Genomic DNA, 144179 nt, shown 5'->3' on the forward strand with positions numbered 1-144179 from the left:
TTGATTGGAATAAAGTGTTAACACTTAAAACATTTAATTTGCAAAGGAACAAAATGAGGGGTTTCATTTTGCCATAGAAATGTTATATATATATATATATATATATATATATATATATATATATATTCAATGAAAAAACCATTGGTTTTAGGCCATATATAGTTAGGGATTTGCATTTACAAAACCTTATTTTACTCGCATAAAACCATTGAAATTCCATATATAGTTATAAGCGCTAACTATATATCGCGCACCCGCAATCCACTGCTGATGATGTCACATATTACATCATTCATGACATGGTTAGTGACATCACTGATGACATCACTGATGACATCTCAAATGACATCACTGATGACATCACTGATGACAACATCCAGTGACTGTATGTTTCTGTAAAGTTAAAATATGTCTTACATATTGAAGAATGAGTGGATGTATAAGTGTCTGGATGAAGGATTTAGTAGGTGCATGACTGACTGTATGAGTGAGTGATTAAATGTGTCTCACTGAGTGCATGGGTTAGTGACTAAACTGTTTTAATTTGTGCATCATTATATCTGTTGTTCTACAAACTGCTGCATATGTTGATCAGTAGCTATATGAGTAACTGTATGGGTTATTTATTGGTTGTCCAAGTATTTGTATGTTAAACTGAGTGTGTGTGTATGGGTGGCTGGGAGGTGTGTGACTCTGTACATAGATGTGTGAGTAGTTGATTCACTATATGTATGGGTTCAAAAATGCATGTGGAAACAGCTGTATGGGCGGTTGACTGTGCATGAGTGTATTAGTGAGTGAATGGATATCTCAGTGCTACATGTCAAAGTAAGTACATATGTAAAACACAGTACATGTGAGAGTTGACATCTATAAATAACTGTGCATAAGAGCCAGTGAATGTGTGAGTGGCTGTATGGATCATTGTGAACATGTATCAGGGATTGTATAAGAGAGTAAAGTAAATATGTGTTAGTATATGTTTGAATAAGTAAGGTGTGTATAACTGTATAGTTGAGAAAATGGAGGTGTGATTGATTTTTTGCATAACTGACTAGGTGTGTGAGTAACTCCATGGATGAGTGACAGTCTGTGACTGTCTGTTTACACTGATTGTATCTAAGGTTATATTAGAGTCTGAAGAGGTTCATCGTATTATCACATGAATGATATCATCAGTGATGTTATCAGTCATGTCAAATGAGATGTTTTCAGTGATGTCATCAGTGATGTCATTTGAGATGTCATCAGTGATGTCATCAGTGATGTCACTAACCATGTCATGAATGATGTAATATGTGACATCATCAGCAGTGGATTGCGGGTGCGCGATATATAGTTAGCGCTTATAACTATATATGGAATTTCAATGGTTTTATGCGAGTAAAATCAGGTTTTGTAAATGCAAATCCCTAACTATATATGGCCTAAAACCAATGGTTTTTTCATTGAATTTTCAAGGTTTTGTAAATGCAAATTCCTAACTATATATCCACTATAACCTATGGTTTTTTCTGTGAATTTCATTGGTTTTTTAATAGCAAATATGAAAAGCTTTAAAATGTCAAGTACGTGATAGATAAAAACATTTTCGTATTTATGCACGCTGATGTGCTTTGAATGCTGCACCCCCCCCCCCTCCCCTCTTTTGTCTTAGTAGTACTCTCTCTTTGCAGATACTGAAGGGTAGTTAACGCAGGCCTTTACCCCCGTTGTAATCCGTCGTGCCTGCTTGTCTCTCCATTTGATTGATTGTTGTCCAAGCATTTACTGTTTTAGAATTGGTTCTCTTTAGATCATTCTCTATTTACAAACAAGCACAAAGTCGCAATACTCTGTTTAGTCTTTGCAGATAGTGAAAAATCGTGTAAAAAAATAAAAGTAATCGAGCAAAATCAGTAGGCCACTAATTGGATCTCTTTTTGACCGCGCTAAAATAGAAATATTAGGAACAACCCTTCATGAGAAATACGAAAATAGTGAGATGAACTGAGCTCCACACCATGAGGGCTGCAAGACAGCTCGGCTCCATCACCCATCCCGCACAAAATAACGACAAACCCTATGCAAATATTAAAAATATAGACAACACACCAGCAAAGAAACAGGGTAAAACATTTTATTAAAAAACTATTTACATAACGTTGGTTTATAAGATGATGTCAGTAGTGGACCGATGTGTGAATAGGTCGAAAGCAGCACAAGGCTCCAAGATCCGGATGGCAACCTCCTGGATGTTGGGTGCCATAGTTCAGAGTTCTGAGTTTGAGCCTTTTTCAATGCCTGTGCTTTGTTGAATCAAAATGGCGGCTTGACACAAAGCTGACTCAAGCGTTGCTACTGATGCTATGCAGACCAAAACTGGTTTTCAGTTTGTACATTTTTCTAGATTTTTCAATCCAAGTTTGGTTGACTTTGTAGAACGATGGCTTCAAATTTTCAACATACGGTGTGGTGGCGCTGACTGGGAGGGGGCGCTTCGCTCCTGCCCCCTCCCCAAGTAAGATTTTCATACGTGAAAGTATGTTAATGGTTTTGGTCCCTGAGTTGCTTCGATGTCACTGCCATTCTCAAATGGCATAAGTTCTGGATGTTGGGTGCCATAGTTAAGAGTTCTGAGCAGTGCTTGTAACACTGTCTGAAGCTTATTTCCACCTACTGCAGCTTCACTATTCTCAAAGTAAGTGAGTGTCGTTTGTGGACCTGACTGCATTAGAAAACAATGTGATATGTTACCTTCCTAAACAGCTTGACGGATGCCCCTTAGGGGCGGTGTGATGGCCATGGACTCGGAGAAGACGCTTGGCTCCGACACCCTCCCCAAGTCTTATAGCACTGGTGTAGCCTGAGATCGCCCCCGACATAGGCGGCCGGCTCCCGGGGTCCGGCAGAACTTTTTGCCTTTTGATGACTCTTCAATTCTGAACCTTGTCCCACAATCCGTTTGACCTGAAGACACGCTGTAGTGGGGCGCCCCTTTACCGTTTCAGTTGCCATTCCGCCCGCTTTTGCTACACTGTGCCTCTTCCGCCATTCAGCTGTTTACCGCCCGCTCTTGCGACTACAGCGTCTCGCTCATCATGTAGTTGAGTTGCTCCCGCTCTTGCGGTGCAGCGATAGGCGGCTGCCACAGGACTCTCAAAATGGCGGCCGGCTCTTCGGTTTTGGGCCTGGTCCACTAAAATGGCCCTGGGACACCTTTGAACTCGGACGCTTCCCTGATAGGGCTTGGGTCCCATTCTCGAAAAGCGTCCCCTCAGCCGTGAAGATTCTACAAAAGTCTTGGGGGCCTCCGACTCCCGCAGGCTTCTGGTGGGGAGCGGCTGCCATGATTGCTCGTGGAATGGCCACGACGGAGCTACGAGATGGTAGTGGTCTCATGCTGACACCAGCTTTAGTCTGAAACATCCAGAAACACTGTAGACTACCAATTCGATCAGTTCCGGTAGCGCCCCAACATGACCCGGAAGAGAAGAACTTGCCCTCCCCTCTTTGACTGATGGTTCTTGTTGCCTGTCCCCTCTGTTGTCATTTAACAGAACTTTTTGGACTGCTGAAAGGGGTTGTGTTCCGAACGCTGGTTGGTGGAGACATTTTGACTATATTCTTGACCTACGTTGTCGCGTAATGCGTTATATGACACGCCGCGTTAGCGCAACCGGAAGTGATCCGAGGCGCGGCGCGCAGCGCGTAACGTAAGCATAACAGGTCATGTGACTTGTTAATAAAACTTTTCATTGGTTCATTTTACTTTTGTTAATTTAATGATGAAAAGCTTGATCATATGACCTAAAAATTACGCTTTTTATTGTTTTCGAACAATATTTTTTTTTCAAACATATGTTATAATATTCCAGGCTAATGTACTTTCCCGGAAAATTTACAACTGTCTTGCAAGTAAAATATATTTCTTTTTCGAGAAAAAGGGCGTTTCTTCCTTCCATGACGGAGCCGTTGAGTAAAAGAGATTCGGCCTGCTGTCTTAGTCGCCGATACGCCTGATTATCAGATTCTTATCGATCACTTTATGTTGCAGACATGAAAAACACAACTGCCCTTGACCATTTATCTTTACTGCGTTCCTACATATTATACCTTTTATCCGTCATGTAATTGGACTGCTTTATTTCACTTGCCTTTTACTGATTCGAAAACAGTGACTAAAAGTAAAAACTTTACCAATGTAAATACTACTACCGTGTTTTGTTTTAAAAACCTTTATTGTGAAAATGTCAGTATACAAATACGGGCCTATAACCACGTGGGCCGGCCACGGAGCAAACTGAAATCGTATATGATGAGGAGACATTTACACTGTAGAAGAACATAACGAGCGGGCCATTAGGTTGCAAGAACAAAGGTGTCTAACAGTTGCGGAATCGGTGGACGTACATTTTGTAATTAAAATACGACAGGGCCACTTACAATAACATTTTCTAGATATACATTTGCGGGCAAGGAGTTACGAGTCCCATTTATACCGGCGCCATTTTGGGCGAGGCCGGGCAGGTCCAAGATATAGTCAAAATGTCTCCACCAACCATCGGCCAGACCAGAACCCCTTTCGGCCCTTTATGCTACAAGATGGTGTCTTCCATTCAGAAAATATTGTTGGCAGCATTTTGAAAGGAAACAGAAACAGCTGTTCTCCTAGTGAGTTTCACATTGTTACATTTAGGAAGAATGTTGAAGAGTAGTATGTGGAAAATCTGAAGCCATTTTTCTACAAACTCTCAATCAGACTTGGATGGAAAAAAAAACCATGAAGAATGTACAAACTGAAAACCAATTTTTGTCTGTATAGCATCAACAGTAACGCTTGAGTCAGCTTTGTGTCAAGCCGCCATTTTCATTCAATCAATAGCGTCCCCCTGCACACATTCAGGGACCTGGTCGTGTCTTCAGATGAAATGGATTGTAGGAAAAGAAGCAGAAAGGAAAAGGAAAAAAGTTCCGCCGGACCTCGGGACCCGGCCGCCTATGTCATGTGCGACCTTTGGCCACACCAGGGCAATAGTGAAGCTGCAGCAGGTGCAAATAAGCTTCAGACAGTCTTACAAGCACTGCTCAGAACTCTCAACTGAGGCACTCAACATCCAGGACTTGCCATTCGGATCTTGGCGCCTTGTGCTGGTTCCGACCTATTCACACATCGGTCCACTACTGACATCACCTCATAAGCCAACGGGGCACCCTACACTGACTTTCGGCGCAGCATTGTAGGATGGCCACACCAGTGCGGCAACTTGCTGGACACGACCTCGGTGCCATCCGGATCTCGGCGCGTTCGAGTCACTGTACCGCAAGAGTGACCGGAACTCAGCTGAACACGCCGTCTTTCGGCGCAGCATTGTAGGATGGCCACACCAGTGCAGCAATTTGCTGGACACCACCTTGGGCAATAGTGAAGCTGCAAAAGGTGCAAATAAGCTTCAGACAGTCTTCAACTTACTCTGATTCTTATAATAAACTTCAGATAGTCTTACAAGCACTGCTCAGAACTCTCAACTATGGCACTCAACATCCAGAACTTGCCATTCGGATCTTGGCGCCTTGTGCTGGTTCCAACCTATTCACACATCGGTCCACTACTGACATCACCTCATAAGCCAACGGGGCACCCCACGCCGACTTTCGGCGCAGCATTGTAGGATGGCCACACCAGTGCGGCAACTTGCTGGACACAACATCGGGGCCATCCAGATCTCGGCGCGTTCGACTCACTGTACCGCAAGAGTGACCGCAACTCAGCTGGACACGCCATCTTTCGGCGCAGCATTGTAGGATGGCCACACCAGTGCGGCAATTTGCTGGACACCACCTCGGTGCCATCCGGATCTCGGCACGTTCGAGTCACTGTACCGCAACAGTGACCGCAACTCAGCTGGACACGCCGTCTTTCGGCGCAGCATTGTAGGATGGCCACACCAGTGCGGCAATTTGCTGGACACCACCTCGGTGCCATCCGGATCTCGGCGCGTTCGAGTCACTGTACCGCAACAGTGACCGCAACTCAGCTGGACACACCGTCTTTCGGCGCAGCATTGTAGGATGGCCACACCAGTGCGGCAATTTGCTGGACACCACCTCGGTGCCATCCGGATCTCGGCGCGTTGTGCTGCCTTCGGCCTATTCGCACATCGGTCCGCTACTGACGCCGCCTCACGTGCCAACGGATTTTCTACGCTTTTTGTAGCCCTATGCCGCATAACAGGTCATGTGACTTGTTTATAAAACTTTTCATTGGTTCATTTTACTTTTGGTTTCCTAAAGATGGAAGTCTTGGTCATATGACCTAAAAATAACACTTTTCATTGGTTTAGAACATTTTTTTTTCCCAAACGATGAAAGCCCCACCTTGTTTCTGGATCATTCAGACTGAAGCTGGCGTCAGCATGAGAGCACCACCATCTCGTGGCTCCGTCGTGGTCATTCCGCGAGCAATCATGGCAGCCGCTCCCCACCGGAAGCCTGCGGGAGTCGGGGGCCCCCAAGACTTTTGTAGAATCTTCACGGCTGAGGGGACGCTTTTCGAGAATGGAGCCCAAGCCCTAACAGGCAAGCGTCCGAGTTCCAAGGTGTCCCAGGGCCATTTCAGTGGACCAGGCCCAAAACCGAGGAGCCGTCCGCCATTTTAAGAGCCATGTGGCAGCCGCCTATCGCTGCACTGCAAGAGTGGGAGCAACTCAACAACATGGTGAGCGAGACGCTGTAGCCGCAAGAGCGGGCGCAACTCAGCTAGATGGCCGCCACCTGGGGAGGCCCGTTCACGCCGCCTCCCCCACGCCCCCCCCCCCGGCCCGCCGCACGCCAATTTTCGGAGCAGCATTGTAGGATACCAAAACCCGTGCGGCAGTTTACTGGACATCACCTGGGTGCCTGTCGTACATGTTGTGTCAGCCATGGGACACTGGACACAGTCCCATCAACATCTCAACGCGTTCTGCTGCCTTGGGACTATTCGCACAACAGACCGCTACTGACGAGGCCTCCCCCCGCACCACCCGGGACGCCCCACGCTGTTTTTCTGTGCTGCATTGTAGGATCCCAAAACCAGTGCGGCACCCAGGCGACATCACCTGTGCCGTCCAGAACTCTGCACGTTGTGCTGCCTTGGGACTATTCGCACAAAAGACAGCTTCTAACCATTGTTGCTTTTTGAGTTGAAAAATGTTTAAATGTTTTTAGTTTTTGTTCCGTGCACTTTCTTGTTAAAATAAGTGTTCGGACAAAAAAACTGCCCCCAAAAGCTAAGACCAACTCTAGCCACAAACGACCATGGCACAAACTCATCTCCAGTGACCTCATCAACCACCTAGGAGAATTCCACCTCCCCGATGAGAATAGGGACATTAATACAGTCTATGCCGCCTTCCACGAATGGATTGTCACAGGGCTTGATGCCTTAATTCCACATAAATGGACAAAAACCCGCAGTTCCCCCTCTAACCCATGGTACAATGACGCACTTAAAATGTTACGGAAAGAGTGCAAAAAAGCCGAACGCGTGTGGAGGAAAGAATACTTAGACGCTAACAAAACCCTCTATCTATCCAAACTCCGCACCTACCACAAGGCGATTCGCACTACCCGAGCCTCCTTCTACGCTAAGGAAATCGAACGCAGCTCCAACCCCACCAAAACCATCTTCAGCCTAGTCCAAAATCTCCAAAAAACTCCCAATCCAGGCACCTGCATCACCTCCCTGAAACAATGCGAAGACCTTGCCACCTTTTTTACTGAAAAGGTCAGGAAGATCTACGCGTCCTTTCCACAAGACGATGCTACGCCCATTTTCACCCCCCAATCGACGGCGGAGACGTCTAAACTGCTAAGAATACCCGACGTATCCATCGACGACCTCTCTAAACTATGCAGACAGGTCAAGTCTGGCTCCCCTGCAGACCCCATGCGTCCGTCCAAATTCCTGGAATCTCTTGACTTCTTTCTCCCCTCGCTTGCCAAACTACTCAATCTCTCCTTCTCCTCAGCGGTGGTCCCCACCTGCTGGAAATCTGCGTGGGTCTCGCCCATCATCAAAAAACCCACACTGGACCCCACTAAACCAGAAAACTTCCGGCCCATTTCCCTGCTCCCCTGGACGTCAAAACTGGCTGAAGCTCATGTCAACAAAATACTATCCCACCACATGCAGCAAAACCATGTCCTGGACCCTTCCCAAAACGGCTTCAGGCCAGGTCACAGCACGGAGTCGGCGCTGCTGACCACTACGGAGCACCTTCGAGGCATCCTAGATGCCGGTCAAAGCGCCGCGATGATCCTGCTGGATCTCAGCGCGGCCTTTGACACGGTCTCACACAACATCCTGCTGAAACGACTCGAGGCCGTTGGGATTGGCGAATCAGCCCTTGAATGGTTCCAGTCCTTCTTAGAAGACAGGTCCTTTCAAGTTTCAGCCCCCCCCTATATCTCTCAACCCCAATTCATCCGGCAAGGGGTCCCCCAAGGATCGGCGCTCAGCCCATCCCTTTTCAACTTATACGTTCAGCCTCTCGCAGTGGTAGCAAAAGAGTGGGATCTCACGCTGGTATCCTACGCTGATGACACACAGCTGGTCATAACACTCTCAGAAGGTCCTTCACCTTCAGCAACCAAATTTAGAGATGGCCTCGCGGCAGTCGCACAGTGGATGACACTCAACTGCCTTCAGCTTAACGCCGGAAAAACGGAGGTCCTCCTCCTGGGAAAACACCCCTCCCTCTGGAACCATCACTGGTGGCCCTCTGTGCTTGGCCCCACCCCCGTGCCAAAAGAAGTTGTCAAAAACCTTGGTGTCTGGCTCGACCCCTCACTTAGCTTTCAGTCCCACACCAAGAAAGTGGCATCCACGTGTGTGGGTCTCATGAGGAGCCTTTACCCCATACTCGGATTTTTTGACGCAAAGACCCGCCAACTCATTATGCAAGCCATGATCCTTGCCCGGCTGGACTACGCTAATGTCCTGCTCCTGGGGGCAAACAAAGCTGAACTAGCAAGACTGCAGCGAATCCAGAACTCGGCCGCCAGAGCAGTGGTAGGGCTTCCACGCAGGTGCTCTGCCAGAGTCACCATTCGAAATCTGCACTGGCTGCCAATCGAATCACGGATCCAATTCAAAACACTGACTATGGCATTCAAAATCCTCAAGTCGGACTGCCCTGAACTCCTGCGCCCACTCTTGGTACCATACACGCCCCAGCGCAACCTGCGCTCCCTGGGACAACACCTCGTGCTGGTCCCCCGAACTAAGCTCTGCAGACAGGGTGGACGCTCCTTTAAGGTCCTAGGAGCTAAGCTTTGGAACTCCCTACCTCCGCACATCCGCGCCCTTTCCAATCTGATTGCTTTCCGTAAAGCACTCAAAACTCATCTTTTCACTGCCATCTAATCCTTCCGCTGGTTCCCCCCCCCCCCTCAGGTACTGGTTAGGTTCAGCGCCGGGACGCTCCGTTGCTGGGGCAGCTGTTTGCGCTTAACAAATATATAACATAACATAACATAACATAACATAGTTAAAAGTTAATAAAGTTTTATAATCTTACTTTGTTGGAGTGTTATCTATTTTTTTAAAAACGGGTGAATAGGGCCTTGAATCGGGTTATTGTCATGTGTGGGCTTTGGAAGTGTGCTGCTGCAGGATCGGACATTTCAAACTCAAATGCACGTTCTTTTTCTTACCTTTCCGAAGCATGGAGCGCAATAGCAGGCAGAGAAAGGGTTATGCACCTGTTGAACACTACCTGACCTGGCAAGTTGCTGGCAGTGCCCCCCCGCCCGCTCCTAAAAGAGGGCACACACACACCGCCGCCCCGAGTACTTCACAAATCTTTAAAAGACCATGCGCTTGTTCATGAGGCTTAAATGGTTTATCACCTCTTCTAGAACCCCTGCATCGACCCTCTGACGTTTCCTGGAAAAATTACCATGTAACACAATACCAAGCCCTGTCAGCTGAAACCCCCAAGGAATCGTGGGGCATATTATCAAGGGGGTTTATCTCCGCTTTTTTGGCTTTAAAAGCCATGAAAGCGGAGATAAAATTATCTCCCTATTACCAAGCTGTCGCTAACACCAGTTAGTGACAGCTAAAAGGAGATAGCAACCATCTTGGGCCCCGCTTTGCATGTCAGTGATACTTATCACTAATAACATGCAAAGTGGCGTGCCAACATGTTAGCAACTGGAAACAGTCCCTAACATCGCTATCTCCTATTACCAACTTTTGGAGATATTCGCGCTAAGCGCGAATATCTCCAAAATCTAACACCTGCCCTGAGCAGTTCTTAGCCATGTTATCCAATGGGAGGTGGATAACATGGCTAAGAGCATTTGCTCGATAATACATGAATATCGCGGACTTTTCTGCGATAATAGCAAGGTTTATCTGCGATAAAAATCGCTGATGTGCGGCGATAATTTTTGTCTCTAAACAAGTTAGAGACAAAAATTATCGCTAGTTGTTCGTAATATGCCCCCGGGTTTTTGCTTGCAGAAATCGGGAGGCGGGAGACTAGCACTGAAATCAGTAGTCACACGCCTGAATCGGGAGGGTTGGCATGTCTGAATTCTCTACAGCTGGGGCCATAAACTACATCCGCAGGGGTAGGTGATAGCCTGGGACCAGCCTGGCATCTAAAATGGCTGCCGTGCACGACAAAATTGTGGCATTGGAAAAAAGGCAAGATGGCGCAGCCGCTGGAAGAGATGTATCAACATATATCAGCCTCCTCAGCCACCCTCAGGAAACATAGAGGATTAGGATACGTCTCCCGCACCCCCTTATACCTAGTAATTTAATTAACGAAGCACAAAATGGCGAATTCCCGTTTCGCTACCAGTTTGCGGCCCAGTTTGCGGCCCTCGAAGCACTTCTACCGTGAAAAATCATTTTTTTTTTCTTTTCCCCACGGGACCCTTTAATAACCCCAACAACATTCCTAGGGGGTCAAGAGGGGGATACCTTGCCCCCTTTCATTAAATTCCCCCTTCGTTTTTCACCTCTTCTTCTCTCTCGATCCTACCGAGAGACAAGATGGCGGCCGCTCCGGACTGTCACGCAGCAAAAAAAAAAAAAGCTCACGCACAGCCGCTGGAAGAGATGTATCAACATATATCAGCCTCCTCAGCCACCCTCAGGAAACATAGGGGATTAGGATACGTCTCCCGCACCGGCGAATTCCCGTTTCGCTACCAGTTTGCGGCCCAGTTCGCGGCCCGTGAAGCGCTTCTACCGTGAAAAATCATTTTTTTTTTCTTTTCCCCACGGGACCCTTTAATAACCCCAACAACATTCCTAGGGGGTCAAGAGGGGGATACCTTGCCCCCTTTCATTAAATTCCCCCTTCGTTTTTCACCTCTTCTTCTCTCTCGATCCTACCGAGAGACAAGATGGCGGCCGCTCCGGACTGTTTAGAATGTTGACAGACACCGGAGAGCCAATCAGCTTTCTGCGCGCAAAGTTCCGAAACGCGAAAAGTAAGCGGACCGGATCGCTGCCCGGAGCGCTGTTACAGATATATATCTTGATTTAAACGTTAATTTCTCAAAATCCACTGAAGCACATATATTGAGACCTAGCAAAGGCACATCGGGCTAACAGTCCCTTCAATTTTGCCAAGTTTCGTGCAAATCCATTCAGCCGTTCGAGCTAAAAGTGAGTCCAACCGCCCTATGGAAAACTCAATGTAAAAAACGCGTTTTGGGACCCCCCTTTTTTCTCAGCCCCCCCTTGACGAAACCCCACCAAATTTTCAGGGGCTGCTCAGAAACAAAATGTGCCATTTTCCTGAAAATTTCAGCCGATTCCGTCCACAAACGCCAAAGTTATTAGACATAGAATTTTCAAAAATCCCATAGGGAATTAATCCTAACTATATATACCCACTGGCGATAGCCAGTAGGTAATATATATATATATATATATATATATATATATATATATATATATATATATATATATATATATATATATATATATATATATATATATATATATATATATATATATATATATATATATATATATATATATATATATATATATATATATATATATATATATATATATATATATATATATATATATATATATATATATATATATATATATATTCACTGAAAAAACCATAGGTTATAGACCATATATAGTTAGGAATTAGCATTTACAAAACTTGAAAATTCACTGAAAAAACCGTAGGTTATAGACCATATATAGTTAGGGATTAGCATTTACAAAACCTTATTCTACTCGCACAAAACCATTGAAATTTGCATATATAGTTAGTTGCACTAACTATATATCGCGCACCCGCAATCCACTGCTGATCATGTCACATATTACATCATTCATGACATGGTCAGTGACATCACTGATGACATCACTGATGACATCTCAAATGACATCACTGATGACATTACTGTTGACAACTCAAATGACATCACTGATCACATCACTCATGTGATAATACGATCAACCTCTTCAGACTGTAATATAACCTTAGATACATTCAGTGTTAGCAGACACTCACAGACTGTCACTCATCCATGGAGTTACTCACACACCTAGTCAGTCATGCAAAGAATCAATCACACCTCCATTTCCTCAACTATACAGTTATACACACCTTACTTATTCAAACATATACTAACACATATTTACTCTCTTATACAATCCCTGATACAAGCTCACAATGATCCATACAGCCACTCACACATTCACTGGCTCTTATGCACAGTTATTTATATATGTCAACTCTCACAAGTACTGTGTTTTACATATGTACTTACTTTGACATGTAGCACTGAGATATCCATTCACTCACCAATACACTCATGCACACAGTCAACTGTCCATACAGCTGTTTCCACCTGCACTTTTGAACCCATACATCTAGTGAATCAACTGCTCACACATCTATACACAGAGTCCTACACCTCCCAGCCACCCACACACATACTCAGTCTCCCATACAAATACTTGGGCAACCAATCAATAACCCATATAGTTACTCATATAGCTACTGATTTAAACATGCAGCAGTTTACAGAACAACAGACATAATAATGCACAAATTAAAACAGTTTAGTCACTAACCCATGCACTCAGTGAGACACATTTAATCATTCTCTCATTCAGTCAGTCATGCACCTACTAAATCCTTCATCCAGACACTTATATATCCACTCATTCTTCAATATGTAAGACATAATTTAACTTTACAGAAACATACAGTCACTGGATGATGTCACCAGTGATGTCATCAGTGATGTCATTTGAGATGTCATCAGTGATGTCATCAGTGATGTCACTGACCATGTCATGAATGATGTAATATGTGACATCATCAGCAGTGGATTGCGGGTGCGCGATATATAGTTAGTGCAACTAACTATATATGCGAATTTCAATGGTTTTGTGCGAGTAAAATAAGGTTTTGTAAATGCTAATCCCTAACTATATATGGTCTATAACCTATGGTTTTTTCAGTGAATTTTCAAGGTTTTGTAAATGCTAATTCCTAACTATATATGGTCTATAACCTATGGTTTTTTCAGTGAATTTCAATGGTTTTTTAATAGCAAATATCAAAAGATGTAAAATGTATTCTTTTTTTTTCTTCACAAAAGTACGCTCCCCGGTTAGCTTACCGGTGCGCGTACCGAGCGCTACCCCCGCGAAATTTTTAAATTTTTTTTTCTTAATTTTTGCATGTATCAGCATCCTAATCCTCCCTCCGAAAACCTAGAGGGTCACAAAGTGTCTACCGTGCCCCCTTCTACCCATTCCGTACATTGTTTGTCCTCCATCTTATGTCTCAATTCTACCAATGCACAAAATGAAGGACTCCCGTAACGCTGCCGGTTCGTGTACCGGGGAGCGCACCGGTAAGCGCTCGATAAAAAAAGGTGTGAAAGTAATTTACAGAAAAAACACTACAGACACTTTCATCAAATATAGAATAGCCCCTACTAAATAGCAGTCCCTACCATTTCCCCAAATTTGATGGAATTTCATTGTGAAAATTATGCTGTAAGCCTGATTAAATATCCTGAGGTAAATTACCTAACCAAAACACTTATGAAGTGTTAGAATTGACAACCAATCAAAATGCTACTTTCAATATCTTCTATTATTTCATGACATTTGATTGGTTATGTACCTGAATATATTTAAAGAAAGAGAGAGAAACACAGCCATTTTGACTACTACTTCTTGAAGTACATATCAAGTACATTTCAACTGATAACTTGAAGTTCTATTTGAAAGGTAAGATGTTATTTTAAAAACTGAAGTATGTTCTGTACTGTAAGCTAATTAGGGAAACATTTTCTAATAGTTATATACTATCCCTCTGTAATACTTATAGAATAAAATAGACTTCTCTGTTTTAGTTATGGATGGAGTTAGACTTGTCTTGTATAATTAAGAATTGACTTAGAGTTTATTTCATAAATGTTTTGATATTTCTACTTCCAGTTTGATACCATACACTGCCCAACGAAAAAATCACTGTTCAAAAAACCAAACTACCTGTCTGTACTTAAACCCAACAGTGCCCTATCTGTACTGATATATTTTTTAAAAGTTCATTTTACAGCATACAAAATGGAAGGAGAGCAGAAAAATAACATGGAAATTGCAGAATGCAACCAAGACAAAGAAAATGATTCAGAATTCTTTGATGAATCGATGGACATAGAACTTCTGCAATGTGTTGAAGCTGTGGATTTCTTAATTGAAAATGAGTCAAAATCTGACCAAGAATTATTAGAAGTTCTTTTTAATTTTGAAAATAAATCAGAATAATAAATTTATATATAATAATTCAAAAATTGTTTGAGACATTATTCATTTTTATATGTATTTTTTAAACTAGTAGCAAATTGATTTTAATGTAAAATCAGACTTTAAATATACTGTGCAACTTTAAGTTTGCTCATAGTTACTTCCTTTCTTCCACTATATCATCTCCAATGTGTGTTTAACATCTCTTTATCATCTCCTGCCTCCATGGTGTTTCTGCTTTCCAGACAGACTACGCTATGAATTCCATATACCTCAATAACTTCTGGAACAACCTGCAAGATATCTACAAAGGAAACAATGTATTTTTATTTTTAGACTTTGCATTGGTACCTACATGTTGGTACTTAAATAAAAAAAATAAAAAACAAAAAAAAAATAAAAATCAATAAACATACAATATTAGAACATTCTTTCATCCTATTTTCCCAATATTACGCTTCCCGGACCGCTTCCCGGTGCGCGTACTGAGCTCTCCCCCCGCAAAAAAAAGATATAAAAATTATTATTTTTTAACCCTGCGAGGCCCTTTTAAAGCCCCCTCATCAAACCTAGGGGGTCAGAGAGGATGTACTCTGCCCCCTTATGCTCATTTCCCACTTTGTTTTTCCCACCTCTTGTGTCTCGATCCTACCGAGACACAAGATGGCAGCCGCTCTTGACTGTTTAGAATGTTTACAGACAACGGAAAGCCAATCAGCTTCGTTTCGCGAAGTTCCGTTACACGTCAGGTACGCGAACCGGAGCGCTGTCACAGATATATCTGTTTTTTAAAACGTTAATTTCTCAAAATCCACTGGGGCACATATATTGAGACATAGCAAAGGCATGTCGGGCAAACCATATCTACAATTTTGCCAAGTTTCGTGTAGATCCATTCAGCTGTTCGAGCTAAAAGTGAGTCCAACCGCCCTATGGAAAACTCAATGTTAAAAACGCGTTTTGGGACCCCCATTTTTTCTCAGCCCCCCCTTGACGAAACCCCCCCAAATTTAGAATGGCTGTTCAGAAACAAAATGTGCCATTTTCCTGAAAATTTCAGCCAATTCCGTCCACAAACGCCAAAGTTATTCGACATAGAATTTTCAAAAATCCCATAGGAAAAAAATCCTAACTATATATACCTACTGGCGACCGCCAGTAGGTAATATATATATATATATATATATATATATATATATATATATATATATATATATATATATATATAAATATATATACTACCTACTGGCGGTCGCCAGTAGGTATATATAGTTAGGATTTTTTCGAATAGGGATTTCTGAAAATTCTATGTTGAATAACTTTGGCGTTGATGGACGGAATTGGCTGAAATTTTCAGGATAATGACATATTCTGTTTCTGAGTGTCCCCTGACAGTTTGGGGGGGGGTTCGTCAAGCGGGCGCCGATAAAAAAGGGGGGTCCCAAAACGTGTTTTTAACATTGAGTTTTACATAGGGCGGTTGGACTCACTTTTAGCTCGAACGGCTGAATGGATTTCTATGAAACTTGGCAAAATTGTAGCGACTGTTTGCCCGATGTGCCTTTGCTAGGTCTCAAGATATGTGCTCCAGTGAATTTTTAGAAATTAACGTTCAAAAAAATATATATATCTGTGACAGCGTCCCGGTTAGCGCCCCGGTTCGCGTACCAGACGCGTAACGGAACTTCGCGAGGAGAAGCGGATTGGCTCTCCGGTGACTCTCAACATTCTAAACAGTCCGGAGCGGCCGTCATCTTGTCTCTCGGTAGGATCGAGAGACAAGAGGTGGAAATAAACGAAGGGGGAAATGAATGAAAGGGGCAAGGTAGAAGCCTCCTGACCCCCTAGGATTGATGTGGGGGCTATTAAAGGGCCCCGCGGGGCAAAAAAATAAAATACATTTTTTTTCGATTTTTCTCTGTGGAAGCGCTACCCGGTACACGACCTGGGTAGCTCACCGGTAGCGTAACGGGAGTCCGCCATCTTGTGTTTCGGATGAATTTAGTCACAAGATGGAGGATAAACAATGTTGGGAATGGGTATAAGGGGGCACGGGAGACATATCCTGACCCCCTAGGTTTTCTGAGGGTGGCTGAGGAGGCCCATATATGTAAAAAAAAACCCTTTTTTTTCAAATTTTTGCACGGTTAGCGCCCGGTCCGCGCACCGGGTAGCGTTCTGGAAAGCGTAACAAGGGGAAAACCAAGGGAAATAGTAAAATAATATTTTAGAGTGCTTTGAGGTAGGGTAGCTCTGAATAGAGCTGTTGTGTTGTGTGGGTGATGTAAGTACCAACATGTAGGTACCAATGAATACTCTAAAATTCAATGTACAACATCTCCTCTGTAGATATTTTATATGTTCTAATATGGGTTATTTAAATGTAAATGTGTGGAAAAGCACTTCATGCATTAAAGCAATTGTATTTTTGAACTGATTGTTCTTTCCTCTTAGTCCTCCTCTTTGGTTTTTTTCCCCACACTCTTCTTCAGCATGATAGTTGATAAATTTGTTCCCTCAAAAAATTTATATACATAAAAAAATTATATTAAATACATATAAAATATATTTTTCCTTTAAAAGAAGAATACATTTTACAGCTTTGGATATTTGCTATTAAAAAACCATTGAAATTCACTGAAAAAACCATAGGTTATAGATCATATATAGTTAGGAATTAGCATTTACAAAACCTTGAAAATTCACTGAAAAAAACATCGGTTATAGACCATATATAGTTAGGAATTAGCATTTACAAAACCTTATTTTACTCACACAAAACCATTGAAATTCGCATATATAGTTAGTTGCACTAACTATATATCGCGCACCCGCAATCCACTGCTGATCATGTCACATATTACATCATTCATGACATGGTCAGTGACATCACTGATGACATCACTGATGACATCTCAAATGACATCACTGATGACATCACTGATGACAACATCCAGTGACTGTATGTTTCTGTAAAGTTAAAATATGTCTTACATATTGAAGAATGAGTGGATGTATAAGTGTCTGGATGAAGGATTTAGTAGGTGCATGACTGACTGTATGAGTGAGTGATTAAATGTGTCTCACTGAGTGCATGGGTTAGTGACTAAACTGTCTTAATTTGGGCATCATTATGTCTGTTGTTCTGTAAACTACTGCATGTGTTGATCAGTAGCTATATGAGTAACTATATGGGTTATTGATTGGTTGCCCAAGTATTTGTATGGGAGACTGAGTGTGTGTGTGGGTGGCTGGGAGGTGTATGACTCTGTGCATAGATGTGTGAGCAGTTGATTCACTAGATGTATGGGTTCAAAAGAGAATGTGGAAACAGCTGTATGGGCGGTTGACTGTGTGTATGAGTGTATTGGTGAGTGAATGGATATCTCAGTGCTACATGTCAAAGTAAGTACATATGTAAAACACAGTACTTGTGAGAGTTGACATATATAAATAACTGTGCATTAGAGCCAGTGAATGTGTGAGCGGCTGTATGGATAATTGTGAACTTGTATCAGGGATTGTATAAGAGAGTAAATATGTGTTCGTATGTGTTTGAATAAGTAAGGTGTGTATAACTGTATAGTTGAGGAAATGGAGGTGTGATTGATTCTTTGCATGACTGACTAGGTGTGTGAGTAACTCCATGGATGAGTGACAGTCTGTGAGTGTCTGTTTACACTGAGTGTATCTAAGGTTATATTAGAGTCTGAAGAGGTTCATCATATTATCACATGAATGATGTCATCAGTGATGTGATCAGTAATGTCAAATGAGATGTCATCAGTGATGTCATTTGAGATGTCACCAGTGATGTCATCAGTGATGTCATTTGAGATGTCATCAGTGATGTCATTTGAGATGTCATCAGTGATGTTATCAGTGATGTCACTGACCATGTCATGAATGATGTAATATGTGACATGATCAGCAGTGGATTGCGGGTGCGCGATATATAGTTAGTGCAACTAACTATATATGCGAATTTCAATGGTTTTGTGTGAGTAAAATAAGGTTTTGTAAATGCCAATTCCTAACTATATATGGTCTATAACCTATGGTTTTTTCAGTGAATATATATATGTATATATGTATATATATATATATATATATATATATATATATATATATATATATATATATATATATATGTATGTATATATATCTATATATATATATATATATATATATATATATATTCACTGAAAAAACCATAGGTTTCACACCAGTTATAGTTAGCTGGAAATTTTACTGATATAAAACCATTGAAATTCCCACGTTATAGTTAGATGGACTCACTATAACTTGCGCGTGCAATGCACTGCTGATGACATCACATATTACATCACTCATGACATGGTCAGTGACATCACTCATGACATCACTGATGACACCATCCAGTGAATGTGTGTCTTTCTGAAAAATAAATATATTTTATATATGTATATGTAAAAGTTGATGGAAGAATAAATGTTTAAATAAGTGTCTAAATGGATGGTTTTTAAAAATTGATTGGTTAACTGGCTTAATAAGACATCATCAGCAGTGCATTGCACGCGCAAGTTATAGTGAGTCCATCTAACTATAACGTGGGAATTTCAATGGTTTTATATCAGTAAAATTTCCAGCTAACTATAACTGGTGTGAAACCTATGGTTTTTTCAGTGAATTTAATAGGTTTTTTAAATGCTAATTCCTAACTATAACTGGTGTGAAACCTATGGTTTTTTCAGTGAATTTCATAGGTTTTTTAAATGCTAATTCCTAACTATAACTGGTGTGAAACCTATGGTTTTTTCAGTGAATTTCATAGGTTTTTTAAATGCTAATTCCTAACTATAACTGGTGTGAAACCTATGGTTTTTTCAGTGAATTTCAAAGTTATTTAAATGCTAATTCCTTTGTATATCGAGTTTCTAACCTTTTTTTTTTTACAATTTGCTGTTTTTTTTTAAGTATTCATTTTTTTTATAATTTTTTTCTTTTGCGCTCTGGGTGCGCGCTCGGGGAAGCTTTCAGCTAAGCTCTCCTGTAAGCTTTTCCGTGCGCTCATCTGAAAGCGCACCCAGAGCGCAACTGTCGTTCGTGAAAAAAAAATATGAATGAAAAGTTAATAATAATGCAAAACATTTCGTACCATACAAATAAAATTTGTTTTTTTTAATATGGAAAATGATTATGCATTTCTATTAAAGATTGATGACATCACTTCGGCGCGCAACGTACGTGCCCTCGGAAGCGCCTCCGTGCGCGGCGCCTAAACGCACGCAAAAGCGCCTACGATCGCGCCACGTTTGCGCCCCGGAAGCGCCTACGATCGCGCTGCGTAAACGCACCCGGAAGTGCACCTGAGCGCGCAACGTAAGCGCGTCGGGTCATGTGACCCTAAAATAACACTTTTCATTGGTTGCTAACAGTTTTTTTTTACAATGAATGAAATCCCCACCCATTTCCTTCACTTCTTCTTTCACTTTTGTGACTGAAAGACCTGCCTTTTTTGCTGCTCCATATTCCTGGATTCATCATGGCTGCCAGACCATCCAGCAGTGAAGATGACTCCAATGATTTCATTGATGAAGAGCCTCCTACCCCAAAGGTGAAGGAACATTTCATCTGGAAATTTTTTAAGTTTCCAGAAGGCCAGAAGAAGGTGAATGCACCAAAAGTAGAGTGCAGGATCTGCAAACATGTCCTGTCACGGGGTAACCCCCTAAAAAAATACTCTTTTGGCAACTTCACCATGATTCGCCATGTGAAGAGCAGGCACCCCCAGAATTTTGCCCGGGAAAGTGTCAGGGCTCTGGCACAGGAGGTTCCCAGAGATGGGGCCTCTACATCAACAGGAGGAGCAACTTCTTCCGGAAGAGAACAATCTCAGGGGCAGGTAGCAAACATTCAACCTGCATTCAACCATGGGATCGTCAGATGCAGATACTGCAATCAACTCCTCACCTATGGGGAGCAAAGTGTCCTGCTCATGGTTCGGGCATTAGAGAACCATCACTGCCCTTCCCACCCCTAATTTTTTTCTTTTCTTTTTGCTCCTGTTGAGCAGTTTCTATTCCCTGTTTTTGTTCCTCTTCAGTTAAAAGAAGAAAACCAAAAGTTCTTTTCAGAACTACCTCCAATTCTCATCAAAGAGCTATAATCTTAAAAAATGAAGAGTAAGTGAAATATAGTGCATTGATAATTGAAAGGAGAATGAGTAAGAAAGAACAGAAAGGTATGAGAGGTGAAAGGAAGTGAAGTAGGAGGACTGAAAGAAGGTGAGTGTTAGAAAAGAAAGTTATGACACAGTGAATAAACTGGAGGCCTCATTTCTGAAAAGTGACGCATCGCTACGTGAAAATAGCGATGCGTCACTTATCTGGACGCACTCCTTATGACATTCCAGATGTGTCATATTTAATGTATAACGAATCATATCGCAAGGAGTTACAGATACGTCAGTATTTCTGACATATCTGTAAACACAAAAGTAACGCATTGCAGGAGTGCGTCACAAAAGTGACGCAACTCCAGTAATGTGTCCTTTCACATGGAAAAAGCACCATGTGAAAGGTTTGCTGTGAAGCAGGCGCAAGATTTTGGCGCAACTGCATCCTAAAAGTGACGCACTGCGTCATTATTACCAAGCTTTTTGCAAGGAACACCCCCTCTGCATGCATTATACCTGACACTATTTTTTAAAAAGTGACGCATCTAGGTACATGGGTCACTTTTTAAAACTCTGCACCATATTGTATCTGCATCAGGTATAATGTATGCAGAGGGGGCAATCCCTCGCAAAAAGCTTGGTAATAACAACGTACTGAAATCTATGAGATTTCCCTGCGTCACTTTTAGGATGCTATTGCGTCAAAATTTTGCGCCGGCCTCGCATCACTTTTATGTTTACACATATGTCAGAAATACTGACGTATCTGTAACTCCTTGCAACATGATTCGTCATACATTAAATATGACACATCTGGAATGTCATAAGGACTGTGTACAGAAAAGTGACGCATCACACCAGCAGTGTAATAAAATGTGCCTCGTTGCACTATATTTAAAGGATGCAACAGCATCCTAAAAGTGACGCAGTGAAATCTCAAACATTTCACTGCGTCGCTATTACAAAGCTTTTTGTGGGGGAACACCCCCTCTGCATGCATTATACCTCACGCAGATATAATGTGGCGCTTGATTTTAAAAAGTGACCCATCTACCTAGATACCTCACTTTTTAAATATAACGCAACGCAACACATTTTTTTACACTACTGGTGCAATGCGTCACTTTTCTGTGCGCACTCCTTATGACATTCCAAGTAACGCATTGCTGGAGTGCGTCACAAAAGTGACGCAACTCCAGTAATGTGTCCTTTCAAATGGGGAAAGCAGCATATGAAAGGTCTTGCCTCAGTCTAACACCTGCTGTAAAGCAGGCACAAGATTTTGACGCAACAGCATCCTAAAACTGACGCAGTGAAATCTCAAAGATTTCACTGCGTCGCTATTACAAAGCTTTTTGCGGGAGAACACCCCCTCTGCATACATTATACCTGACGCTATTTTTAAAAAGTGACGCATCTAGGTACATGGGTCACTTTTTAAAACTCTGCGCCATATTGTATCTGCAACATGATTCGTCATACATTAAATATGACACATCTGGAATGTCATAAGGAGTGCGCACAGAAAAGTGACGCATAACACCAGCAGTGTAATAAAATGTACCTCGTTGCACTATATTTAAAAAGTGACGCATCTAGATAGATGCGTCACTTTTTAAATATTGCATAACAATGCGCATTTTTTTACACCGCTGGTGCGTCACAAAAATTGACGCACAGGAAGCGCAAAACTAACAGCGCAGGGCCTTCATAAATATGGTCCTGAATTTTCCCCGTGCTTCCGGTGCGCGTACCATGCGCTTCCCCCGCGCAAAACGAAAAAAATTTTTTAATGCCCTGCAGGACCCTATTTTAGTCCCTACATCAAACCTAGGGGGTCAGAGGGGGTCTACTCTTCCCCCTTATGGTCATTTGCCCCTTTTTTTTTCAAACCCCTTGTGTCTCGATTTTACCGAGACACAAGATGGCGGCCGCTCCGCACTGTTTAGAATGTTTACAGACAACTGAGATCCAATCAGCTTCCTGCGCGCAAGTCGCGTGTCGCGCCTGGAGCGCACTCCCGTGCGCGCACGGGAGAGCGCCTATAGATATATATATTTTTTTGAACCTAAATTACTCAAAATCCACTGGAGCACATATCTTGAGACATAGCAAAGGCACATCGGGCTACCAGTCCCTACAATTTTGCCAAGTTTGGTGGAAATCCATTCAGCCGTTCGGGCTAAAAGTGAAATCGACCGCCCTATGGAAATTAACATGGGGAAAACGCGTTTTGGGACCCCCCTTTTATCTCGGCCCCCGCTTGACGAATCCCCCCCAAACTTTCAGGGAAGGACCGGACCGCCATGAGACCATTTTCCTGAAAATTTCAGGCAGATTCGTCAACCGGCGCCAAAGTTATTCAAAATAGAATGTTGAGATTTAACATTGAAAATTATCCTAACTATAACTACCTACTGGCGACCGCCAGTAGGTAATATATATATATATATTTATATTATAATAGAAGCATTTCAGTTTGTATATACACTGCTGAGTGTGAGGATTAACAAGATGTTGGTGATCTTTGTTTCCAGTTTGCAGCTTATGAGCAGAAAGTGTACTTTTCTTCAAAGACAGAGAGCATAGTGAGACAGCTTTATGTGGTTATTCTAACAAGGAGAAGCATATGTATGTGTTGCAATATGCTTGATCTTTGTGTTTAGTTTTCAGGGTTTCCCAGTGTCCTAGTGCAGATTATATAGTTGGATATTCAGACATGTTGCTAGGGTGTATTGTTTGAACATTGCAAATTGTGTTCAGATTTCGGTGACATGTTGGTTGGATTGTCTCTTTGTCTTGTGGAGTTCCATTAGTGCTTGCAGTCCACCTTGACTCCGGAACTGAAGAGGGTGAGTGTGGATTTCTGGCAGCATAAGATGTGTACTGGAATTGTGATTGTTTTACCAGCGAACGGGGCTTATATTGCAGCATTCTTCTAGTGCCATCAATCATGCAATCCAAAGGTTGTTAAAGACAGTACTTCAGTTCTTCTTTGCTTTCAGAGTTGCAATCTTTCATCTACCAGTTCAGATGCTTTCTTCACAAGAAAAAGCTCTTGGATGAAGTCCAATGGAGAAAAAGGAATGAAAGTAGACAGTCCATATTTTTATGATGGATCTATAATACTGGCACAGTTGTTCTACTCCAAGACTATGATCTTTTTGCAGCCTGTTATTGGTACTCAGAGGGATAAGTAAGTGGTTGACCAAGCCAACTGCTTCTTTATAAAACTTGGGAACTATTTCTCCATCATATGCAAATGAACCTGCAGCAAGTACAAAGTGGGAGGACCTAGTTCATAAGACACTATTTCTTGCTGAATTATGTGCCAAAATCCCAGGTGTAACCATTTAATTTCCATAAGGCAATTGATTATCCCCCATTTATCAGCATCCACAGGGCTTTGATAGTAGGATACTACTACTATTTTTGCACATAATCATTTAATGCTTATACTGGCATTGCAATAAGTATATATTATAGTTCTTAGGGGTCAGAATATTTTGTATGAATGCATTTAAATTGACATTATTAGCTCAGTATATGATCCCCTAACACTTTTGAATTTTAAGAGACAGGCTTAAATGTATGTCAATCATCTGACAGATAACTAGCAAGTCCCAGACTACTTCTTTCTTGTTGAGGCAGTCTTGCACAATCACACTGATGCAATGTGATTAACAGAACTCTCTTAAATATTCTCATCTGCCATGGCTTTGACAATGTTACTTCTACTGCCAGTGGTAACTAATCCAGTCCTGAGACAAAATAATTCATTGATGTTTGTATTGAATTCTTACAGGTTGTTGGCAACTGTGTGTGAATTTTCCATGAAGAACATTCTAACTGTTACATTATGACAACTGTTTTTCAAAGTATCATTACTGATGGCACCAACTGACAGTCTTCTTTTAACCACCTTATAGGAATCCTAGGGGCATATATACAACTAAATGGCTCAGCACTGCAAGCAATTTATCAGTGCCAACTGTGTCATTTAAAAAATGCAGGGATTCGCCATATTTTAAAGAATACAGCACACCCCTGTGTTTTCCCTTGCATTGGCAGTAAATGAAAAAGCTGCCTAGCGCCAGCGCAGGCACCCTTAAACCACAATGCAAGGGTGCCTGCATTGCAGGAATTATTGGGTTTGTGCAGTAAGGGACACCTTCCTGCACAAAAATAATCATTATTTACATTTTGCTCCTTCTATGTGTGCTGCAGAAAGCACACACGTAGAAAGAACAAAAGACAAGGAGAAATACAAGTATTTCTGCTTGTTGAACCACTCTAATGCCTCTTTTTCAAAGGGGCAGTATCATAAAGCAATGTGTGTTGCATGCGTACGCCCACAGCAATACCCATTGCACACTCCTTCACTGCAGAAGACTGTGGCGAGGAGACCCATATTTGCAAGGGATGTTAAGCCACAAAAAGCCAATATGGAGCAGGGCATTGCGCCAGGGGAGCATCACGAAAAGTGACACTCCGGTGGCACAATGCCCCTTATAAATATGCCCCATGTGTGCAGTGATTTGCATGCAGTATTTAACTGGACAACTAGATCATATATCTGTAGGAAGATGTAAGCACTGCACTGAACTATCCTTCATTGCCATAGCAACTAATTCAGGACATTGATCCTGCAGCCATGGCACAGCGATAGTTGAAAACTAGATTCAGCTTGGAACTGTATATTTTGGAAATAGGCCCTCCATACATTCTAGAAATGCTTCTCCTCCACCAAATAAAAGGAGAGGAGGTGAGTCACCAACTTTCACTTGGTGGTACCGTGTATTGTCGTGTTTATATCTAGGACCCTAATTTGATATTCCCCATTTATGCCGTTGTGAGGTTATGATCAATAATATCCTGATAAAGGCATGAAAATAAGATCCATATTCACTAATAGCCCATGCAGTCCAAAGCACAGCACGGCTACTCCCATCGACTCCTAGAAAGCACAACGCGTTCTTTAAACAAACCAAGCCTCCAGCAGCCCGGGAAATCCCCCTGCTTTTGTTTTGATTTGAACAAGAACTCCTGAAGTCCAGAAAGAACTGCTAGTTCTTAGTGACGTCTTATGTCCAACCTTACATCAAACCCGGCACCTTCCAGGTATAAAATACCAACAGTTGCCTTAAGCAAACACACAGTGGTTTGGAGCAGAGCGGCCATCTACTTGCCCGAGAGCCCAGCTGATGCGAGAAACCCACGGAAGCCGCCCCTCCTGTTTGACGCACTGAGAGAGACCCTGTCATTTTCTCCAGCCGAGAAAATCCAGCTCCGGTGTTTCCAGCCTACCCTTGCGGGTTGCTGGGATATCGAGTCCTGAGGAAAGAGATACCAGACCTCCCACATTCTATTACCAAGGTACGGAGCTGACTAAACCCTTGAGAGAATTCTTGATGCAGATTCTTGGCAAAATAATCTTAACCAACTTAACTTAAACTACTACTTACTCATCCCTTCCCAACTATTAGGCTTAGGTCAGGTACACTGGGGTAGGCTTAGTTAGAAGCACCAGTTGAGTACGTTAGTCAATGTATTTGTGTATGTATATATTTTATCCATTTTAAAGTATCATATGGCTAAGAATCCATATCAATTATTTCCTAATACTACTTTTTCTGTATGCACTTTACTTTACTTTAAGTATTACAATTGTGGCAATTCATTTTCTTGCATGAGAAAGAAGACTGCTCAATAAATAACACCTTTTTATTGAAAACTCCTGTCTCTCTATTTCTCTGCATTCTGGTGAAACTAAGTATGCACTGCTGACTGAGTGAAATGGCTGTCTATTGTTTTCACACGACTCTAGAGATACACTCTTATTCTGAGGGAGCAAAGTTGTCATGTTTATTTTTTTTTGTAAATATCTTTTTATTGCAGCAAAATCAGAGAAGCATACAGTAGATTTAAACCATTCCCCTTGGTGCTCAGTGTGAGCGCCACTCCCTCACCCCTGTATCACACAGCCATTCAGCTCGCACCCCGGAGGTCGAGCGGCAAAGTCACAGGTACAAAGAAACTGCGCTGGAGCATTCTGTGTATGGCTGTAGCCACCAAGTGGGTGGGAAATGGCAGAGCTGCTTTTCGGACCTAACACTCCCTCTCCCATGTCCCAAGTCCAGTTTAAGCCAAGAGTTCTGTAGTAATCCACTCATATTGTTGCACAGAGTGTTGTGCTTTCAAGACGACATTATGATTGTTGGAAGGTCATTTGAAGAACATGATCAGTTGATGAATGATGTGTTGCGTAGAGTTTTGGAGCATGGTTTGACAATAAAAAAAGAGAAGTGTCAGTTAAGGCTAAGTCAAGTTAATTATTTAGGTCATCAAATATCTGCAGATGGTATAAGACCAAAAGGTAGTATTGTGAAAGCTGTCAGGGATGTTCCATCTCCTACTAATAAGGAACAGTTAAAGTAATTTTTAGGTCTCGCAGAATATTGTGCTAAATTTGTGCCTAAATTTGCTGACTTAGTGGAACCAATGAGACTTCTTTTAAAAAAAGGGGTGTTATTTGAGTGGAGTGTTGGATGTCAGGACGCGTTTGTTAAGGTAAAGGAATGTATTTCGAAGGCTCCGTCATTAGGACATTTTGACTTTAAGAAGAAGTCCATTTTAGTCACAGATGCGAGTAATGTTGGATTGGGGGCGGTGTTGATACAGGTGTCAGATGGTAATGAAACCATCATTGGGTTTGCTTCACGTAGATTGCAGGGAGCAGAAAGATCGTATTCTACCATAGAGAAGGAAGCACTGGCATGTTGTTGGGGGATAACACATTTTAGGTATTATTTGTGGGGGTTGCCATTTGTGGTAAAGACAGATCATAAACCTTTAGTTCATGTTTTTAAAGGGGGACGAGGTCTGGATGGAAGTGTGACTCCCCGTATTTCAAGATGGTTACTATCGGTCTTAGATTACAATTTTGTGGTGGAATATGTGCGAGGGAGTAGGAATGTCATTGCAGACTGTCTTTCTAGGATGCCAGTAGATGATGATATTTGTGTAGAAATATTAGAAGATTATGTGGTGAATATTGACAGTGAATTTGCTGTTAGTCAAGAAGAGTGGAGAGAAGCTTTGGAGTTGGATATGGAATACAAGAAGATAAAAGAGTTGATAATGAATTCTTGGAATGGATCTGGTGAAGAGATTGTACATAAGCAATTTGTTTCTGTTAAGGATGAACTTAGTTTGCAAGGTGACAAGATTTTAAGAAGAAATAGGATAGTTCCACCAATTTTTTTGAGGTCAAAGTTGTTGAGAATTGTCCTAGGTAGGAGTCTGACTAAACGTAGATTGAAAGAATTTTATTGGTGGCCAGAAATGGACAAGAATGTGGAGGATCTTGTGCGTGATTGTCATGCTTGTAGCAATAGTGATAAAGTGAAGATTACAAGGGAACCTCCGTTGAGGTGTGTGGAATTGCCCATGAAACCTTGGGAGAAATTAGCCTTGGATGTTTTGGGTCCAATTGACAAATTGGGTTGCAATAATAGGTTTTTGCTTGTGTTAGTGGATTATCATAGCAAGTGGTTTACTTGGAAATCTATGGGGCAAGTTTGCACTTCAAATGTGATTGCATTCTTGAAAGAAGTTTTCTTAGAAGAAGGGGTACCTAAAACTCTCATAACTGACAATGGTGTTCAGTTAGTTTCTTCAGATATGACTAGTTTTCTTCTAAGTCTGGGCATTAGTCATGAGAGAGTGGCTTTGTTCCGTCTGCAAGCAAATGGACTTGTAGAGAGGGTCAATAGAATGATAATGGATTCCATACAACTTTCTTTGGCTAATGGTTTATCTTGGAAGGATGAGTTGCGAAGAATGATGTGGGGTCATAGAATTACATCACATTCAGTTACTGGAGTTTCTCCTTTTGTGGCTTTGAAGGGAAGAGAACCAGGTACTAAGGAGTCTCCAATGTGGTTGAAGGAAAAAAATCAAGTTTGGCTTGATAGGGAAAAAATGAGATCGAGAGCTATTGATTGACAGTGGCGCAACAAGTTAGAATTTGATAGTAGGAGACATGTGAAGGATTTAATTTTCAAAGAAGGTGATTGGGTTGTTGTAAGGAAGTTTGGTTTTGTAAGAAAAGGGGAAAGTAAGTTTTCTCAGCCACATAAAGTTGTTTCAGTTAAAGGCTCTGTGGTTGAATTAGATGATGGGAAGAAATGGAGTTTTGGTAGTTTGTGTAGAGTGTCTCATTTGTAAGTATATTTTGATGCAATGCAAACTGTGAATGTGATTTATTGGTGAAACAGTTCATTGATATGTATTGTACTTTGCATTGTGTTACATTTTCTAATGTTTTCTTATTTTCTTTCTTTTTGATTCCGTAGGGGGGAAGATATGTAGTAATGCTTAGAATTAGATGATGCGGTCATGATGCAGTGGAATTGCATCAATGTGAAATTTCCAATTTAAACCAGTATTTGTGGGTTTGCTGATGGTTGCTGTACTTGACTTGTACTGAATAAAAGTCATCTTAATTCAACAATTTGAGTGGATTACTACAAGTTCCTGTACATCCTCCATGAACAAACCCCCCTCCCCTCCCCCTTAACCCCCTCAACCTTTCCTACCGGAAACTGAATCCCTTCTTGTCTGAGCCAGGGAAGCTTATCCCTCCCTATTCATTCAAGAAAGTTTCCAGTGACCTCTGAGCTAGCTGGCGCAAACCTAAATTAAGTTTAACATAGTCAGTAGAGACCTAGATGACCTCAGTCCTACGTCTACACTGCTGTTTATGTTATTCCAATGCGCAGAGTCTGTTGGGAAAATAGGAACAACACTACATGGCGCCCAACGTTTTGTAAGGGGATAATCTAACGCAAGACACTAGAGTAACTCAGTCGTGCTTTTTCACACAGACCCCTTTTTCCCGTAAAAACTCCAATAGCCGTCTGGAGTGGGTGAAAGGTTAATATCCGCCGGAACTTAGTAGGATGAGATTCCTATGTATTCGTTTTTGGTTTGATCAACGTTGAAGGATACAGTGTTCCAAAATATTGTGCACCTAATCTTTGTTTCCTTGAAACTCGATCTGCAACAGAAAACTTTCAGTCAGTAAAATGTCAGAAAGTGACGAAGAAAGAGAAAAAGAAGCCTTAGCAGCTCGACTCTTAGAGGAAGACCCAACCCTCCAAGATAATGACCCGAGTGTTATAATCATTCCGGTCAATATAAGAAGAACTATAACTCTTAAACTTATAGAAAATGGACTGACACCAAGAGGTGGTACAGTCATATTCGCGGTAGGGGCACATGAATATCGGCAGACAGAGGTATTCTATTCATGGATAAATTTTCCAGCAGCACACGCTGTGACAAAAGACTTCCACTATTACAAAATAGAGGAACCTCCGGATAAATACACTCCTTTCGAGGACGTTGAAATCCCACTAAATTGCCAAGAGCACCTGCTCTGGTTTAATGGCGCCCTAAAACATAATAATCACATCACCAGGCTCGGTCCACTAGGTAGACCAGGAGCAACGTGGCCGGTTCTAGCCAACTACACACCACATCCTGACATTGATAAAATGTCAGTTCCTGAACTTTTAGCTCAGATAAAACTCTTAATTAAAATACATAGACAATTGGTCCAATATGTCATGCGGACTTCAACAGTCCAACCGACAATTAATATTCCACAGCTGACCCCTCACCAGGGGAACACAAACAAAATCACACCACAGAACATACAATCATGTCTTGGTAAAGTACCCATAAAACGGGAACAAATTCCATTCTGGTTAGCACAAAAAAATATTCAAATAGAGGCAGTATTTCCAGATACTACTCCTACTGAGAAACACAGAATTCTGACTATCTGTCTCCCAATGGGGATCGCACCACATGTGGAAGACTGTGACACTTGGGGCACAGTCTTTGCTTCGATCTACACAAAAGCACATGGTGTCCCATCTATGGCGGTCATACCAGATGTATTAATACAGATTCAAAATGAATACGGTCCAGAAACTGCTTTAACCCTGGGTATGAAATTACTGAAAGACTCCAAGCAGGTCTCGGCTATATTATTAGCCAACATAAAAGGTGAAGCAGCATCTGTGGCGATCCGCTAAAAATTGAAAGAAACAGATATAGCAGACCAACCATTTGAACTTGCCAGAATCATAGAAAAATCCTATGAAGAGCTAGGAAGAGATAGTTTGGGTGGGAAACCGGTAAAACCCCAACTAACTGAAAATCCTGAAAAAACATTTATTAAAAATAATTTAAAAACTCCAAAAAAGAGTTGGGATGGTAATAGACAATCCACTCCCAGGGAAAAGCATTTTCAGTCCAGAGGAAGGTCTCCTCAGCGTAGAGAGAGATCTCCAGGCCGAGAAGACAAGTCTCCCCAAAGGGAGCCCTCTGAAAAAAGATATAACCTTAGAGATAGGGATAAAATAAGAAAACCAGACAGATATCAAGATGTTGATACACGTCCCTCTCGATCCTTCTCACTCAATCTTTCTCGATCTTCCTCACGGAAATTGGAAAGAAGAGGATGGTCAGAAGACAGAGAAGAGCACGTCAAGTCCAAAGACAAGGAACCTGCTCATCAAAGTTAAAAATTACAATTTCCCAGAAAGAAGGTAGCAAGTATTAAGATTAAACATGCCGAGAATTCTGAGGACACAACTGAACAATGGAGAGTGGGCACAGACAATGCTAGACAGCGCAACAGAAGTGACCATAGCTCGCAATATGATGATGAATCTTCTGGAGACAGTGGACACGAATGAGTACATTCAGGTGGAAACTGCAGACACACGAGTTAGTGTGCCCCATAAACTATATGAAATAACATTACGAATAGAGGGAGATAAAACTAGGAAAATAAAAGGTCTCTTTTGGGAAAAACTTTCAAAAGGCTATGACATTCTGTTAGCTGAGAAAGACTGGCCACCAGAGTTTGTCAGGGAGTGCCCTAATGGCGAAGAAATGATTATGCCTGCCTTCTCGAATCATATCCCGATTCATAAAAAATACACATTGGCAAGAAAATGGGCAGTGGCCCAAGCTCCTGCTTTATACAAAAATCATGTAGGATGGGATGAGGATTCACCTCACCACAAAATCCAGTTAAAAAATCAGCACACTGCACAAAGGCAGTACCCAGTTAAACAAAAAGCTAAAAAGCAAATCAGGGAGATCTTAGATCAACTTGAATATAAAGGGGTGATCGAAACATGCACCTCTCAAATGAACAATCCTTTGTTTCCTGTCTCCAAACCAAACGATTCATATCGTCTTTTTTTGGACTACAGACACCTTAACTACTGTTGCAACACATTTGCAGTACACAACTCGCATAGTGCACCACTAATGAATACCATTGTGCGGAAAAAATATAAAACAACATTAGATATCTCTAATGGATTCTTCTGTCAAAACATTGCACCTGAAAGCAGGTATTTGACCACTTTCTCAATAATTGGATCGCAAAAACAATTTTGCCGACTCCCACAGGGATTCAAGAATAGCCCAGGATTATTCTCAGCAAGGGTAACAGAGTTACTACAAATATATGATGATGAAGCATTATCATATGTCGATGACATCTATCTCACAGATGATGACCTGGAGACTCACTTAAAAAGGGTGAACACCATAATACTTGGGTTCGCAGCAGAGGGTTACAAATTCAACTTTAAAAAGTCAAGAATTGCCCATCTAACTGTCCTATTTTTAGGATATGAATTATCAAGTGAAGGCAAAAGCCTGGCATACAATTTCTTAGAGAAAAGTGCTGTACTCCAAGCACCAAAAACGCTGAAGAATTTACAATCAATACTAGGTTTCCTGAATTTCGGAAGAATATACATTCTAAATTATGCCGAGAGGGTTAAACCTCTCTATGAATTATTAAGACCAGATTTCAAACAAACCAATTGGACTCAGAAACACACAGAGATTTTGAGATCATTGCAAACAGACATGTTAACTAAAACAAAATTACAAACTCGCGAAAACATACGCAATCTTGTAATCCGAGTCATCCCAGGAAGATACGAATTCACATACCTGACCTCTAATGAGAGAGAAACGGTACCTATAGCTTACAAATCACATTTGTACACTGAAGCTAAAATGAAATTCAGCTCTACAGAAAAAATTCTGACTGCGGTTCAAACTGCTGTAGCAAAAGAAAGAGCCCTACCCCAAGGCAGAAGAATAGCTGTTTTCTCATCAGAACCAGCTCTTGTGGACACTCACACGAGGAGACAGGCCCAAGGAGAGAGGCTTTCATCTGCACAAGCGCACTTTTCAGCAGCACACGAGGCTCCCAGCTGACGACTCGCCGCACCCGCTTAGCGGGTGCCGCATCGCTGGTGAGCCCCAGTCCCTGCATCTTTGTGGGCGGAACCCAGAGGTCGTAGCGGAAAGGCGGTAAGGGGCGCGAGGCACCAGCGGGGCTGCGAGCGTGCAGGGACTTCATTTCCCAGAAGTCCCTGCGAGACCAAGGAAGAGCTTCCAGTCCGCTCTCCCTGCTGGCCCGCCCCCCGCCCATCTCAGGACTTCAAAAAAGAGCACCAGCAACCCTTGCATTGTGGACACTCACACGAGGAGACAGGCCCAAGGAGAGAGGCTTTCATCTGCACAAGCGCACTTTTCAGCAGCACACGAGGCTCCCAGCTGACGACTCGCCGCACCCGCTTAGCGGGTGCCGCATCGCTGGTGAGCCCCAGTCCCTGCATCTTTGTGGGCGGAACCCAGAGGTCGTAGCGGAAAGGCGGTAAGGGGCGCGAGGCACCAGCGGGGCTGCGAGCGTGCAGGGACTTCATTTCCCAGAAGTCCCTGCGAGACCAAGGAAGAGCTTCCGGTCCACTCTCCCTGCTGGCCCGCCCCCCGCCCATCTCAGGACTTCAAAAAAGAGCACCAGCAACCCTTGCATTGTGGACACTCGCACGAGGAGACAGGCCCAAGGAGAGAGGCTTTCATCTGCACAAGCGCACTTTTCAGCAGCACACGAGGCTCCCAGCTGACGACTCGCCGCACCCGCTTAGCGGGTGCCGCATCGCTGGTGAGCCCCAGTCCCTGCATCTTTGTGGGCGGAACCCAGAGGTCGTAGCGGAAAGGCGGTAAGGGGCGCGAGGCACCAGCGGGGCTGCGAGCGTGCAGGGACTTCATTTCCCAGAAGTCCCTGCGAGACCAAGGAAGAGCTTCCGGTCCGCTCTCCCTGCTGGCCCGCCCCCCGCCCATCTCAGGACTTCAAAAAAGAGCACCAGCAACCCTTGCATTGTGGACACTCACACGAGGAGACAGGCCCAAGGAGAGAGGCTTTCATCTGCACAAGCGCACTTTTCAGCAGCACACGAGGCTCCCAGCTGACGACTCGCCGCACCCGCTTAGCGGGTGCTGCATCGCTGGTGAGCCCCAGTCCCTGCATCTTTGTGGGCGGAACCCAGAGGTCGTAGCGGAAAGGCGGTAAGGGGCGCGAGGCACCAGCGGGGCTGCGAGCGTGCAGGGACTTCATTTCCCAGAAGTCCCTGCGAGACCAAGGAAGAGCTTCCGGTCCGCTCTCCCTGCTGGCCCGCCCCCCGCCCATCTCAGGACTTCAAAAAAGAGCACCAGCAACCCTTGCATTGTGGACACTCACACGAGGAGACAGGCCCAAGGAGAGAGGCTTTCATCTGCACAAGCACACTTTTCAGCAGCACACGAGGCTCCCAGCTGACGACTCGCCGCACCCGCTTAGCGGGTGCCGCATCGCTGGTGAGCCCCAGTCCCTGCATCTTTGTGGGCGGAACCCAGAGGTCATAGCGGAAAGGCGATAAGGGGCGCGAGGCACCAGCGGGGCTGCGAGCGTGCAGGGACTTCATTTCCCAGAAGTCCCTGCGAGACCAAGGAAGAGCTTCCGGTCCGCTCTCCCTGCTGGCCCGCCCCCCCGCCTAAACCGCCACCTACAAAACACCACCTCACTCCCACAGCGCGGGACGCAGCCCGGGCTAAGACTGGGCAAAGACAGGGCCGTTTTAGGCCGTTAGAGGCATTTAGAGACTGGGCTGGGCCACCCCACTTCGATGTTCAAATCGACCTCTAAACTAGTACCCAGCATGGCAACCCGCGAGTTCAGAGACAGAGCAGCCAAATCAAAACTAAAAAATGGCACCCTGGATGATTTTATCACCAGGACTCACACTGCCATAGACAATGAAATAACCAAGATGCAACATAGGGTGTCACTAGAACTTGAAGCTGCCAGAAGACTATCAGTCGAGTTAACCGCCGCTAAAAAATCCTCTCTTGGCCCTATTGCCTGGGCGAAAACTCCTGAACGGCCCTTAGGTCCTACACCCACCCTGATCGTTACTAATGCCGACATTCATGCTACAAAAGTAGTAAGTTCACCCTCCCCACAGGGGAGACCCCTAGACAAATCCATCTCCCCCCCAAATTTCCATCCGGGCGAGAATGTAGACCCAAAGAAGGGTTGTGACGAGGGCTTATCCTCAACAGTTGAACCCACCCCTGCCCCACAAGAAAAAGATGGTAGCCTATTCACAGTACAAAAGCACCCACACAATAAAAGGAAACGCAACCCTACCTCGGCATACTCAAGAAAAAAGGCCAAAGTGGCGAAGGCGCAGCTACCTACCAAGGCACCTCCCCTTGATAACTTGCCAACACTGCAATCATCAACCCTAGTAACATGCACGGAAAACACCTCCCCCCACACAGTAGTCATCCAGGAAAACAACGATCTCACCATAGAAAGTGACACTGCAGGAACCCCTCTATGTTCTATCAAAGGGAGGGATGTTGAATTTCTTACTATTGTTTGGGAAACTTTAAAAAAACTACTCTCCCCAATAGAAAAGAGATTCACACACATAGAGACGCAGCTACTAGAAATAGAAAAAAGTATATTAAACTTGGCAACCATCACTATGCAGAACTCTATATCTACACGCACAAATGGACCTTTGCTCCCAGCCGTACACTTGGACTCTACCACCCAAGTTACAGCGAATCCGCGGCCTCCCCCTAAAGCTAAGAGACCAGGATCTACTAACACACTGGTACCTGCCGCATGTTCTTCCATTAACTCTTCCAATACTATATCTAAGGTCAAACCAACACCCAAACCCCGAACCAAGGTAAATGTCAATAATCATCCTAGTGGGGCAATCCCACCTCCCCTAGCCGCACCCGCCCAAAGTACACCTGTCCCGACTGAGCAACCTAATGTGAGACACAATTGCCAGAGCGCTAATCCTTCAACATCGCAGAGAGCCAGCACCAGTTTTATAAGATCAAGGGGATTTGTAGATCTTCCCCCTGAGGTAAGCCCCTACGTCGTGGTGCTGACCGGGGTAACCGAACTGGTATATAATCAGCATGAAAACTTTGCCTCCCTCAAGAACAAGGTGATCCACTGGTTGGAAACCAATAAATCAATCCCCAACCACTTAAGGAGTAAAATCCTTATGGTAAGGAGGGTACCTTGGGTAGGGACCACACAAAAGACCACCCCTGGAGACTGTGTGATAATCACCTTTGAGGACTCCAACACTGCTCATGCCATCTACTCATGGATCAACCATAGCTCACCTACAACAATAATAGCAAGACCACTCACCTTTTTCTACCCTCCATGTCCCCCTCCAGCTCAGGGGGGGAACTGGAGTAGGATGCAGGCGAGGAAACACACTTGGGGAGCACAAAGTAACTGGTGGGCAGATACACCCGGAGGATGGAACGGGATCCCGACTTCCAATAGATACGGTTGTCTCGAGGAGGTGGACTGACTTCCACATCCAGTAGACACTGCACCCCCTCACCCATTGTAACCAGCAATCACACTCAGTCTTCAGGCAATGCACCGATAACCAGTACCCCAGCCACACTTACGGTTGGCTCTTCTCTCCCACCAACACCAGCACACACAGTGTCAATTGATCTTAGACCAGGGGCAGATAGACATATTACATGCTCTCCCATGGGTGAAACCGCTGATCCCAATCAGGGGCTGAATCATAAACTCCCCATTCCACAGAGCCATACACCAAACAGTGCTCTATGGCACACCGCCCCACCTAATCAGTGTGGGAAATCTGTAGCTCTAGGGCGCCCCGGAACATCAAATATTAGAAGCACAACAGAGGCTCACGGCACACTCTCCATTCTATCCTGGAATGTGGCTGGGTTAGCTAACAAATTAGATTCCCCCGATTGGATAGATTTAGTAGAGGGCTATGACATCTGTCTCTTACAAGAGACTTGGGCTAGAGAACAACTTAGCCGCCAGGGATTCGCGACCTTTAGCATTGAAGCGAAATGGGGTGGAAAAGGCCGCCCTTCAGGAGGCCTTTCAACCTGGGTGGGGTCCCACCTGGCCTGCAGGGCCACACCTATGGAAACCAATTCTTGTGACTTCCAATGTGTCTCCCTAGAATGGCCATGTGGAGGGAAACTTGTAGTGATCAACTTTTATTCGAGGCCAGTTGGGGTTGCTGCAACATCGGGCCCAGTGGAAGATCTAGCACATTTCCTCGACACACACAATTTTTCCTCCCCTTTAATCATAGGTGGTGACTTTAATAATCAATTTGAACCACTCCCCGCCTATGTGGAAGGTATATCGGCCGAGGAGGATGACCTATGGGATATTCCCTCCCTGGCAGATGTAGCCACCAAGATATGTTCCCCCCTCACCATTCAGATAATGTCCCTTACACTCAGTCACTCTCTCAGGGCATGCAATGGCCGGATGGATGGTGATATTCCGCCTAAAAACACCTTCAACAGGCTGGGACACGAGTCAAGGATCGACTACATAATGGTATTAACCAGAGATTGGAAGAGGGCGAAAGACTTCAGAGTCATCTCCAGATATGACAGTGACCACAATCTGCTCTCACTAAAGTTTGAGATCCCTTATCGCCATCTTGAGAAGGTAGATCCCAATGCACCATCCCAGTCCGACCTAACGTTAACCAGCAATAGGCGCAGGATAAAATGGACCAAATTGCTGGAAAACCAAACCAATATCGAAAGACTTTATGCATTAATCACACCTACCCTGGAAAAAGTAGAGTGCTGCGTGAACTATCTGGGGAGCAATTTAGAGACTAACACCATGGGTAGCCTGGACTCTCAGGTACATCTGGCTGCAATCGGGAACATCCACTCGGAGCTATGTACAAACCTTGCAGATATTTTGATCCCAGTTGCCAGGCTTCGCAAGCCCAAAAAGAGAAGAGCGACCTGGTTCAACGCCTCTTGCAGGGAAGCAAAAACCCTCCTGCTCCAATCATTGAAAGCCCGAGAAACTCCAACCGTAATTAGGGAGAAACGTCTTTCATACAAATCTGCCCTCCACACCGCAAAAATAGAATGGGACGAGGAGAACTGGTTAAAGATTACAGCCGCCCTCGCTTGCCAAGACTCACGGACTTTTTGGCAAATTGTTAGGCACGGCTCCTCTGAACCACTTGCTGCTGTTGAGGCTTGTATTGCACCATCTGTTTGGGAGGAACATTTTAAAAACTTATATCTCCCACATAACAGTGACAATGAAAGCAGCGAACATGGTGGAGAGTCCCCCTACATCACAAATAGGCCAACTGAGATCGAGGGCTTCACTCTAGAAGAAATTACCCTGGCAATTTCCTCCCTGTCTGCTGGCAAGGCGCCGGGCCTAGATAGGCTCCCAGGCGATCTCTACAAGCATGAACCAAATGTCTGGGCTCCCTATCTAGGGGTACTATTTAATGCTATCTTGAAGGGCTTGCCAATCCCTTCCACTTGGCCAGGGGCAGAAATTGTGCCAATTTTTAAAAAGGGCTCTCCCCTCCTTCCCGCAAACTATAGGCCTATAAGCCTAATCGACGTTTCCCAGAAACTCTTTTCCAAACTCTTGTTAAACCGCCTACATGAGTGGATCAGGGATTATAACATCTTGAGCCCCTTTCAAGCAGGCTTTAGGGAGAAGGTCTCCACAGTGGACCAGGTCTTTCGCCTGGCCATGATACACTGGAAAACAGTACTACTGGAGGGTGGCAGCCTCTACACGGTATTTGTGGACCTAAGGGCAGCGTTCGACCTGGTACCGAGGAACAAGTTATGGGAGGTCCTCGATAATCTGGGGGTCCCTGATGGCCTCTTGAAAATGATAATACGTCTCCACACTAGAAACTATGCCCAGGTCAGATGCGGCAGGATGGGAGAACTGTCTGAGAAGTTCCCTGTTGGCAGGGGGGTAAGGCAGGGTTGTGTGCTTGCACCAACCCTGTTTTGCCTCTATGTCAACGGGGTAATTGCCCACTTAGCAGGTGTAACCAACTCTGATGCACCGAAACTGGCCTCCGAGAGGGTTTCAGCCATCATGTTCGCCGACGATACACTGCTCTTATCCAAGTCGGCAAAAGGTATCCAGTGCAATCTCGACGGCTTTGTGGACTTCTGTGAAACCCACGGATTAGAAATAAATGCCACAAAGACTAAATTCATGGTCTTCAATCCTCCACAGAAATTTCACTTCTGTCCTAGTATTTTACACACCAAACTGGAAAGGGTAAATACCTTTGAATACCTAGGAATTGTTTTGAACGATAAATTTACCTGGAACTCCCACCTGGAAAAAGCGGCACTGAAACTGACCCAGCAGACGGGAGGCGTAATGAAGCTCGTGGCAAACAACAAATCCTCGGTTAGGCCGATTGGCCCCCCACTACAGATCTACAAATCCCAGGCCAAGGGGGCAGCCCTCTATGGATCTGAACTCTGGGGCCACGAAAATACATCTAAATTGTTGTTGGTGGAGAACAGATTTATCCGTAACCTTGTAGGGTTACCACCGAGCACCCCCCTTGTTCCGCTGAGGATGGACCTTGGTTTACGACCACTCAATGAGGAGCTGGCTCTACGCCCACTGGCCTTCTGGCGTAGATTATGGTCAACCCCTGAATTGGCCAGTTATAGGGAAGGACTACGGGAGATCCTAGCCACTCCTGGTGCCGGAAAAATCAAATGGCTCTTCCACATCAAGCTCGAACTGGTGGCTGCAGGTTTTTCAAGTATGTGGTCTGACCCCCAGAACGAGTGCCAAACCCACTCTAATAAAGATCTAGCCAGGTCTTATCGAGAATTTAAACTTTCACGGATTCTTAATCATCTAGATCCTGGGTCCCTGACAGCGTCCTTTTTCTCCCATAAGGTGAACTATAATATGGAACTGACTCTAGACAAAATTTATCCTAATGTACTGAGGAAATTATATCTTCAGTGGAGGCACGGCTCTCTTCCAATTAAATCTTTTACAACCAAATGGAACCGTGATTCCAGCAGTACATGTCCTGCTTGTAGAAACACGGATGAGAGCGAGCTCCACATTCTCTTTTTTTGTCCAGCTTATCATGGGATCCGTAGGCACTGGATTCTTCCTTTATGCAGAAACTTGGGATTCAAGAAGTGCCTGCAGGCTTACAGAGTCCTAAAAACTGATTTGTCAGACCAAATTGTATTTACAATGGCCAAGTACCTGGGCGCCCTCTGGTCTACCAGAAGGAAATACCTTAAAATATAGACTGAATATGGATCCGTTTTTATCACATGCAGGTTTCTTTCCAATAACGTTTTTATGCATTTTACATTTTATTGCACAAATCATTTAAATGTATTGTTCTACATGACTGTCTTTTATGGTAAAATTTTACCGAAATAAAGGTTTTTCAAGGCAATAACAAGTCCACGTAATCTGGTTAAAGGGGTATTAGATCCAACATGGATAGAATGGGAAAATTCTTTTGCTACAGAAGACGTGAAATGCTATTTTGACCCAAACTGAAAAAATTAGATGATCTAGAATATGAACGAGAATATCCTCTGCCAGCTGAAATTCTGCCTCTAGAACACTATACCTGCGTAATCTATATGGACAGATTTGCACAACACTACGATGTAGAAAATAAATCCTACGATGCAGCGTGCGTGATTGTTCAAGGTTGCTGGCGCTCTGGCAAATTCAAACCAATGATTACCAAAACTGAATCACTCAGGAAATGTTCAGCTCAGCGAGCTGAAATAAGAACTTTAAAGATGGCGCTTGACAACGCTGATCGCGAATTCCCCACACTAATAGTGTGCGATTCGTATTTCTGCGTCAAATCAAACAACAGTGACATGCAGAAATGGATCAAAAACAGTTACAAAGATGACACAGGTGCTACAATAAAGCATAAAAGGCTTTGGGAACAAGTAATTCTTGTAAACAAAGAACTACGAAAGACTCACGTGATACACGCACTGATTCATCGACGTGATGGCGTTCACGTTGCAGGGAATTCATTAGCTAACACAGCCACAGCGGAAGCGGTTCATGCGGCTTCCGTAGCCACTGAAAAGCGTTCAAAAAAACAAATAGATGGAGAAACTATGCTGGCAGTAAAAGCCTCAATAAAAGGCGATTATGCAGCATTACCTCTCAACTATCCACTCAGTAATACATTCATAATTGATGCAAACTCCGTTCCATTTGCTCGAATCCCTGGAGTGGGGGATAGGGTAATTCCAAACACGAACCGGAGAATCTTCTTACTACAAGAAGCACATATGGGGTTGGGTCTGAGGCACCAAGAGATCCTGAAATCTCTGATGGAACTACATTCGGAGTACTGGTGGCCGGGAATGAGTGTAGATATCTCCTATTTTGCAAAAAATTGGAAGGACTGCAACAGAGATCGCAGTTGTGAACCGGACCAGCCTGTAACCCAGATACCACTATTAGATAGCATCAGCCTATCTATAGCGCAGAAATCCAGTCGGAGAAATGCTTCCCGATAATAATTAAGACTGAATTCACTTAAAAATGTAGGCCCCAGCACTCGGCTGACACCAGAACTGTTATAAAAGATTTACGAGTCTTTATCAGCACATACGCAATTGGCATGCTACATTCTGATCAGGGTCCTGCGTTTAGCTCTCGAGCTTACAAAGAGGCCATGAACAGCATGGGCATCGCATTGCGGTACTCTTCTCCCTTCCATCCTGAGGGAAATGCGGTTGTGGAAACAAAAAAACGGGACATAAAGCAATCTATAACGGGGAGGGTATTAGGTTCGGGTGATGGGTGGGTCAAACAGTTAACAAGTGTCCAACATAGTCTTAATAATCTGCCAAGAAATTCTCTAAAAGGTCTCACTCCATACGAACTATTGTTCGGAACTAGAATGCTTATTCAGGATCTTGATAGTCACACTTCAGTGGTAGAAGATAAATCCTTTGATATCAAAGATCGTTTGGCTGTTTTACAGGATTTAAATGAAACAAGAAAAAACCTGAGTAACATAAAGTTGAAACTACAGCCAACAGCCACTGAAGAAAAACCACCTGTCCCAGCAAGACCTGTCTGGATTCCAAAGATTGGGGATCTGGTCAGAGAAAAGATTGCGGTGAAGAAGGAATTTGGGCCTTTTTACAGAAAAGCAATACCTGTCTTAGCTATCAGCGGAACAAGATCAGTTGTACTACCGCCCCTTGCTGGTAAAAGGGAGAACAGAGTTGTATCCATCGACCTGGTAAAACTCCAATCATGTGGCCAATAATAAGTAGTAGGCCAAGTGGACTCCCAAGAAATAGCAGAATAGCGAAATTTGCTACAATCCAAGAGGCTCATACTGAGAGACTAATCACATTTGATAAACCTGCAGTGAATAACAAAGGACTATGAAAGAATGCCATGGAATGCCTCTTGAAACCCAAATAACGACAGTTCGTCAAGAAACACCAGTCTACAATGATGTAGCTTCTGACCATGCTAATGAAACAAAGAAAAATGCAAAAGCAAATGAAAATCCGGAAAAAAATGCAACAATTGACAGAACTGCATATGGCTACTTCATCAATTTCAACGACTTCTCTGAAGATCCAAGCAAGCAGGAAGAAACGCCTCCAACAAAAACTTTCAAAGACAAAGTAACTGAACTTTTTCACCAACTAAAAGAAACATATCTGATTTCACCATGGATTAAATTTTGGATTGTGTTAGGTGTACTTACTCTCCTGCTTTGGCTCATCATGATTTTCTGTTTGGGAAAATTCATTGATGGAAAATATAGTACAATGGACACAGCAAGTCAGAACTTCAACTTGGTCCTAAAGCCTCACACATGTAAAAAAAAAATTGTAAATTGATACTTGTATAGCGCACTACTCACCCGCAAGGGTCTCAAGGCGCTTGTACAAATACCGTTGTTGAACCCATTGTGGTGGTTCCTCTTGGAGACACAACGGTGGCGGCAGATGAGCATTGAGGCCTGGTTGCGAAGGGGCGGCCAGTGATTACTGGGCGGCGGATGGGTCTGGGGACCAGGGCTGGGGTGCAGCAGGTGCCTAGGATCACGCATGCACCACCGGTCACGGCAGCAGCCTCGTGACTGGGTGGTAGGCGCCGCCCTGGCAGACACAACCCTGCATGCGATAACAAGATGTGCGCGGCTTGGCTAGGGACATAGCCACCTCTTCTCCAGTGTGAATCCGGCTTTGAAGGTGGTCGGCCACGTGTGTGTAGGCCTCTGGACAGGATATGGTGGACAAAGGGACACACACAGTAGTTACTTTGGTGGCCGTCCCGGAATTGAACCACGCCCAGAGTCCCGGGCTATTTATTCATGACATACGCCGTGGAAGCCACTCCTCGCACGCTTACAGGGGGTGACGACAAAGCTACATGTCCAAGGTCTTCCACACTGCCTGAGGTGACCTGTTTCTGTCCACTGTCCACAACACTACAAACACCAGCATTATATGTCCACATGGACATGTCTGTGCTCTGCTTGCTGCAGTCTGTCCTGCACATCACTGCCACACTTGGCATTGTGTACATTCTCATTGATGGATCACTTGCCTCCTTCGCACATACTTGGATCCCACCTCTCCCCACATTCTGCAATTGTGTAGCATTCGTGCCATGCCGTGGATGGTTTGTCCACATGGCTGGCCACTGTTACCACAGTTACTTGAGGTGTGTCTGGGAATTGGGCATGTTGTATGTGATTTTGTAACGTGTGCATTCCCACAGTTGTGAGTTGTATGATTGTGGAGTTGAGGTGTGCTGTGTGTTCAGTTGGTACTTACCGATGAGCAGTGCATTTTCAAAGGTGCCAGCCTCAAAGCGTTGGTTGGTGATGGACTTGCGGAAGATGTAGGAATCATGCACACTGCCTGGGAAGTTTGCAACGACATTGGTGAACAGGCCCCAGTGGTCCAGTTGTGCATGCACATTGATGGAGTGCGTGTGGTTTCCTTTGCAGTGATTGTATGCAGTGTCGCAGGGGGCACAAGTAGTACATGTGTGCAGTCAATTGCCCCCAACATGTGCGGGAAGCCAGCATTGGTGTAGTTCCCTTGCTTGGTCTCCAACTGTTCCTGCACAGTGTTGGGGAAGTGACGCTTACAGGTATGATTAATCCTGCCTAATTAGACAGTAATAGAAGTTTGTGTGGTTGTAACCTTCCTTTTCTTTCCTACGAAGGTTACAACCACACAAACTTCATTTGTGGTCTTTTTATGTAGGATTAAACATACCTGTAAGCATTCCGGTTTGTCCAAGTGCAATACACTGTACCAGATTATGTTTGTGACTATACGGACACTTGATTATTGTCACCATTTCTCCAACAGGTTTCTGAATGCTGACTTTTGAAATAAGGAATTGTATTGGGAATTTCTTGCAGCATGTGCAGTTAATTGAATCCAAATGTTTCCCTGATGAAGTTCCCCACTGGGAATGGAACGAGTTGGCTGAATTTTTCGTATTGTTGATTTATGTATTGGTAATAAAGGACTGTTTTTACACTACTGTTGACTGCTGGACTTCATGACCTGGCGCACCCCCATTTCAGTGAATACAATCTTGGATCTGGGGCACAGAGGAGTCAAGCAACAGCTGGCGTTGGGGTTGGTTGTCCAGGAACACTATGAAGTTGAACTAGCATGTGGTATGGATACAGGGGCCTGCCGTTGCTTTTCTAGACATGTACCCAAGACATGTGTGAGAAAGTTTGATATGGCTGGCTGTGAGACTCCTCTGACTCTGGCAGCTGTTGGTTGGGAGTTACCAGAGGACAACCGGTGCGGCACAGCCAGCAGCTTTGTTTGCGGAGGGATGTTCGTTCTCCGCTGTGTTGGCACCGTTAGCCTGTGGGCAATGTGGGTCAGGATGCAGAGGATGGTTGTCCTTTTGAGCCTGTAGTGGGCAATCACATCCTCTGGCGTTGAGTCTCTGAGGCTGGTGCATTTTAGGAATGTCAACTGTCTTGTTCTGCGCCGCCTAGGAGGTAGTCCGGGGTGCTGGTCCGGGGAGGGATCCTTGAAGTGGTGGCGGTGGGTTTTGTGACCCTCTTGGGTGTCAGAGCTGCATGATCAGTGGCTTCAAGACATGTGTTGGTCTTCAAATTTGTTCTGGGCTGGACTCTCTCTCATAGTGCAGGTTGTTATCCTGCTTAACACCAGTACAAGGCAGGTGTTAAATCCCTGCTGCTAACGCGCCTTATTGCCTGTTTTTGGATCGCATCGCAAATCTGGCTGGTCATTGAGAATATTGCGTAGTGGTGTTTTTGTGTGTTTCTGCACGGGAATGCCTACTCTGCATCTCATTAGCGTTAATTGTCTCTCTCATCCATAGCGAGGTATTTTGCTGCAGCTATCGCTGGAAAACTGGCGATATCGGCAGTTTGCACCAGCCTGCGAATAGGGCAATAAATCTATCACCACTTTAGCAGCGCTAAGTGCAGATAAATTGGCAATAAGTCCTTGAGAATATGCCCCTATTTTTTTATTCTTTCAAAAAAGGGATTCTGAGGGGGCCGGTTGGATAGGAGGAGGCAGTACATTCCAAAGCTTCTAAGCAAGGAAACCAAAAGAGCTGCCAACAAGTGTAATCTTCTCGCATTTGGAATACAAACCCTACTAGCCCTCAAGGATCTGAGATTCCTCTAAGGAGCATAGGGTTTAATAAAAAGCTGCATATACCAAGGACAACTGTTTGCCAAGGCCTCTTAGTCACATGTAACTTAGCTAAAGAAGATCCCATGGAAGCGCATTTCGGGAGGTTAAGTAGCAGACGAGTGTTCTGCACTCGTTAGAGTCACATCATATGGACTGGGATACTCCCAGATACAACATGCTGCAGTAGTCCAGCCTTGAGATAATCAAGGCCTGGACGACTGCTTTCCTTACAGCCTCTGGGAGGATATCCAGGATCCCTTTCAAAGACTTAGGGATATAAAAATATTTTGCAGCCAACTCTGTAATTTGGGTGTCAAAAGACAACTTGTGATCAAACCAGATGCCCAGGTTTTTAACGTTGGGCTTGGGATGAGGTAAGGTGCCCAGTATTTCATGCCTTCCTGACACAAACCAGATGTCTGGTTGTTTGCCCAAGATAAGGACATCTGTCTGCCCTTCCTTAAACTTTAAGCAACTTTGCTCTATCCACCTGGCAACCTGCTCCAGACACTATCTTAGTGAAATAGCTGCACTTGAGGCCTCCTGGGAGAGGGTAATGATCAGCTGAGTATCATCAGCCCACGTGATTACTGTGAACCCAGGACATTCAATAATCTTTGCCAGAGGGAGCATATAAATGCTAACTAATGCTGGAACGAAGACAGAGCACTGAGGTACACCCTTCCACAGATTAAACACTTTTGAATAGTATGTTTTTTTACACACCTGGAAGGTGTGTCCCTGCAAAAAGAAAGCAATCCATCATAAGGACACATGGCCGACCCTGGAACTCGTCAGATGCTCAATGAGCAGCGTGTGCGATACAATATTGAACGTCGCACTGAGATCTAACATCAGGTGAGCGGCAGTGCCTCCTGCATCCAAGATTTGGTATATGGATTCGGAGGCTAACAGCAGGGATAACTGCATACTAAGGGACAGGTAAAACCCTGACTCTGTTCTGTGAAGAAGATCGTTTGTCTCCATAAACTGAGAAAGCAGACTTTTGACATAGAGCTCTGAGACTGTTGCATGTTTCTTTCATGGCCAATTGTTGTTTTCCCTATGTTAGCCTAGTTGTACACGCTGTAGGCCGTATTTCTTTTGAACACACTACTACATAAACATGCTTGCTTTTATGCCACATTGTATTTTCCAACAGAACCTGCGTATTTTTTTGTGTTCTGTTTGTTTACTGGGATTTAGTCTGAACACCATAGACAAGGTTAAACAACAATGCCCCTTGTTATGCTCTCTGGTCGGAAACGTTCAGCTAGATATAACATGAGAATGCAGCTGCTCTTTGTGAGCACGTCTTGTCATATAACTAAGGACAAGCGTTGGGAAAAACACACACTGAGTAATGGTCCTGAAGCAAGAGTGCTGCATCAGCTGGGATGTAGAACACCCATCTATTTATGCTAAGTTACGGGGTCTGCCAGGCATCTCAGAGGTCCTTGATGTGTAATCATTAGCTTTAATGAAAGGGTGGGGTTAGGCTAATCTGACTTATAACATGACAGGGCTTTTTATGGTATGTGCTTTGTTAACCGTGCTAGCTATATTTTGGCTATTGTTTGAATGAATAGTCTAAACTTCTTTCATGTCTCTTGTTTATCTTATTATAGACAAGTATGTGTGAGAGATCGAAAGGGTGTATCCTGTTACCATGAACCCTGAGAGGATTGAGTGTGTTGGGTTCTGGGGGGGGGGGGTAGCTCACTTGTTTCTCTAGAAAGTTTAGGAGGGCAAGTGATGCACTATATCTAGTCATATCAATCATAGATACTGAGGTGTTATGGTGACCTTACATTCTGATGTTCTATGATCTCAAGCATAGTTTTGTTCCCGAGCAGAATCCATGCAACATCACGCCACCAACGTTTGATCAAATACCTACGTGTCGGTACCCTGAGTATTGATTGTGCTTGTCCACAATACCCTTGCACCTTTCCATCAGAGACATCCGTTGTGTTAGGGATCATTCACAATTTTTAGGTTGCACCTAGTATTGTTGGTTTTTCAAGCTTGAATATTAAAAGGTTTTATACCCTGTTTGCGTTACGCTTTGAATCCGTTATAAATTACTTATGGTGCAACCTGTTGCTACTGTGTATTGTGGCCAACTGCTGACCTTTAGTATATGCCCATTTACAACAATATGAAGTCCCTAATGCAGGAGCTCCTGTAATTGTTTCAGTTGAAGTGCATGTTGCATTCCACTTTCAATTTTTTAATGCCTGAGTCACATAGCCGACTGAGGATGCTAACACTAATATTTTCATGAATGCATAACATCCCAGGCACCTGCAGCATATCATCAACCTTATGCCCTTGTTGAAATTCCTTTTACAGTCTGGGAGCACCAGACTTGGTTTAAAGGCTCAGTTCCCATGCGCCTAGACCAGTTCGATTGGGTACTCTCAGTAATGATGGGGACATATAGCCAGCATTGGCTGGAAATACACCATATCCAGATTTAGGTCATTTGAATCTAGTACTACCCCATACTTTGTATAATTTTCTTGTTATCCTATATCGATTGCTAACTCATTTTATTTCATGCACATTGCTTGCTGGTCTAGCTAGACTTGGCCTGCAAGCACAAGCCCAGTTGCCTGCAGCGCCTTTAATACGTCATGTCATTGTTCATTCAGTTATGAGCAAAAGACCTAATAATCGTGAGGAAATACTGTTTTGGATTGCCCAAAAAAAATTATCAACTTGAAGCTGTGTTTCCCCTTATGAGACCACAACAGCGCAGAATTATAACTGTGTGCTTACCCACTGGACCGTTTCCCACTCTAGCTGACTGTAACAGCTGGGGCACTATTTTTGCCACAGTCTGCACTCTTTGTCATGGCACTCCCTTGATGGCCGTTTTACTGAACGTGCTCAAACAACGACCCTTCTTTGCAAACAAAAGAAATTCAACTGTATAAGAATGTGTAGCCATTGTCCTCTACTGTTCTGCCTCTTCGTCAGTATAAACATGTTATTTAGCTCTGCATTTTAGATCTAGGTTTAATCCATCATTATTATTCTGCTCACTGAGCCACCCCAGTTTGGACCCAGCCATATGCAAATCAGTCTTCACCCTGTTCCTCATGGGAACAGTCCTGCCTGAACTGGCAAGCCAGGTCCTCCCTGCAACAGAAAGAATCATCCTGGGACGGGTTTCAGGCTTTCACCCCTCATCAGCCAGGCTAGCTTGAATCTTGTGGCAAAGTGAACAAGGCACCCACATCTGGGCATATCCTGGCCACTTAGGGTGAACATAGTAAACACAATAAAATGATGGACGAAGTGCTGAAACTTATCAGAGACTCACCTCCAGTCACAGATATGGGTCTAATCCATCATCGTTCTTCTGCTCACTAAGTCACCCCAGATTAGACCCAGCCAAATGCAAGTTAGTATTGACCCTGTTTCTCATGGGAACAGTCCAGCCCGAACTGGCAGGCCAGTTCCTCCCTGGACCAGAAACAAGCATCCTGGGACCAGTTTTGAGGTCTCACCCCTCATCAGTCAGGCTGGCTTGAATCCAGTGGCTACGTGAGCAAGGGGCCCACATCTGGGCATACCCTGGCTACTTAGGGTGAACATAGCAAACCCAATAAGATGATGGATGGAGTGCTGACATTTTTCAGGCACAGAGCTGGGTTTAGTCATCATCGTTCTTCTACTCACTAAGCCACCCCAGTTTGGATCTAGCCATATGCAAATCAATGATGACCCTGTTCCTGATGGGAACAGTCCATCCTGACTGGCAGGCCAGGTCCTGCCTGGACCGGAAAGAAGCACACTGGGACTGGTTTAGGGGTTTCACCCCTCATCAGCCTGGTTAGCTTTAACCCAGTGGCATGTTATTTACACTGACGGTTCAGCTCAACCTGCTATAGGTGCTAAGCAGCAGTACTCTACCACATGCGCCATCCTTATTGGCATTGTATTAGATGGAGTTTTTCACCCACAAACAACTTGCATGCAGGCTTTACGTGACTGTACTGCTCTGTTAGCAGAACTGAAGATTTTGCTTCTTAAACTTGAAAATGTGTATCCTAAATTAAAAACACTTATAGTGTGTGAATTGTGTTACTGTGTACAGCCCTTTAATGATAATTTACGTTTTTGTTGACAAAATGAATTCAGACATTTCAAGGGTAGCACAATGAAGCACAAACTGCTTTGAATTAAAGCGGCAAATCTTAGGGATAGTTTGCCATAAACTCATGTAATACATACATTGAGTCATCAGCATGAAGGAATGCATGCAGTAGGGAATTCTCTGGCTGATCAAAGCAGCCAAGTCTGCAGTAACCACAGCTAAAATAGCAGCAATTACAATCTCTAAAACTCACATCGATTATGATATCCTGGCTGTCATGAATTAATTTAAAAACAACACCCCTTTACCTAAGGATTTTCCTTCTAAATACTCTTATCACTTAAATGACCAGAATGTTCCATTTCTAACTATTGCTGGAGTTGGTGATCGTGTGATTCCCAATGAGGACCGGACACAAGCTTTAATTGCTTTCACACATGAAGGTGTAGCTTCCGCCCATGCGGGAGTGGCAGCCACTATTTTCCTCTAACAGCAACACTATTGGTGGCAGGGCTTATATCAGCAGACTTCTTTGTTGTGACATTTGTCAGCAAATTAAAAGCTCTACAGTGTCTCGTCTACCGCAGGCACTTCTCTTACTTCTTAACAAGCCATTTGGGTGTGTTAAGCTTGATCATTATGTTCCACTGATTTTGGATACTGCGTTCTAATTTATCTTGGTTGCAGTCGATTCTTGCCCTTTGTTCCTTTCGGTTTGGCCACAGCGCTCAACTGTTATGTTATGTTATGCGATCTTGTAGAGCACGCAGCTGCCCCAGTGAAGGGGTGTTCCTGTGCTAATAGCAGAAAATCGCACATCCTCTAACACGGAAGAGGCCTAGAATGGAGGGAAGAGGTACGTTTTGATTGCTTTACGGAAAGCCAAATAATTCTTCCGGCTCGGATGGCAGTAGGAAGCGCGTCCCAAAGTTTGGCTGCCAAAGTGCAGAAGGAACACGCCCAGCACGTGCCCTTCTCACCCGGGGGATAGCTGCCAAATGCTGCCCCATCAACCGAAGTTGCCGGGAAGGGGTGTAAGGTTCAAGCAGGTTGGCCACAATACATGGGGCAGAGGAGTTCAAGATTTTAAAAGAAATACACAGGCATTTAAACTCTATACGTTTGGCCTCGGCAGTCAGTGGAGCCGATGAATAGCACTAGACGCAGAGCAACTCCTAGGCAGGCAAAGGAGAGTTCAGGCTGCAGCCATCTGAGCCATTTGCAGTCTCAAGATTTCAGTCTTGTTAGAACCCAGATATAGTGAGCTGGCATAATCCAGTCTCAACAGAATAGAAGCCTGCACAATAACCTGCCTGATGGAGGGTCAAAGAACCCCAACAGAGGTTTGAGCCCCTACATTATGCCAAAACAGGTCCCTGCCACCTTCTTAGTTTGGACCTGGAAGGTGAGGGCTGAGTCTACCCAGATACCCATGTTTTTTCCCCCCTATTCGAGGGCAGCTGCATGCCCCAAAGTGGCAGGCCACCAGTTCTCACTCCACAGCTCAGGGTCTTTCCCTACCAGCGATACCTCAGACTTACTGGCATTAGGCTGGAGACAGTAGGCACTCATCCTCTCCTCGTAGCCTCAAAGTCACTCTGGAATTAGCAAGCATCACGCGTGGAGTCATCCAAGAGTGCAACCACCAACTGTATATCATCTGCATATGATACTGCTGTGAGCCCTCTGCTCTTAGCCACCATAGCTAACTGTTGTACTTACAGGTTGAATAGGGTTGGGTCAAGGCTAAACCTTGCGGCACCCCCTGTTTGGTTGTAGGGACTCTATAGGTAATGGGGGGACGGCTACCTGGAGGGTCCTTTCCGTAAGAAAAGAGGCAAGCCAGTCTAGGGCCACATCAACAATGCCCACCTCCTCCAACCGTATCAGCAGAATCTGATGTGACACAGTATCGAACGTGAAACTAAGGTCTAATAAAATCAGTGCTGAAGTACGACCATCATCTACAGCACACCTCAGATGTTCAATCACAGATAGGAATGCGGATTCTGTGCTGTGACCAGAACGTAAACCATTCTGGCAGAGGTCCAGTATATTATTTTCCTCCAGATAATCCATTAAGATGGAATTGATATAGGCCTTAGAGATTTTGGAGACCCAGGGTAGGAGGGAGATGGGGCGTAAGCTCTCTGGTTTGGCTGCGTCAAGATTATTATTTTTTTTTTAACAAGGGGACCACCCTGGCTTGCTTCCAAGAGCTGGGGACAACTGCCGTAGAGAAAGACAGGTGGATCATATGGCTCAAGGGTGTAAGGGACACAGGTAGAATTTTCATAAATTGGTCAGGCTTAAGGGAGCGAGTGGAAGAACAAGATTTAACGTTGCTACAGAGCACAGATAGCTCCTCTTGGGAGATTGGCGGGAAAGCGGCCAAAGTATGCTTAGGAGGGGGTCTAGGCACAAGATCAGGGCATAGTGCCACCTGGGGAAATGCATTCTAGATCTTATCCACCTTCTCCAAAAAGAATGAGGCAAGAGCCTCGCATTGCTCATCTGATGATATCAAGGTCGAATTAAGGGCCGTCGATGTTTTAAGATCTTTTAGTATTGAGAAGATACTTTTGGAGGGATTATTACTACCCCTAATCTCATCCGCATAGTACGTTGCCCATTCAGTCTGAATAGCCCAATGATATTTCTTGATAGCTGCCTGATAGCAGCTCTTCAGATTTGGGTCGTAGTCCCTTTTTCAGGCTTTCTGCAACCTTTTGCACGCTTTACGCAGGGAGGTGAGTGTAGCATTGTACCGGGGACTGGATTTAGTGTTGCAGCTTTTTAACCACTATACAGGGATGAGAGAGTCTAAAGCACAGAGAATCCAATCTGACAATGATCTTTCAGCCGTGCCTGGGTCATCTGGAATGCTAAGCATAGTTGTAGAAAGGAGGCTGTGAAATTGGGTGATGTTAAGTTTATGCCAGAAGCGTCTCAATGAGAACTTCTGAGACAGCCTCCTCGTGGGCACAACCCCGAGAGTGTCATAGTTATTAAATAGTGATCAGACCAACAAATTGGAGAGAGTGTGTGGACGGTCAGGTGAGAAAAGTTGGAAAAAACTGGGTCCGGTAAATGGCCCGCAGAGTGTGTGGGACCATGCAATAGTTGAGATAGCTGACATGCTGCAAGATCGGCCAGGAAGTTGCCTATAACAGTGTCCTGAGGGATGCAGATTCAAGTCACCAATAATACTAAAGTTGGCCGCTCTCATGGCTAAGGGGCTCACAGCCTCAATAAGTGCAGCCCTGAACACTTTGGAGGGCCCTGGCGGACAGTAGATCAATAGGCCAGACATGGTGTTACAAGCGTTAAAAGAGATCCCAAAACGTGCGGATTCGCACCCAACCATGGACTCCTTGACAAAGGTGCAGGGGTAGCAAGATTTAAGAATGACTGCTATACCACCCCCTCTGGACTCTTGGTTGAGAGTCATAACACTAAAACCTGAGGCGGACCTGGTTCCGCCACCATGTCATCTGGCAACCACGTCTAAGTTAAAAGACAGAACATCCGGGGCTTCGTCCTGTAACAGATCGTAAACATCTGCATATTGCTTGGCTAAGGAATGGCAGTTCAAACTAAGAAGTTTGATCTCAGGGCAAGTGCTGGGAGGGGGACAGGGAGGTACAATGGACTCCCACAAATTGAAGCCATAGTTTAGACAGAAGAACGGGCCCTCCAAAAAGATACCAGGAGGGTGACTGCAACGGCTTAATCCATTCTTAATAGCGAGGAGATCACCAGAGGAATAAGTAATAGTACCTCTAGTAAAACCACCAGTGTGTCTGGCGTCTGGTGATGGCCAGGCACGGATGGGGACAGACAGGCTTACCTTAGGCTCTTCTTCGGCGCACCAGCGGTTCACCCGCTGCACACCTCCCATTGCATGGGTTTAAATAGAAGAACCCAGAAATGCCGAGAGCGCAAGCCTAGCTGGCTGGATCTTGACACGCCCTCTGCTCAATCGGCACACAGCCGCAGCGGAACGGGGAGGAGATCAGGAGATAAGATGTCCCTGGGCAAGAAAGCAAGTGGGAGGTAAGAGCCCCGCAAAACAGTGGAATGGCAACAGATTTCAACCCCCAGTAATGCACAAAAGTTAAAAACACATTAGCAACACAGCGTTAAAAACTGATGCTCGCATTATTATTAAAGAACTGCAAGACTTCATCAGGACTTATGCATGTAGTGCATTCTATTCAGACTAGGGTCCAGCTTTCGCCTCTAAAGCGTATGTGATTCAATAAAATCTATGGGTGTACAGGTGCATTATTCTTCTCCATATAGGCCTGAGGGCAATTCGGTAGTGGAAAGAATGAACCATGACTTAAAGCAGTCCTTTATGGCTGGAGTATAAAGCACAGAATGTGGTTGGTTCTACCATCTGGATAGGGTTCAACAAGCAATTAATAATCTCCCCAAAAGGTCTCTGGGTGGTTGGACCCTGTACAAAATCATTTTAGGCATAAAGTTGTATGTTCCAGACCTTGATGGTCCAGACATTGTGGTGACTGGCGCCACCTTTGACATTGATTACTATTGTTCTGTCTTACAGGACCTACAACAATTGTGTGATGCTCAGTTTTGCAAACACTTGCCTGCATCTCTCTCTTCAAGTACTGAGGATCAAACTCTGGTTTCTGGTTGGCGTCCAAAAGTTAGAGATCTAGTTAGCAAGAAGGTGGTGAAAAAAAAGGAATTTGGCTCAACGTACTGTGCACCTGTTCCACTCCTTGGCATACAAACTGACATACAAGCTGTGATTTTGTCACCACTTCCAGGCTCTAAAGTCAAGCTACGCCATGCGTCTTATTGTAACTGTTTTTTTATAGTTAATCAGAGGCCATTACCTCCCAGAACGTTCTGCTCCAGAAAGGGTCGACAGGAAGTTAACCCCTCTTTCTTCCTTACATAAACTGAAAAGAGACTTCTCCCTGAACAACCTTTCAGCCGTCCCATTAACTGATGGAATTAGTTGGGATAAAGTTATTTTTTACATATTCGGTTCTACAAAGATCCTGCAGATACCATATGTGTTATATGTTTCTATGGGTAATGTTATATTACCAGGGTTACAATCATATGATTGGGATGTTGATACCATAAATTCTTTGCTTTCTGAACTGGAGTATTATACTGGTTTTGGATCAGAGGACTTCTATCTTATTTCTGCTAACTGTGCTGATATGTTCTGTTATCACCATTATGGACATCATTTACTTCATAGAGCCAGTGGTCAGTGGCCACATTTTATTTACACACAATGGGAACATTATCCAACTTCCCCACAAGGGAGTTCAAAAAAGTAAAAAGACAAATTCATGAATTTGAAAGTATATGACACTTCAGATCCTGTGACCTATTATTTTTAAATCAGTTCCCAGCCCACCAAAAATATATAAGCTCACCCAGACTAAGCTCATATAATCAGCTTCATTTGTCAACCAGTTGGCCCTACAGGCTTTGATTACCGAAAGGACACCATTGATTTAAAGTCGATTTGGGAAACTAGGGGCTAGATGTACCACCCACCAATTTGCGAGTCGCAAATTGCGTTGCATTTGCGACTCGCAAATTGGGATGCACAACAGTGTCTGAGACACTGTTTTCAATTAACAATGGGGTCGCAAATTGCAATCCTTTCGCATATTAATGAGGCTGTCACAATTTGCGACCCTGTTGGGAATGGCTGGCTTTCCCAGGGATGGTGGCAGGCTGATGTCAGCAGACCACCATGTCTGGGACTGCTTTTAAAGAAAGCCGTTTTAGTTTTCTAACTGAAGCCCGCATTCCTTGAAGGAAATCTGGATGTATTTAAAAAATTGAAATTAAACTTCTCAGTTTCATTTTTAGGGCTCGCCTGCTGATGCGCTCAAGTGCATAGCTGGCGAGCTATATTGTGGCTTAAACAGAATTTAACCATCTCTGCGATTTGTTGCAGTGCCCGAGAGCGCGTGCACATCAAAGCCACCAGCCTCCTCAGGCATCTCAAGCTTCCCCCAGCCGGCATTTCTCCTCCCCTAACTATTCACTGCACGGCCGGCCGGCACATCAAAGGCTGCTGCTCCCGGCCCCTATTCTTCCCTTCTTGCCTCTCCCCGCCCCCCTTCCCACTACAGCAATGCCAAGGGCTTGTTTATATTGCAGCCTAACCATCTCGCACGCTGCTCTTGAAACAATAACCGTTGTTGGTCATCATAGAATTAAACGCTCTAATTATTTTATCAGGGCCACACAGAGAGTCTTTTTCTGGCATTTTCGTTTTATGCTGATTGCTATTTTACACCTTTCACATGCTTGCGATTTTCTTCAAAGGAATACATTCATCCTGAATCCCGTTACTAGAGCTTTCTCCTCTTCTGCTATATATGGGTTTTAGTTGAATTTCATTGATCTCTTTTACTAATGATTTATAAAAAAGTGCCACCCACCACACAGCTCCACCTACACAGCTCCACCGATGCACCCACCACACAGTTCCACCGATGCACCCACCACACAGCTCCACCGAGGAACCCATCTCACAGCTCCACCGAGGTACCCACCACCCAGCTCCACCGATGCACCCACTACACAGCTCCACCTACAGAGCTCCACCGATGCACCCACCACACAGCTCCACTGATGCAACCACCACACAGCTCCACCGACACAGCTCCACCGATGCACCCACCACACAGCTCCACCGATGCAACCACCTCACAGCTCCACCGACACAGCTCCACCGATGCACCCACCACACAGCTCCACTGAGGCACCCACCACACAGCTCCACTGAGGCACCTACCACACAGCTCCACCGATGCACCCACCACACAGCTCCAACGATGGACCCACCACACAGCTCCACCGATGCACACACCACACAGCTCCACCGATGCACCCACCACACAGCTCCACCGAGGCACCCACCACACAGCTCCACCGATGCACCCACCACACAGCTCCACCGATGCACCCACCACACAGCTCCACCGATAAACTCACCACACAGCTCCACCGAGGCACCCACTATACAGCTCCACCAAGGCACCCATCACACAGCTCCACCAATGCACCCACCACACAGCTCCACAGATACACCCACCACACAGATCCACAGATGCATCCACCACACAGCTCCACAGATGCACCCACCACACAGCTCCACAGAAGCACCCACCACACAGCTCCACCGATGCACCAACCACACAGCTCCGCTGAGGCACCCACCACACAGCTCCGCTGAGGCACCCACCACACAGCTCTGCTGAGGCACCCACCACACAGCTCCACCGATGCACCCACCACACAGCTCCACTGATGCACCAACTAAGCTCCACCAATGCACCCACCACACAGCTCCACCAATGCACCCACTAGGCTCCACTGATGCACCCACCACACAGCTCCACCGATGCACCCACCACACAGCTCCAATGATGCACCCACCACCCAGCCCCACCGACACAGCTCCACTGATGCACCCACCACACAGCTCCACTGATGCAACCACCACACAGCTCCACCGACACAGCTCCACCGACAGAGCTCCACCGATGCACCCACCACACAGCTCCACCAATGCAACCACCTCACAGCTCCACCGACACAGCTCCACCAATGCACCCACCCCACAGCTCCACCGAGGCACCAACCACACAGCTCCACTGAGGCACCTACCACACAGCTCCACTGATGCACCCACCACACAGCTCCAACAATGCACCCACCACTCAGCTCCATCGATGCACCCACCACATAGCTCCACCGATGCACCCACCACACAGCTCCACCGATGCACCCACCACACAGCTCCACCGATGCACTCACCACACAGCTCCACCGAGGAACCCACTATACAGCTCCACCAAGGCACCCATCACACAGCTCCACCGATGCACCCACCACACAGTTCCACCGAGGCACCTTCCACACAGCTCCACAGATACACCCACCACACAGCTCCACGAAAGCACCCACCACACAGCTCCACCGATGCACCCACCACACAGCTCCGCTGAGGCACCGTCCACACAGCTCAGCTGAGGCACCCACCACACAGCTCTGCCGAGGCACCCACCACACAGCTCCACCGATGCACCCTCCACACAGCTCCACTGATGCACCAACTAAGCACCACCGATGCACCCACCACACAGCTCCACCAATGCACCCACTAAGCTCCACCGATGCACCCACCACACAGCTCCACCGATGCACCCACCACACAGTTCCACCGAGGCATCCACCACACAGCTCCACAGATGCACCCACCACACAGCTCCACGAAAGCACCCACCACACAGCTCCACCGATGCACCCACCACACAGCTCCGCTGAGGCACCCTCCACACAGCTCCGCTGAGGCACCCACCACACAGCTCTGCCGAGGCACCCACCACACAGCTCCACCGATGCACCCTCCACACAGCTCCACTGATGCACCAACTAAGCTCCACCGATGCACCCACCACACAGCTCCACCAATGCACCCACTAAGCTCCACCGATGCACCCACCACACAGCTCCACCAATGCATCCACCACACAGCTCCACTGATGTACCCACCACCCAGCTCCACCGATGCACCCACCACACAGCTCCACCTACACAGCTTCACTGATGCACCCACCACCCAGCTCAACCGATGCACCCACCACACAGCTCCACTGACACAGCTCCACTGATGCACCCACCAGACAGCTCCACCGAGGCACCCACCATACAGCTCCACCGATGCACCCACCACACAGCTCCACTGATGCACCAACTAAGCTCCACCGATGCACCCACCACACAGCTCCACCAATGAACCCACTAAGCTCCACCAATGCACCCACCACACAGCTCCACCAATGCACCCACCACACAGCTCCACGGATGCACCCACCACCCAGCTCCACCGATGCACCCACCACACAGCTCCACCTACACAGCTCCACTGATGCACCCCCCACCCAGCTCCACCAATGCACCCACCACACAACTCCACCGATGTACCCACCACACAGCTCCACTGATGCACCCATCACAGACCTCCACTGATGCACCCACCACACAGCTCCACCGATGCTCCAACTAAGCTCCACTGATGCACCCACTAAGCTCCACCGATGCACCCACCACACAGCTTCACCGATGCACCCACTACAGAGCTCCACCGAGGAACCCACCACAGAGCTCCACTGAGGCACCCACCACACAGCTCCACCACTGCACCCACCACACAGCTCCACCGATGCACCCACCACACAGCTCCACCTACACAGCTCCACCGATGCACCCACCACACAGCTCCACCAATGCACCCACCACACAGCTCCACTGAGGAACTCCCCACCACACAGCTCTACCGATGCACCCACCACACAGCTCCACCGATGCAGCCACCACACAGCTCCGCCGACACAGCTCCACCGATGCACCCAGCTCAACCGATGCACCCAACACACAGCTCCACCGACACAGCTCCACCTATGCACCCACCACACAGCTCCACCAATGCACCCACCACACAGCTCCACCGAGGCACCTACCATACAGCTCCACCGAGGCACCCACCATACAGCTCCACCAAGGCACCCACCACAAAGCTCCACCGATGCACCCACCACACAGCTCCACCGAGGCACTCACCACACAGCTCCACAGATGCACCCACCACACAGCTCCACAGATGCACCCACCACACAGCTCCACAGATGCACCCACCACACAGCTCCACCAAAGCACCCACCACACATCTCCACCGATGCACCCACCACACAGCTCCGCCGATGCACCCACCACACAGCTCCGCCGATGCACCCACCACACAGCTCTGCCGATGCACCCACCACACAGCTCCTCCGATGCACCCACCACACAGCTCCACCGATGCACCCACCACACAGCTCCACCGATGCTCCAACTAAGCTCCACCAATGCACCCACCAAACAGCTCCACCAATGCACACACCACTCAGCGCAACTACAGCATCACTCAGCACCTCCACAGCATCACTCAGCGCAACCACAGCATCACTCAGCACAACCACAGCATCACTGGTTCAAATATGTTCATTCAATGTTTCAAGCTGTTTTCAAGCTTTCACGCTTTATTACAAATCACAAAAAGATGTTAATATTTCACTTCTGTTCTTGGATTTTCGTCACAATAAAAAAAAACTGAACATAATCTTCACAAACGGTATTTACAAAAGTTTAAGCTATTGCCTTTAAAAATTAAATAAATGTGTAAAGTATTATTTATTTAAAAAAATTAAAAGCCATTGTTAATTGTAATATCAATACATCTAAGTCACGTAAATACAAAACATGTTGCATTACAAATGCTATAGGTGTCACATTTGCGAAAGTTATAACTATTGGCATTGTAAATGACAAAGCTATTAATTTAGCTATTTTTAGAAAAAAACACATGAATAAAAAAAAATCATTTATAAGACCAATAGCTCAGATTTTCCTAATGCGAGACCTATTGCATTTCCAATGCTTGTTTAAAGGCAGGCAGAGGTCCCTGGGATCACTGCCTGCCCTTTAAAAATATTTTGAGAGCCACTCACAAAGGGGAAGGGGTCTCATGGGATCCCTTCCCGTTGGCGAGTGTTTTAAAACCATTCTGTGAAGAGTGGTAATCTGCGACTGTTTTGCAACCGCAATTTGGGTTGCAAAACAGTCATACATAGCTTCAGGAGTCGCTATTAGGAAGGGATGCCCTTGGAACACCCCTTCCTAATAACGAGTCACTAATCATATTTTGTGAGTCGCAAATTGATTTGCGAGTTGCAAAATTGGATTAGTACTTGGGCCAAACGTTTTTTGCAGTCGCAAACGGGTCTAAAACCCATTTGTGCCCGCAAAAAATGTTAGTACATCTGGCTCTAGATCTTGGCAGGCTCAGGGAATGTAAATATTATTTCAACTCTGTTTTTATGTCCACCCAAATGATTTTCTTAAATGAAATGATCCAGCAGACTACCTATCTGGAATTGGTAAACATTAAATAAATATCATTGTGAACGTGCCAATAACAAAGTTTTTATTTCTGGAAAAGAATGCAACTCTACTGTCAGACATTCACTTGTTTGTAAACATGTTACAAATCATGGTGCATGTAATATTTTAGCGCTTAATTTGGCCTGGTATTTAAAAGGTATATCGGCCTTGTTAGTTCATTCCAAACTATCTTTGGAGTAATTCTGGCTTCATATTGGAAAACACTAGCTCACAACAAAAAATATCCCTGGATTCAATCTAAAATGTATGTGAGATTAGGCTGGGGCATGAATGTGAGATTGTAGTGGGAATGTGTCTGTGTGAGGTATGGAGTAGAGAGTGAGTGTGTATATGGGGCAATATATGGTAAAATGTGGTGATGGAAAATGTGTAAATGTTATTGTATAATACATTGTATATATATATATATATATATATATATATATATATATATATATATATATATATATATATATATATATATATATATATATATATATATATATATATATATATATATATATATATATATATATATATATATATACCACGTGACTCCTCCGAATCTCTCGGCGTCTCAAGCTTGCACGCCAGCAAACAGAAGGAAAGCGGACCACGGTAATTCAGCATCAGAAAGATTTTATTCGATACACAGAAAACAGCTACGCGTTTCTGGCAAATTATGCCCTTGATCACGCTGCAACATGTACTGAAGACACAATGCTTTTTTTAAATGCAAAGTTAGAAGGGAACACCCCCTCACAGTGACCTAATGTGTCATGTGACAATTAAAAAGTGAAGACATACTGCCGCTATTGAGTCTCTAACAAAACATAAGCACTGATAATTTTCACCGGATTAATCCAGGATTCTTGGATGTATATTGTGGTAGTTAAATAAATAGACCACATGATTACGTCAAACAACAGAACAAAGTCTAACTGTATAAATACAGAGTTCTCATAGGACGTACTAATGTTACCACATACAGTATAATACATGATGTGCCTATATGATCATAAAACAGAGGCAGGCAATAAAGTGCTGTGTGAGAGTGAGATAAAGTGCAAAAAAAGGAGAAAAAAAGTCAGTGCAATACCATTCATTAATCAAGGGACAAGAAATATCATGACATAAAACAGTTTCACAGGTCCCTGGAAACATTCAAATATGCCTAGTTCATGAACATGAATTATCACTTTGTAATAAATAGTATAAAATAGTATTAAAAGAATGTGATAAAAACCCAATAAATACACCTAAATTCTCATTCAATAATATATATACATATATACAATATAATATATACATTAAGGGTGGGCGTAAAATCCGTTTCGCGGGCGAATTTGCGGATTTTCCGCAATTTCGCGATCCGCGAATCTCGCAAAATCGCGGTAAAATCCGCTAATCAGCGGGGACGAATTTTCAGCCAAGCAAGGGTTACAGCAGCAGGTGCAAAAGTTGAACCTAATTTCTTTGTAACCTTTTACAAAAGGGTTACAAACAAATTAACTTCAACTTGGACACCTGCTGCTAATTGCTTCCTGGCGCCTCGTTGCCTACTTGCAACTATTCTCTGACCCTGCTCTGACCCTTGAAGCAGGGTCAGAGAATAGTTACAAGTAGGCAACGAGGCACCTGTACAAGGAATTAAACCTCATCAGGAAGCACTTACAGATATAAAAAACAGGAAGAAGGGAGAGGATGGCAAATAAACCCATTTTGAGTTGTCAGGAGGGGTTAAACTAAAAGAGACCTTTACAGCACCATTTTCATATGCATTTTGCTAAATATAAAAAGCTGTATGTTCTGTAGGGGCAACTCAGGAATCTGGCCCTTCAGAGATCCGGCCTCTCTTTCTTTCTCTCGGTCTCTCTCTCCCTCTCTCTTTCACCTCTCTTTCCCTCTCTATCTATCTATCTATCTATCTATCTATCTATCTATCTATCTATCTATCTATCTATCTATCTATCTATCTATCTATCTATCTATCTATCTATCTATCTATCTATCTATCTCCCTCTCCCATAAACGACTGCATGGGTAACTTCGCTATGCAAGCGGCCGCGAAGACGCAAAAAACACAGCGAACACGCAAAAAACCCAGCGAACACGCAAAAAACCAAAAATCAGCAAATTTGCACAAATTTGTGAATTTTGCGGATCGGGAATTTGCAAATCCGCAAATTCGCGGATCGCGAATTCGCAAAATTCTCCCATGCTTAATATACATGCATATATACACAAAGAGTAAAAACTATGATCAATATATATATATATATATTCACTGAAAAAACCATAGGTTTCACACCAGTTATAGTTAGGAATTAGCATTTAAAAAACCTATTAAATTCACTGAAAAAACCATAGGTTTCACACCAGTTATAGTTAGCTGGAAATTTTACTGATATAAAACCATTGAAATTCCCACGTTATAGTTAGTCGGACTCACTATAACTTGCGCGTGCAATGCACTGCTGATGACATCACATATTACATCACTCATGACATGGTCAGTGACATCACTCATGACATCACTGATGACACCATCCAGTGAATATGTGTCTTTCTGAAAAATAAATATTAGTGAGTTATGTTTAAATATTTAAATACATATATTAGTGTTTCACTTTGTGTATAAGTGACTACATGTGTTGATAAGTAGCTACATGCGTATGTATATGGGTTATTTGATATTTTTATTAGTATCAGTATGAGTGTCTATATGGTTTGGTGGGGGTATTACTTAGCACATAGATGCATGAGTGACTGACTCTTTGTTTGTATGTGTTTTGAAGACAGCATATGTACAGGACTGTATGGGTGGATGAGTGTCTATATGTGTTTGTTAGTGAGTGAATGACTGTCTCACTAGTGTCTTTATCAGTAACTACATATGTTTTAATCTAGTATATATGAATATTGATGTATATAAGTGAGTATATGTGAGAGTAAGAGATTGTAAGATTTCCTGTTTAAATAAGTATGTGTTTCTATAAGTGATTGTTTAAGAGAATAAATATGTGTAATTTTCAATAAAAGTAAGGTGGAAGTGTGTGTATAACTCTATATTCAAATAAATGGTTGTTCAATAGTTTATTTGCACGTGTGAATATGTGTGTGAGTAACTTTTGGATGAATGTCGGTGTGTAACAGGATGTATAGGTGTATCTCTTCATATGATGAGTGAGTATATGTATGAGTGACTATATAGAACTGTTGGTGAATGAGTGGATGTGTATATAGATAGTGGAAGTACAGAATTGCTTGTTGTAACTGATATAGGTATGTCCATTTTTTAAAAATTTCAGTTTCTATTTTTGAATATGTGTCTCAAGGGTTACTTTACACTGAGAGGAGGTCTGTGACTGTGTCACAAGGATGGTGTCATCAGTGATGTCATGAGTGATGTCACTGACCATGTCATGAGTGATGTAATATGTGATGTCATCAGCAGTGCATTGCACGCGCAAGTTATAGTGAGTCCGACTAACTATAACGTGGGAATTTCAATGGTTTTATATCAGTAAAATTTCCAGCTAACTATAACTGGTGTGAAACCTATGGTTTTTTCAGTGAATTTAATAGGTTTTTTAAATGCTAATTCCTAACTATAACTGGTGTGAAACCTATGGTTTTTTCAGTGAATTTCAAAGGTTTTTTTAATGCTAATTCCTAACTATAAGTTTCACTTTATAAATAAGACTGTTAGCACTCTAGTTGTTCTTTTTAACACTCTGGTACATTTTCTCATTGGGCTACAGTTGGGCTACATCTAGTTGAATTTTGGGCTACATTTTCAATTTTTGATCTCTGGTGGCCATCTTTGGGCTACATTGGGCTACTTTGGGCTACATTTGGGCTACATTTTGGCTCTAACATATATTAAGCCCAATGTAGCACAATACATATTTTTCTAAAGTTAATGTTTTTTACAAACCACTTCAGAATAGAGCTACCTGTCCCTACAATTTTCCCAATTTTTTTTAAAAAAATTATTTTGGGGAGCGCTCCCGGAGCGCGCCCCGGGGAGCGCCCCGAAAAGCGTATTTTTACAAAGCGCCCCGGGGCGCGCTCCGGGGAGCGTCCCGTAAGCGCCAATATCGCAAACGAAAACATAATCGTGACGTATCGCGTAGCCGCGACCGCGTGATACGCACGGCGTAAGCGCACCCGGAAGTACTCGAGCGAATACGATCGCACAACGTAAACTTCCGACGCGCTTACGCTGCGCGACCCGGGGCGCGCCCCCGGGCGCGCCCCGGGCGCGTAGCGTAAGCGCGTCGGGTCATGTGAGCAGAAAATAACACTTTTCATTGGTTCATAACAGTTTTGGTTTCATAATGATGAAGCCCCTGGTCTTGTGACCTGAAAATAACACTTCTCATTGGTTCAGGACAGTTTTTTTTTCTAAATGATGAAAGACCCCACCTTTTTTCCTTATTCTGACTTTGTCCTTTGACTGAGGAAGACCTGTTTGTTGCTCTGTCTACTTTTTTGCTCTTTGAGTAATATTTTGTACTATAAAATGGCTTCATTAGTAGCATCAGCTGGTGCATCTGCCCCACCACCACCACCACAACCACCAAGAGGACCAGCTCCAAATTATGTTGGTGGTCAAGAACAGGAGGAGGAAGAGGAAGAGGAAGAGGAGGAGGGGAGAAGAAGATGGCTGCCTGAAGAAAACACACCTTATAAACCCAAACCACACTTCATTTGGGAGTTTTTTTCAATTCCAGAGGGGAAAAAAAAGGTGAATGCGCCCAAAGTCACTTGCCTCATCTGCAATGATGAACTTTCACGGGGCAACCCAAATAAGAAATATTCTTTTGGTAACTATACCATGATTCGGCACATGACAAGAAAGCATCCAAACAACTACTCTCGTGCAGAGTTCCGGGAACTGGCCAGTAACCTCCCCCATTCATCAAGGACCCCCTCCCAAAGAAACCAACCCACTTCCTCGCAACCAGAAACATCTGAGGTGATGCCTTGCATTCAGCCGAGGTTTGCTGATTTTAAAATTACTTGCAAAGCTTGTGGCAAACTTATCTCCTATGGGGAACAAAGTGTGAAACTCATCGTCCTTGCAGGTGATAATCACAAGTGCCCCAAAAAGAAGTAATTTTTTGGGTTTTTTGTTTTTTTGCTCCAGTTGAGCCAGTTTCAATTCCCTTTTTTTGTTTCTCCCCCCAAAAAATACAAAAAAATATATAAAACTGTTTTGAAAAGCCAAAAAAAGTACAAAAAGTTCAAAAAACACAAAAAAAATATAAAACAACAAAAAGAAGAAAAAAAAAAGTTCTTTTTAGAACTACCTCCAATTTCTAAATCAAAACTTCATTTTTTAAACACTCTGTCACCTTTTTTCATCATAGTGCGCTCCCAGGGCCGCTCCCCGGTGCGCGCACCGTGCGCTTCCCCCGCGCAAAACGAAAAAAAAAAAATATTTTAAATGCCCCGCGGGGCCCTTTTATAGCCCCCACATCAAACCTAGGGGGTCAAAGGGGTCTATCCCTGACGCCTTATGGTCAGTTCCCACTTTGTTTTAGCCACCTCTTATGTCTCGATTTTACCGAGACACAAGATGGCGACCGCTCTGGACTGTTTCGAATGTTTACAGACACCCGAGAGCCAATCAGCTTTCCATGCGCACCTCGCGTGGCGCGCCTGGAGCGCTCCCCGGTGCGCGCACCGGTGCGCTGCTATAGATATATATATTTTTTTGAACCTAAATTACTCAAAATCCACTGGAGCACATATCTTGAGACATAGCAAAGGCACATCGGGCTACCAGTCCCTACAATTTTGCCAAGTTTGGTGGAAATCCATTCAGCCGTTCGGGCTAAAAGTGAAATCGACCGCCCTATGGAAATTAACATGGGGAAAACGCGTTTTGGGACCCCCCTTTTATCTCGGCCCCCGCTTGATGAATCCCCCCCAAACTTTCAGGGAAGGACCGGACCGCCATGAGACCATTTTCCTGAAAATTTCAGGCAGATTCGACAACCGGCGCCAAAGTTATTCAAAATAGAATGTTGAGATTTAACATTGAAAATTATCCTAACTATAACTACCTACTGGCGACCGCCAGTAGGTAATATATATATATATATATATATATATATATATATATATATATATATATATATTATTATTATTTTTTTTATTTATAGTTAGGACCTAGTTTCCATAGGATATCCGCAACATTTTATTGGGAACAACTTTGGCGCCGGTTGAGGAATTTGCGTGTAATTTTCCAATATTTAGGCCAGCTCCGCTCCGCTCCTTCCCTAGTAGTTTTGGGGGCATTTGTCATGCGGGGGCTGAGAAAAAAGGGGGGTCCCAAAACGTGTTTTCCCCATGTTAATTTCCTTAGGAACGTTCAGACACAGCTACAGCCCGAACCGCTGAATGGAATTACATCAAACTTTGCAAAATTGTAGGGACTGGTACGCAGAAGTGCCTTTTCTATATTTGGTGAAAATTGCTCCAGTGGTTTTTACGAAAATTAACTTTAAAAAAATGTAAATATCTATATGCGAGCTTCGAGTGCTCAGGTTATGCGTACCGGTAAGTGCACTCGGCACGCCACGGAAGTGCGCGAGCGGAAAGATGATTGGCTCTCCTGTGTCTGTCAACATGCCAAACAGTCCGGAGAGTCCGCCATCTTGTGTCTTGGTAGAATTGAGACACAAGAGGTGAAAAAAAAGGGGAAAATGATTAAAAGGGGGCAGGGTAGACACCCCCTGACCTCCTAGGTTTAATGAGGGGGGCCTAGAAGGAACCTAAAGGGCAAAAAAACTATTTTTTTTTTATTTTCGCGGGGTAAGCGCTGGGTGCGTTCCCATGTACGCTTCCAGGTACGCATACCCTGAGCGTGCCACAGGAAAAAACAGTGAAAGAAAATAGTGTAAAATACGAATTTGGAGTGCTTAGAGGTAGGGAAGCTCTAAAAAGAGCTGTTGTGTTATGTGGGTGATTGAAGTACCTACAAGTAGGTACCGATGCAGAGTCTAAAATTCAAGAGAAAGACTCTGTTCCCCTCATATGAGAAATGTACACCGTCTCCTCTGTAGATATCTTGCATGTTGTAACGCAAGTTATTGTGGTGTATGGAACCCATACCATAGTCTCTCAGGAAAGCAGAAACAGATATTTCAGGGACCCCCTGAGAAGGCCTAGGGGGTCAGGGGCACCCTGCCCCCTTTTCACCTTCTCAACTATTACATTTCACTCTCTTCTGAAACTACACAAAATGGCGGCGATAGGGTGCATCAGAGACAGACAGTGAGAGAAGGGAGGCAGGAGACGAAGAAGGGATGTCAAATACACATTGGAGAAAATATAGTGGGAGAAGGGAAGTAACTATGAGTAAACTTACTATGTAACACAAAAATGTTGCACTCTATAAGTCTCACTTTATACCACAATCACTTTGCTACTACCTCATAAATTACACAAAAAAATGAATGATGTCTCAAACATTTTTTAATTTCTGAATATAAATTTATTCTTCAGAATTTTCATAGTTTAAAAGAACTAGTAATATGTCATCATCAGGAATTCCCTCATCAATCACATCATCAGGAATCTCCTCATCAAAAGTGTGCAAAGATGATTCCTGGAACTCTATGGTCTCAAAACATTCGAGAAATTCGCCATCCAGAGACTGATCGAAAAAATCCCTCATGTCCTCTCCTCCAACAGAAACTTCTTCATTACTGGTGCTGTCAATAATCGGGACATTCAAAATCTCAATAAAATTAGTGCAAAATTCAAAAAAAAAAATCAACAGTCTCACTCCCCCAATTTAGAACACTCTACAGGGCGCGTTTGCACAGTTTAACTTAGGGAATTCCTTCCTGTTCAATCCAGAGGACCCCTAGAGGGAACTAGTGCAACAGGTATCTCCAGTAAGTGCCATGGAGCTGCGCTGCAGAGTGTTGTAAAAAGGGGGCTTTCCCTCTGAACACCTGCCTGCAAAAATGTAGTAAATCAGTATAAAAAAAACAATTAATACATTTAAAAACTGTCATTTAAAAAATCTTGGAAATTCAATGAAAAAAGCATAGGTTTCAGGCCTGATATAGTTAGGGATTAGCATTTAAAAAACCATTGAAATACACTTAAAAAAAGCATAGGTTTCAGGCCTTATATAGTTAGGAATTACCATTTAAAAAACCTTTGAAAATTAACTGAAAAAAACATAGGTTTCAGGCCTTATATATTTAGGAATTTGCATTTAAAAAACCTTGCAAATTCACTGAAAAAACCATAGGTTTAAGGCCTTATATAGTTAGGAATTAGCATTTAAAAAACCTTTGAAATTCACTGAAAAAACCATAGGTTTCAGGCCTTATATAGTTAGGAATTAGCATTTAAAAAACCTTTGAAATTCACTCCAAAAACTATAAGTTTTAGGGTTGTTATAGTTAGCTGGACATTTCATTCATGCAAAACCATTGAAATTGCTCCTATATAGTTAGTTGTACTAACTACATTTCGTGTACCCGCAATCCACTGCTGATGATGTCACATATTACATCATTCATGACATGGTCAGTGACATCCCTGATGACATTTCATATGACAATACGCCAATTAGGAGACACTAAGACTTACCAGCAAATCAATGATAGGATATACAATCAAAGTAACACTGATTATCATGATATGATTTTAAAATGGTATAATGTTGACATGCTCAGTACGGATGAATATCTGTATCTTAGATGTTTAAGTCCCATTATTCCTACCTTTTATCACCTTCCTATGGTACATAAGGACAAGCATAACCCACCGGGGAGGCCGATTGTGGCCTCACAAGGTGGTCTAACCGAGCATCCCTCTATATATATTGACTCCTTTCTTTTCCCACATGTGATGACATTGAGATCTTATCTTAAGGATACAAAACATTTCCTTAATTGCATTAATGATATTGTATGGCAAGATGGCTATTGCATGATGGTCCTTGACATAACGAGTTTATATACGTGCATAGCACATGATGGCGGTCTTATTGCTGTGCACAGCTTCCTGAAAAAACGACCTGTGAGATATTATGAACACAATAAAATGTTATCTGAATTCATGATGTTCTGTCTGAATAACAATATGTTTTTGTTTGGTAAACAGCTATATAAACATATGTCCGGCGTGGCCATTTGTACCTGCTCCGCCCCCAGTTTCGCGAATCTTTTCATGGGCTGGTAGGAGGAGCAGGTGGCCTGAGCTGAGACGAACCGAGAGTGGAACAAGAAAATCATAGGGTGGCATCGTTATATCGACCATCTTTTTATCATAATGGATTGCCCTGTTGATTTAGCTATAACATACATTGAAGTACTGAACAAAAACAATATAAATTTGAAGTTTTCTGGAGAGGTCAGCAACACCACAGTTAACTATTTGGATCTCACAGTGTACGTGGTAGGAGGAAGTTACAGACAAAACTTTTCCGGAGATCCACAGAAGGGAACTTACACTCTACGCGACAAGTAGTCATCCTAAAAAAATTGATAGACAGCATCCCGTATGGAGAGCTCCTACGCTTAAGACGTAACAATTCCAGTGACATAGAATTCCAGAAGGAAGCGCAGCTGAGCCTTCAACGGTTCAGAATAAGAGGCTACAAAGAAGGGGTATTAAAACACGCCCTTCAGAGAGTAAGCAATATCAAGAGGGATGATCTGTTGATATCAAAAAGTACGGCGGAAGAGGATAAAAACAGTGCTACTTTTCGCCTGATTACCACATTTTCAGAAAATGCTGGGCATCTCAAAAAGATATTACGTAAACATTGCAACATCTTACTCACAGATACAATCATTAGGAAGGATCTGCCCACGAATCCTTTAGTCACGTTCAGGAAAGCGAGAGCTTTGAGGGACCATCTTGGTAGGAGTCATCATGAAAGACATTCGATCCAATCTGGCTTAAAACCAGTAAATGGGTTTTACCCCTGTGGGCGATGTAAAGCCTGCAAATTTAGTAAGCGCACTCTCACTTACAAAGTTCCTGGGCTAGTAACACCTAGACGCATAAAGAAATTCTTGACATGCTCTACTCCGTATGCTGTCTATTGTCTAATATGTCCCTGTGGGCTTAGATATATTGGAAGCAAGACCCACCCAGTGAAGATACGCATATTAGAGTATATGCGTGCTATGAATAATGCAGATGAGTCCTAACCTGTGGCTAGACATTTTGATAAAATACACAAACGCAATAGAGATCTATTGTCCTACATCTGTCTAGATATTGTCCCAGCTGACATTAGAGTAGGAGACCGTTTACAGAAATTGAGAAGACTAGAATCGCGCTATATAATAGATTTGCAGATTAAAATGCCGCATGGATTTAATATGCATGAGGAATTGTCAGCACACTTGGGATAGGACACTGTGATCTAAGTTTCCTGTTCAGAAGTGCGATCCATGTATGATGAGAATGTATGAACCTGCTGTATTTATTTATTTAAGTATTTAAGAAACTGATGAAATATGTTATTTAAAATGCCATATCGACAAAAGACCGTTGATGAAGTATATAATGTAAGCGGCTAATTTGATCCGTGACATGGCCCATTCAGGGCAGGATTTAATGTGAGAATGCCTCCTTTGGAATTCAATATTGGAGCCTTACCCATTATGGGCTTTATTACCTGTAAGAATCCTGTGTATACTGGGTATTTTTTGCTCATTATATAGGTTTGTGGCTTCACTCCCATCTTGGGCTTTAATGTTTGAGAGATTCCGATATATATTAGGGGTCTTTTATATCTATTACGTATATTAGTGATTGTACTAATATGTAATAGTGTGGAGGATGATTATTTAGTGTTATCCTCCAGAAAATGCATGTTCCAATATGGCGGCACTTGTAGACATGATATCTGTGTCCTTTGTTAGTGTCCATGTAATGGGTATGGATAAAATGCTAATGGCCGCCGCGCCTTTTTGTGCAACAATTGATGAAGGCCAATGCCGAAATGCGTCTTGATGTGCTGAAAGTTTTCTATAAAAAATCGGACTGAAAACTACCCCCGCGAGTGCTGCGTCCTTTATCAGTAGAAAGGATCCTGTGGATGTGTGGAGCAAAATATTATTGACTGGTACACCCCATTACGTGAGCACCCACTCTCGAGTGCGGCAGGCTGGTGTTTTGGGAACTGTATATATATATATATATATATATATATATATATATATATATATATATATATATATATATATATATATATTCAATGAAAAAACCATAGGTTATAGAGAATATATAGTTAGGAATTAGCATTTACAAAACCTTGAAAATTCACTGAAAAAACCATAGGTTATAGACCATATATAGTTAGGGATTAGCATTTACAAAACCTTATTTTACTCGCATAAAACCATTGAAATTCCATATATAGTTAGTTGCACTAACTATATATCGCGCACCCGCAATCCACTGCTGATGATGGCACATATTACATCATTCATGACATGGTCAGTGACATCACTGATGACATCACTGATGACATCTCAAATGACATCACTGATGACATCACTGATGTCAACATCCAGTGACTGTATGTTTCTGTAAAGTTAAAATATGTCTTACATATTGAAGAATGAGTGGATGTATAAGTGTCTGGATGAAGGATTTAGTAGGTGCATGACTGACTGTATTAGTGGGTGATTAAATGTGTCTCACTGAGTGCATGGGTTAGTGACTAAACTGTCTTAATGTGTGCATCATTATGTCTGTTGTTCTGTAAACTGCTGCATGTGTTAATCAGTAGCTATATGAGTAACTATATGGGTTATTGATTGGTTGTCCAAGTATTTGTATGGGAGACTGAGTATGTGTGTGGGTGGCTGGGAGGGGTATGACTCTGCATAGATGTGTGAGCAGTTGATTCACTAGATGTATGAGTTCAAAAGTGCATGTGGAAACAGCTGTATGGGCAGTTGACTGTGAGCATGAGTGTATTGGTTAGTGAATGGATATCTCAGTGCTACATGTCAAAATAAGTACATATGTAAAACACAGTACATGTGAGAGTTGACATATATAAATAACTGTGCATAAGAGCCAGTGAATGTGTGAGTGGCTGTATGGATCATTGTGAACTTCAATCAAGGATTGTATAAAAGAGTAAATATGTGTTAGTATATGTTTGAATAAGTTAGGTGTGTATAACTGTATAGTTGAGGAAATGGAGGTGTGATTGATTCTTTGCATGACTGAGTAGGTGTGTGAGTAACTCCATGGATGAGTGACAGTCTGTGAGTGTCTGTTTACACTGAGTGTATGTAAGGTTATATTAGAGTCTGAAGAGGTTCATCGTATTATCACATGAATGATATCATCAGCGATGTAATCAGTAATGTCAAATGAGATGTCATCAGTGATGTCATCAGTGATGTCATTTGAGATGTCATCAGTGATGTCACTGACCATGTCATGAATGATGTAATATGTGCCATCATCAGCAGTGGATTGCGGGTGCGCGATATATAGTTAGTGCAACTAACTATATATGGAATTTCAATGGTTTTATGCGAGTAAAATAAGGTTTTGTAAATGCTAATCCCTAACTATATATGGTCTATAACCTATGGTTTTTTCAGTGAATTTTCAAGGTTTTGTAAATGCTAATTCCTAACTATATATTCTCTATAACCTATGGTTTTTTCATTGAATTTCAATGGTTTTTTGAAAGCTAATATCTGTAGCTGTAAAATGTATTCTTCTTTAAATCTTAAAATATATTTTACATGTTTTTTATACATTTTTTAAAAAAATATTTTTTTGTTTCGCTCCCAGTCCGCGAACCGGTCAGCTTCCCGTTAGCTCAATTTAAAGCCGCGGCTCGGTCCGCGAACCGGTAAACGTTCCTTTAGCGTAACTGTTACGTTAGCATGACGTTTTGCGTTGTCGCGTAATACGTCATTGGACGTGCCAAGTTAGCGGACCCGGAAGCAGACCGGAAAGCGGAGCAAAGCGCGAAACGTAAACACAGCAGGTCATGTGACTTGGTAATAACACTTTTCATTGGTTCATTTCACTTTTGGTTTCCTAATGATGTAATACTAGGTCATGTGATCTAAAATTAACACTTTTCATTGGTTTAGAACTTTTGCTTTTCCCAAATGATGAAAACCCCTCCTTCTTTCCTCACTCCGACTTTCATCTTGGTGAGAGAAAGACCCTTTTACATTCTACATAAATGGCTTCAATTGTTGCTTCTGCTAGTGTTCCCCCACCACCACCTCCACCTCCTCATGGGAAGAAAGGACCACCTGCTCAACCAATCTTTGAAGAAGAGGAAGATCAAGAAGAGGAGGAAGAGCCTGAGTTTTTACCAGAGGAGCCCAGGAGGTACAACAGAAAGGAAAACTTCATCTGGCAATTTTTTAAATTTCCAGCAGGGCAAAAGAAAGTCAATGCTAGATATGTCTTTTGCCGTATTTGCAACGATCGACTTTCAAGGGGGACGGACAAAAAATATAGTTTTGGAAATTATACGATGCACAGGCACATGAGTAGGTGGCACCCAAATAATTATAGTGCTGCCCAAATTCGTGATGAGCAGCAAAATCCCCCGGCAATGGCGAGAAGATCTGTCGTCCCAGAAGTATCGGGACCAGAGGCGAGGGAGGTCATCCCGAACATTCAAATGGACATGGGGGTAGTAAAACAAGTGTGCGTGTGGTGCAACCAATTGATATGCTACCGAGAAAGTAGCATTACACTTATAATAAAAGCTATCAGAAATCATGTTTGCCGAAACGCCCCAAAAAATAAATTCTTCTTTTTTTCGTTGCTCCTGGTCAGCCCTCTTCAATGAATCATTTTTGTTTCCCCCCTCCCCCCAAAAAAACAAAAAAATTACAAAATGTTCAGAAAAAAACAAAAAAATATAAAAAAATGTTCAGAAAAAAATTTAAAAAAATTTAAAACAACAAAAACCAAAAAAAAAGTTCTTTTCAGAACTACCTCCCCATTATAAAAAAAATTGGTAGAATTTTTGAAACTCTGCCAACCTCTATTTCTTTTAGTTCGCTCCCAGTTCGCACTCCGGTACGCGAACCAGGAGCGAACCAAAAAAAAAATGTTTTAAAAAAAGAACAGTAAGTATAAGGAAAGGAAACAGACAGTTATGTTACAAGAAAGACAGCTATAGGGAGTAAAGAAAAGATACTGTTATCCGCAATTCACTTCTGATCATGTCACATATTACATCATTCTTGACATGGTCAGTGACATCATCAGCAGTGGATTGCGAGTAACAGTATGTTTTGTTTACTTCCTATAGCTGTCTTTCTTGTAACATAAATGTCTGTTTCCTATCCTTATACTTACTGTTCTTGTTTTAAAAAAATTTTGAGATCATTCAGAAACAGTAACATTAATAGAGACAGAATGAGTGAATAATAATGAAGAAGTATGAGAAGAGAGGGACTGAGAAAAATACTGGAAGGAGTAGAATAATTAAGTAATAGAGAAAGGAATAAGGGAAGTAGCAAACGCAGGAAAGTAAGGATTAAAGAAATGAAGCAGTAGAACTAATAGATGTTAAATGTGATAGATTAAATGATTGATTCAGGATGACGATAAGGTGTGTCCTCTCCAAAAGTTTGTTTACGGTGAGGCCTACTCAGGGTTGCATATCAAATTTATGCTTGTTGAAGAATACAGAGGAGATATGAGGAAATATAAATTTTATGGTCAAATTGTGTTCCCTAGCGAGTACCCCACCGTCTCCATGTACGAGTTAAAAGTGCATGTAACTTCCCTCCTGCACCAGCTATGAAGACGCAAATACATTTGCGTCCAACGTTAACATGTCCTCTTTCAGACCCACCATGAATGGGTTGAATGGTCCGTTCCTAAGTATGCTATGCCAACGTCTTTTTGTAGTGTACTCCTACGTTTTTCAGCTCTGGCTGAGTAGGCCCTGAATCTCTGCCACCGAGCCTCTTCTCTGGCTTCTGACTCCAAGGGCCTCTGCCCAGGCTACCTCTGTTCTCGTGAACTCTGACTTACTTTCAGCGCGGCCCTTCGCGCTTAGCTCAGCCTGCTGCCTGCCAAGATCGACTATAACCTTCGAGTTATCTGTTTCCCTCCCCGAAAATACATTCCTGCCTGCTAGCTTCAGTAAACATCCTTCTTCAGCTGTAGAGCCAAAGGGCCGACCTGTCTCCATGCAAGTAATTCATAGCTTCTGTTGCCATGCTTCCCTGGAAGGCCCCGTGCCCCCACGCTTCTCATGCAGACACTCAGGCGCTTATACACGCACTTACAGTCAGTATAGAATAGCTTCTGCCCCAGAGACCTTTCCGCCCAGATAGCTTAGTTCCTAAACACCAGATATCAGATATGATAGAAGCACAAGTTGATCTGACATGCCAGACTTCTGTCTCTTTCCGTCAGTTCAAATGTCAAGTCCTCAGCACCCTCCGACTCCATGTCATGCACACGTCATGCAGCTGCGCGCGCATCCAAGCTTCCGATTTCTGCTGACATTGCAACATTTTCTGTTAGTGCCACCCCTTTGGTGACACTTACTTGTGACGTTTCAAGAACACACCTCTAGTTCACGCCTCTTGATTACGCACATGTACCACGTGTATACTGTTATCTTGTCTTCTCTCAGCTGTTACGCCTTCTATACTGTTTCCAATGGTGTAAATTAAGTATATAAGCTATGTACTGTCAATAAAATGTAGCGCTCTATCCCTTCTGACACCCTGTGTGGTGTTCAGAACATGATATCCTGGTCTTGACCATTCCTTTTTAAGGAATAAAACCCCTAAGAACTCTAGCACCACGGACTCTGTTTTCTTTCATTTCCGATTGAGTTATTATTGATTAAGTACTTACCTGCATAAAAATTAAGAGTAAATTATTTATTTACATCATTTTGGCGCCCGAACAGGGACCCCTCCCCCACCTCACGCGCCGGTTGGTGCGTTGCAACCTGTGTCCCCTGCCGTCAGTTAGCCGGAACATACGCGTATCGGCAGGATTTCCTGCATCTCCCTCTGACCCACGGAGGTGACGAAGACTGCGATCAGTACCCAGACGAGGCGGTGAGGAGTACGGAGGATCCCGACCAGAGCCTAGCCGAAAGAAGCAAGGTCCGAGGTGTCAAGAGGCCCACCAGTTTTCCGAAGTTCTCCGAAGTTTTCCGAAGTTTTCCGAAGTTTTCCGAAGTTTTTCCGAAGTATCGAGTCGAGTCCAGTCGAGTTTTCCGAGGCCTTCTGTTTCCGTGCTTCCCGGTGAGTACCATTGCTGGGACGTATCTAGACGGGTTTGGGTACACAAGTCCGGTCTGCACTGTTTTTAGGCAGTGTATCTGTGCTGTTTAGCAGTACATCAGTTTTCAAGTTCTTGCACTGTTTTTAGGCAGTGTATCTGTGCTGTTTAGCAGTACATCCGATGTAGGGGGTAGTTATATATGTTGCAAATGTCTTTTTATGTGATTAATGTTGTGGCATGAATGAGACCGTTTTATGTGTATTATTGTGTTTTCTGTACAAATAGCCGTATTCAGTAGTAAGTAGTAAGGATTGACCATTCAGTAATAAGTAAACAAAATGCCGTTTTTCAACAAGTTAAAACAGATAGGAACTAGGAAAGGGATACTAGAGGAAGAAATTCCTATCCCTCCTAGGGACACTCCAGGCAACTTTATGTATAATAAGCATGGCATAGATGCCATATTGTATCTAGAATTATGGGCCGAGTACACTAAACATCTAGACGAGAGACACAGATGGCCCGTTATCGGAACATGGGATGCCGAGTGCATCATGAAGGTAGAAGAAGCATTATGGAAAAAGAAAGCCAGGCAATCTCAGAAGGACGCCATAGAATTTTGGCGTAAGGAAGCACATAAGCGTGCTGAAAGAACACTCCGTAGAGAAGATAGACTGAAAGAATCAGAAAAAGCTCAAGAAAACGAACTAGTTACCGAGGGGATCCGAGTAAAAACAGAACAAATAGATCGAATCCGAAATAGCCAAGTAAACGGCATGTATCTTATGGCCGAGGGTACACCTGAGGCCATGTCAGAAATACCGAAAAATCTACCACCACCATTAGTTCCAACTAAAGTAATGCATAAAACTACTAAAGATATATTCCTAAATTCTTATCTAGAGGATGTAGCTCCCGCTTATACCAATCTGCCTGTTCGAGCCCTGCCTACTGACAGGGACGGGGGTGGCACCCCGCCTCCAAATCATGTCCCGCCAGTACCACGACAGACCTCCCCCGCTCCGCCAGCCCCGCCACTTCCCGTACCCAAAACTGACCTACCGAAACTACGTTTGCCTGATCCACCTAGACAAGACCATAACCAGCATCAGTCTTCACAGAATGCACAGAATACACAGCCAATGCATGCTTCATCAGCACATACAGCACAGACAGTAGCGGTACCACAGCCACAGCCCATTGCCGCGACTCAGCAAGTCTCACAACAGATGTACCAGTATGCCCAGTCAGCTTACCCCGAATATTCACGATACACATGAAACAGCCTAGGGAGGGAAGGTGACTTGCCCCTTATTGAGATTCCTGTAGATCAAGAAGGTCCTTATGTACACAGTCAAGTATTGGGAAAAGACAGAAAGTTTTTAATTGACACAGGGGCAAGTCGCACAACAATCAGCCATGATGAAGTTCCAGGGGCACCCCTCTCAGGCTCACAGAATGTTTCCCTTGGTTTTTCAGGACAGCCTATTGTAAATGAAGTATTGCAACCAGTTCCCCTGGCTGTAGGTCCATTATCACGTGTTACAGACCTGTTACTCACGAAATCATGTCCAGAAAATCTGTTAGGAATTAAAACATTGAAGGCTCTAGGAGCTATAATATGCTGTTCCCCGGAGGGAGTTAGACTCTTTCTACGGGATTTCAAGGGTCATTATGTTTTGCGAGAATTCGATGTCAGATTGAAAAATGTACCAGATTATTTGTGGGCAAAGGGCCCAACTGATGTAGGTTGTATGCACATCACCCCATACCGTGTTACACTCAAGACAGGAGTTGTTTTACCCAGAATCAGACAATACAAGTTACCACCCAATGCTGTAGTGGCTTTACTGAAAATCATTGAAGAGCTTATTGCTCAAGGAGTGGTCGTGGAGACCGACTCCAATGTATGTAATTCACCTATCATTCCGATCCTTAAACGTACAGACCCCAATGCACCGCCAGTATATCGGCTGGTGATTGATCTTCGAGAACTGAATAAATGCATTGTACCACAGTACCCTGTGGTTCCTGATATCTCTTCCCTATTGACTGCTATTGATTCAGAAGCAACGTTCTTTACTGTAATTGACCTCAAGAACGCCTTCTTCAGCGTACCTATTGATCCAGAGAGCCAATATCTCTTCGGATTCAGTTTAAATGGACGCAGCTTCAAATTTTCACGCGCACCTCAAGGATTCACAGAAAGCCCCAGCATCTATAGTCAAGCACTGAAAAGACAACTAGATTGTATTCAAATGCCAGTTAACACCGCTTTACTGCAATACGTCGATGATCTACTGATCACCGCACGAAGTGAGCCCGAATGTGAACAAGCATCACTGACAGTTTTACATTTTCTGGCCGACAAGGGACACAAGGTGTCTCCTTCAAAGCTACAATTCTGTGTTCAGCAAGTTGTGTACTTGGGTCACTTGCTGTCCAAAGTGGGGAGACAGCTCACTCCCGATCGCATTCAGTTAATTGTAAATATGCCGCAACCCCAGACACAAAAGGAAGTGCGGGCCTTCATAGGCCTCACCTCATACTGCAGACAATGGATTCCTCAATATGCATTTCTAGCTAAACCACTCATCCAGTTAACAACACAGGAGGCAGCGACTTCGACTGCCCTCCCTTGGACTCAGGAACACAAACAAGCTTTTGAAGAATTAAAGAAAGCTTTATGTCAAGCACCAGTTTTAGCGACACCATGTTACAGCAAACCGTTTACACTTTTTGTGACAGAACGGGATGGTACAGCGTTGTCTGTCCTGACCCAAGATCAAGCAGGTTCACATAAGCCTTGCGCTTATTTTTCTAGTACGTTGGATTCAGTAGCCCAGGCACTCCCTGCGTGCTTGAAGTCAGTAGCAGCAACAGCGTTAGCCATCAGACAGAGCGATTCAATAGTTTTAGGTCATCAGTTAACCGTACAAGTTCCACACTCTGTAGAGGTTCTGTTAAACAGAACCCAGACTCAACACTTGACTATAGCACGACTGACAGGTTATGAATTAACACTATTCCAGCCACACATAGAAATCAGGCGTTTCAGTATCCTGAACCCCGCAACACTGTTACCAACAGTTATGACAGATCCAGCCCCACATGATTGTATAGAAATCATTAATGCAGTAACAAAGCCTAGACGAGATTTAACAGATGTTCCATTGACGAATCCAGACCTGACACTTTATGTGGACGGTTCATGCATGAGAACAAGTACAGGAGAATTAGTGGCCGCGTATGCCGTGACCACTGACACTGAAGTTAAAGAAACACATCGTATTGACACACTGTCTGCTCAAGCAGCAGAGCTTATTGCTCTGACCCGAGCTTGTATTCTAGCCAAAAACAGAAATGTTAACATATACACAGATTCCCGTTACGCATTCGGAGTTGTACACGACTTCGGAGTCCTCTGGCAAGAACGAGGTTTCTTGACCTCTCATGGTACCAAAATACAGCACGGTCCCCTCATTCAAGCACTGTTAGAAGCAATACATTTGCCCTCGGGCATATCAGTCATGAAGTGTAAAGCACATACTAAAGCTACAGATTCTGTTTCCCAGGGCAACGACCTGGCAGACCAAACAGCTAAACATACAGCATTGACTCACACCCAGATTACTGATGTGACAAAGACAATAGTACCGACAAAGTGTATGACAGTTAGAGATCCCGCCCTAGACGTAATTGATATCCAGACACATGCTACTCCAGATGAAATAAAGAAATGGACTGAACTAGGAGGGATTCAGACAGATCAAGGTTGGATAACGAAGGAAAAATCTATATGGTTTCTCCCCGACTCAATGGTTCAAATCATGATAAATACAGCACATAGCCCGGCACATCTAGGAGAGAAAGCGATGTTAGACAGTCTACAAAATCTCTGGTACAACAAACACTTACGAGCAGCAGCAAAACAGAAAGTGCGTACTTGCATGATCTGTTGTCAGTTCAATCCAGGTAAAAGCGTCCCTGTAGAGCAAGGTGGATTTCATCCTCCCGATCACCCTTTTGAAGTCCTCCAGATGGATTATATCCAGATGGACCGTTGTCGAGGATTTAAATATGTTCTCGTAGTTGTCTGTGCTCTGTCCCGCTGGACCGAAGCATACCCAGTTCCAGACTACACTGCTCCGACCACTGCCAAGCAGCTGGTTCGTGAATTCTTCCCACGATACGGCTTGCCTCGTGTTGTGTACTCAGATAACGGTCAGCCATTCTCATCTGCATTAATGAAAGAAGTTTCTTTACTGCTAGGATACCAGTGGAAGTTCCATTGTGTCCGACATCCCGAAGCAGCAGGCCTTGTAGAAAGGCATAACCAGACGCTAAAGATCCGCCTTGCCAAGATCTGTCAGGAGAAAGGGGTCGACTGGATAGTCGCCCTGCCAGTGGCACTATTCTACATGAGGATGGTCGCCCACTCGAGATCAGGGCTATCCCCGTACGAAGTGGTCTTTGGCAGACCACCGAATATGTGGGGGACGCCCATTCCGAAGAAAATCACTGATGTTGATTGTAATATGTTGACAGATTACCTTGCCTCCTTGATGTCTGCACTCCAATCATGTCGTTCACAGGTTGCCGCAGCCTTCCCGGACAACACTGATGTAAAGCCGCACGACGTCCGTCCTGGCGATCTGGTTCTCGTGCGCAACTTCGACAGAAAGAGTCCGCTGGAGCCCCGCTGGAAGTCCCCGAGGACCGTTCTTCTCACCACAAGGACGGCAGTGAAAATCGAAGGGAGAAAGGGGTGGGTCCACACGAGTCATGTGAAGAAATTCTCTGGACTGAAACCTGACCGAGACTCGTCCACCCCCACCAAAGACTGTGTCGAACAAAAAGACTTTACAGAATCTGAACGGGAAAAAACTCCTCAAGAAAATTATCGCATGAAACTCCGATCTAGCAAGTCAGACAGTTTAATTGTTTAAGTCCTCCCCTAGGTGAATCGGTTAAATAGTTTCTGACATGTATCCCCTAGATCGAGATAGAGAGAGAGAAGCCAAAAAACGTACATACTGTAAATCACTTCGTAGTCACTGTATAGTGACCCTATTAATAATGTTTATTCTAAGTATTTTTGTTATTGTTGCCAGCTTCCTGCTACCTACCTACTGGCCTATCTTCAAACGTGAACAATCTGTTTATAATGTCTCTGCTGAACACACTTTTAGTGAATTACCTGCACACGAACTCTCTTACAGACTTGCGCTGCGCAACAACACATTCATTAGTATGTTACACCATTCTCATCAGACTAATAATGCTACAGACTGCTGGATATGTGGCCGACTCCCTCCCTACCAGAATTACAAGGGAGCCCTTCCTCTCTTTCCGTACCCGTTCACTCACAATGGCTCCTGTGGTGCATGGTTTAAAATAATTAATTCCTTAGATCCCGATATTGCTGTTTTCGATGGAGGCTGGGTTTGGGGAAATCTGAACCTAGTCCTGCTAGATGTCTGTTACCCTGACAAGGAGGGACTCCCCACTCGAACAGGAACTGATCTAGAAAATGAAGTCTATGGATTAGGTAACTACACCATTAGCCTTATGATCCTTACTGTAGAATCCGAAGCCGCACCAGTCCTGCCCCATATGTCAGTGTTACCAGTCGCTGGTGAATTATGTGTCCGAAAGAAAGGTTCAGTACACTTAGGTCATAGTAAATGCACTACTGTGGTCGAATTCAGTGATCAGGGTAAATCGTCCTTCAAAGCTATCAGTCACTCTTATTTTGTTTGTGGTCATACCGCATACATACGCTTGCCTCCAGATTGGGATGGTACCTGTTATATTGCATTCCTTCTGCCACCAGTATTTCTAGCTCCCCCTGATTACCATAGAAATTCCCGACTCATACAGACCAGACCCAAGAGAGAACTTCCGATTGTTGATCAGACCGAAACAGCATGGGAGCAATATACAGACTTTAATAAAGGATTCTTCTTCTTCCTAGGTCCTGTCCAGAATAGTAAACTCATTCGTAGATTAACTAGAACACTTGAAGCAGTGGTACATGAAACTGCCTCCGCCTTAGGTAACTTAACAGAGGAGCAATCTGCTATGCGGGTTGTTGTCCTTCAGAATCGTCTTGTTATTGACGTCATCTTGGCAGATAGAGGTGGAGCCTGTAAGGTCATCGGGTCGAGTTGCTGTGTTTTCATTCCACAAAATGCGCCATCTGTCTATCAAGCTATTACCCGTCTGCATAAAATTGCAAATCGATAACATCAGAATCCAGGCACCTGGACTTGGTCCGGTTGGTTCTGGACAACGCTAACAGCTTGGGGATGGAAGATCCTATCCTTCCTAGGCATTGGCCTAGTTATAGTATTCAGTTGCTGCCTGTGTCTACAATGTGGACCGGCGATATGTGGACTGTGTGCCACCTCCTGCATTGAACATTCCAGTTGTCTCTCAAATCGTCAAAGAAAGAAAGATGAACGAATCATGTTACAAGAACAAACTGATAGATTTATGATGATCGATATATCATGAAGGGTCCGTAGGGAACAAGGAGGGAATGAGGAAATATAAATTTTATGGTCAAATTGTGTTCCCTAGCGAGTACCCCACCGTCTCCATGTACGAGTTAAAAGTGCATGTAACTTCCCTCCTGCACCAGCTATGAAGACGCAAATACATTTGCGTCCAACGTTAACATGTCCTCTTTCAGACCCACCATGAATGGGTTGAATGGTCCGTTCCTAAGTATGCTATGCCAACGTCTTTTTGTAGTGTACTCCTACGTTTTTCAGCTCTGGCTGAGTAGGCCCTGAATCTCTGCCACCGAGCCTCTTCTCTGGCTTCTGACTCCAAGGGCCTCTGCCCAGGCTACCTCTGTTCTCGTGAACTCTGACTTACTTTCAGCGCGGCCCTTCGCGCTTAGCTCAGCCTGCTGCCTGCCAAGATCGACTATAACCTTCGAGTTATCTGTTTCCCTCCCCGAAAATACATTCCTGCCTGCTAGCTTCAGTAAACATCCTTCTTCAGCTGTAGAGCCAAAGGGCCGACCTGTCTCCATGCAAGTAATTCATAGCTTCTGTTGCCATGCTTCCCTGGAAGGCCCCGTGCCCCCACGCTTCTCATGCAGACACTCAGGCGCTTATACACGCACTTACAGTCAGTATAGAATAGCTTCTGCCCCAGAGACCTTTCCGCCCAGATAGCTTAGTTCCTAAACACCAGATATCAGATATGATAGAAGCACAAGTTGATCTGACATGCCAGACTTCTGTCTCTTTCCGTCAGTTCAAATGTCAAGTCCTCAGCACCCTCCGACTCCATGTCATGCACACGTCATGCAGCTGCGCGCGCATCCAAGCTTCCGATTTCTGCTGACATTGCAACATTTTCTGTTAGTGCCACCCCTTTGGTGACACTTACTTGTGACGTTTCAAGAACACACCTCTAGTTCACGCCTCTTGATTACGCACATGTACCACGTGTATACTGTTATCTTGTCTTCTCTCAGCTGTTACGCCTTCTATACTGTTTCCAATGGTGTAAATTAAGTATATAAGCTATGTACTGTCAATAAAATGTAGCGCTCTATCCCTTCTGACACCCTGTGTGGTGTTCAGAACATGATATCCTGGTCTTGACCATTCCTTTTTAAGGAATAAAACCCCTAAGAACTCTAGCACCACGGACTCTGTTTTCTTTCATTTCCGATTGAGTTATTATTGATTAAGTACTTACCTGCATAGAAATTAAGAGTAAATTATTTATTTACATCAGATATTACATGTGAAGGCCTACCATTGAAGTAAAACATGTCTACTTCACTCTTGAACAATGGCCAGACCTCTTCTGTGTCCATAGACAGACCTAAAGTTCATCTGCACAATGTCATTCGTAAACTTAGAAAACACAAGTAATGTAATTTGAAAAACGTGGAGTTTCTTTTGCTCATTTCACAATCACATCACCTGTGTTGCCTTTGCTTAGGTATCTCATAGTGCAGATGTAGTTCAGCATATGAAACAGTATGCAGAAGTGCAGCAGTGTATGCATTAATACATGTGAAGGCCTACCAATGAAGTAAGTCATGTCCACTTATTACATCATTCATGACATAGTCAGTGACATCATCAGGAGTGGATTGCGGCTGACATTGTTCACATGTTTTTTACTTGCCCTCACCTCAAGGAATATTGGGAAGGAATAACTAAGGTTATTACTGAGAGGCTGGAGCAAGCTTTTTTACTCTCAAATACTGATGTTTGCGTAGGCATCAGTGGGGGGGAAAGGTTTAAAGATCTGCTGAATGTTCTAATTACTTGTGGAAGGTTAATTGTTGCCAGAGTTTGGATTGAAAAGAACCCACCAACAGTTCTAGAATGGTGGAGCTTAGTAAAGGAGATTTATAGTATGGAAGCCGCTATTGCAGATTCAAGAGGAGTGCAGGCCAGGCGGAAAATTGACAGAATGTGGGGCCTATTCATGTCTTAGTAGGTGTGTTTCAAAACACAAGTTTTTTCGATCCTTAATTTTATGCTTTGCACTGTTTAAGTAATGCTACTTTTATATTTATCCAAATGTAATTATGGAATATTGTCATCTTCTTATTTCTGCTCCTGTTTTCTTACGTGAAAAAATGAATTGTTTATTGCTTATGTGATCCTTTGATGCAAATAAAAAACATTTAAAAAAAAAAAAAAAGGAGTGGATTGCGGGTTAAAAGAGTAGAAAACATTTACCTTATAATTCTTGTTAATTTTTTCAAATATTTTTTCATACTTTCAATCTGTAAAAGAGAGATGAAACATTTCAAAAATATTAAAACATGTATTTAAAAATGTGAAAAGACAAGGGAAAAGGTTCAAGAAGAAACAGTTTTTCAATAACTTTGACATTTACAGAAGCCTCTGCTGCTATACGTCCCCTACACAATCTTAGAGATATATATTTTAAACAAACAGTATCTTGATGCTGATGAAGTGAGGCCTATTTTGGAACATGGTGCATCTTTTGCACTGCTGATGTCTCACAATAGTGATGCAATAGCAGCGCAAAAAAGATGTAAAGCCATCATAAAATTGTGTCTAACATTTTAAATGATTCTTTCAGGATACAAATAAGATATGTCCTTTCTAGAGGTTTCTTTAAGGTGAGGTCTATTCAGTTTTCCAAAAAAAAACAGTACCCAGAAATGCAGCACTGTAAGCATTAACTTTGACACTTATAGAAGCCTCAGTTTCTCCATATCTACCTCAGATTTCCAAATGTATATCATAAGTACAAAAAGTAGAACATTAATTATACATGTTAAATGGTTTATTTTTGCTGTTCTCAGAATGTATCAAATTTCACTTAAATCAGTGACTTGAAGGTATTCATCATGTAACAGCGGGGAAAAAAAAACACAATCAAAATGATTGTGTTTAAAAAACCCATACAACCTAAGAAATCTGAATTCAAAACTCCTTAAAATTAACTTACTTTCCATAACGTCGAAGGATGTCCTATGAACAGCATCCACTCTGTTGTGCTATAAATATTTTCTGCCCGCCACTTTCTGAAAGAAAACCTCCATCGTTTTGAAAAATATGTTACATATAATAAAATACTTCTCACATTCTACCACATGTTTCCACTTGGCCAAATCATGTTGCAGGGTTTTTCAACTCTTGTAATTCTTCTAATGAAATCCCGTCATTTTCTATTTTCGCAACTTTCAAAAAGAAAACATATAAGATTACTTTCACAATCCTGGACTACTAATATCTTACCCTTCTTGCTCACTCACGTTCTACTTTTCCTATGACACTGATACTGCTTACTATGAAGCAGACTTACTTGCATCAGGTTTATATAGTTGGATTTTGAAAATGACATTATAATTAAAAGTTTTGGACCAATAATCTAGACAGCATTGCAGACTTACATTCCCTCTACTTCATGAACCTTTTGCAATTCCTCAAAGGAAATTCCGAGATTCTTCCCTTAAAATTTTGGTTTTAAAAACACCAGGTAAGAATTTTTAAGGTCAAACGGCAATTTTTTTTTGAAACTTACAACAGAATCGTTGCAGAATGACCAGCCGTTTCGAGACTTTAAATAAGCTGTGTAATGTCCTGATGTTGTTGAAGGACCATCGTGATAGATAATTGCTACAGTTACAAAAGTCCTTCCTGATATTGACAGCTGAGAAGCAACAACATTTTTTATTAAAGTTGACAATTTTGATCCATCAGGCCTACATCGTTGGATCATTAAAATGACATACTGGCCATATCTTCGAATAAATAATGTTGACATCATTTCAGATTTACATTGGCTACACTCCATGTTGTGATCCGCTGCATTTACTAGCTTATTAAAGGAGACTGATTTACTATCTGGCAAAGTTAAATATATAAATCTTTCTGAGTCTACACTAGTAGTACTTGATACCATACAGTTCTCGCAGTCATGCTGCCATTGATAAGAAAGCCCAAACAGGTGATCTACATCTACACCCTCATCTTGTAATACATCAAGCATATACATTAAAAACTCCTGACAATCCTGCTGATTATGTTCAGAGAAGTCTGTTTGACCTGAACATTCATCTAACAGATAACGAACTTCAGACACACTTTCTACTTTTGTTCGATCAGTGCTACATTTCTCTAATACAGAATTCAACAAGCAGCATAAACTTTGTTCCGAATTGAACACAATCTGTTCTTTTAAAGTCTCTAGTGAAAAGAGAACATTAACCACTACATTTGCATAGCAGTTGACACCAGAACTGTTTTCAAATTGAAAACCGACAACATCTTGAACAGAATCCACTTTCTTTCTGCATACAATTTTCGGTTCATCGACTTTTGGGCTTTTTGCTACAACCTCCCTACTGTTACTGATATTTCTTCGTTTCCGGCCTACCACACGTTTCTCAAACAAAGGATATTGAGGCAAATGTGGCGCATACTCTTTTCTTAACCTATTGTATTCCTTAACACAATCTAGATCCGCACAAATATTTGTGACATCACAGTCAATGAGGTACAATCCTGATAAAGTTCTAACTCGTGACAATGCCACATATGCCATACCCTCCTTGAACACAGAACTGCCAATATTCACCAATGCACTATCTACACTTAAACCTTGCGATTTATGGATTGTCACCGCATATGCCAAGCAAACAGGAAACTGTTTACGGCGAACATATAAATCTTTAACAAGCAAAAACCTAGCAGAACAACGACCAATTAGCTGTACTTCCTCAATGCCATCAAATTTAATTTTTAAAAATTCAATACCATCTCTACTTCTGTATTTCTCAAAATCAACAACATTACCCATTGATCCATTTACCAGACCTCTTTCAACATGTAAATTCCTTCTCAAAATGATTCGGCAATTTAAGCATACATTCAAAGTCTTTTCAAAACCCGCTGTTTTAGATATAGTCTTCTCTAATGAATCCAATTTTGATTTCAAATTCTCTGACAAAATAATTGTTGATCCCATATGCTCTATTTTGTCAATAGCTTCAAGTTTCACAATCTCTTGCTTTTCTAAATTCAACATTTTGTTGTTGAAGATGGCACATTCTGCAAGAGTTGGCATCAAACATATTCCGGATTTCTTCTCAGTAATTTTCTGAAAAATATTCTCAGGCACAATGTCTTGTTCGGGATATAAATTTGACAGTAATCGTGCATTTAAAGCTTCTTTCCCATGCTCGGTCACTTTTCCAATTCTAATATCTTGTAGAATATTCTTGTAATCTTCATCCTTCGCCTGACGCATATTTTCATGCAGTTCAGCATAATTGAAATTTAACCATATATTAACGTTGCCAATGCTCCTTAGGCACTTCCTGGTATCTTCATGCGTGAGTATTTTGAACACAGGTTGTCCTTTCACTGGTGTCAGCTGCAGAAGATCTCCAAAAACAATGATGTGTTTGCCACCAAATAACACATCATATTCAGTTTTAAGAACTTCTTGCATTCTCAAATGCACAAAGGCAAGCATGACATTGGAAACCATGCTTACTTCATCAATGATAAGAAGTTTCATTTTCCTCAAGATTCTTGAAACTTCACAACAAGCATCTCCAGATAACTTGTGGTATTGTAATTTGTTGTCATGCTCCACCGGCAGCATCAGTAGACGATGCAAAGTAATCCCTTTAATGTTATGTGCTGCCAATCCAGTAGGAGCAGTAACAACACAAGACAATGATGTCTCAGTCCTTTCCTGCAAATAACAAGAAATTGCCTTAATGAGGAAACTTTTTCCAGGTCCCGCTTCTCCACTCACGTACAGTCGGACTGGCTTCAACGATGTACATGAGCAGTCTTTCTTCTCATGACTTAATCCATGCTCAATTTCCTTGGTAACTTCATCATATATTTTCCTCTGCTCAACGTTGAGTTGTTTTTCCAAGTCTTCTAAGTTAACTGCATCCTCCTGAGCATGTGCCATGGCTCTTTCCACTTCATTCATAGCAGTGGCAGCTTCATTTTCGATAATAGGTCCTCCTATTGGATCCTGACTCAATGAAACAGAACTCTGACTATCCTGAGAACTGTCTCTGGCAATCTCAGCTGCAATCGTCGCTTCCTGCTCAATTTCCAAAGTCAACATTTCTTGATATTTGGGAAAAGCAGGACATTCTATGGTCTCCTTAGCAGCAGTGAAAGAGTCTTCGTAACAGAGGAAATCTCCAAGCAGTTCCTCTTCTGCACGCCAAGGCTTGAAAAGTTGCAAAAGTGCTAAATAGAGAAACTCCTTTTTTTCTGGAGATTCGCCACTCAATTTTCGATGGTTTACTAATTGGCATTTTCTTTGCTTGACCAGACATCCCTCACTTCCAATTACAGCATGCACTCCTTTCTCAATATCTTCTTTCATGTTCCTCTTGAATATATAATTTTGTAGAACCTAATATAGACAAACATTCTCAAGGTGACTGCTTCGATTTGGATAATATGTGTCCAACATGTTGGTCTTCAAAATGTCGGTACTGTTTGGTTCCTTTTCTGCCAAATACTCAATTTCCCGGACAGGTTTTAGAACTCGATTTCGCGTTGCAGCAAGACCAAGACTCGCCCAAACGATACTCCTGGATTTGGCATAGAGACTTGCTGAAGACAACCGGTCACAACATTCGTAAGCTCCGATTTCTCGATGCGACAACATCTTCAGACTGAAACTGTACAACTTCTTGCTGAGGCTCTTTTCATGGGAAATGTCCTCCCACATATCCTTCAATTCTGTCTTTTCTTTTTTGGTGATGTAAGATGTCACATACCGAGCTACAGCCATACAGTTGTCAGCCACAAACTGTATATCCATGTTAGCATTCCACATGGACAAAATCACTGGGTTGTAGTCGTTGATGTACTTGGACTCTTCGTTCCTTTTCAAATTGTATGTATTTTTGGGTGATTTCCTTGTCACATTATGTCGCAGAGAAGACATCAAACTGTTCACTCTTCCTTTAGAAATCACCGGTCGTGGAAAGTTGAAACGACATTTGGTGTAGAACTTGTCCTTGTTTCTGAATTTACGACGACAGTACTTTCCACAACGATGGCTTTGGAAACGTAGAACTTGTTCTCTTAGGCTTTTCTTCTCCGTTGCGTTTGGAACAGCACACGTAGAATACTGTTCTATGAAATTCATCACTAAGTCATCTGGATCTGTTCCAAATTTAGGTGCATCCTTGATCCACAACAACATATGTATATGAGGAGCACCTCTTGCTTGGTACTCCTTTCTCCAGAAGAAATCCAACACCTCTCCAAGAGGTGGATTCTTCTTATTTGTGATGAAAGACATCATAGCTTCAAATCTATGATTGAAGTACCTGCATACATTCACTGGATCCAACGAACACAGTTCTCCAGGTGTCTTGAATTCAATGTTTTCAATATTTCCATTTGCCTTTCGTAGAAATTCAAGTAAGTCTTCCCAGCCATACTCGGCACAGCTCAGAGTGAGGAACCATGTCGGAGTTCCTAAGTTCCTCAGCATACATTTTAAATCACCATGACGACGGTACCAGTACTCATTAGTACCACGCTGACACGCCATGAGATTAATTAAGTGAGAATCCAAAATACTGTCTTGGACATTGACTTTATGCATAAAATCACTTGCCGAGATGTTTCGCATCTGTATGCCACTTTTTAAGATGTGGTTCACTGCATATGACAGTCCAGACAGATCGCTTTCAAACAGGAGATGAAACAAATAGGGAATGCATTGACGAAACCTAGGATCTTCTGCATACAATCGTAAAGTCCGGTATTCAGACGCAGGAATTTGATGAGGTCGCTCATCATATCTTCCTCCTCGACCTGTGGGAAATAGCTGTGGGAAACACCGAGCTTCCAAACTTTCCTCCCAAACACTAATGGGACTCCCTTTGGCTTGTTTCATTTGAAACAACTCAATTGCATTCCACATGACTTCCTTGGAATGCAAAGGATGAACACTATAATGTTCATATATTTCTTCACTTTTAGAGGCCTCTACTTTCTCAATTTGGCCAACACACAAATCGCTATCCTCTTCATCACTTACTTCCTCTTCTGCAACATATACATTTATATAGTACTTATTATTTTTCTTCAAATACAATGTTGCTTTTTTGACTTTCCTAACATCCACTAAATCGTGCCATATTTTCTTATTCTTTGTCGGAACACCATTAACCAATATAACCAAAGGTTCCTCTTCCACTTTTTCTACTCCAATTGTGTTAATGTTTTTGTTCAAATCTAGAGGCAAATAAACAACTCTTCCCTTTAATCCTCTCTGTAAATCTGCTGGAGGCAACTTCCCTGTCTTTGGCTCCATTCTTACAATAGCCTGAAAGGGATGGATACTTTGAATCAAAATAGATTCATAAGTATTTAAATCCTTCAATTCAGAAGGAATCTCAACCAATTCAAGATTATTATGAACCGCCCTAGCAGGCATCTGGTTTTTGTTTAATTTGTTACAACAATAAGTACACACACGTTGATCCGATCCCAAATTAAAAGAATTTTCTACCATCAAGTATGTAGCAAAATCCTTCCATTCACTATTATTTTCCCTTTCACTTTTTGCATATAAATCCACTAACTTAGTCTGATTCTTATAATAAGTGCGTCGACAACATACACAAGTGAAATTAGGCCTCTCACTTGATTTCATCTGAAACGTGGCAATTTCCTTCTGAAAATTATCTGTACTGGAAACCTGTACATTATCTTCAACATTACCCTCTACTTCTGGGTCAATTTGAACATTCTCATCTTTACTACCAAAGTAACAAAACTCAATTTCTTCACAAATATTCTTCACATCTATTTCAGAACCATGCAAAAGAGCAGCACATAATTGTTTAAGCATAATTGCTGGACTCTTAGCATAATACAACATTCTCACTAATTTTCTCACTTTATTATGATGCACTGCTAGCATCCTGAAATGATGAAAAACACTCTGGCATACTCTCCTGGAAAGACAAGCCAGTGAATGACCACGCAAACCTGTCATTTGTCTCACTCTGCAAGGATCTAAATCTTGCAACAACTTCATTTTCTGCTTCAAACTTTTCTTATTAAATGTCCGTATAAAATCACAAAGCAAATTGATGGAAACCTGTCGCACACTGCAAATAGAACTACACTTCCAAATGTACACAGGACACTTAGGACGTCTTCCTAAAACCTCATCACTTAGCGCCTCTTCTGTCTCTGTTGTCACAAGTTTTTCTTTTTCAACTGGACAACCATCCTTCACTTCATAAGCTCAACCACTGGTGTCAACTGCAAACACCAAATCATTATCCTGAAAATAACTCTCCTCATTAAAAAATGCCTCACAACTTGAACTATGCATCCATTCTCCGGAAAAAACTTCACAAAAGTTACTACGATTAACTACTCTCTTCCATCTACTTTTTGTTTTGAAATCAGAAATTACCTTGCTTAGTTTCCTAATTCTATTGATTACCAAAATAAACAACTTTCGCTTAATTTCAAAAGCATGATCAATAATTTTCTCTACATTTTTCTTCTTCTTATAAAATGCCACTTTCTGTTGGCCTTTCTTAATATTTTTTTAATAAATTAACTATTATCCTATTGCAGAACATTCGTTTTCGAATGTCCCTAAACTGTTGTTTCCTTCTACTATCATGCACAGAGTTATCTCTTGCTCTACCAGTAACATTTTTGATTGGTCTTTCCTTACCATTTAAATTGCTTTTCTTTTTCTGAACTGAAACATTTTTGGGATAAATACTTTTTTTACTACAAATATTTCTTAAGAATGATTTTGTGCTCTTACCCGGAGCTTTCTTGGTGTTTTGAAAAGTATTTTGGGAAGAGGACTGCTGCAATAAAAGATCATCCTGCTGTCTTTGACGTTTTCTAGCCTTTCTAATTCGATTTTTTGTTGGCATTTTTCAAATTTGGAAAAGATCTGCAGTTGAATCTGTGGAAAAATATAATAAAAAATGTTATTAACCACTATTACCAAACAGTAAATGAATAACAGTCATCAAAAACTTAACGCCCTACTTATTATTTAACATAGCAAATCTTTTGCACCAGCACTGCATCACAAAAATGTCACACAGTGGTACAAGACAGGCATAAAACAATCATAAATCTCTCCCTAAAATTTTAAATGATTAATTCAGGATGACGATAAGGTGTGGCCTATCTAAAGGTTTGTTTAAGCCCAGATCTTTGGACTGGGGTGAATGTGTGTCATTGATCCACATTCGGTCCATCACCTGTTTTATTTGTTTGAGGTGAGGCCAACACATGGTTGCAGATAAGATTTTCACTGAAGAAAACAAAGGAGATAATACATGTGAAGGCCTACCAATGAAGTAAGTCATTATTTGAAATCAATTACATTTCTGGATATGTACTGCTAGAGCTTCATAGGTTGTTTTGGGTCATATTTATAAGGCATATGAGTGTCTATGATGTTATTTTACCCTTTTTAAATGGAAAGCGTTCCTCATGGGGCAACTTTCTTGTAAATACGCTCCCACCTGTGCTTGGCAAATTTAGATTTTGATTATGGGAGTTACATAGCCATGTTAATAATGTCCAAAAAATGGTGCTAGGGCATTCCAAAAAACGCTTTCATGTGTCTCAAGGACATTTTCAGTCATTTCCTCTTGAATGCAGGTATACAATTGATTTATATGCTGTGTTTAAAAACGATTATTTGAAATCAATTACATTTCTGGATATGTACTGCTAGAGCTTCATAGGTTGTTTTGGGTCATATTTATAAGGCATTTGAGTGTCTATTATGTTATTTTACCCTTTTTAAATGGAAAGCGTACCTCATGGGGCAAGTTTCTTGTAAATACGCTCCCAACTGTGGTTGGCAAATTTAGATTTTGATTATGAGAGTTACATAGCCTTTTTAATAATGTCCCAAAAATGGTGCTAGAGCATTCCAAAAAACGTTTTCATGTGTATTAAGGATATTTTAAGTCAATGAGGAAACACAGGTGATGTTATTCTGAAATGAGGAAAAGAAACTCCACATTTTTTAATTACATCACTAGTGTTTCCAAGGCCTACCAATGAAGTAAGTCATGTCCTCTTTACTCTTGAACAAAGGGCAGACCTCTTTTGAATCTGTGGTCACGCCTAAACATCATCTGCACAATGTCATTCATAAACTTAGGAAACACTCCCATAATCAAAATCTAAATTTGCCAACCACAGGTGGGAGCGTATTTACAAGAAACTTGCCCCATGAGGAACGCTTTCCATTTAAAAAGGGTAAAATAACATCATAGACACTCATATGCCTTATAAATATGACCCAAAACAACCTATGAAGCTCTAGCAGTACATATCCAGAAATGTAATTGATTTCAAATAATCGTTTTTAAACACAGCATATAAATCAATTGTATACCTGCATTCAAGAGGAAATTACTGAAAATGTCCTTGAGACACATGAAAGCGTTTTTTGGAATGCCCTAGCACCATTTTTGGGACATTATTAACATGCCTATGTAACTCCCATAATCAAAATCTAAATTTGCCAACCGCAAGTGGGAGCGTATTTACAAGAAACTTGCACCATGAGGAACGCTTTCCATTTAAAAAGGGTAAAATAACATCATAGACACTCATATGCCTTATAAATATGACCCAAAACAACCTATGAAGCTCTAGCAGTACATATCCAGAAATGTAATTGATTTCAAATAATCGTTTTTAAACACAGCATATAAATCAATTGTATACCTGCATTCAAGAGGAAATGACTGAAAATGTCCTTGAGACACATGAAAGCGTTTTTTAGAATGCCCTTACACCATTTTTGGGACATTATTAACATGCCTATGTAACGCCCATAATCAAAATCTAAATTTGCGAACCGCAGGTGGGAGCGTATTTACAAGAAACTTGCCCCATGAGGAACGCTTTCCATTTAAAAAGGGTAAAATAACATCATAGACACTCATATGCCTTATAAATATGACCCAAAACAACCTATGAAGCTCTAGCAGTACATATCCAGAAATGTAATTGATTTCAAATAATCGTTTTAAACACAGCATATAAATCAATTGTATACCTGCATTCAAGAGGAAATGACTGAAAATGTCCTTGAGACACACGAAAGCGTTTTTTGGAATGCCCTAGCACCATTTTTGGGACATTATTAACATGCCTATGTAACTCCCATAATCAAAATCTAAATTTGCCAACCGCAAGTGGGAGCGCATTTACAAGAAACTTGCACCATGAGGAACGCTTTCCATTTAAAAAGGGTAAAATAACATCATAGACACTCATATGCCTTATAAATATGACCCAAAACAACCTATGAAGCTCTAGCAGTACATATCCAGAAATGTAATTGATTTCAAATAATCGTTTTTAAACACAGCATATAAATCAATTGTATACCTGCTTTCAAGAGGAAATGACTGAAAATGTCCTTGAGACACATGAAAGCGTTTTTTGGAATGCCCTAGCACCATTTTTTGGACATTATTAACATGACTATGTAACTCCCATAATCAAAATCTAAATTTGCCAACCGCAAGTGGGAGCGTATTTACAAGATACTTGCACCATGAAGAACGCCTTCCATTTAAAAAGGAAAAATAACATCATAGACACTCATATGCCTTATAAATATGACCCAAAATAACCTATGAAGCTCTAGCAGTACATATCCAGAAATGTAATTGATTTCAAATAATCGTTTTAAACACAGCATATAAATCAATTGTATACCTGCATTCAAGAGGAAATGACTGAAAATGTCCTTGAGACACACGAAAGCGTTTTTTGGAATGCCCTAGCACCATTTTTGGGACATTATTAACATGCCTATGTAACTCCCATAATCAAAATCTAAATTTGCCAACCGCAAGTGGGAGCGCATTTACAAGAAACTTGCACCATGAGGAACGCTTTCCATTTAAAAAGGGTAAAATAACATCATAGACACTCATATGCCTTATAAATATGACCCAAAACAACCTATGAAGCTCTAGCAGTACATATCCAGAAATGTAATTGATTTCAAATAATCGTTTTTAAACACAGCATATAAATCAATTGTATACCTGCTTTCAAGAGGAAATGACTGAAAATGTCCTTGAGACACATGAAAGCGTTTTTTGGAATGCCCTAGCACCATTTTTTGGACATTATTAACATGACTATGTAACTCCCATAATCAAAATCTAAATTTGCCAACCGCAAGTGGGAGCGTATTTACAAGATACTTGCACCATGAAGAACGCCTTCCATTTAAAAAGGAAAAATAACATCATAGACACTCATATGCCTTATAAATATGACCCAAAATAACCTATGAAGCTCTAGCAGTACATATCCAGAAATGTAATTGATTTCAAATAATCGTTTTTAAACACAGCATATAAATCAATTGTATACCTGCATTCAAGAGGAAATTACTGAAAATGTCCTTGAGACACATGAAAGCGTTTTTTGGAATGCCCTAGCACCATTTTTGGGACATTATTAACATGCCTATGTAACTCCCATAATCAAAATCTAAATTTGCCAATCGCAAGTGGGAGCGTATTTACAAGAAACTTGCACCATGAGGAACGCTTTCCATTTAAAAAGGGTAAAATAACATCATAGACACTCATATGCCTTATAAATATGACCCAAAACAACCTATGAAGCTCTAGCAGTACATATCCAGAAATGTAATTGATTTCAAATAATCGTTTTTAAACACAGCATATAAATCAATTGTATACCTGCATTCAAGAGGAAATGACTGAAAATGTCCTTGAGACACATGAAAGCGTTTTTTAGAATGCCCTTACACCATTTTTGGGACATTATTAACATGCCTATGTAACGCCCATAATCAAAATCTAAATTTGCGAACCGCAGGTGGGAGCGTATTTACAAGAAACTTGCCCCATGAGGAACGCTTTCCATTTAAAAAGGGTAAAATAACATCATAGACACTCATATGCCTTATAAATATGACCCAAAACAACCTATGAAGCTCTAGCAGTACATATCCAGAAATGTAATTGATTTCAAATAATCGTTTTTAAACACAGCATATAAATCAATTGTATACCTGCTTTCAAGAGGAAATGACTGAAAATGTCCTTGAGACACATGAAAGCGTTTTTTGGAATGCCCTAGCACCATTTTTTAGACATTATTAACATGACTATGTAACTCCCATAATCAAAATCTAAATTTGCCAACCGCAAGTGGGAGCGTATTTACAAGATACTTGCACCATGAAGAACGCCTTCCATTTAAAAAGGAAAAATAACATCATAGACACTCATATGCCTTATAAATATGACCCAAAATAACCTATGAAGCTCTAACAGTACATATCCAGAAAAGTAATTGATTTCAAAAAATCGTTTTTAAACACAGCATATAAATCAATTGTATACCTGCATTCAAGAGGAAATGACTGAAAATGTCCTTGAGACACATGAAAGCGTTTTTTTGAAAAAATGCCCTAGCACCATTTTTTGGACATTATTAACATGGCTATGTAACTCCCATAATCAAAATCTAAATTTGCCAAGCACAGGTGGGAGCGTATTTACAAGAAACTTGCCCCATGAGGAACGCTTTCCATTTAAAAAGGGAAAAATAACATCATATACACTTAAATGCCTTATAAATATGACCCAAAACAACCTATGAAGCTCTAGCAGTACATATCCAGAAATGTAATTGATTTCAAACATCGTTTTTAAAAACAACATATCTGTTTCAGCTTACATAAGAGACCATGGAATGGGCTCCATGTACAACAATAACTTGTGTTACTGCATGCCAGAATGCTACACCGAATATGCAATTAAAATTTAAAACCAAAATCTATTTGTATATCACTAGAGACAAAGCCACATTTTAAAAACACAGCTTTCTTCATCATTTTCTCCTTAAATCATACTATTCTCTATCTAAATTAAATAATTCGTTTCTCACCTTAGCAAATACTTTTTGAGTTTTGAAAACAGTCTCAGAAATACACCAAATTGTCTTCAGCAGAAGAAAAAGGATGCACTCCAGAGGCTGCAGCTATTGAAAGCACAGAAATACAGATATTCATTTCACATATCTCTCATATTAGCCAATCATAACTCTTCCCTCACTTTTTTCAAATCAAAACCCTTCCCCCCTTTGCCCTCTCTTCCTTTGTTCCATAGCAACCACCTCCTGGAAGACCTCTCATGTTTGCAAATTCACACAACAATGTTTCAATTGAACTCTGAACTCTCAGTGCACCTGCGTATCCAGTGCAATCTTTCATTAAATGTTTCTTCCTTGACCATTCAAATTACATCTTTCAAAGAACACATCCATGCACCCTAACTTTCTGTTTTCAGAAATGGAAATGCACCAATCACTGCTAATGAATCATTAGCATTGGAAATCCACAGTTTTTTTTCTTTACAAACTCCTACAGTTTCAACTGCCCTTTCATTACCACACTTCATCTGACTGCAGCTCAACCTTCTCCCACCATGTTTAAGGTCTGGATTGTTGGACATAGTTACATCCACTGGGCTCAAAGGTATGCTGAGAACAGAAATTTACACAACCTCAATTTACAAGATGTGGAAATTAAGTGGTTGGGCCAAAGAGGATTAAAATGTCACCAATTGATACCATTGGTGAAAACCTTTATGCATTTGCCAAAACCTGACCTGTTAATAGTGCACTGTGGAGGTAATGATTTGGGCACTTTGACTGGGGTAGGTCTGGAAATGCTTTTAAAGGACACCTTTGAGCAATTAATGGCACTTTTTCCTCAAACTGCCTTGGTATATTCCAATATATGCCAAAGACAGAAATGGAGGTGGTCCAACCAATTCTGTCCACAAATTGAGAAAGCGAGGAAGCATGTAAACAAATCTGTTTCAGCTGACATGAGAGACCATGGAATGGGCTCCTTGTACAACAATAACTTGCGTTACTACATGCAAGATATCTACAGAGGAGATGGAGTTCACTTCTCAGATGAGGGCAACAGAATTTTCATTCTGAATTTAAGAATGTGCATTGGTACCTACTTATAAGTACCTAAATGTACAATAAACCCAAAAGCTCTTCTCAGAGCTACCCTTCATCTGATCACTCACAATTATTATTTTTCTCTAACTTTTTTCTGTAATTTTCAACAAACTACGCTCAAAGAGCGCTACCCGGTACGCGAACTGGAAGCTAACCGCGCAAAATTTAAAAAAAAAATGTTTTTTCTCCGCACATCTGGTCCTCCTCAGCCACCCTCAGAAAACCTAGGGGATCAAAATACTTGTACCGTGCCCCCTTCTACCCATTCTGAACATTATTTACCCTCCATTTTATATCTTAATTCGACCGAAACACAAAATGGTGGACTCCCGTTACGCTCCTAGTTCGCGGACCAGACCGCTTCCCGGGAAGCGGTCCAAAAAAAAAGGTGGGAAAGTAATTCATAGAAAAACGACTGGAGACACTCTCACCAAATATAGATTAGCTTATACTACATAACAATCCCTTTCATTTTCACAAATTTGATTGAAATTCCATTTAGCCATTAAGCCTGTAGACCTCTCTAAATACCGTGAGGTAAATTACTTCACAAAACACATTAGAAGTGTTGGAATTGACAACCAAAGAAAATCTTACTTTCATTTTCTACTTATATTACCTGACATTTGATTGGTTATATACCTGAATATATATAAAGGAAGAGAAGAAAACACAGCCATTTTGACTACTACTTCTTATTGTACATCACATTTGAATAGCTACCAAACACTTCAACTTGTTTGTGAAGGTAAGTTGTTATTTTTAAAACTGAAGTATATTGTGCACTATAACTTAATATGGTAGACTTTTTCTCATAGATATATACTATCCCTCTGTAGTAGTTATGGATTTAGATAGACTTCTCTGTTATAGTTATGAATGGAGTTAGGCTTCTCTTGGTTAAATTACATACACTTTTTTATAGTCCTATTTCCACTCTGATACTATACACTGCCAAAAGAAAAAATCACTGATAAAAACTGCCTATCTAAAATTAATCCCAACAGTGCCCTATCTCTACTAATATATATTTTTTTAATCATAATTTCAGGCAAAATGGAAGGCGAGCAACAAGTTAAATTTACAATTGTACTGGAGGAGAGCAGCCAAGAAAAAATTGATGATTTTATGGATCAAAGTAGAGACCAGGAACTACTACAATGTGTTGAAGCAGTGGATAACCTGCTTCAAAATGAGAACATGTTACACCCTATATTCAATTTTGAAATTTCTGACACTGAAATGTTAGAAAGTTTAATGAATTATGAAACACAATCAAAATAAAAAAAATACTTTAAAAATAAAGAAAACAAAAAAAAACAACAAAAACAACAAACAATTAACATACAGTATTAGAAAAGTCTATCATTCTATTATCCTTATAGTACGCTGCCCAGAACGCTTTCCGGTTCGCGTACTAGGCGCTCACCACGCAAAAAAAAAAAAAAATTTTTTTTTTGCCCTGCTGGGACCTTTTACAACCTCCACATAAAACCTAGGAGGTCAACGAGGATCTACTATGCCCCCTTATGGTAATTTCCCCCTTTGCTTTGGCCTCCTCTTGTCTCTCGATCCTACCGAGAGACAAGATGGCGGCCGCACCGGACTGTTTAGAATGTTGACAGACACCGAAGAGCCAATCAGCTTCGCATCGCAAAGTTCCGTTACGCGAAAAGTACGCGAACCGGAACGCTACCCGGAGCGCTGTTACAGATATATATCTTATTTTAAACGTTAATTTCTCAAAATCCACTGGAGCACATATATTGAGACCTAGCAAAGGCACATCGGGCTACCAGTCCCTACAATTTTGCCAAGTTTCGTGCAAATCCATTCAGCCGTTCGGGCTAAAAGTGAGGCCAACCGCCCTATGGAAATTAACATGGGAAAAACGCGTTTTGGGACCCCCCTTTTTTCTCGGCCCCCCCTTGCCAAACCCCCCCCAAATTTTCAGGGGCTGCTCAGAAACAAAATGTGCCATTTTCCTGAAAATTTCAGCCGATTCCGTCCACAAACGCCAAAGTTATTAGACATAGAATTTTCAAAAATCCCATAGGGAAAAAATCCTAACTATATATACCTACTGGCGACTGCCAGTAGGTAATATATATATATATATATATATATATATATATATATATATATATATATATATATATATATATATATATATATATATATATTATAATTATTATAATATATATATATATATATATATATATATAGATAGATAGATAGATAGATAGATAGATAGATAGATAGATAGATAGATAGATAGATAGATAGATAGATAGATAGATAGATAGATAGATAGAATTGTAAATTATGTATTAATATCTGTTTGGATAAAACAAATGCGTTCGGAAAATAAGTTCAGAGGAAAAAATGCAAAAAAATTATAAAGAAAATATACGAATCTATAAAAACTTGTATATGGCATTAGTTTGTGGTCGATGCGTCAGGCACTAAGAGCCATTTCTGAAGATATACAGGTCAAGTGGGAATTAATATATACATGCCTTTTCTTTTTTCCTTGACCTATAATGAATTTTTAGGGGGTACGTTAATCCATTTTTTGTAATTCTGGCGTTTACCCATTTCATTTTTCTAGTGTATTCAGAGCATTCCCCTTGTTGTTATCCCTCATTTGCGGCATTTCCATCCTATTCCTGTTTTTCCACAATGGATGTTTCCTTTGTGGGCCTTTTGGAACTAGAACCGCTCCAGCACTATCGCTAGTGTATATTTAAAATCTTTGGAATATTTCTACTGCAATAACTGGATCTTGATTGGTTCTCAACATTCTGACCTGCCTGGTTTACCTGCATGTAACCGTGTTACACTGTCCCTGGTGACCCTTTGAATGGACACTGGATATTTGCCTGCTGCCTTTGATAGAGCACGGGTTCACCTGCTCAGAATTTTACCATACTCAACTGGAACCATAAACACTTACACACTTTCAACAGGTAATCCTACGCTAAACCAGTGATTTAATGTTTACCTTTTAGGACCTATACCTTGACTTACCAATCCTATTTACCAGTACCTAGAGTCCTAAGGGATCTAGGGTTTTAGCAAGAAAATAGGTAGTAAATAAACATTTGCACTCAGTTAACCTCATAAGTGCTGCGCCAGTCCAACGGCCGACGGCACCACTACCTCGGGAGTGCTGCCGTCGGCCATTGGACGTTCCAACTGCACCTGCGCAATGGAACGTTCAGCACTGGAGCTGGACGTTTCATAGCAGCTAAGGTGTTAAATAACCACAGACTCGGGAAAGGTTTAAATACTTTATCTAAATATTTTCTTAAATGTTAGAGTCCATACTAAGTCAATCAGGGCTTGATCAATTGAAAAGAATAGAATCAAAGCAAAATGATGCCAAAATATTATGAGACTTTCTTTAACCCCTTCGATGCTCATGACGGAACGGTTCCGTCATGACCACGCCCGTTTTCATTAGGGCCCAGCACCGGCGGTAAATCTGCACCGCACGGATGAGGTTAATCATTGAAACATAGGAAGAGTAAGAAAAGGGAAAAACACAACGCCATACCCTCACAACTTTATATTTACCTAGAATGGTGTGAAGACCAACCCTGGCCACGGGCTGGGATAAAGGAAAGGACCCCCGATAGTGCAGGTGCCAACAGGATAGAAAAGATGCAGACAAAAATCAGGATAAGTACGGACCAAATTGGATCAGGACAGGACCACCGCAGGTCAGGACCAGCACCCACAGCTAAAGTGCAATGCCAGCGTCACACCCCTCTCTCCAGCTAACAGTCGGACCCCGATTGGGTTAGCGAATCTTCCCCCTCAAGAACCCCGATTGGGTTTTCAAACTCCTTCCCAGAACCCAAATTGGGTTATCGATTCTTCTGACAGAGTGATCCGCCAGCACCTCTGTTCTCGATCGCCTATTGAGTGCGTTGGGTCAGTGACAGGTCCGCTATTTGTACAAGTCGGACAATCTAACTAGCTAAGCCTACCTTAGATATACCATTTTCCAGGGCAGTGTACCACCCCCCCAATGTTGCAAATGTGTGTATTCCCTCAATTTGATTGGTCAAATACGAGGATAGGTCATCACACCATACCAGTTATGAAGTCATGCTCTTCAATATTCAGATCAATGTTCCTGCCCAAATATTTTATTTTCCCATGCACTTTTATTCCACCCGACAATGGATATTTCAATAACAAATACATTGTATGTAAAATGTTCAATTTGACTTCCTCTCGAGAGGTCGAAAGGTGAGTTTCCCAGGCGCATCCTCAGGCAAGACAGTCACTGGCACAGGTTCAGTGCCATGACTCGAGGATTCATAGAGTCTTGTGCGCAGACTCAAGTCTTTCAAAATGGAGTGCAGCAAGATTACATCAGGCCCAAATAGAGCTAATAGCAAAGTAGAAAAGAAACAGTTTTAGAACAAAGAATAAATGAATGCCCTGTATACCACTTATCTCTACACTATTCATATTACTTTATTTTAACTACAGGATTAAGAATTAAGCAAATCAAACAATTTAGTAAAAGCTGCAATGCAAGCGTTAGCGCATGAGAACATAGAACAGCCATCTTTAGTTCTAGTTCTAGAAGCAACGTTTTCCCACCAAAGCAGTAAGTATGTCCTGTTACTTGAGTATGACTGACGCATGCGCAGAAAAGTTCCTGCGTTGCTGCGGCCATTTTGGGTTAATCGAGTTATGGTTAGTAAAAGCACATATGCAAGCTTTCCCAGCTTACTAGAAATGTTGTGTTTTGCATTGTTAATAAGACGAAACATGTTTATAAGTATATTACAGTTTATTTCGATAGGGTTAAGTCCAAGCAAGTCGCTTTACGTGCAGAACCTTGCTCCATCAATCCCCTCCTTGATGATATTTTATATCATCACATATTACTGAAATAGATGCCAACTTTCAACTTTTACTCATTTCTATTTCTTCAAACATTCTTTTAGGCTTTTCCCTATTATTCATGTGGAAGTTTTTCATCTTCTTGTACAAATCCCCATTTAATTCTTCAAGCTTGATTTCACTGACATTTCTTTTCGTCCCTTTCTGATTTGCTTCATATGTCTTTTTATGCTTGCGACATTTGCAACAAATTATTATCCCTAAAATCAGTAGCGCTACTCCCACCATTGGCATCAGTATTTTATCTAAAAACTCTTTCCTATGTTAGTGAACCAACTACCTATAGAGTGGAGACCATAGGTAAGACTCTTCCATGCACTGTCAACCTCCAGTGGTTTGAGTTATTTTTCCAAATGGGTAATATACTTTACATACCCTTTAATTTCAACATTTTTATCAGGTATGTAAGTGCAACAATGTTGTGCTCTCAACATTCTACAGACTCTGCCCTATTTTGCAAACAATGTATCAAGAGCAAGTCGGTTTTGTAAAACCATTGATCTTATTGCAACCAGTTCGGTACTGATCATCAAAAATCCTCCAGCAGTGTCAGTTGATAAGCGATCCACCTCTGTTGACAATTTGCAAGTTCTTTGAGTATTCATAACCACTCCCACTGAAGGTAATAATGCACTAAATATATTGCCTACAATTTCAGAAAAACTAGCTCTTTTACTACTTATTAGTCAATTTTCTTCATTATTTCCAGTGATTTTGTATACATGATATGCTTTTGGGAATACTATTCCAAAATAGCAATTCCCGTACCAATGATCAGGTAATTTAAAATAGGCCTGGTTCCCACAAATGTAATACATTTCATGGAATACTGGTTCAGTTCCATCTTTAAAGCCCCTACCCCCAATAACTTTGAAATGATGTTCACATTCACTGGAACCAATGAATATATTGTTGTAATAATCTGTTTTCTCTCTATTTAGACAGAGTTTCCCTTTCTTTTTGAAATCAAGCAACATAGCAGCTTGAGTCTTGCCATTTTGGTTAAACTCTTTCGGATAGATTCATGAAGCCAAATTGCGATCGCAATAGCTGCGATTTAGCAATTGTGATCGCAATTTGAATAAAAGGAATTCATGATAGTGCAAATAACAAAAATGCGAAATCGCAAAATAAAAATTGCGAGTCCGCAAATAAAATCGCAGAATCCTTGAACAAGCCCATTAGCGAATCTGGAATTGCGAGAAACCATGGATTCTGCGAAATTATTTGCAAACTCGCTAAATAATCGCAATCGCCATTCATGAAAAATCGCTGATTACGAAAAACCGGAAAATCGCTATTTGCGACATGCAATTTAAGGAGAACCCAAACCAGGTGGTAACCAGTAAGGAAAAAAAAAAAACTTTAGCAAACTACAAACAGGTGCAGGCCTGACCAAATACACTTAAGGACATGCAGCTGGAGCCTGAGGACTCTCACAATGCCAGGACTCTACATGGTGGTCAGGCGGCGAAGGCTACAGCGAGCAGCACAGAACAGACGTAGGATCCAGGAGCGGATATTCCGTCAGTGGGTCACCCTTCTGGGCCAAACCAGGGAGCAAATCTATGCTAAGTACCGCCTAAATGGGGCAATGATCATCAAGCTGATCCGGGACCTAGATCCCCTGATGCAGCACCCAACAAGGAGGACCAATGCCGTTCCCACCCATGTGCAGGTATTGTGCAGCCTGCACCTACTGGCCTCCGGAAGCTTCCAGGGGATAGTCGCTGTTGCAGGGGGGATATCCCAGCCCACCATGTCCCGCTGCCTAAGGAGTTTCCTAGATTAAATGCTGACCCGGCTACACCACTACATCTCATTCCCCACCACCCAACAGGACTTGAATGACATCAAGCTGAAATTCTACAACATTGCACAATTCCTACATGTAATTGGATGCATTGACTGTACCCACATCCACATCTGCCCACCAGCACAAACAGAATACATGTACCGCAACCGCAAGTCCTACCACTCCCTCAATATCCAGATGGTGTGCAACGCCAAGAATATCATCACAGACATAGTGGCACAATATCCGGGCAGCACACATGACTCTTTCATCTCCGGCACAGCGGCATTCACACACGACTGGCCAGGGGAGACTTTGGCGAAGGACACCTACTAGGTAAGTACACATGCCCCCAAATAGTACACTGTGATCATGTATTTGCGCAGAACAGGCACTCCCCCTGTGCTTCTTACCTTCAGGTGACAGCGCCTACGGACTACGTGAGCACCTCCTCACCCCATACCTCAACCCTGCCACACCACAGCAACGGCGTTACAATGCTGCACACATACGCACATGAAATTGCATTGAGAGGACATTTGGCCTATTGAAGAGCTGTTTCCGCATACTGCAAAAGACTGGTGGGGCCATCAAATACACACCTGAGGTCTGCTGCCGCATCGTGGCCGTGAGTGCAATACTCCACAACATTGCTACCAAGCGCAGGATACCAATGGAGATATCTGGCAGTGAGTCGGAAGGGGACAACCGCCCGCCTCCACATGTGCATCATGCACGCGGAGAAAATCCTGCTGAAGGACACAGGTGCCACAACCACTTCACTATTAACTGTTTCTAGTGCACCCATTCCCCTCACAAAACACTGCACTCATGCATGACAAATGTAATAATGACATGAGTGTGATTCAGGTCAGACCATAAATCTTTATTGTAAATGCACAATAAATTGGCCTTTAGTAGTTTTGGTGTCACATGAAGAGAGTATTACTTCATACCTCCCCATGCTGGGGTAGTGGGCTTGCAGGGGTGTACTGCATGGCCTCCCTGAGAGTGTCAGAGTTATCACTGTCGGTTGCGACGAGACGCACCAAGTCGTCTATCTGTGTCCTGAGGGACGGTGTTGGCCCGAGTTGATGCTGTTGGCCTGCTGCTGCGGCGACGTACAGGCACAGGCGACAAGGATGCGCTGCTGTTTATTGACGCTACCTCGCTCACGTCGTGCCCCCCTAGTTCTCCATGGGCAGTGGACTGGCTGCCGAGCACTGCTGCTGTTAGCAGATCTAGTGACCTGGCCACATCCTGGCAACACTGTACCATCTGGCCCTGCATGGCAAGTGACCTGCGTGCCAGCTGTGACGTTGCATTACCAACAATGTGGTTCGACCTGGTGTAGGCCGACAGGCGGGCCAGTAGTTGGCGGTGGCGGCGGCGGCGGGTCATGTCCTGCTGGGCTACCAGCAGCTGGCTGTTCTCTCTGACAGCAGTGGTCATCTGGGCGATATTTTGGCCATTCGCCTGCAGCTGTGTTTGAATTGCTGCCAGGTGACGCGCCTGGGTACGGTGCACCGCCAGCATGCAGCGTTCAATGGTCAGGCCAGGATCAGGAAGTAGGAGTGCCCTGCCCGTGCCTGCTGAGGCATGACGCTGCTGGCGCCTCAGTGTGCTGGTGTGTGATCTAGCTCCAGCTGTGTGCCTTGTCTGCCTCCTAGGCGCTGGTGGTGGGGCCTGTACCACTGCTGTGAGTGTTTGTTGGGGTGTTCGCTGCACACCTGTGGTGGTGGTAGCACTGCAGGTGGCTGTGATGGACCAGGTTGTTGGTTGGACTGGCCCTCACCCTCAGTGTCCTCCTGGGTCTAGGCAATGTGCAGGGCCTCGCTATCTGTGCTGGGTTGTTCAACAGCACCTGTAATGTAAAAGGGTGCATGATTAATGTTATGTATCTTGCACAAGCAATGTTGATACATGCATGCAGGCTTGCTTTACCTGACTGGCTTTTGGATTTAATTTGATTTGACAGGTCTGGCTGTGTTCAGCTAACTGGGGGTATATGATTTCGCTACAACTACCACAAAGCAAAGGGGCATTTCAGGTGTGCATGGCCTGCATTGTTGGGGATGTCATATTGCTATCTCAGGTGTCATGGGCATTGTTGGGGGACAGGGTCGCAGTCGCATGGCACTTACCTTCTGATTGTTGGCTGGGTCGGGACGAGTCCAGCTGGATGACCACCACGCAGGCTTCTGGTGCAATGGTGTCCTCTATCAGGTCCTCCAATGGAGTGTTTGGTGTGGCTACAGGTTCCCCTCCGGCGGCGGCCAGTCGCTCCCCAAGCCTCTCGGCTATACGCTTCTTTGAACGACCTCTCAGGTCGTACCAGCGCTTTTTGAGGTCATCAATTGACCGCTGGGTCACCCCAACCGAATTTACTTTAGCGCGGATGCGCTGCCAGATCCTGCGCTTGTCTGCCTCTGGCACCCTCCGGGAGTCTTTGCCGAAGAGGCGTGCATGGTCCTTGGTGACCCCCTCAATCAAATGCTCGAGTTCAAGTTCTGAAAACTTGAGTTTTCGCTTCCTCTCCTGCCCACTGCTCCCTGCTGCATCCTGGGACATGTTGGTGATTTCTGTCCTGCTGGGGTGCTGCACAATCAAAGGTTTGGAAGTCTTCAGAATCCTGCTTCCACTCTCTGGCTCTGTGTTCTGATTGTGGGTGGGGAAAGCCTACTTCCTGGTTGTGATGTCATCAGTGGGCTCGAAATGCAACTTCCTGTTTTTTGCGATCACGCAGTTAGCGAGATTGCAAATTGCGATTTCGCTAATTGGGAGGTCACAATTTCTACATGGAAAAATGCCGATTCTGTGAATATTAAGCGATTGTGGCAAGATCGCAATCGGCAATTGCGATTGATTGCGATTCGCTTTTTTACATCGCATTTCTACATGAATGCCATTCTGCGATTTTCAAATTGCGATTCGCTATTTCTTGCAATTTGCTAATCGCAGAATGGCACCTTCATGAATCTGGCTGCAAATAAATGTTCAGCCCATTTAGGAATCTTGCGTTTCTGCTCAGTGTCTTTTCTCTTAAAATCCTCTCTCCTTTTCTCAACTAAGTTTAAAAATAGTCTCTCTTTCTCATGTAAAATGCATGTTAAATGTTTTTTGTGTGCTTCAACTAAATCTATTGTACCCATTGTTAGAAAATATTCACCCATATAACGAGCTATGTCACTTTTAGTATGTACAGGATTCAGGTTACTATGTTTAGGAAGGTCAGAAAAAATCACATCTGAATTAGAATAATAATAATATAAGGGTCCTTTCTTATAAAATAAACTAGCTAGAACACTGCATGAAATACCATATGTCAGGGACAAATGATGGTATGTAACACCCTCAGCTACAGATGTGGGTAATTTCATACAAACATAGCAATCATTAATTTCCATGGCTTCTACATAATGTATTAATGGATTAGCAAATACATTTAAATGAGTTCTATTTCTAGCTTTTCTAAAATGTAATATGGCTGAGATACCCGCCACCCCCTCTCAACACACTCCCCAAGGATGGGAAACCGGAAACAGTTCTTGAACTTTTGGAAGGCGGGAAGGGAGTTACCCTTCCCGGCCGTATTTATTAAAATATGAAACAAAATTAAAACATTAAAATAACAGTTTCATATTATGTACAATTTCATTACCACATTGCGATGTTTGGCTAACCTTAACATATCCTCTAATACAAAGGTTCTCCTAGCCGAACTAACATCCTACAAAACATTTACTTGAAATTTTGAAATTGTACATCCTAACGTTTAAGGGCCAACGGCAAGGTCGTAACCGGTGTCAAGATCCCTAACCCAGACATATCCCCCTCCCTTGTGAGGGGCGGCACGGAGGCATACCTCAAGTGCAACTACCAATTTCCCTTGACTTGACGGGGGCCCCACTAAAACTCGACGCCACTTAAAGGTCGTACGAGGCTCGTGTGAGGTATCTAGAAGGTAGCGTAGACCCCCCCCCACACCCCACACAACTTACCACATCTGCCGTCGCAGACGTCCTGGCCCCGGGAAATTCACCAGGAGGGGGCTGTAACCCCTCCTACCCATGAAGGGGCCTTGACCGCCTTCCCTTTCCTTTCGGCGACCCATCCTTAGAAGGGACCGCCTCCCCGTTGAGGGGCCAATGGCCACCTCCCCCGAGCGCCCCCATCCGTAATGGGTAACGCCCACTCATAGGGATCTTCCAATTAGTGCTCACCGATCATGACCTTACCGCCACAGGTCCGGATAGTTGACCGGCTATCCGGACCCCCCACCACACCCCTATCTAAAGGTCATGTTTTAACATCTTTAGCCAAGCTATGAAGTCTCCTATGAGTAACTCATTCCCCACCCGAGACAAATGAACACCGTCCCCCAAATACATACTGTCATCATTAATACACCCATGCGAAATAGAATGCAGTGCATTGGACCGGAACAACCTACTCACTTTGTTATTAATTTTTCTCACCGAGTGATTTAAAGCAGAAACAGAAATAGCCCCCCGCCACACTTTTTCGTGGGATCATATGGGACCACGCAATTGTGCACCCTGGAACTCTCCTCGCTAACCAACTTACAGTGGAAAGCATCGCCTCCAGGAGAAGTCGTCTACCAGTGGTGACCAAATCATTGCCCCCAAGATGTACTATGACTACAGACGGCGGTGACCTCGTCCGCCCTAGCAAACCCTCGAAAAATGATTGAAACTGGTCAATACAGAGACCGCCCTTTCCGTAGAAGGACACACTGTACCCGTATTCCCCAGCCACGTGCACCATGTCACCTGCCTTGAATACGTCCGCGGCACGCCTCACGTATGAGTGGCCCACGACCCACACCTCCTTTTTCACAGCCGGTGATGTCTGACCGCTGTCCCGGTGTTGGGTCGACTGCATAGTCCGCCCCGCCTCGTAGGCTTGCGTAACTGAAAACCAAACAAAACAAGAAGCGTGAGTACATCATTACAGCTTCACAACATGTGCAAACGCACATACCTTTTATAACAATTGGAGGACCAACGCCCCACACGTTTAACTTGTTCTACATTCAGACCCCTGGCTGTAGCCTCTGTAGCAGCCCCTATCCGAAAGGAATGGGTCCCAAACTCGCCCGGGTTCAAGCCCGCAGCTGTAATTGACATCGCAAGCACCCGCTGAAACTGAAACCTTGTCAGTGGGGTGGCGTCCGCGTGTCTCAACAAGGTCCCCCCCCATGATGCCACCCTTCGTGTTAAATAATCCTCTAAACACTTCACTGGGCACATGGACGACCCGGGAATCCTGCGTATAATTATGCAGTCGCCCATCCCGCTCTGATCGGTCTTGGACCTTACAAACGAGACAGTCATTGTCTCCCCTCTGATTTGAACGTGCTCTGCGCACAGCCCTCCCGTAACATCCTGCCTGTTCCTCGCCACTAATTCGCTTACCCGCATAGCTCCATGAAATGCCAGCGTAAAAGCGGCTCGGAATAACACTGTCTCAAAGTGAGATGAACATGTTGTAGGGAGTCTGGATAATAACTGGCCCAACCTATCCAAACCTATCGGGCGCCTCTCGTCTACTCTGCGACCCTCAAGGCGTTGCCACCCACGTAGCGCTTTTTGCACAACGAAAGACGCTGTCGGGTCCTGGATCCCATGAGCCCTAGCAACAAAGGAAATGGCAGCCCGATGCCTCTGGGCCGTGGCCACCGATTTCCCTGCCAGATGTAAAGACATCAGAAAGTTCACTACCCATTCCTCCTGGCCCCAAAGCTCCTCACTAGCAGTCCCCAAAAAGGCTAAATAGGACCGGAACGCCCCTTCATATGCCTTCCTCGTCCTGGGTGCTAAACTCTCTCCCACGAGGTTACGAAGTTCGGGGCACCGAGAGACCAGAGAGCTTCGGGAAAGGGTGCCGGCTCCGGGTCCGCTGTGGGAAGAAAACCCCAGAAGGCCTGCATACGAAAACGAGAAAGGGCATCAGCCGCCTGGTTCATTACCCCCGGGACATGTCTTGCTTTGAATAGCACATTCAATTGCATACACAGTAATACGATTTCTTTAAGCAGTCTCAAAATCCATTTGCATCGTGCTGCCTGGCTATTGATACACTCAACCACGGTCATATTGTCAGACCAAAATACCACAGAGTGATCTTTGAACCCTTCGGGCCACGTTCTCAGGGCCACCAAAATGGGGAAAAGTTCCAGGAAAGCAATGTTACTTGTCAGTCCACTGTCATGCCACCATGCCGGCCATTTTTGTGCAGACCATCGGGTGCCAAAAATGGCACCAAAACCTATGCTCCCTGCCGAGTCTGTCCACAGCCCCAGCTCCTCAGAGGACACGGCCAGTTTGTTCCAGACGACTCGACCATTGAAATCCGCCAGAAATGCCAACCAAATGCGCATGTCCTGGCGGACCTCTGGCGAGAGCCTTGTGCGATGATGGCCCTCCTTCAGTCCGACCATGGCTTGAGCGATCGAACGGGAAAAAGGGCGGGCCATTGGTATGACTCTTAGGGCAAAATTCAACTGTCCCACTAACTGCTGTAATTGATGCAGCTTAACCTTAGATTCACTCATACACATTTGCAGGGATGCCCTGAACTTTAACACTTTATCACCTGGTAAACGGAAACAACCTTCTCTGGAGTCTAACTCGATCCCCAGAAACTCGAGGCAAGTCGAAGGACCCACAGTCTTACCTGGTGCCAGTGGCACGCCAAACTGATTCATCAAAACACAGAATGCGGCTAAAGCCTGCCCACATTCCGGATCCCCGGCTGCCCCCAGGAACAAAAAATCATCTAGATAATGCATCACATGTTGGAAACCCGTCTTCTTTGTGAAGACCCATTGTAGGAAACTACTGAATTTCTCGAAATAGGCACAAGATATCGAGCATCCCATCGGCATACACCTATCCATGTAATATTGACCCTGAAACATGAATCCCAGGAGACGCTGATCGTCTGGATGTACCGGGAGCAACCGGAACGCTGACTCGATATCAGATTTTGCCATCAGCGCACCGGGCCCCAGGCGATTCAAAATGGCTACGGCCTCATCGAAGGATGCGTACCGCACCGAACACATTTCCGGGTCTATCGCCTCGTTTACGGAAAGACCACGTGGGGCTGATAAATTATGTATCAGCCGAAACTCACCCGGGTCCTTCTTGGGAACCACCCCTAAAGGAGAACAAACAAAGTTAGCAACCGGGGGTACACTAAACGGACCGGCGACTCGACCTCGAGTAACCTCCTTCCGGATCTTTTCCTGTACCACAGTCGTATGCTGCAAGACCGATATCTGATTTTTGCATTTTTCCACACCCTGAAAGTCCCCCACTGGGATGCGGAAACCATATGAAAACCCGTTCCGCACCACCCCAGCGGAAGCACGATCCGGGTATTCGCTGAGCCAGGGAATCATTGCCAAGGTATCAATCGGGGTAGGTAAAGGCGCCCCTCGGACTATGTTAGACCTGTTTGGCACCTCCTCTACCCCCGTTATCACCCGTTTTGGCTCTGCACGTGGACTCAGGATGGGATGATTGCCCACACCCACTACATTCGTGTCTAAATTTGCACGACCCCTGGGGCCTAGTACATTTGCCCCTGTTAAAGTTCCAAAAAACCCCCTTTTTACCTGCATTGCCGGTAGGCCTCGAGTGATTGTCGGTACCCGTACCTGAGCGAAAGGGCGTCCCCGCATACTGACGGGAGGATTCGCCCACGTTACTCCCCACCAATGGCAATTTCAACATACCAGTATCCTTCATTTTGGACCAGGACACAGAATCATAACAATCCCAAGTTAAGTTTTTATCATGTTCTTTTGCTTTTCTGAAAATATTATCATAGCAGAACCAATGATTACCCTCGTGTGATACAGAGTACCCCATGATTCGTGACTGATAAATCGGCAATTCGGGTAGCAATTCGGGCCTTCGTTCTCCCAAGATCGATGTGAAAACCCCCCACGCCTTGCCCCAATTGCCAATGTTCTCATTTACCTTAAAGGCGGCCATCTTTGCGCGCCAAACACTCGGATGCATGAGGTCCTTCTGACCCTTAACATGCTCCATCTCATAATGATCAGTAAGCAACGAGAAGATGTTTACATACTCCCCTGCCCATATCTTTTCTTTAATAGCTAAAGGGACATGCCTGCCCAACTTCTCCCTTCGAGAGGGTGCCGACTCCTCCCTCGCAATCGACAATGGTCGCTTACCTGCACCGGACGCTGTCTCTGCGACTAAAACCGTCCCTCGTGGCTTCTCTGCGGCCGCAGCCGGCGTGGATACCGTCGCTGCTTCCCGAGTTTCACGCAGTTGCTTCATCAACGCCTGCGCGTCGACAGCCGTGGCGCCCTCGCTACCTTTTCCCAACCACGCTGCTAATTGTGCCGCCAGCTCGGGCGGCATATCTTCCCCGGACACGGGGGTGACCACAACGGGAATCGGATTCCCTTCCTCCAGCACGGGAGTGGGTGCTTCGAGCGGGACACTGGGACTCGGGATGTCTCCCCCAGCTGCTCCCCTCCTGGGCCTCTTGCCTTTTCCTTCCGGGGCTGCTCCCGCCAAAGGAAGTTTCGGGCCCCCTTCCTCGTCTTTATCCATTCGCCTCTTTTAGGTCGGTCACCTCTTTCATGAGAACACGCAGCATCTGGTCGGTAGTCATTCGCTTTCCCGCCTTCCTCGGCATTCTCCAACAAAGTATCTGAAAAACAAACAAGAACGATTACAACGCTCAAAATTGGCTCTTCGTTCCGTCTCGAGCTCACGTGCAGCGAGGAGGTGCAGCTTCAGAGCACAGGAACAAGAGGATGCCTTCTGGTCTTGTTTCTCCTTTTATCCGTCTTCAGGGCGGGCGTAAACCCGCCCCTGCCTGCCCCAAGGGCGTGGCCAGCCGCGTTAGTGTCTAGGCCAACCCACTCGAGGGCGGGAAAAGGCGCGCCCCGGCTACGCCGCTTCGGGCATACCAGCCGAGACTCGCCTCCCGCCCAAGATGGCTTCCCGGGGGGATCGTGGTACTCTGCCATACGTTCGGGGGGACCGATTGGTCGCCCCTTTCCAGTCTTCCTCATCTGGTGCTACTAAATCTACTCCAGGTTGCTTAAGACTGACTGCTTTCCCATGTGTATGTGTATCTATTGTCTCAGGTGAACCTACTAACTCAGGTATATTAGTGTTATTCTGCATTTCTTTGCGCATTAGGTAAGGTATAGCTAATGTCAATCCAAACCATACTATAACTACTATTACTATACTACATGTGCATATTCTACAACATGTCTTTAGACAATTTCTTTTCGGTCTTCCATTACCATTATAATCAGCCATTTCTGACTAAGTAGATTTTATCCCCTCTTTGTAACTTTTCCACAGACTTTAACCTGTGATTCTTTTCTCAAGCTGGTCTCACTTCTTCCTCAGTCTGACTAACAATCAGTTCATCATCAGTCAGTTCTAGATTTTCGAAATCTTCAAGTATGACGTACGTCCACTCAGGTCCTTTGGACTTGGTATTCAGTCTTTTCAAACGTGGACTTCTCCTTTTGGGGTGCTCTGTGGATGGTCCAGCTTGGCTTGATATTTCGTTTACTTGCTCTGGTCCTTCATTTATTGTTTTAAGGCAAAATTTCAGTCTTTTGACAAAACCAGGCCACTTAACTCCTTTTCTGAGTCTTTTAGATGGCACTGTGCTTTGACTTTCTTCAGATGCCCTTTTATTTTCGTTCAGTTGTGAACCTACTTTGTCTCTGTCAACTTCTGAATTCCTCTCTATTTGACTTGGTCCAGGTCTTATTTTTGTTTCGTCTGCCTGGATACTAATCTGAAACTGTTCAGGATTTTGCTGAATTTGACTTTGACTTTGTTCGCCTTCTTCTTCCTGAGCACACTTTTTTACACCTGTCTGGGCCTGCTCAGGTCTTGGGATTTCTTGATTGTCTTCTGCCTGAGCTTTTTCCCTAATACCTGTCTTTCCCTCCTCAGACTCTGGAGTACTGTCTGGAGTTTCAAATGTCTGAGTACACCGATCTTTCCTTATCTGGTCCTCCTCAGGATTATACTTGACTTGCTTTCTGTAATCTGAGTACATTCTTCTATTCCTGACTCATCCTCACTATCACTCTGTCTATCTAGGTAGATTTGTCTTCTGCTTCTCACAAAATCAGCATGTATGTCTACTACTAGAATCCATTCATCCTGACTGGTGCTTGGTTGTTCTACTTCGGGATCAACTTCTTGAGACACCTCAGCTTCACAACCTTTAGCTTCTACTTCATCAGGTTCAGTCACCATCTTGGTATGATTTGAGTGGATCCAGTTTGGAATTCCCCTACAATTTACAGATGTCATAGTAACCAATATCACTTGATGTGGCTCTCCCCACCTTGCTGCTAGGCAAGATTCTCGAGTATGTTCCTTTATCACTACCCAGTCACCTGGATTCAGGTCATATGCTGGAGTTGATTGTCTGGCGAAAGCGTCTTTCCCAACCTGGTGAGAGATAGAATGCACTTGGTCAGCCAGTTCTTTGCAGTACTCGAGCACTAAATCATCAGATATATTTATTCGCTTGTGTCCTGGTACCCATGCCTGCCTCATTGTTCTTCCCATGATTATTTCATGGGAACTCAACCTGTGTTTCTGTCCGGAATGCTTCTGAGTCCCATCAGAACAAGAGGTAAAGCGTCAGGCCACTCCAATCGGGTAGATTCATACATCTTTCCCAATCGTGACTTAATTGTGCCATTCAGTTGTTCTACCACTCCAGAAGCCTCTGGGCGATATGAACAGTGCAGCTTTTTCTCAATTTGGAATGCTTCACATATCAGACAAATTATTTCATTATTAAAATTAGACCCTCAGTCTGATTCAAACGTTACTGGAAAATCGAAACGTGGTAGGAGTTCCCTAAGTAGTAGTTTAGCTACAGTGATGCTATCATTCCTGAGGGTAGGGTAGGCTTCCACCCATTTTGAAAACAGGTAGACAATGACAAGGACGTACTTTAGTCCTTGGCAAGGGGGTGATTGAATTAAATGAATCTGGAGTTGTATGAAGGGACCTTCAGCCTTTCCAATCTTTCCTGGCAACACTACAATTCTCTTACCAGGATTCATTCTTTGGCATGTTGTGCACCTCTGGCAAAGACTCTCTGCTACATTCCAGAATCTCGCATTGAACCAACTCTGTCTGAACTGTCTAATCATCTCGTCTCTACCTATGTTTGAACTTCCATGGTACATCCTAGCCATAGGAGCAAGCATACAATCTGGTAACACAGGTCTCCCATCGAGGTAAACAATAACACCATCCTCAGCCCTTCCCCGACATCCTATTTTCTCCCACTCTTCCTTTTCCTTCATTTCTGCCTCATTTTCCAAATCTCTCACTTCTTCCCATGATTTTCACTCTCTCAAGCAACATATGTTGGCAGCTGTTTCCATGTGCATGAATTTTCTTATTTATTGCCATCTTATGTTTGGCACAATGCTGGGCTAGTTGGTCAGCATATTGGTTACCTGCGGTCACTTAGTCATTTCCGGATTGGTGAGCAGCACATTTGACCACAGCCACTTCTTTTCGTAATTGAATTGTTTCCAATAAGTCTTTTACATAATGTCCATTCTTAATAGGAGTACCTGAAGAAATCAGAAACCCTCTTTGCATTCAAAGTTTGCCAAAATCATGCACAACCCCGAAACCATACTGACTGTCAGTGTATATGGTTACTTTCAAATGTTTTCCCAAATTTGAAGGCTCTTGTCAATGCAACTAATTCGGCTACTTGTGCAGACTTGACTCCAGGTAAATAGGATGCTTCCACTGGACCCCACAAAGTACACACAGCATAAGCAGCACTTAATCCTCCTTCCTCATGTCTCATGCATGAGCCATCCACAAACAGCTCATATTCAAATGCCAACAATGGCTCTTCTTTTATGTCTGGCAGGGGTTTTGTACTGTATTCTGTGAGATCAATGCAATCATGCTCGACTTCCTCTTTCACTTCTGTGAAGTGTGATTCAGGTAACAGTGTAGCTAGATTTAGGATATTGCACCTGGCAATGGTCACATTCCCTGCACCTAGAAGAATTTGCTCAGCCGACTAGGAGTCAAATACAAGTACGTGTTCTGGTTAACAGAATCACCACTGAATGTGGAACATACACAGTTACAGGGTGTCCCATAATGATGGACTCACTTTGCTCAAGACTCATGCAAGCCACAGCTACTGCTTCCAGGATGAAAAATATGCCACAGGACGTCTCAATAAACCATGAGTTTGGGTCAAAACAGACAATGTGCAATTTTTGCGTGCATCACAGAACAATGCAAATTCCTTTGAATAGTCAGGCATTCTTAAGGCTGGAGCTGAGCAGAGACAGCCTCGCAGTTTCAAAAAGGCAGTCATGCTTTCGTCATCCCACTCTACTGGGTCCTTTGCTCTTTTCGTTGTCATCTGTATCAGGGGTTTAGCTAGTACTGCAAATACCACAATCCACTGCCTGCAGTACCCTACAACCCCAAGAAACATTCTTATTTCTTTCTGTGTCTGAGGTAGATTCATGTTTCTGGTTATTTTGATCCTTTCAGAGGTAACTCTTCTGACACCTCTTTCTATCTGGTGCCCCAGATATTTTACTGATGTGGTGCAGAATTGCAACTTTTCAGGTGACATTTTATGCCCTCCTTCTTCCAAATGATTCAGCAATGCAATGATATCAAGAACACAGTCATTTCGAGTCTTGGACGCTACCAACAGGTTATCTATATATTGCACCAGGACAGACTGTCCCGGCAAAACCTGAGATTCAAGACATCTTTCAGTATCTGATTGAAAATCGATGGGCTCTCTTTGTACCCCTTAGGGACACGGTTCAAAACGTAGACATGGTCGTCGAATTTGAACAAGAAAAGATATTTGCTATCCGGATGTAATGGTAGGTGTTAGAATTGGGGGTCTCTGGTTGGCACAGGTATGCACTTGTGACGAACAGGGACCCTCTCTTCTAGTCAGGGTAAGGAAACTACTCCGTAGAAATAACCCCTGCTCACCCTCTAGGTAGTGTGGCATGAGCAGACAAGGCTAATATTCAGGGTGATGGTTGAGTTAAGCATTTATGACCACATACAGTAAAATCACAGACCCACCACAAATGGACACCAGTCGTAAGTTTTGTATCAAAAATACCTAGGCTTTATGTAAAAATAGATTTCATATGCAGGCTTATTCACAAGACCATAAATTGTTGTTACAATGAGGCCAGTCCACTTAGATTGGTTAAGGCAAAACATCTGAGGCACATCAGCAAAAAGTGGAAGGGAGACTCACGACAAGGTGCCAGGTCTAACAGTATGGAAGGAAATGCATGGCATAAATCTGCCGCATACCGATGAGCGAAGGGCATTCTTTCTGCTCCCGGCAGAACTCCTCCCTGGAGGGGCCTCCTTCCTGCTGCCAATGGATCAGCTCAGGCAGGTCCCCCAGTTCAACGATCTGTTCCCCGGTAGGCGCCAGGGCATCCCCCTCAAGGTCTGCTCCTTCCTGGGCTGTGGGAACTTCAGGGGCCGGTCTCCCGCGCCTCCTGTGCCCTTCCTGTAAGACCGGTTCCTGGGCCTCTCCCTCAGGCTCAAGGACCTCTTGAACACCCCTACTGGCTGCCATGGACCGGGTGGTCACGCACGCCCAGTCGGGTAAACCCACCATCCGCAGATGGGTTGTTTTCTCCAACTTTCCCCAAGGGGAGTCCTCCAAAACGTTTCCTAGCAAACAGTCTACAGGCATGGCATTTCTTACAGCGACCTGCAGAGTACCAGAGACCCCCCCACTCAAAGGGAACCTGAGCCATTGGACAACGACTCTCAGAATTGTCAGCATTGACAACCCTGCAGTAGGCATAGGGTACAACCTGCTCTTGAAACACCAGTTGCTGCCGGACTGCAGTCACACTTGCTCCTGTGTCTCTAAGAGCCTCTACTTTCTTTCCATTGATGGTCACTACTTGCCCATATTTCTTAGTGTTAGGGGGTAAGTTGGATGGCTACTTCCTCCCCAAAATTAACGCTAGCTATTTGCCGGGGGGAGCACCAGTGGGTGCGGATTTTCCAAACAGGCGTCACTTAGGATCAGTGGCAAAGTGACCCTAGTCGCCACACCTGTAACAGGCGATGGGCCCTCTTTGTACAGGTTTACCTGTCGGGCCCTGTTCTGCTTTGGGGGTGGGGAAGGCTGAGAAACTTTCCCTGGGGGATTACTTTGGGGACCTCATTAGAACCCTTTCTGTTTACCCCTGTCCCCTCCACTCTTCTGCTGGGGACCCTGCCCACCTTTGGCTGGGTCTCCCATTTGACCCTTGTGGACCCTGGTGCTGAGCCAGCAGTCCGCCTCCTCAGCAACCTTCCTCGGGTTGGTCAGCTTGCTATCAATCAGGTGCTGGCGTAGCTCAGGAAAACAATTACTGGACAAGTGCTCCCATGCCATTAAATCAAGAAGCCCTTGAAAATCATTCACTTTGCTACCCTTCACTCAACCATCCAGTGCGCTGCAGAAAAAGGTTACATACTTCACATAGGAACCCCCAGGAATCTTAGTACAACCCCTGAACCTCTGTCTATATATTTCAGGAGTTAACCCAAACCTGGTCATTAAGGCCTCTTTCATGTGGGTATAAGAGTTGTGGACCTCAGAGGGTAGATTAGCAGTGTGTCCCATCCCTCGCTAAGGGACTTCCCCCACAACCCCACTCCCCAATCTCTCTCAGGGACCCGGTGGGAGGACATGGCTACTTCATAAGCCCGGAACCACTGCCCTATGTCATCCCCTTTAAAGTATTCCTTTACTACATCTTTAGGCATGTACACCCTTGACTCTACCTGCACCGGTGTTGCGCTGCCACCAGAGGGAGTTGGGCCCAAACTTTTGGCTTTTAGCTCCAACTCCTTCAATCTCATATCATGATCCATTTGGAGTTTCTTCTCCTCCATTGCCAATCTTTGTTTCTCCATTTCTATCTGTCCATTCAATTTCACCATCTCCATTTCATGTGCTCTTGTTGCTGCCCTATCCACCAGCTCCTCTGACGGCAGGTCCCTGGTCACATCGCCAATGCTCTCTGGTGGTTCCTCGACCACCGCGTTCTTGGGATCCCTCGATTCCTTCCATGCCCTCAGCTCCTATACGTAGTGGGGTTTCTTTCTGCACCCAGCTTGGGAAACTCTAAACTTCTTGCAGTAGCCTCTCAACTGCTCTTCTGTGTACCCCTACAGTCCCTGGTCTTCCCAATCAACTTTGTCAATTCCAGAGATTATGGAGAGCGCTCTTCCAGCAGGGAGTGAGCCAGGCATAACTTCAATGAGTGGAGATCTCTTTAGCAAAATGAAAAAAGACGATAAATCTGTAGCTGCGTAATTGGTCTGCTTTCACTATGTGGCGATCAATAATTTACTGTACATACATCATAAATGCAAATCCGAAATCCTCACCGCTGCCTCCAATGTTAGAATCGGGGGTCTTTGTTTGGCACAGGTATGCACTTGTGATGAACAGGGACCTTCTCCTCTAGTCAGGGTAAGGGAACTACTCCTTAGAAATAACCCCTGCTAACCCTCTAGGTAGTGTCGCACGAGCAGACAAGGCTAATCTTCAGGGCGATAGTTGAGTTAAGCATTTATGACCACATACAGTAAAATCACAGACCCACCACAAATTAACACCAGTCATAAGTTTTGTATTAAAAATACATAGGTTTTATGTAAAAATAGATTTCATATGCAAGCTTATTCACAAGACCATATAAAGTTGTTAAAATGAGGCCACTTAGATTGGTTAAGGCAAAAGTTCTTTAGTCTTTGGTTTCAAGGCAATGTGACCCGGTTCTATGTGTAGACCGGCAGGGAAAACAAACGTTGCGGATCCTGGATCCGATGCGAACTCTCAGTGGAGCTGGCGTGTCACAGTACCTTTTTGTGGTGAAATGTTCGCGGCGTTCAGGTGCGACCTAGTAAGGGCGGTGTGCAGCTCACTGGACGAGGCGTCCATCAAGCCAACGAGGCGTATTTCTTCCGAACGCTGATGGATGCGGGTATATCTTCGGGTCGACTGGGCTGACTTGATCAGGCAGGGCAGGCGCCGCACAGGGCTCAGTACTCAGGGTACCGAGAGGCCTTTGAGCGTGTGGCACGGCTCGGTGAAGGTCAAGGCTATGGAACGGGGCAGCGGCGTACATCTTCACAGTGTGCGCCGTCCGAGGCTTGGTATAGCTCTCGCAGGGAGTTCCGGCGGGAGGAGTGCGATGCGCCCAGCGCGCTCTGAGCCCGCTGGGTGGCAGCGGCCTTGGACAGCATAGAGAGAGCGACTCGGGTTGAGCAGGGCTCTCAGTATGCATGGGCGGCTAAGCATGAGTCGTTAACGGCTTGGGGAGGGGACAAAGCACAATTGTAGACAGAGCTCCAGTGTAGGGGAACTCTCAGAGAGTCAGCAGTCAATGAGAAAAGATAGAATGAGCCCAATGGTCCTAGGGCCCAGTTCAGGGGGCAAGCTCGAGATCAAGCCCTTCGAGATCGTTTCAGGCACAAGTCTGCAAAGTCCTTTCTGGTCTTTTCCTCTCCTTTCTCAGCAAGGCATCAACTGCAGGCCAGTCTCCCGGATCAGAGACAGTCTTTCCTCCTTCAGCTTCTCCTGGTCCTTCTAGTCGGGCAGAGGTTCTTCGTGGTCAAACCAGGATCTGATTTGTTAGGAGCGGAACTCCTCTTTTTATACCCAGTTTATTTTGTTCATTCAGGCCACGGGGGCCTTCGCATAGTCCATCTCAGCTCTTGAGCACTTTGTTTTGCAAAGTCTGGTTTTTCCTTACAGTGAGCAGGGCAGGCCTCGCAGACACTCCACAGGAGGTGGAGCCAGCATTGTAATGACAAGTACAGACCAGGAGTACTCTCTTGACGGTCTTCCCCTCTCTCCTTACAAGGTGTAGGGCAGAGTTGTCAGCCGCTCCCCAGGGGGCGGTGCCGGCATTGAGGTGGTAGAGCACAGTCCTATTCGGAGTTAAGGGGCACTCCCCCCACCCATCCTGGTGTAATCTTTCTATTCACCACCTGTCTTCCTCAGCCCTGCCACTCACAGAAACCAGACAGCAGATACACATAAGGGCAGAGGTGGGCTGAGGTGGTCAGGCAGGCAAATGCTAACTTTCTAAAAGTAGCATTTGCAAACACAGGATATTAAAATAAACTTTACTAAAAGAAGTATTTCATTATTCTGAGTTCAGGCATACTAAACTTGACTTCCTACCATGTTCCCTGAGTCTACTGGGATTATAGAGTGTAATAATTCCTGCAGCCCATCCTGGCCTATGAGAACAGGTAGCCTTACAATAGTGAAAAACGAGAATGGCTGTAATTCACTATTAGGACATGCCCCACACATCAGGGCTTGTCCTACCTTATGCTTACAATGCACCCTGCCCGTGGGCCTACCATAGGGGTGACTAATATAAAGTAAAGGGAAGGGTTAGAGGCTGGCGAGTGTGTACACTTGCTCAGCCAGCATGACAGTACCAGACTGCACGCAGGTTCTGCAGTGGCAGACCTTTGACACATTTTACAAGGTGGCTTCTGTGGGTGGCGCAACCCACGCTGCAGGCCCACTAGCTGTATCGGTATTTAAAAGCCCTGGCACTCCGGGTGCACTTTACTGGGGACTGATAGTAAATCCAAAAAGCCAATCATGGAAATCAATTACATGTATACACTTTACATCGGGAGCACTTGCACTGTGGCACTGATTGGCAGTGGCCCAGTGGCCTGAGCAGCTAACACCAGCAAAACATCTCAGGCACATCAGTAAAAAGTGGAAGGGAGATTCACGCCAAGGTGCCAGGTCTAACAGTATGGAAAGAAATGCATGGCATAAATCCATTACCGTGAACCATCCGGCTCCCGCGGTATCTGATACAGAATCACTGCAGGATTTGGCACAACTGGACAACATGGGACGACAATTTTATTAACTTTGCGGAGGTCTTGTGCAACCCTATATTTTCCGCTCAGTTTCTTTATGCCAAGTATGGGTGAATTACATGGACTGCTCATTATTTCCTGTAAAATGCCTTGCTCAACCAATCGTTGTATTTCCACTGCAACACCTGCCTTTATTTCTGGGCTCATTTTGTATTGTTGAATGTTTGGGCAAACTGCACCTTCTTTTACTGTCACTTTTAACGGGTCAACATTTGCCATTAATCCTATATCTTTTCCAGTGAAATCTCACACTTCAGGGTTCACCGGATGCTGTAAATCTTTTGGGAGGTCTTCCACTAGCATCTTTTTATTTTCAGCTTTCTTGTTTGGCCAACATTAATTTATAAACTCCATCTTCGTCTGGGGTTTGTATTTCAACACCACTTGGGGTACAAAAGATTGTGCAATTCATTTTGCACAGTAAGTCCCTACCTAATAGCGTTACTGGACTAGAGTCGCATACCACAAATTTGTGCATTTCTTTAAAATTCCCTATTCTGATTTCCATAGGTTCTGTAACAGGGGTACTAATTTGTTTATTAGAAACGCCCACTACTTGGATCGCTTCTCCCAAAAGGGGTAGGTTTGGAATGGAAAGGGGCGACCACTCGGTCCCCCCGCACGTATGGCGGAGTGCCTCGAGCCCCCCGGGAAGCCATTTTTGGGGCGGGAGGCGCGTCTCGGCTGGTATGCCCGAAGCGGCGTAGCCGGGGCGCGCTTTTTCCCGCCCAAGAGTGGGCTGGCCTAGACACCGACGTAGCCAGCCCCGCCCCCGGGGCGGGCAGGGGCGGGTTTACGCCCGCCCTGAAGACGGATAAAAAGGGACGCAAGACCAGAAGACGTCCTCTTGTTCTTGTGCTCCGAAGCTGCACCTCCTCGCTACACGTGAGCTCGGGACAGAACGAAGAGCCAATTTTGAGCGTTTTGATCTTTTTCTTTGTCTTCTAGATACTTCCTCGGAGAGATGCCCAAGAAAGGCGCAAAGAGAATGACGACCGACCAGATGGTGCGGGCCCTTTGCAAAGAGGTGTCCGACATAAAGAAACGGTTGGCAGAGCGAGATGGGGAGGAGGGTTCGGGCCCTGCGCCGGCTGGTGGGAGACCTAAGAGGCCGAGAAGGGTTCCAGCCGGTGGAGACGTCCCGGTTCCCTCTGCCCCGCTCGAGGCGCCGACCCCAGTACCGATGGAGGGGACTCCAATCCCCGTTGTCGTCACCCCGACATCCAAGGAAGACATGCCCCCCGAGCTGGCAGCACAGCTAGCAGCATGGTTGGGGGATAGTAGTGATGGCGCCACGGCTGCCGAGGCACAGGCGCTGATAAAAGGGCTTCGTGAGAAGAGAGAGGCAGCTAGAGTGGCTGCGCCGTTGGCGGGGATAGACAAGCCGCAAGCGGCAGAAGCTGCGTCCAGTTCAGGTAAGCGGCCATTGCCGATTGCAAGGGACGAGTCAGCACCCTCTCGTAGAGAGAGATTGGGACAACATGTGCCTTTAGCTATAAAGGAAAAGATCTGGGCGGGGGAATACGTGAATATTTTTTCCTTGCTTGTTGATCATTATGATGTGGAGCATGTGAAAAGTCAGAAGGACTTAATGCATCCGAGTGTTTGGCGCGCAAAAATGGCCGCCTTTAAGGTAAATGAGAACATTGGCAATTGGGGCAATGCATGGGGTATTTTTACATCGATTTTGGGGGAACGTAGGCCCGAGTTGCTTCCTGAGTTTCCCGTTTATCAATCACGGATTATGGGCTACTCGACAACGTATCAAGGTAACCATTGGTTTTGTTACGACAATCTGTTCAGGAAAGAAAAGGAACATAACAAGAGTTTGACTTGGGATTGTTACGATTCTCTAACATGGGATAAAATGAAAGAATCGGGAATGTTAAGAATGCCATTGGTCGGGAGCAATGTTGTTGATTACTCCCGCCAAAATGTGGGGACGCCCTTTCGACCAAGTACGAGCACCGACGACCAGTCGAGGCCCGCAAGCAATACAGGGAGAAAGGGTTTCTGTTTTAATTTCAACAAGGGGAAATGTACTAGGCCTCCGGGATCGTGTAAATTCAAACACGAATGTAGTACGTGTGGGTCATCCCATCCTGAGTCATCGTGCAGAGCCAGAACGAGTGAGAATGTGGGTAAGGGAGGCGCCAAACAGGTCTAAGCTAGGCCGAGGGGCGCCTTTACCAACCCCCATTGATACCTTGGCAATGATTCCCTGGCTCAGCGAATACCCGGATCGTACTTCTGCCGGGGTGCTGCGGAACGGTTTTACACATGGTTTCCGCATCCCGGTAGGGGACTTTCAGGGTGTAGGGATGTGCAAAAATCAACTTTCCGTTTTACAACATACATCTGTAGTGCAAGAAAAAATTCAGAAAGAGGTTAGCCGGGGACGGGTCGCCGGCCCGTTTAGTGTACCCCCGGTACCGGATTTCGTTTGTTCTCCGTTAGGGGTGGTCCCCAAGAAGGACCCAGGTGAGTTTCGTTTGATCCATAATCTGTCTGCTCCACATGGTCTTTCGGTGAACGACGCAATTGATCCAGAAGTTTGTTCGGTGCGATATGCATCTTTTGATGAGGCAGTAGCCATCTTGAATCGCCTGGGGCACGGGACGTTGATGGCGAAATCTGATATCGAGTCAGCGTTCCGGTTGCTCCCGGTACACCCAGACGATCAGCGTCTTCTGGGATTCGGGTTCCAGGGGTCATTCTACATGGATAGGTGTATGCCAATGGGATGCTCTATATCATGTGCTTACTTTGAGCAATTCAGTACTTTCCTGCACTGGGTGTTCATTAAGAGAACGGGTTTCCGAAATGTAATGCACTACCTTGACGACTTTTTGTTCCTTGGCCCCGCCGGTAATCTCGAATGTGCCCAGGCCTTAGCTGAATTCTGTGTGTTAATGGGTCATCTTGGCGTGCCATTGGCACCGGGTAAAACTATGGGTCCCACGACTTGCCTCGAGTTTTTGGGGATCGAGTTGGACTCAAGGGAGGGGTGCTTCCGTTTACCAGCAAGCAAAGTGTCGAAATTCAGGGCAGCCCTCCAAGTATGTTTAAATGCATCCAAAGTTACACTGCATCAGTTGCAACAATTAGTGGGAAAGTTGAACTTTGCCTTGAGGGTGATACCAATGGCTCGCCCTTTTTCCCGCTCAATTGCCCAAGCGATGGTGGGCCTGAAGGAGGGTCATCATCGCACAAGGTTATCGGCTGAGGTCCGCCAGGACATGCGGATTTGGTTAGCATTCTTGGCGGACTTCAATGGCCGAGTCGTCTGGAACAAGCCAGCCGTGTCCTCCGAAGAGCTTGGGCTATGGACAGATTCAGCAGGGAGCGTAGGTTTTGGCGCCATCTTCGGCACAAAATGGTCGGCACAAAAGTGGCCCCTATGGTGGCACGAGAAGGGGCTGACGAGTAATATCGCTTTCCTTGAACTATTTCCCATTCTGGTGGCCCTGAGAACCTGGCCAGAAGGGTTGAGAGATCATTCTGTTGTGTTCTGGTCCGACAATATGACCGTGGTAGAATGCATCAATAGTCAGGCAGCCCGTTGTAAATTGATTTTGAGGCTGCTCAAAGAAATTGTCTTACTGTGTATGCAACTGAACGTGATATTCAGAGCAAAACATGTCCCAGGGGTGATGAATCAGGCTGCTGATGCACTGTCTCGTTTTCACATGCAGGCTTTCTCGGGTTTCCTTCCTTCAGCGGACCCAGAGCCGGCACCCTTCCCCGAAGCTCTCTGGTCTCTCGGTGCCCCGAACTTCGTCACCTCGTGGGAGAGAGTCTAGCACCCAGGACAAGGAAGGCATATGAAGGGGCGTTTCGGGCCTATTTAGCCTTTTTGGGGGCAGAGAGAGGGGGACTTTGGGGTCAGGAGGAGTCGGTAGTACTTTTTCTGATGTCTTTACGTAGGGCTGGGAAATCGGTGGCTACGGCCCAAAGGCATCGTGCCGCCATTTCCTTTGTTGCCAGGGCCCATGGCATCCAGGACCCGACAGCGTCTTTTACAGTACAAAAAGCGCTGCGTGGGTGGCAACGCCTAGAGGGTTGCAGAGTAGACGTAAGACGACCGATAGGTCTAGATAGGTTGTCCCAGTTACTGGCCGCACTCCCTAACACATGCTCGTCCCCTTTCGAAACCTGTTTGTTCCGGACTGCATTTACGCTGGCATTTCACGGGGCTATGAGAGTTAGTGAGCTGGTTGCAAGGAATAAACAGGATGTGTCGGGGGGCTTGTGCAGGGAGCATGTTCAGATCAGGGGCGATGCGATGGTTGTCTCCTTTCTCAGGTCCAAGACCGACCAAGATGGGAGGGGGGACTGCACGATCATTCGCCGGACCCCCGGGTCCTCCATGTGTCCGGTACAGTGCTTAGAAGATTACCTAGCACGAAGGGTGGCATCATGGGGGGGGACATTGTTGAGGCATGCAGACGCCACCCCGCTGACGAGGTTTCAGTTTCAGCGGGTGCTTGCAATGGCCATTGCCGCAGCGGGCTTGGACCCGGGCGAATTCGGGACCCATTCCTTTCGAATAGGGGCTGCCACTGAAGCTACAGCCAGGGGTCTTAATGTAGAACAAGTAAAACGTGTGGGGCGCTGGTCCTCCAATTGTTATAAGAGGTACGTGCGATTGCACATGTTGTGAAGCTGTAATCTGGTACTCACGCTTCTTGTCTTTTGTTTGTTTTCAGTTGCGCAAGCCTACGCGGCAGGGCGGACTGTCGACCCAACACCAGGCCAGCGGTCGCACATCACCGGCTGTGAGGAAGGAGGTGTGGGTCGTGGGCCACTCATACGTGAGACGGGCCGCAGACGTATTCAAAGCAGGTGACATGATTCACGTACCTGGGGAATACGGGTACAGAGTGTCCTTCTACGGAAGGGGCGGTCTCTGTATTGACCAGTTTCAGGCATTCTTTGAGGGTTTGTTAGAGCGGATGAGGTCACCGCCGTCCATAGTCATAGTGCATTTGGGGGGCAATGATTTGGTCACCACCGGTAGACGACTTCTCCTGGTGTCTATGCTTTCCACGGTAAGTTGGTTAGCAAGGAGAGTTCCGGGGTGCATAATTGCGTGGTCTCATATGATCCCACGAAAAGTATGGCGGGGGGCTATCTCGATCCCTGCTTTAAATCATTCGGTTAGAAAATTGAATAACAAAGTGAGTAGGTTGTTCCGTTCCAAGACATTGCATTCGATCTCGCATAGTTGTATTAATGATGACAGTATGTATTTGGGGGATGGTGTGCATTTGTCGAGGGTGGGCAATGAGTTACTCATAGGAGACTTCTTAGCTTGGTTAAAATCGTTAAAACATGACCTTTAGGTAGGAGTTTTGTGGGGGGTCCGGATAGCCGGTCAACTATCCGGACCTGTGGCGGTAAGGTCATGATCGGTGAGCACTAATTGGTAGATCCCTATGAGTGGGCGTCACCCAACACGGATGGGAGCGCTCGGGAGAGGTGGCCATTGGCCCCTCAATGGGGAGGCGGTCCCGTCTAAGGGCGGGTCGCCGGAAGTAAAGGAAAGGCGGTCAAGGCCCCTTCCTTTGTAGGAGGGGTTACAGCCCCCTCCTGGGGAATTTCCCGGGGCCAGTGTCATCTGCGACGGCAGATGCGGTAAGTTGTGTGGGGTGGGGGGAGGTCCACGATACCTTCTAGATACCACACACAAGTCTTCGAACGACCTTTAAATGGCGTCGAGTCTTAAGTGCCCCCGTCAAGTCAAGGGAAATTGTTAGTAGTTGCACTTGAGGTAAGCCTCTGTGCTGTCGCCCCTCCCAAGTGGGAGGGGTAAGTCTGGTTAGGGATCTTGACACCGGTTATGACCTTGCCGTTGGCCCTTAAACGTTAGGATGTACAATTTCAGTGTTATAGAGAATGTTTTGTAGGATGCTAGTTCGGCTAGGAGAACCTCTGTATTAGAGAATATGTTAAGGTTAGCCAAACATCGCAATGTGATAATGAAATTGTACATAACATGAAACGTTTAATGTTTAATTTTTTGTTTTAATAAATACGGCCGCGGGAGGGTCACTCCCTCCCACATCCAAAAACTTTCAAGAACTGTTTCCGGTTTCCCTCCTTTTGGGATCGTGTTGAGAGGGGGTGGCGGGTATCTCAGCCATATGGAAAGGGGCGACCACTCGGTCCCCCCGCACGTATGGCGGAGTGCCTCGAGCCCCCCGGGAAGCCATTTTTGGGGCGGGAGGCGCGTCTCGGCTGGTATGCCCGAAGCGGCGTAGCCGGGGCGCGCTTTTTCCCGCCCAAGAGTGGGCTGGCCTAGACACCGACGTAGCCAGCCCCGCCCCCGGGGCGGGCAGGGGCGGGTTTACGCCCGCCCTGAAGACGGATAAAAAGGGACGCAAGACCAGAAGACGTCCTCTTGTTCTTGTGCTCCGAAGCTGCACCTCCTCGCTACACGTGAGCTCGGGACAGAACGAAGAGCCAATTTTGACCCACCCACCAGCCCCTGAGGACAGCAAGTTGTTGTGCAATAAAAGCAAATTTTATAAGTATGTTTTCTGTTTTGTTTACAGGCTGTGAAAGTATCAGTTTGTTGTGGATCATAATAATGTATGGTGATTATCGTGTAGTTTGTTACAATTAAAATGATTTGATATAGTGTTGCATTTGAAGCATGCTCTTTCGGTCGTAGCGACCAATGTTTTCATAGAGTTGAGTAAGAATTGTCGTATTTATTTTTGGTAGGCGGTAAGGTCATGATCGGTGAGCACTAATTGGTAGATCCCTATGAGTGGGCGTCACCCAACACGGATGGGAGCGCTCGGGAGAGGTGGCCATTGGCCCCTCAATGGGGAGGCGGTCCCGTCTAAGGGCGGGTCGCCGGAAGTAAAGGAAAGGCGGTCAAGGCCCCTTCCTTTGTAGGAGGGGTTACAGCCCCCTCCTGGGGAATTTCCCGGGGCCAGTGTCATCTGCGACGGCAGATGCGGTAAGTTGTGTGGGGTGGGGGGAGGTCCACGATACCTTCTAGATACCACACACAAGTCTTCGAACGACCTTTAAATGGCGTCGAGTCTTAAGTGCCCCCGTCAAGTCAAGGGAAATTGTTAGTAGTTGCACTTGAGGTAAGCCTCTGTGCTGTCGCCCCTCCCAAGTGGGAGGGGTAAGTCTGGTTAGGGATCTTGACACCGGTTATGACCTTGCCGTTGGCCCTTAAACGTTAGGATGTACAATTTCAGTGTTATAGAGAATGTTTTGTAGGATGCTAGTTCGGCTAGGAGAACCTCTGTATTAGAGAATATGTTAAGGTTAGCCAAACATCGCAATGTGATAATGAAATTGTACATAACATGAAACATTTAATGTTTAATTTTTTGTTTTAATAAATACGGCCGCGGGAGGGTCACTCCCTCCCACATCCAAAAACTTTCAAGAACTGTTTCCGGTTTCCCTCCTTTTGGGATCGTGTTGAGAGGGGGTGGCGGGTATCTCAGCCATACGTCTGCTGTTCTATCTACCTCAAAAAATGCATCACTCAAAAGAAATTGCGATGTCACCGTGTCTCTCCTTCCACTTCCCTCCCAATTTGTGGTATCCACCTTGTAATTTGCTTGGCTCCCAGACTCTGCATAGGTGCAAGTGGTAACTGGTTCTGTATTACCTCTAGTTGTGGCTTCCTTGACACCCCATTCTGCGTCTATGAATTTAAATTATCGTTTTGTACATTGTTACTCAGTACAGCTTTCCAAAGCTACATTTTTCCGCACCCATGACAAGGAAATTTTTTCTTGGCCTCCTCTCTATTCATTCTACCTCTTGGTTTACCCCCCATTTCCATCTCCTGGATTCTGATTATTTTTCAATTGATTTAACTGGAGTTCCTGTTGTTCTGCTAATGTTCCCTGTGCCCACATTACCTTTTCTTCTAAATTCTTTTGTTTATTGTCAATCTCATCTCCACTTTGCATACTTAAGTATTTCATCTACAGGCTTGGCTTGCCAGCAGATTTTATGATCCTTAATCATTTGTGAAATTTCTGGCTTTAACCCTGACACAAATCGATAAATAAAATGTGTCATGTCTTTCGTTTCAATACTCTCCAACCCACTGTATTGCTTGAATACCTATAAAAGGCGTTCATAGTATGCATGTACTGATTCATCTTTATTTTGAGAAGTTCTGTCTATTTTTGTCCAATCTGTTTCTTTCGGGGGCACTTTCCCTTTCAGAAATGTTATGACTTGATGATACTTCTTCATCACGTCATCTGATGGTGCCTCTGTCTTTGGGTCTCTGGGGTATTCATCACTGGGCCAATCGATAGTGATTTTACATTCTGTCCATAGATCAGCGGGGACTACAATGTCAAAAAAAAACATCTAAATCTTTTAACAGTACTTTTGAAACTTTTACAAATCTTTCGACTTGTCTGTACCACTCTACAGGTTTCTCTCTGAGTTTTGGGAAATCATTCGTAAATGATCAAATATCCTGTTGGGACCATAGGACATGCACATAACCTCCTCCTGGCACTTCTCTCATCGGGCACAACCTTTCCACTTTTTCTGGTTCATTTAATAAATATTCATTTGCAGTATTTTTTGCTTGGGCTGCCTCCTTTTTCTTTGCCCATCTAGCTTTCCATTTGTCTATCTCACCCCACTTCTGTAACAACGATAGTAACTCCTTGATCTGCACCTTACATCCTGACACATTCATATGTGGAGAAGTGTGGCTCACTGGTTAGAGCAGGCAGACCCTGAAGCAGAGGTCAGACCCGGGACCAGGGTTCAATTCCCGACGCGGCAGGGTCTTGAGCTCAAATGTCCATGGACTTGATAATTCTCACTTCGGTGCCTGACCTAATCATGGGTTCACACTCTGCAACTCTGGGCATTAATCTTGCTTAATCTCCTCAATGGCCCCCATGCGGCGGGATGCCTGGCTTTCACCTTGGGGATGCCCTGTAGGGGCTATCTCACAGGGAAAAGCCAGGACGGGTTCCCAAGGCAAGCGCGGAGATACCCCTTCGGGGGTCGATTCAGGTGCTATATAAGAAACATAATAATAATATTTTCTAAATCTTTGTCTGAAAATTCAGCTCGGTAAGGTTTCTGTAAAACTTTGGATTTTCCAATTTCTATTCCCATTTCAGAAGCCAAACTCATTAACTTTTCATGAAATGTTTTATTATTTCGAGTGATAATTCGACATATAAATAACAATTCATCCTCATTGAGGGCATTTAACCTTTCCAATCCCACATTTCCAGCTATCAGTTCTTCTAATTCAACTCTTAATTTAAAAATATCCAATACCTTTGGCTGTGATTTTTGCTTTTCTATTTCTCAGGACCTTCTCTCTATTTATTCTGGGGATACTACAGCAGCACTTCTTGTACCTGAGGATGTTTCCATCTGTACATCTCTAGAGCTTCCAGGAATGTTTTTCCTGATCGTATTACCCACCGGCTCCCTTATAGGTAAATCCATCAGAGAAATCACTGACTCGCATTCACTTGCTAGGTCATCAATTATCAAGGGTTCCTCTTTTAGATTGCACTACAGGTGTAGTCAGAACAGGAGGTTAAGGACCAGACTGTTTTTCTCCATATAATGGAACCACTGGACCTATGGTTACCGGAATGGTCAAGGCTTCAGGATTTAACTGTGAAATTTTCTGTATTAATTCACTTCTTTGTTTATTTATTGCTTCTCATTCCCTTTCCTGTAGCACTTTTTCTAATGAAGTTTCATGCACTACTTGCGGAACCATAGGTGGGTTTAAGAACGGGACACTAGGGTTAACTCTATTTGCTTCTTCATGGTAAGGTGGCGGACTTTTCATTAACAAATCCTCCAAGTAGTCATCATCTGACTCACCACAAGTCATTACATTTTTCGTTTTCTCTGTGCATTTTCTTCCTGACGCTTCCTCTAAAGTCCGTACAAGGATATAATCATTCTACTAACATAGACTGTCTCCATTTCTTCAATTGCTTGTCTCTTGTCTCTTTTGGAAATCTGGGATAAAACTTACTCCAATTTCTGTCACTTCTGGGTCTATATCGCTCGAAAGCCTCAGTCTCCCATTCTTCTAATGCCTCATATTGAGTTAATCTATGTCTAGAATCTGATTCATTCATGCGTGTTCTCAAATTAATTAAAACTCTACCATTAAAGGTACCATGTTCTAGAAATGCCAAAACACCATCATCTTTTGTGTCCAATTCTCTAACCGCACACAGTTGTGATAGCCCCTTTCTACCATCATGTATGATGCGGGCGTATTTGGTGGAGGAATAATAATCCCTTCTCTAGTTTAAATCATTTTGTCCTTTTTAAAGAAATTATTAATCTTTTTTAATAGCGACATTTTCCTCTCTTCTCCGTACATGATATGAGGTCTTCCCCTTATGTATTGCTTGTACGCAAAATCTAATTACCTCCTATTGGGTCTATTTGCTATAACTGTTGTGTCTAAATGCCACATATACTTTACACCAATACATTTTGTATGCAGTTACATTCAATTGTTTACTAAATGCTTTACCAATACCAGCGCTTTCCTTATTTTCGAGAACCAATCAGTGATTTTAATTCAAATTACTTTCAACCAATGATTGCGTGGCTTTTCTCGTGAGACAAGTTCCCACGCTCTTGCACTCACCCCTCCTTTAAAATTACCTCAGCTACACACCCACTGTTTTAACCAATACCAGCTTGGCTCTAGGTGACGTCAGCGCAGCTCCGCAACTGACTCCCGCCTGTGCAAGGTAATATGAGAACTTATTTATTTTCGCTTTTGAATGCAATATTCATTAATTAGCAATGTAAAAACATTTGCCACTGTGCCTAAGTGAGTAAATTCCAAGGAAAGAATAATTTTCTCTCAATGCGAGTAAATCCCTTCTGCTTACTCTTCATACACTGCGAGTATATCCCTTCCGCCTACTCTTCATATAAGCATTAGAGACCCTCTTACTGCCTCGGGCTTACCCTTTGTAGGTTATATAAGGCCAAAGTTTCACCAACAAACTTCTTTGCTAGCATTTATTCACACATTTATACAGAAATTCCCTAATCAGTGCTTCCAGTTTTACCTAACCATGCACTTACTTCCTTAGGCAAGTGACCTCATTGCAAAGTGGCTTCCATTTACCTCCCGCTATTCTGCCCCCGGAGATTCCAAAACAAACATAGAACAATTCAAACAGGTTTTGGTTAATACATAAAATCAATGGAATTTCCAAAAAAATCAGTACACGTCTAACTACCTATCTTAACTAAACCCTAACCATAACTTTGCTACCAAAAAAATACTGATAGAGCAGGGGTTCACCTGCTCAGAATTTTACCATACTCAACTGGGCCCATAAAAACATACACATTTTGAACAGGTAAACCTACGCTAAACTAGTGATTTAATTTTTACCTTGTAGGACCTATACCTTTACTTACCAATCCTAGTCACTGGTACCTAGAGTCCTAAGGGATCAAGGGAATTAGCAAGAAAATAGCTAGTAAATAACCATTTGAACTCATTAAAATAACAACAGACTCAGGAAAGATTTAAATGCTTTATCTAAATATTTTCCTAAATGTTAGAGCCCATACTAAATCAATCAGGGCTTGATTAATTAGAAAGAATAGAATCAAAGCAAAAAGATGCAAACATATTATGAGACTATCTTTAAGCATTGAAACGTAGGAAGGGACGAAAAGGGAAACTACACAAAGTCATACCCTTGCAACTTTATATTTACCTAGAATGGTGTGAAGACCTACCCTGGGCACGGGCTGGGATAAAGGAAAGGACCCCCGATAGTGCAGATGCCAACAGGATGGAAAAGATGCAGACAAGAATCAGGATAAGTACGGACCAAATTGGATCAGGACAGGACCACCGCAGGTCAGGACCGGGTCCCACAGCTAAAGTGCAACGCCAGCGTCACACCCCTCTCTGCAGCTAACAGTCGGACCCTGATTGGCTTAGCAAATCTTCTCCCTCAAGAACCCCGATTGGGTTATCAAACTCCCTCCCAGAACCCCAATTGGGTTTTCTATTCTTCTGACAGAGTGCTCCGCCAGCACCTCTGTTCTCGATCGTCTATTGAGTGCGTTGGGTCAGTGACAGGTCAGCTATTCGGACAAGTCGGACAATCTAACTAGCTAAGCCTACCTCAGATATACCATTTTCCAGGGCAGTGTACCACCCCCCAATGTTGCAAATGTGTGTAATCCCTCAATTTGATTGGTCAATTGGTCAAAAGACGAGGAGAGGTCATCACACCATACCAGTTATGAAGTCATGCTCTTCAATATTCAGATCAATGTTCCCGCCCAAATATTTTATTTTCCCGTGCCTTTTTATTCCTCCCGACAATAGATATTTCGATAACAAATACATTGTATGTAAAATGTCCATTTTGACTTCCTCTCGAGAAATCGAAGGGTGAGTTTCCCAGGCGCATCTTCAGGCAAGACAGTCACTGGAACATGTTCAATGCCATGACTCAAGGATTCTAGGAGTCTTGTGTGCAGACTCAAGCCTTTCAAAATGGAGTCCAGCAAGATTACATCAGGCCCAATACAAGCTAATAGCAAAGTAGAAGAGAAACAGTTTTAGAACAAAGAATAAATGAATGCACTGTATTCCACTTATTTCTTCTCAATTTCCATTACTTTATTTTAACTACAGAATTAAGAATTAAGCAGAACAAACAATTTAGTAAAAGCTGCAATGCAAGAGTTAGCGCATGAGAACATAGAGCAGCCTTCTTTAATTCTAGTGCGCAGAAGCAAAGTTTTCCCACCAAAGCAGTAAGTACGTCATGTCACTTGAGTCTGACAGATGCATGCGTAGAGACGTTCCCGCGTTGTGGTGGCCATTTTGGGTTAATCGAGTTACGGTTAGTAAAAGCACATTTGCAAGCTTCCCCAGCTTACTAGAAATGTTGTGTTTTGCATTGTTAATAAGACGAAACATGTTTATAAGTGTATAAGAGTTTATTTCGAGAGGGTTGAGTCCAAGCTAGTCGCTTAACGTGCAGAACCTTGCTCCATCACCTTGAACATGTGACTGCTGATGAGTCCCTTAGTGACCAATTTTTAGGACTATCCTTTATGTTTACGACTTCTATGCAATATGAGATTTGAGCCACTCACCTTAGAGGAATCGTGCATTGGCATATGAGTTATTGTAAATCGGTCTTAAAAAACAGTTGCAGGTTGCCTGGTGACTGTCTCAGCATCGGCTAAGAATGAAGATCATGTTTGTTCTTTGGAGCTCATGAATTGAGCTGTCGACCAATCATCTCAAGCGGAGTCAGACTCCCTTATGGAGTCCTTAGCTCTTGAGTTTGGATATTACACAATTGATTCCTACAAAACATTGCAAGTTTACTATTTTTCTAAATTGTCTTTGCTGTTATCGTTTTTAATGTATCCTATCTTCTAACTGTGCTTTGAGTTTGTTTACCTTCTAATTTCACCCATCACATTTAGTATTTTATTTTGTGCTATTTTCCTGACCAAAGGGAGGGTTCCCTGTGTTTCTTGCATGGACTGTTGTTGTTTTCACTGTTAGCATAGTTGTACAGGTTGTAGGCTGCATTTCTTTTGCACCTTACTACATAAACATGCTTGCTTTTATGCCACATTGTATTTTTACACAGCACCTGTATATGTTTTTGTATTCTATTATTTCCTGGGATTTAGTCTGAACACCATAGACAAGGTAAAACAAGTATGCGTCATAAAATGATTAAAAAAAATAGGTTTAAAACCCGTTTTATTATTGTTGTATGTACTGGTGGTGGTGGGGTGGCCCCTCCACGCTAATGGAGTGGCTGCTGCTGAATCTTTGATATATATACACTAGCTTTAGTTGGGGGATGAAGGCTAATCTGTTTTATAAGGTGACAGGGCTTTTGTGGTATATGGTTTGTTAACCATGCTAGTGATAATTTTGCTATCCATTTGTTTTCTAATTGTGGTGCAAATACTGCATCTTAGAGCACGATAGTTAAAATAAATATTCAAAACTTCCTTTGTGTCTCTACTTTGTCTTATTGTGGACAAGTACACCTGACAGAGCAAAAGGATGCATCCTGTTACCACAATCCCTGAGAGGATCGAGAGTGTTGTATTCTGGAGTGCCAAATGAGGGCAAATGAGGCACTATAGCTAGTTGGACTTGTGCTAATGCTAATAGATACTGAGGTGGAATGGTGACTCAGTCCCTACATGCTGATGTTCTATGAGCCAAGCATAGTTCTGTTCCTAGTCAGAATCCCTGCAACGTGTCTGTAGCAGCGGCGGGTCGCACAGGTAAACGCTGTGGGGCGGGGCAGGGCAGGGTGGGAAGCCAGAAAGCTGATAGATGATAGAATAGGTATGATTAAATAAATAAATAATACCTATTATGTTGTATGTCGGCTTCTCCTCCAGTCATGCCCTGCCCCCCTGGGCCCCCCCACCGACCTTACCTGTGCACCCTCCGCTGGACTGTAGCCGATAATGGCAACAACGAGACAGGTTGATAGTGTTTCGGAATGATAGGACCTAACAGTGGCTTTTTGAGCAGAGGAACCTGCATGCCTGCTGGCTTTGTCAGTGGTAGTTTTACATGGTTTTAAGTATTGAATCTATTCTGCAATCAGCATATTCCTTGAATGCTCTGCTCAATTGGAAACCAGCCAAGGGTGACCTTCACATTTTTGGGGCAAATCTTTCAATTTGACTCTAAAATAGATTCAAAACCGGGAATAAGTTGGCGGAGCGTCATTATTCTAATTGTTTTGTTCGCTTTTATAGCTAGTTATTTTCCTTGTGCCTGTAGTGGTGGTTTTTCTATTGAAAAAAATATTTTATACATAGAAAGCAATGTGTTATTGGAGATCAAAGATATGACATGGAGAGTAACATGGTCATGCTAAGTGATTTGGCAAATCTGACTAACATGAACAAGCGTTCACTATACTAAATATAAGCGTCCAGCTAGAGCTAGACCAAAAGGAAACAGAACGTATAAAAAATAAAAAAAAATTCAAAACAATCAGGCAAATCGGTAAAAACAGCAAACTGTTTTCGAGTAGTTGACGTTATGAATTGTCACTCACGTTCAATTTAGCTATGGTAGATATTTGTTACGTTAAATGTGTGTTTGCAAATCAGACCTTTTTGCATATATTTGATATAATAATGATACGCTTCATACAGCCTGGTTACAGAACGTAACAGATAGATATGTTGATGTAACTTGACATCTCTATGAATCTAATTTGGGAAGTCCGGAAAATGTTAGCTGCATTGAGATTTTATTTCCCATTGAGAGAAAATTGAACTTTTAGTTTTGTTTATTGCATAATTGTCCTATTGTCGAGGTCGATGGAAGGATAACCCAACTACTTGGTCGTTGATTTCTTTTTATATATTCCGGTGAAGACGCAAGAGGACATTTCATTTTCTTTTCTATACGATGTTCAATCAGACAATTCCTACATTTAAATGGCCATCTTATTAAACAAACATTGAATTCACACAATAATGTTTCCATTTCTTATTTGGTCGCTATTGTTCTAATGCACATTAGAGATACAATACACCTGTGGAAATATCTATTTCAAATGAAACCTGCATATCACGTTCCCTCCATCTGCAAGGTTCTCTCGGACATTTCAGGATATCTTGGTGAACGGAAAGTTCTGCTTTACGTCATCTTTGCATGCTCATTTTACACACGTGTAATTGACGCTGACATCTCTTCAAGTCGCTATGCCCTCAAGTCTCACAATGGGTTGGAACTCTTTGATTTGGCTGCTTCTCATGAACTTGGCCATTTCCCAGTCATGAAAATCATTTCGCCCGAAGGAGCATCACGGAAGTAGCTCGAATTTTTCACTCCGGTTCCAGAGTTACTATGATACCATTGTCATAACAATGAAGGGGGAAATGTAGTGGTGATGAGATAATTCATCATGCTCCTGGCCCAGTGCTTTCTCAGGGCCAATGCACTGATTCTTGTCACCAAAATCGTTTTGATAGCGGAAGTGATCCCTTTGATGACTTTACAGAAGGGACATCTCATGACACATGATCACTAAGAGGTTAAGGTTGGAGGAGAGGCCTGCTTGCCTACGTCTGCAAAGTCGGGTTCCCCACTTGATCCACTTCCGCCCAAAATTTTAGAATGAGGACTAGAAGCAGTGTTGCCTCTGGTCTATGAAATTGTGTTAAAATATGAATCTCGCTTTACATAGAATAGTGCATGAATTCTCCAATTGAGTATCAATATAACTTCAATATGATTTGCAATTAATTCATGTACATATAGGGTACTCTTCAATTTTTTTTAATATTCACTATCATTCCACATATGATTTTAAAGTCTATTTTGCACTTCATATGTTATTACAGCATACAAGATTTAAAAGTGCATCAAAGATAAACTTTATGAAATGCAATCATAGGATAACCTCATGTTGCACCTATGGCCGAGATACCCGCCACCCCCTCTCAACACACTCCCCAAGGATGGGAAACCGGAAACAGTTCTGAACTTTTGGAAGACGGGAGGGAGTGACCCTCCCGGCCGTATTTATTAAAATATGAAACAAAATTTAAACATTAAAATAACAGTTTCATATTATGTACAATTTCATTACCACATTGCGATGTTTGGCTAACCTTAACATATTCTCTAATACAAAAGGTTCTCCTAGCCGAACTAACATTCTACAAAACATTAACTTGAAATTTTGAAATTGTACATCCTAACGTTTAAGGGCCAACGGCAAGGTCGTAACCGGTGTCAAGATCCCTAAACCAGAAATATCCCCCTCACTTATGAGGGGCGACCGCACAGAGGTGTACCTCAAGTGCAACTACCAATTTCCCTTGACTTGACGGGGGCCCCAATAAACTCGGCGCCACTTAAAGGTCGTCCGAGGACTCGTGTGAGGTATCTAGAAGGTAGCGTAGACCCCCTCCCAAACCCCACACAACTTACCACATCTGCCGTCGCAGATATCCTGGCCCCGGGAAATTCCCCAGGAGGGGGCTGTAGCCCCTCCTACCCAGGAAGGGGCCTTGACCGCCTTTCCTTTCCTTTCGGCGTCCTATCCTTAGAAGGGACCGCCTACCCGTTGAGGGGCCAATGGCCACCTCCCTCGAGCGCTCCCATCCGTAATGGGTGACGCCCACTCATAGGGATCTACCAATTAGTGCTCACCGATCATGACCTTACCGCCCGACCAAAAAATAAATACGACAATTTTACTAAAATCACTCAATTACCAACAACCATAAACATTTCGCGTATGATAACTGATCATTACTAGTGCAGAATTACTTTATTCACAAAACATACTGTAGCTGACCATTCTTTATTGCATACTCAAAATAATACGACAATCACCATCACCTGCAAGAATTAGAATCACCATATCAAAACTTTATTCAAAACAACTGGCTGTCCTCAGGGGCTGGTGGGTGGGTCAAAATTGGCTCTTCGTTCCGTCTCGAGCTCACGTGCAGCGAGGGGGTGCAGCTTCAGAGCACAGGAACAAGAGGATGCGTTCTTGGCTTGCTGCTCCTTTTATCCGTCTTCAGGGCGGGCGTAAAACCCGCCCCTGCCTGCCCCTAGGGCGTGGCCGTCCGCGTCAGTGTCTAGGCCAGCCCACTCTAGGGCGGGAAAAAGCACGCCCCGGCTACGCCGCTTCGGGCATACCAGCCGAGGCTCGCCTCCCGCCCAAAAAATGGCTTCCCGGGGGGCTCGTGGTACTCAGCCATACGTTCGGGGGGACCGAATGGTCGCCCCTTTCCATATGGCCGAGATACCCGCCACCCCCTCTCAACACACTCCCCAAGGATGGGAAACCGGAAACAGTTCTGAACTTTTGGAAGACGGGAGGGAGTGACCCTCCCGGCCGTATTTATTAAAATATGAAACAAAATTTAAACATTAAAATAACAGTTTCATATTATGTACAATTTCATTACCACATTGCGATGTTTGGCTAACCTTAACATATTTTCTAATACAAAAGGTTCTCCTAGCCGAACTAACATTCTACAAAACATTAACTTGAAATTTTGAAATTGTACATCCTAACGTCTAAGGGCCAACGGCAAGGTCGTAACCGGTGTCAAGATCCCTAAACCAGAAATATCCCCCTCACTTATGAGGGGCGACCGCACAGAGGTGTACCTCAAGTGCAACTACCAATTTCCCTTGACTTGACGGGGGCCCCAATAAACTCGGCGCCACTTAAAGGTTGTCCGAGGACTCGTGTGAGGTATCTAGAAGGTAGCGTAGACCCCCTCCCAAACCCCACACAACTTACCACATCTGCCGTCGCAGATATCCTGGCCCCGGGAAATTCCCCAGGAGGGGGCTGTAGCCCCTCCTACCCAGGAAGGGGCCTTGACCGCCTTTCCTTTCCTTTCGGCGTTCTATCCTTAGAAGGGACCGCCTACCCGTTGAGGGGCCAATGGCCACCTCCCTCGAGCGCTCCCATCCGTAATGGGTGACGCCCACTCATAGGGATCTACCAATTAGTGCTCACCGATCATGACCTTACCGCCACAGGCCGGATAGTTGACCGGCTATCCGGACCCCCCACACACTCCTACCTAAAGGTCATGTCTTAAAGTCCCCAGCCAAGCTATCAGGTCTCCTATGAGTAACTCGTTCCCCACCCGGGACAAATGAACACCATCCCCCAAATACATACTGTCCCCTTTAATACAACCATGCGAAATAGAATGCAGTGTACTTGAACGGAACAATCTACTCACTTTATTATTAATTTTTCTCACTGAATGATTCAGAGCAGAGACAGAAATAGCCCCCCGCCACACTTTCCGTGGGATCATATGGGACCATGCAATTGTGCACCCTGGAACTCTTCTCGCCAACCAACTTACCGCGGAAAGCATCGCCTCAAGAAGAAGTCGTCTACCAGTGGTCACCAAATCATTGCCCCCAAGATGTACTATGACTACAGACGGCGGTGACCTCGTCCGCCCTAACAAACCCTCAAAAAATGATTGAAACTGGTCAATACAGAGCCCGCCCTTTCCGTAGAAGGACACACTGTACCCGTATTCCCCAGCCACGTGAATCATGTCACCTGCTTTGAATACGTCCGCGGCACGCCTCACGTATGAGTGGCCCACGACCCACACCTCCTTTTTCACAGCCGGTGATGTCTGACCGCTGACCCGGTGTTGGGTCGACTGCACAGTCCGCCCCGCCTCGTAGGCTTGCGCAACTGAAAAACCAAAGAAAACAAGAAGCGTGAGTACATCATTACAGCTTCACAACATGTGCAACCGCACATACCTTTTATAACAGTTCGAGGACCAACGCCCCACACGTTTAACTTGTTCGACATTCAGACCCCTGGCTGTAGCCTCTGTAGCAGCCCCTATCCGAAAGGAATGGGTCCCAAACTCGCCGGGGTTCAAGCCCGCAGCGGAGATTGACATCGCAAGCACCCGCTGAAACTGAAACCTCGTCAGTGGGGTGGTGTCAGCGTGTCGCAACAATGTCCCCCCCCATGATGCCACCCTTTGCGCTAAATATTCCTCTACGCA

This window comes from Lissotriton vulgaris, chromosome 7, assembly GCF_964263255.1.
Source record: "Lissotriton vulgaris chromosome 7, aLisVul1.2, whole genome shotgun sequence".
In the NCBI taxonomy this organism is placed as follows: domain Eukaryota; kingdom Metazoa; phylum Chordata; class Amphibia; order Caudata; family Salamandridae; genus Lissotriton; species Lissotriton vulgaris.